General features: G+C 41.6%; 1 protein-coding gene across 1 annotated transcript; it reads right to left on the bottom strand.

Annotated features, from left to right (window-relative positions):
• Positions 1–44,452: 44,452 nt before the first annotated feature.
• TGFBI (transforming growth factor beta induced) lies at positions 44,453–104,356 on the bottom strand. The gene is made up of 17 exons (XM_075859993.1): positions 104,205–104,356; positions 103,816–103,914; positions 82,087–82,151; positions 79,137–79,294; positions 78,825–78,989; positions 73,992–74,138; positions 71,098–71,242; positions 69,230–69,442; positions 64,266–64,403; positions 60,039–60,184; positions 57,566–57,702; positions 57,046–57,176; positions 52,421–52,545; positions 50,393–50,492; positions 47,745–47,821; positions 46,929–46,953; positions 44,453–45,539 (listed from the first exon to the last, which is right to left on the bottom strand). Exons 1-17 carry the CDS (start codon positions 104,321–104,323, stop codon positions 45,487–45,489), a joined length of 2,043 nt encoding a protein of 680 aa, XP_075716108.1. The 5' UTR covers positions 104,324–104,356; the 3' UTR covers positions 44,453–45,486.
• Between the last annotated feature and the right edge of the window lie 39,823 nt (positions 104,357–144,179).

Genomic DNA, 144,179 nt, shown 5'->3' with positions numbered 1-144,179 from the left:
AAGCTGTCATGATCTGAGTCATTACTTCTCCTGTAAAGTGAGAGCCTCTGTTACACTCAATACCTTGGGTACTCCATACCGGCACACCACTTCAGCCATTATTTTCTTGGCAGTGGATATTGCAGTCGCTTTGGTCACTGGGAAAGCTTCTGGCCAACCTGAAAACAAATCAATGCACACAAGTACGTGCTCATAAATTCCCACCTTTGGTAATTGGATGTAATCGATCTGTAGTCTCTGAAAAGGATACAAATGTCTTGGGGTGTATTTCTGAGGTACTTCTACAGTTTTTCCCACATTATTGTGAGCGCATATCATACATCCCTGGGTGTATTTTGAGGCCATCAAGCTGAAACCAGGGGCAAACCAATGTCTATTTACCAAGTCGCTCATGGCTGTTTTTGACTGATGTGTCTTACCGTGAGTTACCTGGGCCATCATAGGGTGTAACGTTCTAGGTAGGCAGAGCCTGTCTTTCAAAGTCCATAACCCATCTCCTCTTTGGATTACACCTTTTTCCTGCCATGTCCGCTGTTCCTCTGGGCTGGCTTGTTTCTGTAGAACTTGTAACATTTTATGGTTAACAAAGTCAAACACATGCTCCGGGTGTAGTACAATCATTGTGGTAGCACAGGGGCAGATGTTTTGGCTGCTCTATCTGCTAAGTCATTACCCTTGGTTTCCATGCTGTTCACCTTATTGTGTGCTTTTATTTTTATAATGGCTACCTGAGTAGGTTCCATTAGGGCTTCCATTAAGACTTTTACCAGGTCTGAGTTTTTGATAGGTGTGCCTGCTGACGTGAGGAACGCTCTAGCTTTCCATATAGTGCCATAATCATGAGCAATCCCAAAAGCATACCTTGAGTCCGTATATATGTTAGCTGTCTTATCTTTTGCTAACCTACAGGCTTCTGCGAGAGCTTTCAACTCAGCTTCCTGTGCTGACATGTGTGATGGTAGTGCCTCGGCTTTGTGTACTACTTGTGTATCTACTACTGCATATCGTGTATGGAAATGACCATCCTCAAAGTACCTTGAACCATCCACAAAGAGAATAAAGTCAGGGTTATGTAATGGTGAATCCTTGACATGTGAAAAGCCCACAGTCTCCTGGGCCATAAGGGCCATACAATCATGATCTTCCATAGAAGGAAGAAATTTAGACCAAATACCTGTATCTTCTACCCCTTGCTCCAGAGGCAGTGAGGTAGCTGGATTCAGGGTGGTACATCTCTGGAGGGTCACCTGCTCAGGAAGAAGCAAAGCACATTGTAATGTCAGATGTCGAGCATTAGACAGGTGTTTCGGCTGGACCTGTGTGAGTACTGCTGAAATATCATGGGGGCATAAACAGTCACAGGGTGGATGAGTACAAGATCTGCTGCCTTGTCCAGGACTGCCTGCACTGCTACTATTGCCCTGACACAAGATGGGGCCCCTCTGGCTACCGGGTCCAGTCTGGCTGAGTAATAGGCAACAGGACGGTATTGTTGAGCATGTGTCTGTGTAAGGACAGCGCTGGCATGTCCAGTACAATAAAGCCTGAAGGGTTTGGCATAATCTGGAGTGGTTTGTATGGCTATTTTAAAAGAATAAAAATTATCCAGTGCCTCTTCTGTGAGAGAAAAAAGGTTCAGTTTTAAGACAATCATAAAGTGGTTGCATAAGAGCCAAAGCATTGCGGACCCAGAGTCGACAATACGATACTAGCGCTAAAAAGGTACGTAGGGCACTAAAAGTTTGTGGTGGAAGTATTCTTGAAACTACTTGCACCCTTTCAGGTGTTAGGTGTCTAATCCCTTGTGACACACAGTGGCCCAAAAATATCACCGTGGTACAACAAAACTGAAGTGTCACTCGTGAGACCTTGCAGCCAAAAACTGCAGTAATAACATTGATGTTTTTATACACTGATCCTGATTGGGGCAACATAATAAAAGATCATCTACATATTGAAGAAGGACCACATCGGGGTCAGGATCCCAATCTTCTAGAACTAGGCCCATTGCAGCCGTATACATGCTGGGAGAATTCTGGGCGCCTTGTGGGAGCACCTTCCATGCGTACTTTTTACATTTGCTGAAATGAGTGAAGGAAAACAAGTACCAACAGTTAGGATGTAATGGCACAGAACAGAAAGCATTTGCCAAATTAATTACAGTAAAATGTGTGGCATTGTGAGGAATTTGGACCAACAAGGTCTGGGGATTTGGCACAATCGGGGTATTAAATACAGTAGCAGTATTGACAGCTCTAAGATCATGTACCATACGATATTTGGCTGGTTCCCCCTTATCCGTCTTCTTTTTGACTGGGTACAATGGGGTATTACATGGGGACACTATTTCAGTAGGGATTCCTGTCTGCAGAAAATCCTGAACACTGGCAGAAATGGCTTCTGACTGAGCCATGCTGAAAGGGTATTGTTTCTTCTGTGGGAGTGGGTGGCCAGGTTTGAGACTTACAGTCACTGGTGGGACTGGAAGAACTCCTACATCCGTAGGACCAGCTGCCCATAGGCTGACTGGTATCACGCTGAGTGTCTCCACTTTTGATGGGGACAGACATAACACTTGAGACGACGGCCGTTCATCCCAAGGGTTAAGATCACACGAGGCAGTAAGACATAATTCTTCCTCTCCCCAGTGTCCTGTCAGCTGCACTGTCCCATCTTCTAGATATTCCATACTGGCCCTGAGCCTCTGTAACAAATCAGCTCCTAATAAATCTACAGGGGGTTTCAGTAATGACAATGCGAGTGACTACAGATTTGTGAGGACCAAACGAGAGAACAAGTGGCTTTGTGAGGGGGCTCTGGACTACGCTCCCCTTTACTCCCACATATGGTTGTGTTTCACCAGAGATAAAATGAGTGGGTATTTGACTGGCACTTACTACTGATGTGGCTGCTCCAGTATCAATGAGAAAAGGAATTGGCCGCTGCCCTTCTATGGATAGAGATACTAACGGGACAGGTCCTAATAGTAGGAAACAAGGGGAGAGAAATCCTCCAGCTCACCTGACACAAGGATTGGGTGTCGCTGTCAGCGCCTGGATCTTTTTCGTGTCGGCACACGATGCAGGAACAGAAGTAGCAGAGGAAAGGTGGTCCAGCGCATTTCACTTTCCTAACTAGTGCACTTATGATCCAATCATCCTTAACTAGTAAAAATTGAACTTTAGATACGCAAAAATGTCCTAATCTGGCCTATCTGTCCTAATTTAACATCACATGATACTGTGACCTGAACGACAATCAGCTATGGGCATAGGTACAGACATTAAATATCAATATTTCCTCAATGGTACCTTCCAAGTACAAGCCCTGTTAATCATACAGAATTTAAATATCTAAATAATTACTTACCATATTTAGTTGAATCGGGATGATACAGTTTCATCCTAGACTGCATGCCTCTGATCCGTCTTGCATGTTTGCGTTCCAATTGGTCATGTGATCTGGAACGCACACATGACCATATATCAAGATCCATCTCACAAGCATCTTCATATATTTCAGGGTTACATACTGTACACTACCTATATTACAGTCTAACTAAGTAACACATATTTGCTTCATAGGATAAGTTGCCCATATGAAATGACAACTTACGTAACACCAGAATAGGCACATCAAACACCGGCATTGCTCTACTTCCGGATTGCGGTCCAAGTGACAAAGAGACGTGAAACGCAATCAGGGCTCAGCTGTAATCCCGGACACAGTATAAATCCGCCAGAGCGCCAAGTTCAAACTACACTACAGCCAAGACTAAGGACGGTGCCTCGTCCGAAACGCGTAGGCTAACCTAACAGGATCATTCTTCCTTCTATCCACACACCGAGACCATACTACAATGGACCTTTTAACGCAATTTAATTAAACTTGGAAAAATATTTTTCTATTTTACTTCTACCCAAGCGCTGGACCACCTTTCCTCTGCTACTTCCGGGACAGGTCCTAATTTAATGGGCAGGCTTGAAGCTATTGTGCCAGCTCCTGGATTGCCAATTTCTCATGATTGATACCCATAATCCTCCTCATTCGGGCGATATCTGCCCGAGTGCTGGAGAGGAGGTTGTGCTTGAGCTCCTTCCTGTGACTGAGCTCGTGGCTGCCAATTGGGGTCTTTAGGTCTCTTTGGGGGCTTTACAATTTCTGGATATATGTCCAGGCTTATCACAATTGTAACAAATTATCTGTTTTCGGGGTCCCCTGCCCTGTCCCCCTTGATTCTGATTCTGGGGATAGTAGGGAGCCTCTCCCGCTACAGGAGTTTTCTTTCTTGAGCAGGGGGACCTTGCGGGCACTGCAGGATTTTAATCCATTACGGCGTAATGTGTTACCAATGGTTTACTTGGTGACTGTGGTCCCAGCTGCCTTCAGATCATTAACAAGTTCCCCCCGTGTAGTTTTCGGCTGAGCTCTCACCTTCCTCAGGATCAAGGATACCCAACAAGGTGAGATTTTGCTTGGAGCCCCAGATCGATGTCGATTGACAGTCATTTTGTATGTCTTCCATTTTCTTACTATTGCACCAACAGTTGTCTCATTCTCGCCCAGCGTCTTACTTATGGTTTTGTAGCCCATTCCAGCCTTGTGCAGGTCTATGATCTTGTCCCTGACATCCTTAGAAAGCTCTTTGGTCTTGCCCATGTTGTAGAGGTTAGAGTCAGACTGATTAATTGAGTCTGTGGATAGGAGTCTTTTATACATGGGACCATTTAAAACAGCTGTCTCTAATGCAGGCACCAAGTTGATTTGGAGTGTGTAACTGGTCTGGAGGAGGCTGAACTCTTAATGGTTGGTTGGGGATCAAGTACTTATTTCTCTGTGCACAATGCAAATAAATATATATAATTTTGACAATGTGATTTTCTTTTTTTTTTTTTAATATAATCTATCTCTCACTGGTAAAATTAACCTAGCCTAAAAATTCTAGACTGTTCATGTCTTTGACAGTGGGCAAACTTACAAAATCAGCAAGGGATCAAATACTTATTTCCTTCACTGTATTTACTGAGCTTGGTTCTAGTGTTGCATATATGTACTGAGCTTGGTTTTTGTGTTACATATATGTACTGAGCTTGGTTTTGGTGCTGTATATATGTATGAGCTTTGTTCTGGTGCCGTATATGTCAGAGCTTGGTTCTGATGCTGTAATTATATGTATGAATTATGATGTATCTACCATACCTGAATTTGTAAACTACCTCAACACTAATGACTGTAATTTAAGAATTACATATATTTACCATAAAAACATTATACAGTTCTAGGACCTTGAATTGACAGGACAGGAGTGAATGACTATATGTACTAAAACCTATAGAAAACCAATTACGGGTAACACCATATTGCATGCTCTAAGTAGCCATCCAAAACAAATTATTTATTCTATTCCCGTAGGTGAAATGATTAGAGCAATAAGAAACTGTAGTAGCGATGTAAATTTTGACTTAGAACAAAACCAAATTTGTCATAGATTAAGATACAGAGGGTATAAGAATTGGACTCTGAATAGGGCAAGATCCATAGTCAAATCCAAAAACCGAAATAAACTGTTATTTGATAAGCATAGGTCACCAAATATAGTTAAAACAGATGTACCCCCCCCCTGGTTCTGCAGTATAGTGAACAAGTTACACAAATCAAAGAAATTGTAAATAAATGTCTTCCAATATTGTCAGATGATGAACATCTAGATTCAATACTAAAGCAAGGTTGTCGTGTGGTCTCAGGAAAAGCACCAACACATGGCAACCTATTGTCCCTTTCTCAGTTTTTTTCATGTAAAACTAAAACCACGTGGTTATATCAACAGGGTCTCTATAGGTGTGGGTCCCATCCATGTAAAGTATGCCTAATCACACAGCCAAGGAAAAACTTCCATGACTGATAATACTAAAGTGTTTTCCATTAAATCTTACATCAATTGCAACAGTGAATATGTAATTTATATTATTGAATGCACTGATTGCAATCTGATGTATGTGGTATGTACGATCAGGAAATTTAAAATCAGGATTTTAGAACATTTGGGTTATGTCAGGAACACTGCTATTTGCAACATCTCCAATGTGGCCAGACATTTTATCACTGAACATAATAGGTCAATAAGGTCCTTTAAAACCTATGCCATTGAAACGGTCAATAAGTCTGTCAGAGGATAGAATCTTAGGCATACTCTCCTGGATAGAGAGGCTTTCTGGACATACAGCCTAAAAACCAGATATCCAATGGGTCTAAATTTATGCAAAGAATTAATGTTTTATTACTAAAAGTGTTGTCATATTCGATCATATAAAATGACTATCATTTGTGGATTAGAGAAAATACACATGGTCTTTATATAGTACGTACCAAAAACATATTTCTCCCTTCCACTAGGTGGACATATAAATCTTTGGTTAAATAATTAGATAGAGTTTGAAAAAATAATATTGAAATCCATAATAAATTGATTATATAAAAAAACAACACCAAATACCCAAAATAGAGACTTAAAACAATATTATTATTCATGTATGATACAATAAAATTATGACTAAATTACAATGAATTGGAGTGCACGAAAACATCACACACTAAATGGAGAAATCTATGATAAGAACCAAAAACTCTACCATTTACCGGGTTAATATGTATTTCAATACAGTTTACTAACAAATGAAATTTTGACAACATATAAAAAATAAATTATAACGATATTGAGCGTATGCAGATGCTAATTAAAAAATTCCAAAATATAGAATATTGTAATATCCAGACTTTTCGGAACAGTTATTATTTTAATTTATTTTAAAATGTTGTTTTATGCATTTCATATTCTGTTTTGTTTTATACACGCCTTGTGGGATGTCTCTTGCCAAGCGACTGTCAAGTTAAACATACTCGATCTAAAAATATTCAATTTGTGCTGCATAAAGTACATATATATTGAAACCGGAATACACAAATATTTTTTGTAAAACATTAAAACTCCAATATAGTCAGGCTTCTATTTGATAATGGCGGCTTGACATGTACATACATATATTTTTTCTTAACTAGTGTAGATGATGTTCCGGTGCTTGTTGAGTCCTGCCCTATTTCAGGTGCAACATAATTAATCCCTTTTCCAATCGGATATAATCCTTGACTGTTCCCATTGGCATCAGACACAAGCCATGAATAAGGATAAGAGCGTTGTCCGAAACGCGTAGGCTGTGGTCACCACCCCCATGCACTTTGGAAAAATGTTAACCTTTGGAAAATAAACTTGGAACATTGCTTCCTTTTAATATTCTTCACAAGCGCTGGATCAATCTTTTCTTTTCTTCTGTTGCCTTGCCGTGTGCCGTCACGCAGGATCTGAGCGCAGTCTGGACCGAGACGAGTGGTTTTTGCCTTAGCTGTAATTATATAGAATACATTTATAATAACAAAATTACAGGGCAGATGGAATTGTTTTCAATTCATTGTATATTTAATGGGAACCTGTCTGGTAGATTTAACCCCTTGAACCGTCACCATGCGGTAATACATGACCTGACAATATTTCCAAACATTCCCCTGTATGTTGTTTTCAGATTCAGAGAAATCTATAGAATCAACTTTTAAACCGGTGCACGCTATATGCTAATTACTCATTAAAGGTTCATGTGGCGATGCCGCTATCCTGATGAGTCAGAATCCTGCCTCTATCCCATCTTTCCATGCTTGATTGACATCCCCCTGGTTATTATACATCACTACCGGTCTCCTCCAACTTTCTTGGATGCGCCATTGCCTTGTACTACTCTGGCACACACCGTGCAGTGAGGTGTACTCTGCACGGCTGCACCACGTATGCCAGTACAAGGCAACGGCGCATCCGCAAGAGTTGGAGGAGGCTGGTAGTGATGTAGAACAGCCGGGGGGATGTCACTGAAAATCTGGGGGACACCATTTCACTTTTTGCCTAAAACAGCAGAAAAGCTAGAATCGGCCCTACGGACAGTGGTGATCAACATTACAATAACTGCTGCCTCCTGGTGTTTAAAACCACATCTTTCCGAGATTTATTGCTGTGTACTCTGCAATGATGGGAAGGAGCACTGCAGAAATGAAGTATAGTGCTTGTTGGCCGAGCCACAGCTAATTAGCTCTAGACTTGTTTTCTGCACTGATGCCTCGCTCATTAGCGCACATCTCTGGTGCCGCAGAGGAAAAGGAGAATCAGTACCTGCCCAGTCAGCACGTACAATTCAAACCTAATGCTGGTTGGCTGAGCATCAGCCAATCAGTGATGGGCTTGCTCTTTCTACTGACCCTGTGCACAAATATGCATTTGTGTGAGTTTTGTGTCTTCTTCTAATGTATTAGTGGCATTTGTGTGCGTTTTTTTTTAGTGTGAGTGGTATGTGTGGTAAAGGTCTAGTGTGTAAGTGTTATGGGAGGTATGTGTTTAGCATTTGTGTGGTGTGTGCAGTATGTGTCCAGTGAAAGTAGTGCGTGCGGTATGTGTCTAGTGTCTGGTACGTGTCTAGTTTGTGAATGGTATGTGTCTAGTATGTGAGTGGTGTGTGCAGCATCTGTGCCGGGTGTGAGTAGTGCGTGTTCAACATGTGTCCTTGGTGTGGGTAGACAACATGCGGCATATGTCTTAGGTGCTCGTGGCGAGAGTGGAGGATATATCCTAGGTGTGAGTGGTGCATGTGCGACATATATCCTAGGTGGGGGATGTGTTCTAAGTGTAAGAATTGTGCGTGCGGATGTGTCCTTTGGTGTGCGTGCGCATGTGTCCTAGGTGTGAGTGGTGTGCGTGCGCATGTGTCCTAGATATGAGTGGTGTGCATACGCATGTGTCCTAGGTGTGAGTGGTGTGCATGTATCCTAGGTGTGAGTGGCACGAATGCAGCATGTGTCCAGCTTCTGGGTTGCATCTGTGCGTCATGTGTCCAGCATGTTAGTGTGTGTACATGGCTGAAAATAAAATATAAATCATACAATTTAGTTAGAGTATGGTGATATTTTAGCATTGTGTAATAGTATAATTTGCAATTTTATACGTCAGTCTTAGGCCATGATCAAGCAATCAGGATTTGATTGGGACTAAGTCCATGATTCCACACCTAAATCCCTTTAAAATCTACTAACATTCTGCATCCATTACAAGTGAATGTGCTATTTTATACCCCATTAACATGCAGTGGAAAGAAGTCTGCAAACAAAGATCCTCTAGAATAATGAGCATGTTCATTATTCTCTTGGAAGAGCAGTGGATTCGTTGGAGTTGGAGCTATCAGGACTATTCCTCTTTCATTTACACCTGTTTTAATAACTCTCCCCATGTCTTGTATAGCTGAAGGGTGGTCCCATGTACTCCAGCCCAACTGTCGGCTGCGTATGGCCTGCGGTGGGCCTGTGTGCTTAAAAATGCCAGGGATGATTTTAAGACCCAGTCCGGCCCTGTCAGACACCCATTGATCAAAAACTTCTGACACGTCACTATGACATGTCAAAAGTTTTTTAAAAGTTTAGTTACCATTTAAACTAAAAGTATAAATGTATATGTACATAAATTCCATCCAAGTCATGAAATAACATGGAATAATTTGCTGTCATGAGGTTGCAGTCACCTCATGGTGCTAGTTCCAGGTTAATCATTTACAGGGTCCAGTTCAAAGCAAGACAGGGACTGTCCTACAGCACAATGTTCACATTTCATGAAGTGTATATAGGGCTGGTATTAAGATAATGATACGGAGATTAGACATATGTACGCTGAATAGAAGCCTGCCCATAAAGGATATTGCATGGTGATTATATTAGTGATAAAGAGGTATTAATTGAGTACAATGCTGCATGTGGTGTTGAACACTGCATGATGTACAGTACTGAGCATTGCACAGTGGTCAGGACCGCAATCAGGGCAGTACCCTTGTGGTATTAGGCTGGAGTCACACATAGTGATTACTTGCATTTTCACGGGATTTTTTGCTGTTTTCTTCTAAGGCGGGGGGGGGGGGCTTTTTTTTTTTATACCCAAAAACACTGCTGCAGATGTTGCTCTAAAGTCTATAGTAATATATGAGACAGCCTACATACTCATTATTTTGGTTTGTGGCTTTATTGTAGCATTGTTTTAGGGTCAGTGCCCTTTTTTCCTTGATCTATCAATGCTGCTCACATATGATACCACTAGAGGATGCTCTTGGGTAACACAAAAACTTTAACTGTGTGACTGAAATAAACCAAAGCTGTTTTCCTTTGGAACTTGAACAAAATAGTAAAACTCAGAATATTAGGCCTAGTTCAGCACACATTATTTTCCTTCCATCGAGGGTATACATCAAGAGGAAGTCCAACGTATAACTCTGACGTAAGGTAGCAGAGTATCCCATTGTATAGGCATATAATGGGATACGTACCCAGAACTCTTAGGGCACAGCGCTACTTGAAACAATGTGCCCGGGGAAAGCCCCTGATATCACTTTTAATATATGGACAGTGATGTCAGGGGCTTTAAACTACGGAGTCCCCAGCCAGAGCATCGGAAGTGCTTTGGCTGGGGATGTCACTATCCATAAGATGCTGGAATCACCAGCCAGATTGTTAGCATCACTCTGGCCGGGGATTCAGCTCCCGGAGGAGCCCCTGATGTCACTTTGTGGACAGTAACGTCATGGACTTCTCCAGCCACGGAGTCCCTGACCAGAGCGCTACAGATGCTCTGGCTGGGGATTCCAGCATTTTAAAGTTCCTAGCATCACTGTCCATATATGGACGGTGACGTCAGAGGCTTTTCCAGGAGCGGAATCCCTGCTCCATAGTCGAAAGCCCCTGACATTACTGTCTATCAGTGGCGGATTAAGTATACCATAGGCTCTGGGCCCCTTCCCCACCACCACTCTGCCCTGTCTAAAGTGAGCACCACCTTATTGTGCGAGCATTGACAAATGGGTGTTACGATTCCTCTTGTCAAAGGGCTGTGTCCCTACATACTGACAGTCTTCAACCACCACTGACAGTATAACATTGTGTAGGGACACATCCTCCTGACAATGGGAATGGTAACACGCATTTGTCTATTAGTACTGGGTACACAAAGACTTTATGTGGAATACAAGGATTTCCTACAACAGACATGTCAGGAGAGGGGACAGATCCTCTAAAGATCCAGTGACTCACACATGACATCTTCTCTGAAGGGAGTCATTCTATTTTCTTCTCCATCTGACACAGACCAGTATGGCGACTACTCCTGATGAGACATCTTTGCTCCTCACTTCTCCTCTATAGAAACACAGAAATTCAGACACCAAGGCTCAGGACCATACATTAAAGGGGTTGTTTGGGCATGGACAAGATTTTCACACTGATGACCTATCGATGTGTCTGGACAACCCCTTTTACTAAGACTAATAAATTAGAATGCATACAATATATACAGACCTTCTAAACTATTGTCGTCCCCAGACCAGACGCCCCTAAACAAATACAGACCCCAGAATAAGCACCCTAAATACAGACCACGGACCAGACCTCTAAATACAGACCCCAGAACTAACCCCCTAAACTAATAATGACCCCAGACCTGATTCCCTAAACTAATACGGAACCCGACCCCCTAAATACAAATCCCCATAAGCTAATACAGAGCCCAGACCAGAGCCCCTAAATATACAGACCCCAGACCAGACCCCCTAAATAAACAGACCTCAGACCTCCTAAATACAGACCCCAGATGAGTCCCCCTAAAAACAGACCCCAGACCCCTTAAACTAATACAGAACCCCAGACCCCCTGAATAAAGACCCCTTAAACTAACAGACCCCAGACCAAACCCCCTAAATATAGACCCAAAACCACTTAAACTAATACAGAACCCCTAAATACAGACCCCAGAACTAACCCCCTAAGCTAATAATGACCCCAGACCTGACTCCCTAAACTAATACAGACCCCAGACCAGTCCCCCTAAATACAGCCCCCTAAACTAATGCAGACTCCATACTTGACTCTCTAAACTAATACGGAACCCGACCCCCTAAATACAGATCCCCATAAACTAATACAGAGCCCAGACCAGACCCCCTAAATACAGACCCCAGACCAGACCCCCTAAATATACAGACCCCAGACCAGACCCCTAAATAAAGACCCCATAAATACAGACCCCCTAAACTAATACAGAGCCCAGACCAGACACCTAAATATACAGACCCCAGACCAGACCCCCTAAATAAACAGACCCCGTAAACTAATGCAGACTCCATACTTGGCTCTCTAAACTAATACGGAACCCGACCCCCTAAATACAGATCCCCATAAACTAATACAGAGCCCAGACCAGACCCCCTAAATACAGACCCCAGACCAGACCCCCTAAATATACAGACCCCAGACCAGACCCCTAAATAAAGACCCCATAAATACAGACCCCCTAAACTAATACAGAGCCCAGACCAGACACCTAAATATACAGACCCCAGACCAGACCCCCTAAATAAACAGACCCCAGACCTCCTAAATACAGACCCCCTAAACTAATACAGAGCCTAGACCAGACCCCCTAAATATACAGACCCCAGACCAGACCCCCTAAATAAACAGACCCCAGACCTCCTAAGTACAGACCCCAGACGAGTCCCCCTAAAAACAGATGCCAGAACCCTTAAACTAATACAGAACCCCAGACCCCCTAAATAAAGACCCCTTAAACTAACAGACCCCAGACCAGACCACCTAAATACAGATCCAAGACCCCTTAAACTAATACAGAACTCCTAAATACAGACCCCAGACCAGACCCCTTGAATACAGATGACAGAGCAGACACACAAAACTAATACAGGCCCCCTAAATATAGACCCCCTAAATACAGACACCGGACCCTCTAAATATACAGACCCAAGACCAGACACCTAAATACGGACCCCCAGACCTCCTAAATACAGACCCCAGACCAGACCCCCTGAATACAGACCCCCTAAACTAATACAGAGCCCAGATCAGACCCCCTAAATATATAAACCCAAGACCAGACCCCCTAAATATACAGACCACAGAACTCCTAAATACAGAACTATTATGAACTAATACAGACCCCCTAAATACAGACCCCAGACCAGAACCCTTGAATACAGATGACAGACCAGACCCACTAAACTAATACAAACCCCCTAAATACAGACCCCCTAAATACAGACACCAGACCCCCTAAATACAGACCCCCAGACCTCTTAAACGAATGCAGACCCCCTAAATACAGACCCCTTAAACTAATACAGACCCCAGACCAGACCCCCTAAATACAGACCCCCAGACCCCTTAAACTAATACAGACCCCTAAATACAGACCCCCTAAATACAGACCCCAGACCAGACCCCCTAAATACCGACCCCAGACCAGACCCCCTAAACACAGACCTCTTAAACAAATACATGATCCCCTTAGGCTGGGACCAGACCCCCTAAATATATAAACCCCAGACCAGACCCCCTAAATATACAGACCACAGACCTCCTAAATACAGAACTATTATGAACTAATACAGACCCCCTAAATACAGACCAGACCCCCTAAATATAGACCCCCAGACCCCTTAAACTAATACAGACCCCAGACCAGACCCCCTAAATACAGACCCCCAGACCCCTTAAACTAATACAGACCCCTAAATACAGACCCCCTAAATACAGACCCCAGACCAGACCCCCTAAATACAGACCCCAGACCAGACCCCCTAAACACAGACCTCTTAAACAAATACATGATCCCCTTAGGCTGGGACCAGACCCCCTAAATATATAAACCCCAGACCAGACCCCCTAAATATACAGACCACAGACCTCCTAAATACAGAACTATTATGAACTAACAGACCCCCTAAATACAGACCAGACCCCCTAAATATAGACCCCCAGACCCCTTAAACTAATACAGACCCCCTAAATACAGACCCCAGACCACCTAAATACAGACACCAGACCAGACCCCCTAAATACAGACCTCTTAAACAAATACATGATCCCCTTAGGCTATGTTCACACTGAGTATTTTGCAGGAGGAATATCTGCCTCAAAATTCCGTTTGGAAGTTTGAGGCAGATTTTCCTCTCCCTGCACGCCGATTTTCGCTGAGTTTTTCGCTGCGTTTTTCGCCCGCGGCGATTGAGCGCCGTGGGCATAAAACACAGCGAAATACGCTTTCTCTGCCTCCCATTGAAGTCAATGGGAGGTTAGAGGTGGAAACGCCCGAAGATAGGGCATGTCGCTTCTTTTTCCCGCGAGGCAGTTTTACTGCTCGCGGGAAAAAGATGCCGACGCCTCCCATTGAAATCAATGGGAGGCATTTTCGAGCCGTTTTTGACAAGTTTTGCGACGCGGTTTCCGCGTAACAAAACTCGGCAAAATACTCCGTGTGAACATAGCCTTAGGCTGGGTTCACACTGAGTTTTTTGCAAGCGGAAATTCTGCCTCAAAATTCCGTTTTGAAGTTTGAGGCAGATTTTCCTCTGCCTGCACGCCGATTTTCGCTGCGTTTTTCGCCCGCGGCCATTGAGCCGCAGGCATAAAACTCAGCGAAATACGCTTTCCATGCGTCCCATTGATGTCAATGAGAGGTCAGAGGCGTAAACGCCCGAAGATAGGGCATGTCCCTTCTTTCTCCCGCGAGACGGGAAAAAGATGCCTCTACCTCTCATTTAAATCAATGGAAGGCATTTTCAGCCGGTTTTGACGAGTTTTGTGGCGCGGTTTCCGCGTCAAAAAACTCGTCAAAAAACTCAGTGTGAACATACCCTTATACTTAACTAGCAGCTCACCTCACAGTCTTCTCTCTTGCTGCTGCTGTAGGACCTGCGGTCATGTGAGCAGCAGGTCTCTAGTCAGTAACAAGAACTGCAGACATAAGGTCATGTGACCTTTATAGTCTGCAGGTCCTTTACAGGACATACACAATGCCGTTTGGTTGCGGTTTTTGCCACGATTCACGGCAAAATCATGGCCAAAACGCATTGTACTTGGGGCAGCCATGGGCCCCCCGGGAGCCTCGGGTCCCGGGCAGCCGCCTAAGATGGCCAATGATGATTCGCCATTGCTGTCCATATATAAAAAAGTGATGTTAGGGGCTTGCCAAGGGCCAAAATCTCCGGACCGAGCAGTAACTGATGCTCTTTCCAGGAACTTCGGCCCTGGGGAAGCTCCCTGAGGTATACGTTTAACGTATATCTCTGACAGATGCCAAAAAAAACATAAACCGTGGTATACATTTTTTATTCGGGATCCCTCAGGATGGAATAGCGTAGTCTACTACAGTCCAAAAAAAAAGGTATAACGACATATACTAACCTGATGGAGGCCAAAAAGCTAATATTAGCGTGTACATTGGAAGATTTCCAGACGTACACGTTTAACATAGGGGTTATACGCAATGTGAACCAGGGTTTACATGGATATGGCTGTCATATTATTGATCCTAAAAATTTAATAAACTTTTGATATAATTATGCCTTAAATAATTTCGAAGCTAACACAGAACATTTAAATAACTAGACAAAAATTAAGCAAGTTCATACTCATTTGTAGGCATTGTCAAATTGATCAGGCAGAGGTGCTTAAATTTCATCTTAATAATTTTGATGAAAGTCTTTGGACATTGGCATTAGATTCATGAGTAAGCTTTGGGGTTATTACTGTGCCAACTTGTTGACCTGGAAGGCCATGAGTTTTTTCGGATTTGGAGTTATGCTAGTAACATTTCAGGTAAGCCTCTGACTATTACGAACAGCCTTGCCAAATGGCCAAGGCCACTTCTCTCAGGGTATAAAATCATCTAGAAGTATTCAAAAATCATATCAATAATGCTTTATTGACAGTTGCTAAAGTTTGTCTGGCTGCAAGAGTTCCTCCACAAACAGCTCTATCCAGTCAGATTTCCTCCATAAATAGTGTAAACTAGTCAGAGTTCCATATACAATGGTAATTCTAGAGTCTCTCAATAAACTTTCCAAAATTCCTCTTTAAACTGCCTTCCACCTATATTTTCCTATAAAACGTGGCAGCCAGTCAGAGCTTTTCGTAAACTTAGTCTGAATGCCACCATAAAGTGTGAGAAGGACAAATCCCCCCAAAAGACTTTGCCTGCCAGCCAAGATGCCTTAAAAAAAAGTCAGTCAGTCAGTCATATTGCAACCATAAATAGTACAGACATGAATGGAGAGCGTCATACACTCCTCTGTACAATGCCCACTTGGTCAAAAGTTAAAAAACGCCCAGTTGGACATTAAGAAACAAATTAGCATAAATCTAAAATTGCTCATAACTTGGTCAAAAATTATTGTTTTTCAAAATAAAAACCACTGCTGTAATCTACATTACAGCGCCGATAACATTATGTAGAAGATAGGCCACTTATAATCTGGTGACAGAGCCTCTTTAAGTATTTCCTCAACTTTTTTGAACAGTGTATTTTAGAGTCACCCAATACTATAGAAGTTAATGCATCTTCCAGTATCTCACATTTGTTTTTCATTGATCTCTAAGGCATGGAACGGGTATGCTGCATAAAAATCATGCAGCATGTCCAACCTGGAACCTGCAGGACATTCCGTCCGAAAAATCGCACAACATCGTGGTGCGATTTTTCGGATGGAAACTCAGCTGTGAAAGAAAGCGTTCATATTTACCCCCTCCCACTTCTGACGTCCACTCCGGCCTCCCCGGATGACGTTGCAGGCCATGTGACGCTTCAGCCTGTGAATGGCTGCAGCGGTCACATGGGATGCATGAAGAAAGAGAGCGTTCTGGGTAAGCATGATTTTTTTTTGTCTGCCAGCGTTGCGATTTTTGCGGCATGAAAGCTGTGATTACGCCACAAAAGTTGCAAAGCTGGGCTTTCTGATGCAGGTTTTGCATACCCATTGAATTCAACAGAGAAAACCCACAATGGAAAATCAATGAAAACGCAGCATAAATTGACAAGCTGCGGAATTAAATTCTGCACCGCAGGTCAAGGTATTAACGTTTACGCTACGGATTTTTTCTGCAGCATGGGCATTACATTTTCTAAATCTCACCCACTTTGCTGCTACTGTAAACGCTGCGGAATTTCCGCACACAATTCCGTTGCGTAAGTTCCGCAGCGTTTACGCCTTGTCGGAGCCCGGCCTAAAGCTTTTTCCTGCGAAATGTACATTCTGTCTACATGAGGAAAGTTCTCTTTCCTTTTCTTGGATTGACGTTGCTTTGTTTGTATACATAAGGGTAGTATTTCACTAAAACAGTAGGAAGTAGTATGATATTTACAGATGACCAAAGAAATTTACTGTTCAGCGGGGACTGATCTGACAGCACTGCAGTATAATTCGGTGGAGATGATCATTTTCCAGGAACTAGTAGTTCCATACATTAAAAAAAACCACATGTGACTTGTTTATAATGTTAATAGCATTCACTTACCTGTCCTAATCTATTCATTTTAAATTAATTTGTTAAGAGATTTTTGTTAGCAATTTTAAATTCAATGGACAATAACATATATGGAAGTACTCCCAGCAATCAGCTTTTCTTTAGGTATTTTTGTAACTAATTTAAATAAGTTGCTAAGGTTGGATGCCCTTTTTTAAAATGTTGTCCATTAAAATGATAAGGCTGATGATGACGTTTCATCCCAGAAGACCGATGCAGCCTATGATTGGTTGCAGCGGCTGTCACATGGGATGAAGCATCATCCCAAGAGGCCGCTGCAGCCTGTGATTGGCTGCAGTGGCGATCACATGGGATGAAACATCATCCCAGGAGGCCGGCCTTCCGATGTCATACAGGCCGACCTCCTGGGATGATGTTTTATCCCATGTGACCGCCGCTGCACCCTGTGAATGGCTGCAGCGGTTACATTGGATGAAACGTCATCCAAGGAGGCCATCCTGGAGGAAGAATCAGACTTCTGGGCAAACATAAGATTTTTGTTTTTTCTGAGTTGCGTTTTTTTGCAGCGAATCCGCCACAAAAATACGCAACAACTGCTATTTTTGTGGGATTTACCTCCCATTGAATTCAATGGGGAAAACCCGCAACCAATAAGCAGCGTTTACGCAAATACAATTGACATGTTGCTGAATAAAACTCTCATGTAAATTTCTGAGCGTTTTTTCTGCTCAGTATTTACGCAGCATGTGCATGAGATTTGTTCTATCTCATCCATTTTGCTGCTACTGTATTTGCTGCGGATTTTCCGAAACAAATTCTGTTGCAGAAAATCTGCAGTATTTAAGCAACGTTGAAACTGGATCTAATAGTGAAAACAGAACATATTGTCTACCTTCAGCAGTTATATTGGTCTACAGCTCTGCCTCTCTCCAATACTTTAGATAAGAATGTGACCAACTTTCCTAACACATTCCTAAAATTGTCGTGATGTTTAGTTACACCATTCTATTATCATTCTCATCAGCATATGCATTAAAAATGCTCAGGTTCGGGGGCATGGTCTGACTGGCGATGTGAGAGGATGCATGGCGCGTTAGCTCCTGCTAGAGAACCTTCCTACATCCTGTTTCAGAGCTCATTACAGAGTAATTTTTATACAGCCTGCTGATGCTTACCTGCTGGTTTGAAGCCCTGTTCTGCTAACATCGTTGCCATGACCCGTCGGAACAAGGATGTGGCGGCTGATGAAGAAAGCCAAGATGGCGCTGGCACCTCCTCTGCAGCCGCATGTGCAGCGTCCTCTAAATTGGCGGGCTATGCAAGAAATCCATCTGCTACGCCAAGTAAGCCTTCACTGCCCGTGGAGACCCCTAAACCTACCTTGGTTCCAGTACTGGAGGTGAACACCGAGGTGAGCGCTGATGAGAACTGTGAAGGCCAGTTACTGGGACTATGTGCTCAGCCTGCGGTGGGTTCTTCCCTGTCGATACCCCCAATGCATTGCCTGTGCTGGGGAAGGGTGAACCATCCATGATTGATATCTTTCTGGCCATAACTAAATGCAATACCACGCTGTCTTCCTTGTCTCTGCAATTGGGAGGTGTGAGTGAGGATGTGGGGCTTATTCGACACGATCTACAGAAGGTCTCAGATAGGATATCGACAGTGGAGGGCCACGTCAGCGCGACTGAAGAGGCCATTTTACTCATGCAAAGGGATATTTTGAAACATGACTGCGCCATTCTGAATTTACAGGCTAAGGCTGACGATTTGGAGAACAGACTCCGACGGAATAATATCCGATTGATGCGCTTGCCTGAACGCACGGAAGGTAATACCCCAACTGAATATGTTGAGACGTGGCTGAAATCTACTTTTGGTGATACAATTTTGTCGCCCATGTATGCTGGGGAATGTGCTCACAGGGTTCCCATGAGACCACTTCTGCAAGAGTCACAGCCCCGGGCTATGCTTGTCAAGCTCCTGCATTACCGTGACAGGGATGCCACTCTGGAGGCGGGCCAAAGATATGAAAGATGTCACTATTGATGGCCATCCTATAGCATTCTTACCAGACTTTTCGGCGGATATCCAAAAGAAACGTCCTCTATTCCAGGAGGTGAAGAGGCGATTGCGTACTCTCCAAATCCCATATGCAATGTTGTATCCTGGGAAGCTGTGAATGGTTGCCTTGGGAGAAACACATTTCTTTGAGAATTCTAAAGACCCTGTGAGATGGCTTGACCGCAGTGAGCGTCGTATTCGTGATTCGGATGGATAGATGGTGGAACAGGTTTCGATATATCCGCTAATATTTTTCCAGGGAGTCGGTTGCTCTGAAACATATGTGATCCTTAGATACTGTTTCAAAGGACTTTCCTTTGAATCAAGGTGTGGTTACAGGACGCTTTAGCTTGTTCTTTTTGACACATGTCATCCAGGTTCAAGGAGGACTGGTCCCCTAACTTGTTTCAGCTAGAGCAAGTATTTTGGCATATGTGGATTGTTTTGGTTTAGGGTGGATGAAGTTATGGGGAATTTTTTGTGGTTCTTCCAGAGTATACATACTTGTCTTGATTACTATGTAGGTTTCTACTGTACCTGTCTAAAAATGCTGTTTTGCTCCTGCTTCAATTTTTTCTGTAACCCTTATGGCTCATAATGTCACGACTATATCCTGGAATGTTAGAGGCCTTGGAGACCCGATTAAGCGTACGGCTATCTTTGAGTATGTTAAGTCCCATTTTCCTTATATATTATGTTTGCAAGAAACGCATCTCTCAAGTGATAGAATTGCGACTATACTTCGTGCATGGATGAGTCATGAATATCACTCTGTTCACACCAGTTACTCGAAGGGTGTCAGTTTAGTGGTATATCGTTTGATACCCTTCACGTGCCTTCAGGTTGATATTGATGATGAGGGGAGATATGTCTGTTTTCATTGCACTATATACTCCATACAATATATAATTATTCGTGTTTATATCCCGCCGCCTTTTAGTTATGATGTACTGAATTTTACTGGTACTAGACCAGGTATACCATTTATTATACTAGGAGATTTTAATTTAATTTGCTGGATTTAAGGAGAATGAAACATATTCATGATAAACACTATTTATGTTTCTCTAGCTCATATAACAGCTTGTCCCGTATAGATCTTGGATTGGGTCCTGACATTGTAGCCAGAGCGATTGTAACTGCTGAATACTTACCTAGGGCACTCTTTGATCACTCTCCCTTATTATTGGTTATATATTTATCTCGAGGTCCTCAAAATAACAGAACATTGTGGCGGTTGAATGCCTTCTAGTTGATCTAATGTGCTTAGGGTGTTGACGGATTACTTTTCGGAAAACGTGGGCACGGCCAATACAGGATGGTATGGAATGCTATAATGCTATGAAAGCTACGCTGAGAGGGTGTTTAATTCAGTTAATAAGCAGGGTTAAATTGAAAATGAAAAGGTTGGTTGATGCTCTTAGAGATAGGGTGCAACAGACTGAGGCATCTCATGTTATGGATAACTCCACTACATCTTTGGTTAATTGGCGGGAGGCTCAGGACCTACTGAAAACTAATTTATTGGAAGCAGCTGCAAATAAGAGGATGTTTCAGAAACAGCGTTCTTATGCTGAGGGGGAGAAAGCAGGACATATGCTTTCTGTGGTTGCGAGGGCACAGCTTGGCCAAACGTATGTTGCAACAATACAAAATACTGATGGGATACTGGTATCTGGTAATACAGAGATAGCGAATGTGTTTAAATCTTATTATGCTTCTTTATATAGTTCACATGTTCATGTATCTGAGGCCCAGCATGAGACATACTTATCTGGTATCCCCTTGTCCCTTTTGTCCTCTGTTGATAGTTTTTGGAAATTTTCCAGCAGAAATGTAAAAAAAATTGGGTGACATACTTTTGCCGCGCCTTCTGGATGTTTTTACGTCAGCTGTTAGAGACCAGGGCTTACCTGACACTATGAGAGAGGCAGTGATAGTGGTTCTTCTGAAACCTGGTAAAGATCCTCTGCTTGCCGACTCTTATAGACCGATATCTCTCTTACCAGTAGATATTACAATCATCGCTAAGGCCATAGCCGTTCGCCTCTCTAAGATCATCACGACGGTAATACACTCTGATCAAACTGGTTTGATTCCTCATAAATCTACAGCTATAAATCTTAGAAGGCTATTTTTGAATTTACAACTTCCAGCTGATAACTCAGGTAAACGGGTGCTTTGCTCTTTAGACGCAGCAAAAGCCTTTGACAGTGTGGAAAGGGCGTATTTATGGGCAGTACTTAGAAAGATGGGCTTTGGGGACTCGTTTATCTCCTGGATTAGGATGTTATATGATAGACCTGTGGCTAGACTTCGTGTGAATAACTTTATGACTGCTACGTTTCCATTGGGTAGAGGTAAACGGCAGAGATGCACGCTTTCTCCACTGCTCTTTGCCATAGCTATTGAGCCGTTAGCAGTTTTGATTCGGGTTTCGGTAAATATTGTTGTGTTTCGTCATGGGGAGCAGGAGGATAAACTAGCATTATACGCTGATGACATGTTACTGTTTTTGGAAGATGATGCTGCCTCCTTGGATGCAGCCATGCTTACTATTGGAGAGTTTGGTCAATTCTCTGGATTGACCATTAATTGGTCCAAGTCTGTTCTGATGTTGGTAGATAACCCACACGCAAAGGTGACATGTCAAGATCTCCCTATAAAGTGTGTTAAATCCTTTAGATATTTAGGTGTGGAAATATCCATGAAAATGGAGGACTTTGAAATATAAAATTAGACTCCTTTACTGGCCAGGTTTAAACTCAAGCTAGATGTGTGGCGTAAATTGTATCTCTCAGTAATTGGCAGGTGCAATTGAATCAAAATTATATGGATGCCTCAGTTGTTATATCTTTTACACAATGCACCTATCTGGTTACCACAACGTTTTTTTATGCGGTAAATATGTTATTTCGATCTCTCATTTGGAATACGGGCCATGCACGCATAACGTTGGAAACTTTGCAAAGAGATAAGACAGACGGAGGTTTGGCAGTTCTGAATCCTCGATTACATTATTTGGCTTCTCAGCTGCAGCATCTCAGAGGTTGGGATATTGATGACTCAGTTGATTCCATCAAGCTGATGTTACAACACTTCCTATGTTCGGATTCACTATATGAGGCGTTGGAGGCACATAAATTTAAACAGCATACTAAACAGTATCCAACATTATATTTGATGCACAAAATATGGTGATGTGTTAGGAATATGCAACATATTACGGGATGTACACAATATACAGCTATTTGGGATACGCCCTGGTTGTCTCATCTGAATGCCCTAACAGATTTTGCTTTGTGGAAGAATAAAGGGGTCCATAGAATATACCAGTTGTTAGAAAATCAAGAACTAAAGTTATTTTCTTGTCTGCAGTCAGAATTTGATCTCCCTCATACTCAATTTTATAAGTACCTTCAGCTTCGTCACGCGTACGGAATTGAGGGTAGGAATACTGATACCACAGTAATTGACAATGTCCTGATAGGAGTTATTAGTAAGGCTAATCACACTTCTGGCCTTATATCTCTTTTGTACAAAAGTCTTTTGATGAGATTCCTAGATGGATTTCCTTCTGTGTAAATGGGAAATGGATCTTGGGCCCATAGAAGAAAGTCAGTGGGATGATATTTTATTGCGGATCCCTATATTATCCATGAATGAGGCACACCGTATCTCGCATTTATTTCTCATACATCGGGTTTATAGAACCCCAGTTTTTCTGAATGAAAATATTTTTAGGGACTCCTCAGATTGTCTCAGATGCGGTGGGGAACTGGGCACATTGATACACATAATGTGGCAATGTATGCAGCTGCGACAGTTTTTGTCTGAGGTAGTTGACCTTATTTCTTCTGTGTATCAGGTATCTGTAGATTTTACACCATTTGTTTGTATTCTGGGGTACGTGGAAGATATTTATATCTCTGAATATGTCAATTTAGCCATTGCTCATATATTATATTTATACCGGAAAAACAGAGTCTAAAACCAATTTATGTCAAAGAGTATCAAAAAACTTTATTTAGATATACAAAACAACAAACATATTAAAAAGATATATATGACAGGAGAAACTCTATAAATAGTTAACATAGAAATACATCAGGAAAGCCAGAGTTATAAATGGTAAACCCTATTGTATGGGCTGCTGTAAGAGTATCGCTGATATAGGGTATTGTTAATTTCAATCTATACACATATTAATGCTTAAGCAGGACATAAATAGTCCAGAGATAAAGTAGTGTAGTAGAGAGATAAGTGTAAGCCATGCCCTGGGTCTTCAAAGAGTAAACAGGATATTCTTACCCATAAAGTGTCCTTCAATGTTCCTGGTGATCTATGTGTGCGCCCCGACGCGCGTTTCGCAATGTCCGCTTCCTCAAGGGGGTGTATATATTATATGTAGCTAGGAAGCTTATTGCACAACATTTGTTGGATGATCGACCTCCTACACTATCAGAATTCTGTAAACAAAGTTACTTGGCTAGCGCGTATGGAAAAGTATATTTACATATCTAGGAATGCTAAACACACATTTGATAAAATATGGTCTCCTTGGGTGGAGAGACAGGGCCTGAATTCCTTGCCTGATGCTGTGGCTGAGTTGCGATCGGGTACATGATTGCCTTGTAGTGTATATATGATGTTTCGTGTAGCTTGATAATTCTCTGTAAGATTTTGGTAATTATTATATTCATGTACAATGGAGTTATACATGTTATGCAATATGTCTGGTATTGTTACAAATAATAATAATGTGTACTCATGGTCATACATAATCTGGAAGATGGGGGAGGGGGAATTCGTATGTTTTAATTTGTATTTGTATTGGGGTGATGTGTTGTATAACAAATGTTTTCTTTTTGCGAAAAAAAAAAGAATTTTTTTTTATTTGATTTAAAAAAATGCTGCAGGTTTGTTTCTCCCAGCATTCCCTGCTTGTTCAGTGTCTGGACACTATTAATAACTCCGCCCCCTCTGCAAAGCCAGAGACATGATGTTAAATGTAGGCTGCATTAGGGGAACCATATCAGAGGGGAAGAACCAACCAAGATGGCAGATGACACATAAAGAGTTTATCCATACGAATGGGATAATCGGCCGTTTGACAGCCGTTCTTTTAGTGGCCGTCACACAGCTGCATTAAAATCAATGTACTTCTATGGGGCTATTGCCGGACGGTTTCTTAATGGACTGTGTGAACTGGCAGTGAAAAAATAGCACATGTCCTATTTTTGCCTTTTTTCACAGGTCTCATGTCTATGAGTGATCTGTGAAATCGGGAATTGCATGGATGCAAATTGGCCATGGAAAACTGCAGTTTTTCATGGCCGATTTGACACTTGTTCGTGTGAATAAGCTCTAACTATAACAAGTATACACAAGGTATACACAAGAGCATTGTTCTTTAATAATAGCCTATGCTGCACTATATAGAAGAGAAAACAAATAGCTGGAGTGCTTCTTCAATAACTTTATAAAAGAGGACAACTGAGGACAACTCAAGGACTAAAAGGGGTATTCCGATAACAACAAGTTACCCCCTATCCGTAGGGTAAGGGGTAACTTGCTGATCGGTGGGTGTCCAACAGCTTGGATCCCGACCATTTACAAGTACAGGGACCCCGAAGTTGCCCGAACCCCTAGTTTGAGCCAAGAGGCAGGTTGCTCATGCGTACTTTTTCCGGTGCTGCCATAGAGAATGGCTGGAGCGGCAGTGTCCATGAGCGACCTGCCGCTCAGTTCAAACGAGGGGTTCGGGCAACCTCGGGGTCCCTGGTTCTCGCAAACGGTGGGGGCCCGAGATGTTGGACACCCACCGATCAGCAAGTTACCCCTTACCCTATGGATAGGGGGTAACGTATTGTAGCCGGAATACCCCTTTAAGTGATGATGATTTCATATACTGATGCTGATATCTGATGTTGATTTTTTTCCATATGAAAGCTTAGTTACTTCGAAGATGTGACATTTGCTAGTCACTGACTGACATAAGATCCATTATTTTCAGGAAAAGTTATTATGTGGCTTGTCCCTTCCCTCTTTTTGGTTTAATAAGAAATGCTCTTTATATGATTGTGCATGCTGCTGCCATTGATAAAGCATCTGGACTGTAGACATTCTCCTGTGCCCTGCCATTCAGATTACTATTTGTATTTGTATTTCTCTTTGTATGTTATTTTATTTCACTAATACATTCATGAAAACAGACTGCACATATGTTTTACTTCTCAATAAATTACTATAATAGAAATGAAACGACTGATAAGCAAAGCAGATGCCCTCCAGAGCTCCAGGCAGCTGTTCTATTCTTTTATTTCCCCTTTATTATGAGAAGGAAGGACACAGTGGAATTCTTCTAGTATAGCCATACTTAATAGATTTTGTTCGGAATAAGTTTACATCTTCCATTTTTTTTTTATCCATTTGTTATTTTGTAAGAATACCCAAATTAATCTCATGAATTAAAGTACTAAACAAATCTTTTAGGCATTTAAAGGCTATATACACCATTGAAATGTTTTATTTTTATTTTTAAATGAAAATGTCCATCAATGTGACTGGTGCAACTTTCAAAATACATTTTATTAAAAATTACATTTACTCTTTGAGATACAGCTGCTTTGTATATATTATATATATATATATATATATATATATATATATATAGAGAGAGAGAGAGAGAGAGAGAGAGAGAGAGAGAGAGCAGGTGTATCTAGCTCTGATTCCTGTATCTGTGAGACTGACGGGTTCAGTGACAGAGTCTTGTACGTCTCTGACACGCAGGATAGAGCTGCTATCGATCATATCTAAGTTCATACCTTAGATGTGATTGATTACAAGTGGATCCTGCGTGTCAGAGACACGCAGGATCCGCTTTCGCTAAACCCGTCAGTCCCGGGATTGCACCAATCACACCTACTGGTCACCAAGCATTACTACATTTTTTCACTACTGTAGACCACCATGTATCAGGGCCAGCATTGCGGTGGGCAACCCCTAAGGTGGATTTCAACAATGACCTGGCACCTGAAGCTTGAGACAACCATGAACCCTAATATTGTATTGCAGTATTATTTAGACATTGTATAATAGTGTTATCAGATTACATGCAAAGTAAGACTGGCCCTGCCAAGAATGCTGGTATTAATGCCTTCACAACCAACAGGGATGCTGGCATAAAACTTCTTTGATACCCCAGACCAGTCGTTCTTAACCAGCGGTATGCATACCCTGAGTGGTACGCACCACAGGTCAAGTAGGTACACAGCAGGTACCCAGTATTGAGTCAGGCCTCCGTCTGACAGTTTTATTGAGGTTTTGTGACTTTACTTTGCTGTATGGAGACAGGCAGAGCATGCAGTGCAGCGCCATCTCTCCCTCCTTCCACTTTTGTCTCCCTGCTCCACAATCCTGACCCGCAAGGGAAGGAACTGCTCTGTAAGTATGCCTGTGTGTATCTTTTAAAAATAGCTAAATCTCCCAATACAGGCTCTTTTTGTAGCTAAAATGTTGATATTGAGACTTTGGATATTAAATAAAAATCCTACCACCATAGTATGGAAGAACATGTGTGTATGTATTTAGATATGTGCATTCTGGTACCTTTGAATATGAATCATTGCTAAGGCTTATTCCAAAATTGCAGTTTTGTCTAGGTCTTATTTAAAAAAGAATGACAAAATCCTGGCATGTGAATAAACACAGATTTTTAGAAGCTTTTTAGGTTTATCTCTAACAACAGAGAGTTGCCATCACTCATCATTGACTTCGATGGGATTCACCATGCACATGCATGGCAAAAGGGTCAATGGTCTCCGTTCTGACGATCATAGAGGGTTCCCAGCAGTCATACCCCCACCAATCAAACATTAAATGCATTTGCTGTGAATTGATAGTATTTTGATTGCATTGTGGGTGGCAGAATTAATTGTACCAAGAGTGCATGGTGGCATTAATTGTACTAGGACTGTGTGGCAGCATTCATTATACTGGGGTGGTGGCATTCATTGTATGATTGATTTATGCATAAATTTGCATGAATGGCAACATTGCAGTGTAATATGCCGTCAGATAAGTACATTTGCTTAAGATTGTGATGAAATGTGGCTTTGAGGGTTTTTGCATCAAATTTCTATCACTGGCGGATACTAAATCTAGAAAGGTTGAGAAACAATGCCCTAGACAATCGGAAAACACCATGAACTTCTCCTAAATAGAAAACCAATAAACTTTGCAATACACTTATCTCTATAAATCCCGGTCGAGTGTTATGTTACTGATGCAAAGATTTATTTTCCACGTGAGCTCAGTAGCCAATCACGGCCACTCATGCCTGCATGGGTATTTTTCCCTTCTTTACGCCTGCCTACTTAAGCTACATTTATAGATGTGCTCCTGACTGTAGAAGAGAGGCCCGAAATGTTGTCTTATAAGGGGCCTCAGAAATTCTTTGGGCTGTCCAAGTATTAGGTATTCTTAACTGTAAGTATTGGAGTAAGAAACCATACACATTGAGAAAATGAAAAAAACCTACGTAATTAAAAATTTTAATGACCTTTATGTCGTTTATAGACAGATGTTGTGACCTACTAGAGCTGTCTTTATAGAAATCTATCATTTACATTCAGTGGATCATAAATTCTTGTGCAGTGCTTCAAACATTTCGGCTCTCTGCAGCAGCTAAACTACTCCATATGGTAAAATGAAAACACATATACATAAAAATATAACGTCACAGCGTTTACCTCCGCATGGGGCAGCTTGACAAATGCACTGTTATGTCACACAATATAAACAAGATGTCTTTTTAAATTGTGTTCTTGTCAGCAGCTGTCCTTGCTTTTTTTTTTCCATTTTCGTCTTTGTTATTCTCTTACAGATTTTAAGTGATATGTCTTAAGTCTCTCCTGTATATTTTGAGTAGTCCTGATGCTTTTTGTTTAGTCTTGTATTAAGATTGTATATAGTTGTACACTGTAATATTCAACTGGAAATAAGCATTATAAATTGTGTCTATATAATCCAGTAGATTGTCAGTATAAAAGAGCAAATTGTAGATTTTAACCCCCCCCCCCCCTTCAAAAAAAATAATACAGAAAAAAAATGATTTTCCTGAATTCTGATTTTGGATAAAAAAAAAGGAGAAGGGAACAAGAGCAGAGCGAGAGACACATAATCGTTTCTCGTAGAAGTCTCTGAAGAGGGGAGAGCAGAAGGAGAGAGCAGAGTGAGAGAGGGGATACAAACGCTGCTGCTTATAGAGTCTATGAAGAGGGGAGGACAAGCAGGAGCAGATAGGAGACATGGGCTGCTTGTAAGTGTTATATCACACCCCAGTGCTGGATCCTCAGCTACACTGCTCAGTACTGCTGTATTCTTCATTTGGTGTTTTCTGAGGGTTGGGACTAAAATTGTGACAAAAGTAACATAATGGAACTCTTTAAGTTTTTTTTAAAGAACAAGAAAAACGTATGTCATCTGAACCAGAAAACCGGCCACACGGATGCAAATCTTATGCAGCACTTAAATGAAAAATGGTCCATTCCATTGTTTTTTTCCGAATGTAAAATTGGACACAGTCGTGTGAATGAGGACTTAGAAAGAGAGCCTGCAGAGAGGAAAACTGCTAAAAAAATACAGAATATAGGTCATATTTTGTCCAGAAATAGAGTTATTCCTCATGTACACACATATGACAGCTTATTCTAAAAAAAAGTCACCTGAAAAGTTAGGTACAGTTTAACAGAGAAATTATTGCATGTTGGTAAAGAATGTTAGATGTAATATAATAGACCACTTTTCATTTCAAAACGTTCCTTTTTTAGATCAGTTTTACACAATATTTTTTTGCAATCTGATTAATTTTACATATATTGGTAATCCCTACCTGTAAGTACTCTGTAGCTGTTATTTTCAATTGTCAATAATGGTTGACATCAAAATTCAATTTAAACCCTACAATTAGGGATATTAAAAATATAAGACTCTATAATGCTCTGTGGCTTGAATCAACAAGTGGTTTGTAGATCAAGTGGAGTTCCAAAAACCGGATTGATTTACTGTGTTGTGTGTGACAAAGTGGGGGGCCATTGTATGTGATATATGTATTGATTGCTTGCTTGCTACAAAGTTTGCAAAAGTGACATTATTTAAAACCATTTTTCCCTTGCAGTTTCCTTCCTGAGTAGCTGAGTAAGGGGGAGGGGTTAGCTGGTACCAGGTGCTATAAATCAGGCCTCAGTACTCTGTAGAGCCTGCTCTGTGGCTTGAAACAACAAGTGGTTTGTAGATCAAGTGGAGTTCCAAAAACCGGAGCTGAAAAGAGGAGTTAAAGTCCCAGTAAGTACTCTTCTACTTCTTTTTCTTTTTGATTAACACCTGTTCGCTGTTTTTTTTGTAACTTGGATAATGGATAGCAAGATTGGAGGTTTTCTTCAGTGCACAGTTTGCCATATGTATGCACGACTGGAGCCGGAGTTCCAGGGTGAATATCTCTGTGGCAGATGTGAGCATGTTGTTCACCTGGAAGCTCGTATTAGAGATCTGGAGGAGCAGAATGCAACACTGAGGAGGATAGACAATCTTGAGCTGAGCTTGCTGCTCACGGAGCATGCAGTTAGTGGGTTACAACTGGAGGGTGAAGACATGGGTGAGCAGGATCAGGTAAGTAGCTGGGTTAATGTAGTTAGGGGCAGTAGAAAGGGGTCAAAGAAAAGGAAGGCCGATCCGGTTTCTGACATTCCAGGCAAAATTGCCAAGTTGGGTGATGATGCAGGGTGTCAGTCTCAGAAATGGCAGCCCTAGTGGATACTGATCTCCCTAACAGCCGGGAGAACAGCCCAGCTAGTAGTCGGCGGGATGGTAATGCAGGTAAGCCAAGACAATTGATAGTCGTAGGGGATTCTATAATCAGGAAGACGGATAGAATAATTTGTCGCCAAGACCACCTCAACCGAATGGTTTGCTGTCTCCCTGGTGCCAGGGTTCGGCATGTGGTGGAACGGGTGGACAAATTGCTGGGAGGGGCTGGTGATGATCCAGCTGTCGTGGTTCATGTCGGTACCAACGACAGAATAAATGGTAGGTGGAGGAGCCTTAAGAATAATTTTAAAGAACTAGGCTACAAGCTGAAGGGAAGGACCTCCAAAGTAGTATTCTCAGGAATACTGCCTGTGCCATGCGCATCACAGGAAAGACAGCGGGAGCTCAGGGAGTTAAATGCATGGCTGAAGTCTTGGTGTAGAGGAGAAGGATTTGGGTTCCTAGAGCACTGGGCTGACTTTTCATTGGGGTACAAACTGTATTCTGCAGATGATTTGCACCTAAATGGAAGGGGGTCCGCTGTGCTGGGGGAGAGAATTCTAGCTGGGGTGGCGGAGTATTTAAACTAGGGCTGAGGAGGGAGGTCAATGTAGAAAAAAAAGGGGTAGCCAGGTTAGAGAGGGGTCAGACTATATTGGTGGGGGGAGAAACAGAATGTGGGGAGAGGACTAGACAACAAGATAAGGAGATCCTTTCGTTACAAAACATCAGTGTAAATAAAAAGGCCCGATTAATGTCAAATCACATTTCTGATAATAAAAGTGAAAAACTGACAGGCAAGTTAAAGTGTATGTTCACAAATGCCAGAAGTCTAGCAAGCAAAATGGGGGAGCTGGAGGCCTTGATACTGGAAGAAAATATAGATATAGTTGGTGTTGCTGAAACATGGCTGGACTCTTCACATGACTGGGCTGTAAATCTACAGGGTTTTACACTTTTTCGGAAAGACAGGACAAATAGGAAAGGTGGTGGTGTATGTCTGTATGTGAGAAATGATATGAAGGCAAGTGTGAAAGAGACAATAGTGGGTGAAGACTGTGAGGAGGTTGAAACCTTGTGGGTGGAACTAGAAAGGGAGGTAAACACTGAAAAAATTACTTTTGGTGTAATCTATAGACCCCCCAATATAACTGAGGAGATGGAAGTTCAGCTATATAAACAGATGGAGCGGGCTGCACAGGCGGGTACTGTAGTGATAATGGGAGATTTTAATTTCCGGGATATTAATTGGTGTCATGGTTCAGCTTCAACTGCAAAGGGGAGACATTTCCTCAACCTGTTGCAGGAAAATTTTATGGGCCAGTTTGTGGAAGACCCGACTAGAGGTGAAGCTCTGTTGGATCTGGTCATTTCTAATAATGCAGATCTTGTTGGGAATGTCAATGTTCGTGAAAACCTCGGTAACAGTGATCATAATATAGTTACATTTTACGTATACTGTAAAAAACAAACGCAGGCTGGGAGGGCAAAAACATTTAATTTTAAGAAAGCCAATTTCCCCAGGATGAGGGCTGCAATTCAGGATATAGACTGGGAAGAACTAATGTCAAATAATGGGACAAATGATAAATGGGAGATTTTCAAATCTACTTTGGGTAATTATAGTGCAAAATTTATTCCTATAGGTAACAAGTATAAACGACTCAAATTAAACCCCACATGGCTTACACCTTCTGTGAAAGGGGCAATACATGACAAAAAAAGGGCATTTAAAAAATACAAATCTGAGGGTACAGCTGTAGCCTTTGTAAAATATAAAGAGCTTAATAAAATCTGTAAGAATGTAATAAAATTAGCAAAAATACTAAATGAAAGGCAGGTGGCCAAGGATAGTAAAACAAATCCTAAAAAATTCTTCAAGTATATAAATGCTAAAAAGCCAAGGTCTGAACATGTAGGACCCCTAGATAATGGTAATGGGGAGTTGATCACAGGGGATCAAGAGAAGGCAGAGTTACTAAATGGGTTCTTTAGCTCTGTATATACAACAGAAGAAAGAGCAGCTGATGTAGCCGGTGACAGTGCTGTTAATATATCAGTTGATATACTGAATTGGATGAATGTAGAGATGGTCCAAGCTAAATTAAATAAAATAAATGTGCACAAGGCCCCGGGACCAGATGGGTTACACCCTAGAATTCTTAAAGAGCTTAGTTCAGTTATTTATGTCCCCCTTTTCATAATATTCAGAGAATCTCTAGTGACTGGTATAGTGCCAAGGGACTGGCGCAGCGCAAATGTGGTGCCTATTTTCAAAAAGGGCTCTAGGTCTTCCCCAGGTAATTATAGACCAGTAAGCTTAACATCCATCGTGGGGAAAATGTTTGAGGGGCTATTGAGGGACTATATACAGGATTATGTGACAATAAATAGCATTATAAGTGACAGCCAGCACGGTTTTACTAAGGACAGAAGTTGTCAAACTAACCTAATCTGTTTTTATGAAGAGGTGAGCAGAAGTCTAGACAGAGGGGCCGCTGTGGATTTAGTGTTTTTGGACTTTGCAAAGGCATTTGACACTGTCCCCCATAGACGCCTAATGGGTAAATTAAGGACTATAGGTTTAGAAAATATAGTTTGTAATTGGATTGAGAATTGGCTCAAGGACCGTATCCAGAGAGTTGTGGTCAATGATTCCTTCTCTGAATGGTCACCGGTTATAAGTGGTGTACCCCAGGGTTCAGTGCTGGGACCACTATTATTCAACTTATTTATTAATGATATAGAGGATGGGATTAATAGCACTATTTCTATTTTTGCAGATGACACCAAGCTATGTAATATAGTTCAGACTATGGAAGATGTTCATGAATTGCAAGCAGATTTAAACAAACTAAGTGTTTGGGCGTCCACTTGGCAGATGAAGTTCAATGTAGATAAATGTAAAGTTATGCATCTGGGTACCAACAACCTGCATGCATCATATGTCCTAGGGGGAGCTACACTGGCGGATTCACTTGTTGAGAAGGATCTGGGTGTACTTGTAAATCATAAACTCAATAACAGCATGCAGTGTCAATCAGCTGCTTCAAAGGCCAGCAGGATACTGTCGTGTATTAAAAGAGGCATGGACTCGCGGGACAGGGATGTAATATTACCACTTTACAAAGCATTAGTGAGGCCTCATCTAGAATATGCAGTTCAGTTCTGGGCTCCAGTTCATAGAAAGGATGCCCTGGAGTTGGAAAAAATACAAAGAAGAGCAACGAAGCTAATTAGGGGCATGGAGAATTTAAGTTATGAGGAAAGATTGAAAGAATTAAACCTATTTAGCCTTGAAAAAAGACGACTAAGGGGGGACATGATTAACTTATATAAATATATTAATGGCACATACAAAAAATATGGTGAAATCCTGTTCCTTGTAAAACCCCCTCAAAAAACAAGGGGGCACTCCCTCCGTCTGGAGAAAAAAAGGTTCAAGCTGCAGAGGCGACAAGGCTTCTTTACAGTGAGAACTGTGAATCTATGGAATAGCCTACCGCAGGAGCTGGTCACAGCAGGGACAGTAGATGGCTTTAAAAAAGGGTTAGATAATTTCCTAGAACAAAAAAATATTAGCTCCTATGTGTAGAAATGTTTCCTTCCCTTTTCCCTTCCCTTGGTTGAACTTGATGGACATGTGTCTTTTTTCAGCCGTACTAACTATGTAACTATATGTAACTATGTAACTATGTAATTGCATGAATTGAGTCATTTTATTTAATCTGTTTAGGAATGAATGGCCTCCCATTGTCAAAATAAGATAAATGTTGTAAAAGAATTGTGTACATACAATAGAAAGTTCATATGTATAGTTTCATGTTGCAGATCCATGTGCACAGAGCCTGTACGGTGGCAAACGGAGAACCTACACAACAGAGCCGTAAGCAGTCAGTGTGTCGCCATATGGAGCGTTCATACTACAAAATATTCTCCACTTCTAGGGGAGCTTACCTCCATAATATGCAGAGGCGTAACTTGAAGCTCCTTGACCCCAAGGGAATTTTGTAACACAGTCCCCATATTCCATAGATAATACTAGTCCCTCCTTTGTGGCAGAGTGTCTTTTACACCCCCTACATCACAATAGCAACTGCTACCTCTGCACCTACTATAGCAACGCCGCAGAGTAATATGGCATGTGATGGAGAATAGCAACAACTAGACCACTGAGCAGCACTGGCATGCTCTATAGAAAATACTATAAATGCCAACTACTGCATTTGACAGTTGTCAAGACCAACTTAGGTGTCATATGCATCCTAGTAGGGGGACAGTGTGGGATCTATGGAATGGCGGCATACAGGTAGTAGCACTTTTTGGGAGATGTCAAGCTCTATGTAACTGGCAAAAAGCTGAATTTTCATTTTTTGCCTGCATTTTTTTCAGATGTGCATCAAGTAGTTAATACACCCTGCTGTAATTTAAATATTGTAAAAGATACTGTACTGTATTGTTACATTAGTTATTGAATTTACTAATTGTATTGTTCCGTATAATCAGAATTCTTTACATCTCATTGCAAAATTTTCGTTTGGTAAAAAATACAGTAATATCTGTAAGATAATAGACAAAAGGTTAAAACATTCTTGTCATTCCACAAATTAATTGAGAGCATATTATAAACGTCAAGAAGAATCTATGCACATGTTATCATATGATATTGTGCAAAAATTGCTTGTACAGCATTACACATCCTTAACAGTTTTAGGCTTCGTTCACATATGCGTCGTTTTGACTGAATCAAGAGTGCACTCGTCTATACTATTGATTCCGTCAAAACTACGGAACCCTTGCACAACTGAGACAAACGGAAACTATTGGGTCCGGATCCGTCACTGTTGAAATCAATGGTGATGGAAACGGAAACCTATGGTTTCCATTTGTGTCAGTCAGGGCTCCATTCTGATGGAAACCTCTGACGGAACATCACAATAGAGCCATAATGGATATGTGAACGAAGCCTTACACCTCATAAACTCATAAACTGAAATATTTAGTAGAATAATTTTTTTTTCCATAACGTTGTGACTTGAGACACTTCTATTTCCAGTTTCCAATGTGGGTAAAGAACTGAAACACTAGTTACACCCCCCCTGTAGCAGCAAGCAATGTTTTCTTTAACTGGCCTAGTTGGATAAAATGAAATTTGATTTTGAGAACATTCTGTCACTTGACTTAACATATCGTGCTGCTCTAGTACCATTGCTGATTTCTCTGTTCTCTCATCTAATTCCAGCTAATTACTTAAAACAGCTATTTGAAAAGTAGGCACTGTACATGCAAACTTACTAAAACATAGAAAAATCATTTTTTACTAATTATTATTTGGTTGCAATGGTAGTTACTAGGTGAAAACTTTTGTAAGGGGAAGCAAGATTGTGGTCTTAAAGGGGTTATCTTAAGAACACAACGCTGTATATATGCTCGAATTGAAGTATATGGACATCACCGAGGGGGTCCTCTGCTTGAACCCCCTTTGTAAGTCAGAACTGGTAGCTGCTTAGTAAGGGCAGCTCCTCCTCTGGCGGACTAGACCCAGCTATGTAATACATTACATTAGTTTGAAAGGGTGCCATGTAATACCACATTTCCCCTGATTTAAAGAACTGAAGGGTATCCTCTATGTAGCTTTAAATACTTACAGTATAGGCAATTCAGAGAATGCCTTTATATTACCTGCATGCGCACAAAATTCAACCTTTTTATGTCTTACCTCAGGTGCGCAAAGGGGGTAAACCAATAGAATTCATCAACTTTTCAATGACAATTTTCTGGCGTAGAAAAGTCGCAAGCAGCCCTAACCAAAAAATGTCACTTTTGGAACATTTACGTTGATTTACTTGAATAGGATGGAGCTTAGTGAATGGGGCATGGTCATCTGCAGCCCATTGCATTTACTATCATTTATGCCAGACCTTATTGATGATATATCCTATGTGTACAATGATAACAACAAAGACTGTCATGAAATTAAATGTGGATATTTACATGTTCTATATAAATGGAGGGTGGGCCCTGACAATCATCTCCTCTGGTGGGCCCAATGAACCCCAGTCCGACCCTGCTTATAAAGATTTATCATGTCCTCCTTAGATGTCTCTTCTCAAGACTCAATTAATGTAACGATTTAAACCTTTTCTCATAACTAAAGCTAGGTGTATATGGGAAGATATGAGCCCATAACGAGCGACAATCTTAGATAATTATAGGCAATTAGTGCTCGTTTAAAGGCCCTTTACGCTGAAAAATGCAAACTGAATAGGGACGAACGATGGTTAATACGATCGTTCGCTTCCTATACACAATATCAGCAGCACATCCCCTGTTTACACAGTGAGATGCACTGCCGACAACGATTATTTTCAAGGCAGCATAAAAGATTAAATCAGCTGACAAATGAGTGCTTATCGTTGCCACATTTTACCGATCATTTGCCTTTGTAAATGGGCCTTTAGATCCTCCATGCCCCTTATAAATGATGTGGCTCTTCTGTGTACAACTCCAGTACTTAAAACTGAACTGCATATACCCAATGAGACTGCACTATTGCTTTCTCAAGTGGTAATATATTATTAGGCTGGGAAATGCCAGAAACAGTGGGCATTCCCACCCTGGTAATGCTAGCCTGCTGCTGCTATGTTGTATCTGGCTTGTTATGAAAAATGGGGGAACCCCACATAATTTTTTCCAATTATTATTACTTTTATTTTTTTTAAAACAACGTGAGGAGTTCTACTGCACCAGTGGAAGAGGTGTCAACCTCCAATGAAAACTGCCGAGTCACATCCGGATGATGAAGAACAGAAGCCGAAGTGAAGGTGCTCCTGAGGTTGGAGAATGCCAACTCTGCCTCAGGGGTCCTGTCCTGAGAGCAGTAAGAGATGAGAAATTTGTGATGAACTGACGACAAAAATTAGCGAATCCCAGAAACCTCTGTATGGCTCGGAGACCTTAAGTACGTGGCTACTCCTAGACAGACTCCACTTTCTCTGGATCCATTTGTAGACCACGATCAGAGATGATATAGCCCAGGAAGGGCAAGGATTTTCTTTCAAACACGCACTTCTCAGGTTTACCATATAAGTAGTTGCCCCTTAACCCCGACAGGACTTGGCAAAAATGCTTCCGATGCGTTGTCAGATCAGGTGAGTAGATCAAGATGTGGTCCAGATAAACCACCACACAGACATACAGAAGATTAAGGAAGATGTCGTTTCTCAAAGTCCTGAAACACCGCTGGTGCATTACACAGTCCAAAGGGCATTACAAGATACTCATAGTGACTGTCTGGGGTGTTAAATGCAGTTTTCCATTTGTCACCCTGACGGATACGGATCAGGTTAGAGGCCCCGCGTAGATCCAGCTTAGTTAAAATTTTGGTTTCAAATCTTGGCTCAACGAATCCCGTCGGAGAGCTCGGAGATAAGTGGCAAGTGGTACTTGTTTTTTTACCTTGAATAGATTTAAACCATGGTAACCGATGCATGGTCGAAGTGATCTATCCTTCTTCTTTACAAAGAAGAATCCGGCTCTGGCTGGTGAAGTAGACTTTCCTGGTGAGCCCCCTTTCCAGGTTCTCCTTGACATACTCCGACATGGTCTGGGTTTCAGGCAAGGAGAGGGGATAAACCCGTCCACGAGGAGGTAAAGATTCAGGGAGCAAATGAATAGGACAGTTGTAGGGACAATGAGGAGAAAGGACCTCTGCCTCCTTCTTGCTGAAGACATCCACGTAGCTGGCATACTTTGGAGGCAGTTCAAAGAGTGACTGAGGAAGTGGAGAAAAAACGGGACGAACCTGAGGCAGGCAGCAGTAAAGACATGAGCGTCCCCATTTAAGGACTTCTCTGGAATTCCAATCAAGGACTCGAGCATGTTGGCAAAGCCATGGCAATCCCAGCAGGTTGGGGTTGGTAGATTTGGACAGGACATAGAAAGCTATTAGCTCTGAATGGAGAACTCCTTTGTGTAATCTCAGAGGTTTAGTGATAGACAGGATAGGATCCAGCAGAGGTTGTCCATCTACAGAAGCGACTGCCAGAGGCTGCTCCAGAGGAATTGTGGCCAAGTGGAGACGGTCTACTAAATCCTGCTGGATAAAGTTTGCAGCCACTCCAGAATCCAGATAAGCGGGGACAGAGTGAGAAGCTTCACCAGAGAAGATGGTGACATGGATAGAAAGTCTGGGAGAGAATTTAGTAGTCGGCATCGATCCACCTAGGATTGTCTCTCCTATCAACCCTAGGTGCTGTAGTTTCCCAGCTTCTGTGGGCATTGACAAAAAATGATCCTTGTGACCACTGTACAGACACAAACCAGTAGAACGTCTGTTCTCCAACTCCTGGTCAGACAGTCTGAGTCTGTCCACTTGCATAGGCTCCTCCGGTGGTCCAAGGGGAGAGGAAAGAAAGGGGTCTGTGAAATTTAGATGGCAGTTGAAAAGACCTCTTCTCCCGGCAAATCTCCTGGGTGCGTTCTTGGATCCTCATATCGATCTGGTTAGCCAGGAATATCAAGGTATCCAGGGTAGATGGGAGCTCATGAGCCGCTAGTCCCTGCCAGAAAGTTGCCACCAATGCCTCGTTATTCCAAGCCAGTTCCGTGGCCAACTTACGAAAATGGATGGCGTACTCCCCTACCATTGATTCCCCTTGGGTAAGAGTCAGCAATGAGGTAGCTGCAGACGACGTTCGGCCCGTCTCCTCAAAAAAAGTATGGAAATTCTCAAGGAACAATTGCAAATTAGAGGACTCCAGACCCTCTCGTTCCCAGATGTGATTCGCCCATACCAGAGAATAGAGGCACAATCAATGCGACCTAGACCTCATCAGAGGGGAAGAGATGAACACGCAACTTGAAGTGAATTTTGTCACCTGGATAGAAAAGTTGGCAGACACTTGAATTGGCAGACACTTGGCACGGCAAACACTTGGCATGGTAGACGCTTGGCGTGGCAGACACTTGACTTAGCAGACACTTAACGTTGCAGACACTTTGAGACTTTACACTGGAACTAAATGCAATTACTGGATACGGGATACGAGATACAGGATACAGGAACACAGGACACAGCTAAGGGACAATTTGCAGAACAAAAATGGGTAGACACAACAACACTCAGGCAAGGAGGAAGTGGGCAGAGTCCTTTTTAAAGTCCAGGGTGAGTAGGGATTGGGCAGGGATAATTTTAGTGATGCGCCCGCTGGCCCTTTATGACCGGGTTGAGCGCAAACCCTAGAGTAAGCAGGAGGAGGAATATGCAGCAGTGTCTGCCGGCATCTCCGGGGAGAGAGATGCTGGCAAGACCCGAGTGTCCTGCGGTCGCTGCTGCCAGTGAGTAGGACATGCCAGTGGTCAGCAACCGTGAGCATAACAGTCTATTCCCGTGTATAAATAAGGCAGGTGATATTCAGTAAATTCATATTTAGGGTTCAAGAAGAAAAGGTATCCTCATACCCATTAGTTTACAACTCAACACAATGGTAAATTTGTATATCTCTGATGTGCAACGTTGATCCACTTCTGAAACACTTTAATAATCAGGATTGGTGTGATTAAATAATTATTTTTGATTTTGTACTGGGAGGTATTAATGCATTGTTTTCCATATGAGCGTTGTATTGTCTTTGTTGCATAAGAAATAAATAATCCCTTTCCCCAATGGGAGTTTGGTTGTTGGCTTTTGGAATATTGTAGTTTTTTTTTGGCGCATGAGCTTATATGGTTTAAACGTATTTAAAAAAAAGAAAAATGGCAGCAGCAAAATTATAATCCATTTATTGCAATGATAGTGAAGCCTCCTAACCCTTTCCCACAAATAAATGTACAGTAAAATTATGTTTTTATTGCAATCTCCTTACCAAAATACGATAAAATAATACATCTTGGTCATCAAGCGGATTGTAATGGCTGTGTAACAGCTGGAATTAGAGAAAGCTTCAATCCCACCACTTTAACCCCTTAGATGCGACCACAGCATCTAAGGAATTTAACACAGGGAGGGGACCCATCTCTGTTTGACAATTAGCGACCCACAATTGGATTGCAGCTTCGAGTCCCTAAGTTTAGAAAATAAAAGCCCTTCCCAATAGTTTACTTTAAAAAAAGACATACATGGTATCGTTGCAATTGTAACAACATGCAGAATTAAAAACATATCAAGTATGCCATACAGTCCGTGCAAAAAAAGGATGGCAGATATGATGTTTATTTTTTATTCCACCCCCAAAAACTAATGAAAGTTAATAAATAAATTATGTACACCCCAAAATGGTGCCATTGAAAAACACAACTTATCCTGCAACAAAAAAGCCTTTATACGGCTACGTCGATGTGTAAAAAAAATAAAATTATTCATCTCGGTAATGCAGCGGCAACATTTTTTCTTTACCCATTGTTTTTCAATTTTTTAACCCATTCTGTTTTTTTTATTATTGTGAAAAAGTACTAAAACTACAATGTCCTGTAGAATAAAGTTAACATGTTAATTATGGGTTAAACAGCTCAAAAGAAATGCCAAAAAAGCTATGGAAAAATCAGGTTTTTTTTTCATCATCCCCAAAAAAATAAATGTATAAAAGTTAAAGGCGTTGTCCCCAGATTAAATGTTATCCCCTAACCACAGGATTAGTGCCATAGAGTATAAATGGAGCAGCAGGGCGCATGCGCGACTAGCCCCTATATTCATTTGGAGCTGCATCAAAGGGAAAACAAAAAAGTTATGGCTCTTGGCATGGGACAATGGAAAGGGACTCATTGCAATAATATGTATGTATTAGAAAGTTACATAAATGTCAGAATTCTAGCAACCTACACCTAACTCGGACCTACCTAGCATTCACATAAGACAAGAAGGGAAGATAATCTGATATTATTACTAATACAACGCATTTTGGTTTTGGATATAGTTCAGAACTGACCATATGTATCATAGATTAGTGACTGTAATAAAATGCAGCCTATACCGTTTGTCTGAAATAGAACATGTGTTTTTTTATACACCAGAAATCAGGAATTCCATTTACAGCATATTCGCAGAAAGCCTGTTGGTTACAGCGTGCAGGTGTTTGCATTGTAGAATCAATAGTCTAGACAAGAATTAGATGTAAGTTTCCAAAGTTTCCCACAGCCACATAAAAGGATAAAAGTAAATGAAAACGCAGCTCTTATATAATGTGACATAGCTGATGGATTTAGAAAGCACCATGTAAACACATTTCTTCATGTTTTATTCTATGTTGATCTTGCACTTAAGATAACCCCGGTGTTGGAAGGCTGCTAGGGAATCTAAACTGTAATTTCCTGTTATTCAAAAACTTTCTGATTTTCTTCTTCACATCACAAATCAGCTGTTCTTTTCTTCACTTTATAAATATTCAAGCTTATTTTCTTAAGGTAGCTGGGAGAAAGTATTCACTTCTGGGTGATTTAGAAGATACATTTGCTTTGCCAGTGAAATACTCGGGATTCCAATTTTAGTTCATTCTAAGGATGAAATACTTTGTTTTACCAAATGTTTGAGTTCTGCATTTTAACTGTAAACTTTGGGCTTTATGTATCAAGACTCCAAGGAAAAATGAACGTTTTGCCCTTGACACCCAGAGTTCAGCACTCCCTCATTAACCTGAACTGGGAGAATTAAACATAAACCAGTACAAAGAGGACGAGAATACAAGAAATGACTTGTCATGGTTGGTGAAGGAGCCCTGGAACAGACTTTGCATTACCTGATTTATCTGATGCCAAACTCCCTGACTTTGGATATACATTGGACTGGTAGTCCAATTGGTGTATCAACAGATATTTATAGGGTTATAGGGCAGGAGGCTATAATGGGACGATGGCGTCTTATCTGGCTGCTGTGACTGATGCCCTGCTCTTCCTGCCACCATTGCTCTGTCCCTCTAGTGATATGCATGTGTGGTCCTTGCCTCTTTAAGGGTCAGCTCATCTGATTATAGATATTTATGTCTGCCGATGACTTCACTCAGTAATAGGTACTTCAGGTTCCTAAAAGTGTTTCTGTTCTCCTGACCTCGGCTTTCATATGAATATGCTTCTGTCTATAATTCTGGTACTGCGCTTTGCATCTCCAGCCTGCCTCCAAGTCAGCTGTAGTCAACCGAGACAATTGCTGGAACAGTGACCAAACGATTCCCACTAGGAAAGTCCTTGAGTGTGTTTTAGGCCCTCTTCACTCACACTTCTGTGCTTTAAAACACATAAAAAAAAATCCCATGTTCTTCAAACGTTTTTAATGCCTTTTTTACATGTTTTTACATGCATTTTTTTTATTTAGTTTCATTTTTTTTCTACATGTGTTTAAAATAGCATTTTTTAAGTTCTATAGAGAAGCCACTGACCCCAAAAAGACTACAAAAACACAGAAAAAAACAAAACACTGTGAATGTAGACTTTTTTAAATTTTATTAAAGACTTTAAACTGTCATCTGGCCACAGCGTTAAAACAGAACGCATAATCCCTTAGACTCCATTATTCGGTCCAGCCCTGAGCCAAATCTGTGATCAACCCAGTGGATTCACTATTTGTCTGTTGGCCAATGTGCCAGAGACAATCAACTCTTAGCAACCGTGTTTCAAATTTGGGTTATGCAATGCAAACATAGAAAATGCTATGAAATTTGTGCCAGTAATGTAAAGACTCCCAATCTTTATAACCGTAAACGCAATTATTAGCAGTTTGTTAGATCACATTTTATGTTAGTATTGCTTGCCTGTACTACAGAGCTGGATATATGTATTTTTAAAGGGATATGTATTTGGATGAAATGTCTCATCTCCAGTGGATCGTTCTAAAGAATGGGGATCTGTATGTTGGGCTTTTGTGGAACCACTGTGCGGAGGAGAGGTTAATTTCCTCCACCTCATTCTTGGCGGGTGTTTTTTAGAATTTGTTTATGTTTATTCAATAAGATATATTTCTGCGGCACTCTCAATTTGTCTGAATAAGACAATATTATGCATGTGCCTATAGGTGACTGAATACATTAAACATCATAGTTCAGACCAAATATATTTTAGTTTGTATATTCCTAATCACAAAGAAAATAAAATTACACTTTGTATCATCTTTAACTATTAATCACCACAATCTTTAACATAAAGTTTCCACAACGTTATATAAGACATCTCTTTGGATTAGTTGGGTATGTGTACATCACTAGTTTGTATGGCTCTGTTCATATATGCGTCTGAGGTTCCCGCCACTTTTGACACATATTCTTGCCCTCTTAAATAATTATAAACTCCAAATAAGAACCCCAGCAGAGCCTCAATGGACCTCATTATATGTCAGTGGGGTCTGCTGGTGATGTTTGGATCTGTTTTACCAAGCACCAATCGCGGCATCCTGGCTTCAGTTATAAACAGCGATCATGACGCTAGTGTAAACTTATCTTAAATAGACACTACATTCCACTTAATTGTAAGGAAAGTCCATATAGAGGTTTGTTGGGATAATTAGCAGACAGTATTTTATCATTCAGAGCAGATACAACCATTTGTCAATACTCATCCATCCGGACGGATTAGAAGTTTGAACTAGAAGACCTTACATTTCAGTTCAAATCTTAAACTGGGTTTACACACACAGATTTCTCACCAATCAGACTGATCTTGCAGATATTGAAATTGGTCTGAGTTGGCCATTTACACACATATATATTTGGTTAAACTGGCCATGCATATCAGAACAAAGTCATTGGCCAAAATTGTCAGGTTCGGCTGATGATCTAATGGTTGCCCCATGACTTTCCCCCATCAGCAGTTGGAGTTCAACATTGCCAATCTTTTGTTGTTATAGGAGGTAAGGTCTTATTCCCAGACCCCCTCTCCTTAATTAAATTAATAAATCATCATTGAGCAAGCTGATGGAAAAATTAACATTTGCATGTGTATGGCCTCCCTTACGCAACTTGTATTAAACGGTCCCTTGCCGATATTTACTGCTCATCACACAGGCTTGAAAAAGTCAGAGCTCTGTAGTCAGGGAACAGGGAATTGTAATCTGAGCCAGGCCTTTCCAAAATGAAAAATCAACAAATATACTGCACCTCTGAGGCATCATTGCTGATAGACGTATGACAAAATATCATATTCAGTTACAATTTTGAAACCAATCTTTTGAACAAAGTAAAATAAAACAAGAAAGCACTTATTAAAAGGTCTTTGTTTATTTCGAACATTTTGTGAATGGTGGGTGTACGCTGTGATGTATACTGTTGGGTCAGTTATTGAAAGTACAAAGCTTTAATTCAAAATGAGTTAATGGAAAATGAATGAATAGAGGAACAATCCCATTAACTATTAGCATTCCAATACAAACATGTGTTTATCCTATCTACCCAATATTGGATCAAAACAGTAATGTGACTTAGGCGAAAACACAGATATAAAAATACATAATACACAAACCCATCTAAGCTAAAATTGCCATTATCACGCAGAACATAAAAGTCAAAAGTCGTCATATGATTTCAATTATTGTTTATCCTTTGTTGATACATATCAACAAATGTTCTTTATATACTTTCTGCAAAGATTTATTTTACAAATCTTTTTTTGAGTTTTGATATTAGAATATACATATTTTATTAATGCTTTTTTTATCATCTCGGCAATTATTATTGTAGATTCTAATGCAGATTTACAAAGTTGTAATCTAGTTAATTTGATTCACATGCTTGCAAAGCTGATTTAGTAATCAATCCACATTGGGTTTGTCTCAGGACAGACCCCGTCAATCACTACAAGTGTCAGCCGATGTTGGGAAAGCGCCCTAGTTGCTAGGAAAACGGAGCTGTCTCCTGTTGGCTTCACTAAGCTTTATCTGGAGGCCGCATGTTTGGCGATTGACTAAAATCACTGAGAGCGCTTTTTCATACAATAATTAAATGAGCCAGACCTCAATTTAAGAGCAACCGTTTCTTTAAGAGTTCATTGGCTGCAATATATAGACCAAATGTTATCCCAGGAACAACCAATTTTTTGCCGACAAGCATTTTTTCTAATTTCAATGTGTGTAGCTAGCACAAGTGCCTCAAGCAAGGATAACAGTTAAAACATGTTGACAAAATTCTCAACATTTCAAGAGGAAACATACAAAGTCATTTTACAAAAACAATATAACAAATGGTGATTCATGTTATTAAAAAACAAAGAGGCACCAATGATGATGGCCGCTGCCTTTTATTCTGAAGATCTTTGTTTCATTTTTGGCATTAACATGGAATATGCAGGTGCTGAAAAAGACAACAAGGAGGAAGTTTTAGTAATATCATAAGCCTAAATACACCCAAATACCCAAAGTTAAGATTCAGTTTAAATAAGAGGAAGTCAGAGTGACCTATCTGAGAACTGGAATCTGCCATGGCTGGAGAAATCTGTGCATGTTATGGTCACAGACTGTTTGACTAACGACCACCTCCAGAAATATAACAAAAATGTATGCTATCCTAGGAAATTGGCTGCTTTTCAGACTTAGTAAGGCTTGCTGGGTCTTGTGAGTAAGAAGTGGGGGACACAAATCCAAATAATGTCTCCCTTGTGCTGGTTCTATACACACACCCCCACATCTATTCGGCGAGAGCCCCCCAGGCCAGCTCTCCACCTAATGTTGTAGTGCTCTTGGGATGGGTAAACCTATGCTACTGGGTAAGATTGATAAGGGGAACATGGGCCCACCACACATGACCACATGGCCCATAGGCATGATTGTGTTTATTGATGACAGGATGCATTCTAGAAAGGTTTAAATAAGCCATGTGCAAGCTGATGCTCCACGCACACAACTATATTATGAATCCGTATTATGGCGCCCACTGTCTGGTATGGGCCTATACTGTACTTTTGTTCCCTAACACAATCCGTATGAATCATTGCATCTCGTATTAGAAGTTTTGATGCTAGGGTGAATACGGTGCCTCAGAGAGGCCGTGCACATAGTCTTACTGCGTGTAATGCTTGACTAAGGTTAATGTAATGGCATACTAGTAATACAAATAAGGAGGAAACTGTTAGGCCTCATGCACACGACAGCGTTTGGACCGTGATTTACGGACCGCATGTTGGCTGCATTTCCCGGACCTAACACAGTTCAGGGAGTCGGGCTCATAGCATCATAAATATGTATGACACTGTGAGTTACTGCCTTAGTTTTTCTCTTCTGCTCCCTAACTAAAGAGAGATTTTGCTTGACAACAGGGGTTGGACAGCAAATTACAGGAAAGGTAACACCTAGTGGTAGTAACATCACACAGAATTGCCATGGATAAAACAACTATATTTTATCAGTAAATACATCACAAAGTTGATATATCAGATATACTAGTAGATTAGAATAAGTTGTTTGAAAAGTTAATGTTCATTTAAGATCTACTTACACCTACAGTATGCAAAATTGGCAATTATTTGGGACTTTATAAGTCCATTGCTCAGGTCAGATAGAAGATGCACAGATGCCATGCCTTCTATGATAGACTTTTGGATCTGTTTGTTCAATTCTCAAGTCCTTCTCAAACCAATACAGACATCAAGAATATGCACAAGACCATGGTAGTATTTAATAATGAGACGCACATTTAAAGCCGTCAGACATTGTTCATTTTAATAATGTCTTACAACATAGTTACCTAATCGGGCATTTCTTTGAGACACCTAGAAAGAAAGAACACATTTTTGTGAATAAACCAAACAATGCTATTCCGTCACATGATTAATGATTTAATATTGCTTTTTGCTTTTGTCTGAGAAAGAATTTTTAGGATAAATAATAGCTTTAATCTCAGTGCATTAGTTTCATACTAACTAGTAGCATGATGAAGAAGTTCAAACACTGCAGCAATGCATGGGATGGTTTGCCATGAGGATGCCTAAGCATTATAAACACAAGCTTATTTACACATTTTTCAGCTGGGATCTTTAGTATATACGGCACCAGACTGTGAGGCAAAATGTGTACGAGATCCCACGCTGTGACTAAGGTTTGCTAAGTAAACACTGCAGATGTTATTGACTTTCTTGGCACATCCCCACAAGGTCTTTTACTTACAAAGTGTAGACACTTGCTATTTTGTCTAAAAAACTAACATTGATGATTTCAAGGTAAAAGTTCTCAGAAGTTGGGAAGAAAAAATATACACCGTAGGTGCTGTTCTTAAAATATCTTGTCCCACCATTGACTCTTTAGTCCTTCTAAACCTCCAGACATACCCGTAGCAAAGTTGAAGACAATCCAAGAAATAATTTTGTGGCCCTGCTATTTCAGTCATTGCTTGGCAATGCAATCTGCTACTGTTAACTAATGCCTGGAGCAATGATTAGTAAGTATTTTTTCTTGTTGCTGGTTATTTAGAGGCAGCTGGGGATTTAGCATAGGACTTCATGTCTTCATGATTGAGTGTCTTTCTACCAAACCTTTTCTTATCGACAATACATTTAAAGCTTACCCTTGAATACGCAGCAGCTTGTCTCAGGATTTCAAGACCGGAATTTGGGAGTTCATCCCCTCTTTCTTGGGATTTTGCTGGAAAAACATGTCATTTTGTTTTCAGTTAACCATTAAAAAGTATCAACTACCGAGCACTCCCAATTTTTATCTTTTCTACCTACTGGATAACACGGTACAAATATATATATTTTTTCTTTTAATGAAACAGTTTTATATTCTCCATACAGAATAGAATATGACAAAGCAATTGCACACAGTTCAGTCAGGCAAATCTGGCATTTGCGAGACGCAAAAGAGTCCTTTGTTGTCTTTTTCCTATGTGTTAACTTTCAAGAGAAGAACTACACTTATAGGCAGTCTGTCACATGATTTATACCTACCAAACGACTTACATTGCTTGGTACGATAACAGGTGGAAACAAAGTTGCGGCCGTTCATAGCATTTTCATTGCAGAGAAAACAAAGTTTAATCCAATATGCAAATAGCCCCACTAGTACTACAACTCTCATCACTAAACCTTCCCCAATGCCTCCCAGTTGGTGTTTTTTCATGGCTTCAGCATTGTGCTACTTGCTGCCCACAATGACAAAGTACAATGCTGGAGCCGTCAATCAACACCAAATGGGAGGATTTGGGCAGGAATACATTGCGAGCACTTCCCGGGATTAGGACCCCTTTTCTAGCACTTGCCACCTCATTAGCATTCTGCATAAAGCAACATTTTTTAGCATTAAAATGCTATTAAGTGACCCAAATGTATGTGGGGTCTGCATGTTTTTTAATTGCCCTACCCTCATTGAGCTGTCATTGGGTAGGCATATTTCTGCTGACAAATTCCCTTTAATGTGGTCTTCTCACAGGGTGAAAGGGCTTTTGTGAGAGTTCTCATATATTATTCATTAATAAGATGGGCACCCATCTGGAAAAAGACTAATTGACCGTCAAACACCTGTTATGACTGGATAAATAGGCATGTAGTTGATGTGAAGCTCCATGCACATAGTTAGGGTTTACCTTTCCATTCATGCAAGAAATGGATATTCCAAACACCATGGAAATCTAAGTATACACCATGAGTAAGTCCACCATCCTAAGAACCCTTGCTATCCACTTCAAGTCTGCACGATTAAAAATATCCTTATCTCTCTAAAATGTGGATTAATTTTAATCTAACAGTTCAGCATGTATATGTTCCCTGTGAGCCTTATTATTGGAATTGTTCTGATTCATTTTGGGTTCTAATATAAATATTTCTTTCTGTTTAGTGAACAGATCACATTCCGCATTTAGCCCCCAAGGTGCACTCCTCCATCTGTATGTAACGCTGAGTCAGTGAATTGCCGTTCTTCATAGTCAACCTCCGCACATAATCACTATTAGAACCTCTTGTCTAAATGCATTTTATATAATTCTGACATATTTTACTACTTATACATTAAAATGTCTTCGCTAGACTCAAGTATCTTCCATTCTAGGGTTAATTAAAATTCTGTTATTTATTAACTGAGAAACAATATTTGGTAGGCTGGAACAAAGCTCTAAGACTTGAACAGATGAATATTGATCATCGATATTTAGTGACGATCATACATATGATGTCTCAAAATGATCCTGTATTATCTACCAAGCACATCTGCATGTGTTATAACTGAACCAGATTTCATTGATTCCAAGTCTTTACCTAGGGAATGCCAAATGTCGAAGGTTATTGAGACAAATGATTTAAGCATATGCTGCAGAAATGTCAGCCAAGTCATATCTCAATGATGTCAACATTAACATTCTGGAAGAAAAGGGATAGACACCCATGGCACAGCACGCATAATAAAACTTGAGTCTGTGTGACGAGATTCTTAAAATGCCGGGTGCAAAAAAGGGCACATTTACAGGAACATTTTATGCTCCTTAAGTGGACACATTGCATTTTCTCATCATAGGTTCACATAAATAGGAATATTGTTACATGTATGGGAAATGCAGCGGCATAGAATTTCCCTATGGCGCCCTGTGCAGCCATAGACTAAACACAGGCTGCAGTAAATGATAACCTGTAGTGTACTTTCATTCCTAGTGAAAGTGATTCTGATAATAGCTAGACATTTGGGAATGGATGTATATGCGCAATCATATTTGCCCAAACACTGAATTAATGAGACTGCAGTAGTGTTAGTATTCTACATGACAAATGTTAGATGTCTACTATGTCTATATGCAATACACTGCACATTTGGGCTTTGTTATAGTACATGCTGCCCCATTCTGTGGACTACACCATGATAATGTCAGCTAGAAATCATTGCAGCTTAGTTTTGTTGCTTCCTATGGCTTATTATTCATCTATAACAATTAAACGGTATGTCCTTCCATCTAAACCTTGCTTCTTGCCTCCCTACAAACAGTAGAAGAGGGACAGATAAAATGGAGTAAGACGTGACTGCAGTATCAGACTTTATACAGGGTTGTTTGCATGCTGTACCCATGGAGACTGATAGGTCTGCGTTGGAGCTGTATACACAAAACAGTATTTTTTTTTATTGTTGATGCATTTGATGATTTGAACAATAAAGAAATGGTGGCACAGGTGGTTGTACCCGCTAAAAGTTTATGATATCATATCAAACGTAACAAGGTCTACATCATCTTACCTGGCTGTAACACAGTGTTGATAGCGTGGACCACACCATTTGTGGCCATCATGTCTGCTTCAGAAACAGGCTCCTTATTGACATATAAAGTGGTATTTTTCTGTAATAAAACATAAGCTATTGGATTATTCAGAATTACACAGAACTACATTATGAAAACTGACCTCGTGTTTGATACGTTTGATAAAATTTGGTCAAAGTTTCCAAAAGTTTCAGAATTGCGGGGTTTAAGGTTCACGGCATGTTGGCTTCTGGTGAGTCCAGGCACATCCATCAGTGGTCTCAAATGAACAAGACTGTGCACGGCACTACAAGTGTGCTAGTTTCCCTTGCCGTGTGCAGTTTTATATAATGGAGAAACTAATGGACCCTGCCTGGTCACATGCTCATCCATCATCGGCCACGGAAGCACCATATAGTCCATGAAACAGGCTGTACTGACAAAGGGCGTCGCATCACAGAGAAAGAAATTGGTGCTTATATTCTTACAGCTATGTATTTGAGAGTTGCGGTTAATCCAGTTTCCCATACGTTAGTGAAAATTAACATAAAGTGGCAACTCCTTTAAAGAGCTTGAAAGAGGTTGGATACAGTCCAGAAGACATCAAAGAATCAGACAAGAATTTACAGGGAAATCGAAGGACTTGCAATTAGCGGACAATTTATTCGGAAAAAAAATCGGATGGCCGATTTCATCTAATCTAACCGAATTTCTGGAAATTTGCTCATCTCTACTAACAGGAAGTGACAAGACTTGCCTACAGTGGACTTCCGGAAGATACACAGGGAACCTGTTGAATATATAGTGTTAGTTGTGGAGCTTTGTGGTCTTGTGGATCTCTTGGTAACTTTAGAACACATACGTGCTAGTGATATAAAGGCTGTTTAAACCTTAATGTTCCTGCCCCAAAAATGTCTGATAAAAAATATTTGCTTTCATGGCCTTCAAATCTATGTACATATTATAGACTATGGTTCATATACTGGGAAAAATAATATGCAAAAAAAAGAAAATCTGAACCTTTCGTTTTTCCATATTCCCTTCTTTGCTTCACTTATAATACTAATTTCACACATTAGCCAGTTCTCCCTGTTGAACGTTGTGTCATTATTGTGGAGAAGATCTTTCCACTGTTCGTACTTGCCGATTAGAGAAATGTGTCTTCTACTGATAAGCATAATATAGACCAAAGCAGACATGTCTGCAGGTGGGAGTATTAGCTCATATTTTCTGATGTATAGCCAAATGAATGACACAATTCCTTAATGGGGTGTTCTTTAACTATTAATATCTGCATTCTCATTTGAGGTCCTGGGCTCTACAGTGATATCACACTTTGCAATCATGGTAAAAAGCAGCACAATATGATGTGTTATTGCCACTAGTGTAAACCTCTGAGGGGGTATGAAATTGCATGTGTGATCGAGATTACACTTTTGTGTCCACAAGATCGCTAACACATGAAAGAGTACCCACACATGGCATTTTATAGGCCCCCTCCATAGGTCAAGAGTCGCTTCAATAACACGTAATATAGCACTGCAATCGACCACAAAGTGTGATAATTTCAATGTGTAATGTAACCATGGATCCCCAGCTTGAAGAAGTAAATCTTTTCACCACTAAGGACTTGTTCAACCCCATAGTCCTCTTTTTTAATTTTTAACAAAAAAAAGGATTGAATCCCAAAAGGTAGCAAGGAGGGAAATAAAGTTATTATATGCTCATGTGAACAAGTCATAGGCATTACTGCCACAGAATGGCTTACACTGTCTATCCGTGTATTGCCAGTAAAGTAAAGCTATGCCTTTGGAGCAACTTATAAAAATGATTTAGTCTGTAGGTAGTGGACATAAGGATATATAAGTATACTTTTGATACAGAAACCTTATTGAATGCTAGAAAATATATGCCTAACGTTTTTAAGAAAATAATTAGAAAAGTAGAGTAAGTCCCACTGATGTTCAGATTTCTTTCTTTCAACCATTCAGTTATTTTAGTATAAACCTCAACTTAATGCCACTTACAGAAATAGCTTCCAGTTTTTCTCCCTGAAGTGACTTCATCCTCACAAGTTGACTGACAGACCCACTGACCAGAATCTCATCACCAATGTGATACTTCAGAAGGTTAGAGAGGTCTTTTGCATTACCTTTCAACATGAAGAACATGTTAGTATTTTATGTCATCAAAACAAGAAATAAAAAGTCACATTATTGTTACTATATCTTACAAATGAAAATAAATAAATTAAAATGTAGATAAAGGAGATCAATATTTGAGTCACCGAACCATTACTTTCTTCTCTGTGATTTATGGGGGACTCCCAGAGTACACTACATATTTTGGCACCTATCATAAATTTATAGGAGATAGCTGTCCAGTAGCACTCTTAGATGTTCATGTGGCGTGGCTTATATTGTTCAAATACATTTATCGGTAGAGGTTATTTTTTTTTATTGTTGAAAGTCAACCTATGGTAGGATGTTAGGGACAGGTGATTAAAATAAAAATACATGCTATTGTTTTTAAGGAAATTATGTATTTCTCCCCTCGTGTGGGATCCATTCCCACGTTTGACTAAATAGAGAAGTGTAAACGAACTTTAAAAATAATGAACAATATGAATATTCTGATTCTCTATCTCTTGCCAAAGGATCCTTAAAACCGAGCTATAGTTAGTACTTGGACTGTTTTTACTTTTTTGTGATGCCAGGAACATGTGCAGGCCTGGGTCAACCTCTTTTTTTCATAGACATGTAAGTGGTAGTCCTCTTGGTAAATTTGATACTATAGCTGGTGTATAAGCATGGTGGATATTGGATGCGCAAATTTACGTCTGCATAGGGAAAATATTTTTCCTGTTTTTAATGGAGTTACACTATATCGATAGAAAGGCTGGAATCACACATGCAGTTTTTGATGCAAGTTTTTGAGCCAAAAACCAGGAGTTAATCCAACAGGAAGTAAAGGTGGAAGTCCTACCTTTATAGTTCACTCTTGGCTATGGCTCAAAAAACTGCTTTAAAAACTGTGCCAACAACTGTATGTGTGATGCAATTTTTGGCTTAAATTTTTAGCCAATGTATAAAGAAAAGACTGAAGCATTTCCTTTCTTTAGTGTCCACTTTTGTGTTTGACTCAAAAAACGAAGTTGTATACTGCAAAATAACAGCATAAAAATGTGTGTAAACCTGACCTAAAGCTGGGCATAGATGTAAAGGATTTCCTCCGAAACACTTGGAGGGAAGGGAATATTCATTTCCCAAGGAAGTTAATTCAAATCATGGCATATATTGATATATTGTGCGCAAAAAACAAGACCTTATACAGCTATGCTGACGCAAAAATAAAAAAGTTATAGCTCTTGGAATGCGACGATGGAAAAACGTAAAAAATAGCTCGGCCATTAAGGTTTAAAATAGGCCTGCCATTAAGGGATTAAAGGAACACTCTAGGAGAAAACTGATGCACTGTGTTATGCCAGGCCTAAGGGACAAAGCATGACTTCAGACCCTAATACACTGCCCCTCAGGTCCCGCAATAGGCATAACACAGTGTATCCGTTTTTCCTGGAGTGTTGTGTAAAGAATTGGTCTACCACGAGGGACATTTACGAATTTTTTTTAAATATTTATTATGTATATGTGTCAAACCGTATATAGTTGCATTTATATTCTACAACAAATTCAAAATACATATTTGAGTGGGTCTTGAGTGTGTCTCTGAATATTGCTTGTATTTTTTTCCATATATCAGATCATTTGTTATCATGATCAATGAACTAAAACAAATTAAAAGCTGAGATCATGCTTAGATACAGAGGTAAACATCCGTGAAACTTCCTGTAACACTTTCCAGAAGCTCTAATTTTTACTATGTGCTTTTAATTATGTGTATGTTTATTTAGAAACCTACTGAGACCTACGGTAAAGTGCTCATCTGGCAGAGTACTGACTGCTCAGGCTTTAGTTTGTGGACCTCATCACATCTGTTTTTCTTTTTTTTTCTGTTAAGATGCAAAATATCTTGTAAACATGTTTGATCTCTATTTAAAGCCCCTTGAAGTCTAATAAAACAGGATATGCACGCAAGTCATGTTGTCCTTGGTTTGGTCTCTCTCTGTGCATTCTATGTTATTTTATGTTCATTTTAAAATACAAAAACAATTCTTAAATGTTAAACTATTGTAACATTTTCTGCTATTTTTGCTTTGAGTATAAGTTCTATCGTTGAACCCCTGAAGCTGAGTCGACAGGGAAAGTTATTGCAGACCGTAAAACAGAAATGTCCTTCAGGGTGGAAATCTCATTAGAGACATTTCAGATTTTTTTCAGTTTAGAAGGAATGTTATAGCCCTTTATCATAGTTCGAGGTGTAACGCATTACAACCATGCTTTCCTTTAACTTTTTCCTATTGATTTTCCAAATGCAATGACTTGAACTGTCAGTGGACTGCTAGGAATAAACAAGGACTTGGTAATGTGTGAAGGTTATACGTGTTGTGTTCAGATGTAGATCATGGGAAGTAGAAAATGTCTCAGTAGAAAAAAAGTAAATCAAAATAAGATACTTTAAAGGGAAAAAACTGCAGTAAAAGAAAGAGTGCACATGACTATTCTCACACAACAGCTTTAAGAAAAAATGTAGGGAGCAGTAGTCTTGTTGTCAAAACAGCTTGAGGGACTACAGTAGATTTCCAAGAATGGTGCAGGCTACACAGGCCGCCTGTAACCATCAGAAGAAGACTCCTAAATGTGTACACAAGGGTTGTCTCTGATAAATGCAGGGTTACATTTTGGTACAAGCAGCATGGGCCAATAGATGTTATTGTCTCAAGATTTACAAAGCATTAGTGCGGCCTCATCTAGAATATGCAATTCAGTTCTGGGCTCCAGTTCATAGAAAGGATGCCCTGGAGTTGGAAAAAATACAAAGAAGAGCAACGAAGCTAATAAGGGGCATAGAGAATCTAAGTTATGAGGAAAGATGAAACTAATTAAACCTATTTAGCCTTGAAAAGAGACGACTAAGGGGGGGCATGATTCATTTATAGAAATATATTAATGGCACATACAAAAAATATGGTGAAATCCTGTTCCATGTAAAACGCCCCCAAAAAGAAAGGGGGCACTCCCTCCGTCTGGAGAAAAAAATGTTCAACCTGCAGAGGCGACAAGCCTTCTTTACTGTGAGAACTGTGAATCTATGGAATAGTCTACCGCAGGAGCTGGTCACAGCAGGGACAGTAGATGGCTTTAAAAAAGGCTTAGATAATTTCCTAGAACAAAAAAATATAAGCTCCTATATGTAGAAATTTTTACCTTCCCTTTTCCCGTCCCTTGGTTGAACTTGATGGACATGTGTCTTTTTTATGTCTATGTAAGATAGTGGTGGATTTGAAGAATGTTCTCCTGGCATTTGGTTAACCCCACTGTTATCAATGGAGAAACCTCTGAATAGAGGCGATCACAGAGATCTTTCTTACGTGTCCCACAATTATGGTCATTCCTTATCAAAGCTCTTTAATATGCATTCATAAGCAAACTTCACCAATGGTCATGTCATCGTAGAATGGTTCCAGGAACATGTGGAGTAGTTTGCTTTGAATTTATGGTCTGCACAGTCTCCAGATCTCCAAGCTATGGAGCATCTCTGGGTTATGCGCTACATATGTACCAAGATCTAACTTATAGCAGCTGCAATTGTGACAGAATGTTACAGTATCTCTGTATGTCAGACATCGTGTGGAATTTATACCATAATGCATTTGTGACTGACCCAATGAAATTGATAACTCACCCATATATACTTGCGGTCAAAGATTTAACTCTTTAAAAAACACACATTCTATCTGCCATTAAGAAAACACAGCATTCTATACTAAGAACATCATATCACCCGTCAGTTATGGCAAAGTGATGGTGTGGAGATGGAGGTCCTCCACTGTTCTGTATACACACACACATATTTTTATATATATATATATATATATATATATATATATATACATATATATATATATAGACACCGGAAGTAATTACATGTCATGTCCTAAGAAGTTTTTATTCCCACATGACATTACATGTCTTATATCTAAAAACACAATGGGGCTAGCTGATGAAACCTAGTGCAAAGAGGTGCTGTTTTTCAATTCCCCACCCAAAATGACAGCTGTAATCTGATTGGTCACTATGGGAAACACTAATGTTTTAATCTGCACTAGTTTTGATAAATCTCCTCCAAAATGGCCAACAAGCATTACAGTTTTAAGCTGACCTATCTCTCCTCTCTACCCTGTAGTAATAAAAACGATGAAACAACATTTTTTGAGATGACCGATGCAGGTTTTCTGGTGCAGGTTATGAAATGAATGTAGTGACCTGATTGGTTGCTGTGGACTTGTATATAAATGCTTATAAATAAGACCCTTGTCTAATAAACTTCACCAAACGTTTGATAATCATAATCATGAGATCAAACTTTTTTTTTTTCATGTCTTTTCCTGAACCTTGTATTCAGGCAGTTTATAAATAAATTCCATTGGCCTTATTCATAGACACCCTGTTTAGATAACTATGGGTCTGGATGTTTTTTGTTTCATTTATGGCTCCTTGTGTAGCATGCGGAGATTAAGAGACAGTACGCATACCTAATAGTTTGTTTAAATCTCCTCTTGGAAGAGCACGGAATGCTTCATCTGTTGGAGCAAAGACTGTGAAAGTTCCTTCTCTGTTCAGTGTCTCAGTAAGTCCAGCAGACTGGATTGCAGCCACCAACATGCTACGAGGACAATAAAGAGCAAAGATGATACTCATTTACAAACAGTACAAATAGATGCTCCTCCACATTACAGGGGATGTATGACATTATAAATTCATGGATACTTTTTTCCTGAAACAGCATCACTCTTGTCCATGGGCTGTATATTGTATTACAACTCAACCCCATTCACTGGAATCTGCCTGACCAACAATACCACACACAGACAATAGACAAGAGTGGCGCTGTTTCTCGAGGAAAAGACCCGTATTTTTCTCATCTCATACATCCCTTTTATCATTTCCACCATATGGTTAGCAATTTGACTTCAGTGTCAGTCATATGGCAGATTAATAATAGCTTAATATGTATAAATATTATTGTTAGAAGTTATCTAGATAAACTTGTACCTGAAGCGATTATCAGCTTTAAGGACATCCATGACATTTCCTGATGGAGGAGTCAGCAACTTGTCAACAATAAACAGAGTTCCGTATCTTCCTTTTTTGTCATGTGCGTCAATGCAACTGTTTTCAATGCAAAGGGCCTAAAAATAATCATACCAAATCTTTATATTGGCAGGTAACAAAATAAAATCACAGACGTCAATTAATTAAATTTTGGAGCTATTCTGTAAATATACAGCCCATAATATCCTATAGGCCACTGCTTTACCTCCATGTGCATCTCATTTTCCCCGGGATTTCCAGTGAGAAAATACTCCTTCGCATTGCTCTTATTGGGGAACGCTGTGGCACATGGAGGTACACAGAGGCATAATATAGTGCCACACAGATTGTAATACGGGTTCTCATTTTGGTCCCATATCACAGTCCATGTGCCTCTGTACCTCATGCTCATGAAGTCTAGGGAAACTCTGGAAAACTGGATTTCTGAGTAACCTGGATTAATGTCTAAAGTCAGTGCTATTCCTTCTGACGTAATTAAATATTTACTAGAAGGTGCCTAAATCAGACCGTTTCAATGAATGCAGATGAACACGGTAAATCTCCATTTTATAAGTGATCCGTTTTTGTTATTGAGAGATTATTCCTGCCCCCTGGAGATGATGTATGATAATGCAATACAGTCGTGTATGCTCCTCCCCATGGAAAAACTCCCCTCCCTCAGAAGCTAGGAAACAAGTAATAAAACTGTCCTGCAGCTTCCTGACACCAAAAACCATTATGATTTCAGCAACTATATGGTGCCAAGTGTAGCAGAATCATGTGTGACATTCAGCTTGCAAAGCCCTAAAATTATATTTATTATAAATTACTACATTTAATAATAATGCGTTAAAAATTTAAAGGAATTTTATGTCAGGTGATTTATGCTGAGAGCAGAATAGCAATGAAGGAGAGAAGCTGAGCTCTTTAATATAGGTAGAGTATATGTGCATTATTTCTGAGTAAAAGGCAGAGTAAATCCAGACAGGACTAATAGGAGAGACAGTAAGGGCATGACCACACGTGGCGTATTTCTTCCGCAACTGTCCGCATCAATGCCGCACAGAATCTGCGTTGCAGATTCTGTTGCGGATCTGCCCAAAATGTGCAGTAAATTGATGCGGACTGGCCGTTGCGTATTGAGGTGAAAGTACTTCCCTTCTCTCTATCAGTGCAGGATAGAGAGAAGGGACAGCCCTTTCCCTAGTGAAAGTAAAAGAAATTCATACTTACCGGCCGTTGTCTTGGTGACGCGTCCCTCTTTTCGGCATCCAGCCCGACCTCCCTGGATGACGCGGCAGTCCATGTGACCGCTGCAGCCTGTGATTGGCTGCAGCCGTCACTTAGACTGAAACGTCATCCTGGGAAGCCGGACTGGAGGAAGAAGCAGGGAGTTCTCGGTAAGTATGAACTTCTATTTTTTTTACAGGTTGATGTATATTGTGATCGGTAGTCACTGTCCAGGGTGCTGAAACAGTTACTGCCGATCGCTTAACTCTTTCAGCACCATGGACAGTGACTATTTACTGACGTCGCCTAGCAACGCTCCCGTAATTACGGGTGCACACGTAATCACCCGTAATTATGGGTGCACACACGTAGTCACCCGTAATTACGGGAGCCCCATTGACTTCCTCAGTCTGGCTGTAGACCTAGAAATACATAGGTCCAGCCAGAATGAAGAAATGTCATGTTAAAAAACCAATACGCTCCGCAGCACACATAACATGTACATAACATCTGCAGACTTCATTGCGGAATTTTGAATTTCCATTGAAGTCAATGGAGAAGTTCCGCAATGAGGCCGCAACCAGTCCGCCACACGTCCGCAACAACCATTGTATGCTGCGGACACCAAATTCCGCACCGCAGCCTATGCTCCGCTGCGGAATTGTCCGCAACGTGCAAACGAACCCTACTAAAAAGTTGTGAAAGGCAATGGAGAAACGGGTCCGCTGCGGATTAACGCTGCGGAGTGTCCGCAGCGGAATTGCAGAGCAATTCCGCTACGTATGGCCATGCCCTAAGAGTCCTGCTAACCCCGCCCACACAGGCTGATTGACAGCTTTCCCTATATCAGTGTGTACAGAGAAAGCTGTCAATCATCCTGTGTGGGCGGGGTAAGCAGGACTCTCACTGTGTCTCCTAGGACTCCTGTCTAGATTTTCTCTGAGAGAAGCTAAACGCTTTCATATTGATTTTAAGCAAGATTTCAATCACATACTGCCTTCAGATAGGATAGCATAAATCAAGTTTTGATAGATAGATAGATAGATAGATAGATAGATAGATAGATAGATAGATAGATAGATAGATAGATAGATAGATAGATAGATAGATAGATAGATAGATAGATAGATAGACAGACAGACAGTCAAATTACAAGACTAGTGCACTCTACAAGGAATCATAATAATATAAGCAGAATACTTACATTTCTGTATACGAAAACTCTAAGTTTCTTTCCACCAACTGTCTCTAAAACTTGCCCGTGATAAAGATATTTTGAAGAGAGCTGTTCTTTCACAATGTGATTCTGAAGCAGATTTTTCATGTCTCTGTCAATCACAGGAGTTCCAGCTGAATAATATAAAAAGTGTGTAAATAATTCAGAGGATTTAGGAATGTCATGACTATTATATTTAGACACTGCATTGTACTTTTCGTACACCGTATGATTTTATTTGGAGCATTATTGTGATGGTGCTTGTAATCTTTGAATCTTTGAATCATTTGTCGCTTTACAGTGTTTACCTTTTACCTCTACCAGGTTTTTTTTTCTGATGTAATCTCCTTGTCCCTCGCTCCAAAAAAAACGAATGAGGACCTAGTTGCCTACACAGACCTTGATCTGGACCAAGACAGATCAACCCCATATATTTACTTACAGTTATTCTTATTTAAATACACATTTAATCTAAAAAACTTTCCACATTAATTATGTTAAAAGTAAAATTAAAATTGGGCACAAATATGAAGACAAGTTTACCACTGAGCCGCTCACTATTACAGAAACTTTACTAGAGCCGCAGTGCTTGAAGGCTGTTAAGGTCAATATATTGTAAAATAGTGGGGATCACGATCAAAAGAAAGAAATGTAAGTAGAAGAAACTTCTGTGTAAGGTTTACATGTCATATAGTACAAGTAAACTTTGGGACAATCCCTTATCCTCATTTGAGTCATTTTCTTTTATGAAGCCAGGAGAGTTGGATTAGAAGGAAATTATTGCATTTAGGACGGCCTAATATTATGAGATTAATGATAATTTTGTGCTTTATATATTACTAAAAAAATCCTCAGTATGGCCCAGTGCCCTATTTAATATATGAGCACGAAGACATTCTGCTCCACAGAGTAATTCAGGAAATTGGTCTAAAACATTGCTCTTGGGTCACTCCTTTATACAACTCTTTGTGAGTTTCAGTCATTCCATTTGCTTGTCATCCTGTAAAAGTAGAGCACTGGGTCCTGGCTAGTAACCGGAAACATGGACATTTTGGTGCTACGGGCTAGGAGAATTTTACTGTGCAGATGATTAATATACAAAGTATTTTGGGATAAATCTCCCAAACCATTTACTTTTCCTGGTACTATAGCTTGTAAAGCGCACACATACTTTTAGCAAAAAGAGCAAACAACTGATCATACAAACTCTTCTTGAACTTTATTCTGCCTTCATACTGTACCGGTATTTAAAGGAACAGTGTCATCACAATTTTTTTTTAAATATGTTAAAGATGTTAGTGCTTTATTAAAAACGTTTATATTTATTTGTGTGTTTGTGTTTTACTTTTTCTTATTTTTACACTTTTTCTTCCCTATGGGGGCTGCCATTTTTTTTTCCATTTCTGTATGTGTCGATTAACGACACATACAGACATGGAATACGGCAGCCACAGTCCCATAGGGACTGCGAACGGGTCCCGTCCCATCCACTTCTGTGTACGCCGTCTGTGTGGGAACTGCGCATGCGCCGCTCCCACACAGTCCAATTTGAAATGCGCGCCGTCCGGCGCCATTTTCCTGTGGACCGGAAGTCGTGGCCGGACAGTAAGATTACTACTTCCAGTCGCGGCTTCCAGACTTGTGCACTTGGACCAGCGGCAGCAGACGGAGCGGATGGGCCGGAGGGAGCCGCGGCGGCAGGAGCAGGTAAGAGATTTCTATGTATGTTCGTGTTTGTGTGTGTTTACTACTGTATGTAAACCTACTACACTGTGTGTTAGCTCAAAAAATGGCGACACACAGTGTAGGAGGTTAGACCGTTCAAACCCCTCGTTTATCCCGGCACTAGCCAGGATAAAGGAGGGGGGGATTCTCAGAGCTCACTAGAGCGAGTGCTTTTTTCCCAATTTTGCAGCAAAAAGCAATGTGGTTGCTTTACCACATGCAATGCTGCAATTTTGGGAATAGCTCCATCTAGTGACCAGCAATGGGAAATATTATAAATTAGAATCTAATTTATAATATTTCCTGACTCGTGAAAAAAATAAAAAAAATTTGAACAATGTTTAATCACCTACACACTAAATGTTTAATTTAAAAAAAATTCCCTTTAATGTGGGGAAATTCACAAGGACTTCTACAGACAGAACTTAGAACAAGTCTGGAATAAATATTTATGTGAAATACTTGTGGCAGTGTCACACCATGGAGTTGAGAGGGGGGCATAATATACCCCCACTCTCCAGTGTGAGTATAGTACAGTTAAAGGAGTATCATGCACATAAAAAAACTAATAATATATGTAATTTACATGAATTATCCAAATTGCATCTTTTATAATGAAACCTTCCCCCGGGTGTTCCAAATCCTATCATTGTTTGGATAGAGTTGCCACTGGTTACGTCCTGCTGTAGTTTCTATTTTCCAGGATGAGCATGCACAGATGCTGTAGACAGGCAATTCAGCTATACAATACCCTGTATGCGTACTTGCTCTTTTCTGAAACAACAGGGTGGGCATCCACTACCCTGGGCATGCGCCATACTCTTTATCACTGCAGCACAGCTTTGGGAATTTAATTCTGGGCATGCGCAAATCGCTTCACACTGCAAGAATATAGGGCAGGTACGCACCACAGGAGCGCAGGGAGTTTATTTGTAATGTCGTTTTTCCCATTAGAACGAGAGGTACGTGGCATGCTCTGCTGGACCGCCCATTTCAGGCTCTGCACAGGAAAAAATATGTCTGATCCATGGAGGTCAGAAAAGAGGAAAGAGCAGGCAATAAAATCCTGGGACCATACAGTAGGCATGCTTCTAAAAATTTGCAAAGGTTGTGGGAATTTGGGAAAAACGTTTCAAGGTGGGAAAACCCATTTAATGTGTTTGGTCATTTAAACACTTTTATTTATAGAAGAAAATCTTCCTTTTTAACTTTCTCCAGTTTTCATTTTATTTTAGATTATATTTATTTTTACTGGTTTAATGTTCAATTACTGAAAGTGTAATATTAGTAAAAATTTTAGAGTCTTGGACAAACATTACTACTTTGGAGCCAAGAAAGTATCCACAACGTCTTTACTCCTCTGAAACGTCAGTGAGACCTCCACTTTTCAAGCAGATTTAGGCTGCGTTCCCATGTAGCGTAAACGCTGCGGAATTTCCGCTATGGAATTCTGTGCGGAAGTTAGGCAGCATTTACAGTAGCAGTAAAGTGAATGAGATTTAGAAAATCTCATGCCCGCGCTGCGGAAAAAAACGCACACAAAAGTGTTCTGCTGTGCGTTTTTCAATTCCGCAGCATGTCAATTTATGCTGTGGTTCTGTGCGAAGATGCTGCGTGTTTGGCCCATAGACTTCAATTACGCAGCGGAAACACAGTAAAAACCACTGGAAATCTGCTGGTGCACATACCTTTGCTATAACCAATGTTTAACACTAAGTCTGCAAGTAAAACTGCTGCGGAAAAAACGCAGCGTTTCCGCAGCAATATGAGCAGAGAAAATGCATTATTTGGTGCGGATTTCTGTAACAGATTTACCAGGGTTTGTAGTAGAAAATCTGCAGCGTATCGTGTATGGGAACATACCCTTACTTCCACTCAAACATCTTATTTATGGAGTTCCAGGGGAGCCTACGGATACTTGGTAGCGTTGGTCACTGGCACTACTATCTAAAAACATTTAAAACTTTCTGAAACCCAAATATTTCTTCATGTATAGCTCCAGCACAATCTACTGGATTGATAAAACCAAAATATTTGTTTGAGAATTCCATAATTTTGAAACTACGGCTTAGAACTACTTTATTTAAAGGAATAGTTCCATCTGGACCCCCACTCCTCATATGAACCGCAGCGTTCAGCTGATCACTGCGGATCGGGTTGCTTAAACCCCTAGTGATAGCAGCTGCGGAAATCTATACATGTTCTCTGTACATGACACCCAATCCAGTAGCTCATCATTCAAGCTAAAAAAAAAAAAAAGGGATCCTAAGAGGGAACGTAATAACGTAATGGATAAGAGTTGTCCTGTTGGAACAACCTCTTTAATACATGGGTAGAGCTCTTAGCTTAGGAAATCAACTGACATATTTGAATTATTTGTCAGAAGATTTTGAAATTGTTCAATCTATTAAAGCCACATTGATAATTCCAATTCCCAGCATGACAAAGTAAAATGTAAAGTAAGGGCCAGAGTCCAGGGATAAAACGAACCTTTAAATGCATTGTTGTGTGGTGCTATGACTGTCACTCGTTCATTTACAGCAAGATGAGTATTCAGTCCAGCTTGCTCGAAGAGTTCAATAGCGGTGGAAGCAACTGAGTCTTGGCCCAATTCAGATAATGTTTTAGCTGCAAAAGAAAATGAATCAGGTTAAGCAACAAACAGTAGAGAGTCTACCATCGGTCTAGATCAATGGTCTTTAAACTTAGCCATGTAGATGGGCCGCACATAGAAAAAATATGAATTTGACAGGCCGCATTACTTTCAAATTTGATACAATATAAAATTATTGTTAACCAATTAGTTATTTGAACTACTAAAAAAATACTACTTTACTATAATATTACTACATTACTATAATAATACTACATTACTATTACAATACTATATTACTATAATAATACTGCACTACTATAACAATACTACATTACTATAATAACAATATGTCCTCTGTAGATAATGCCACACTGCCCTCTGTAGATATTGCCACAGTGCCCTCTGTAGATAGTGCCACACCCCTCCCCAATAGATAATGCCACAGTGCCCTCCGTAGATAGTGCCAGAGTAGATTCTGCCACAGTGTCCTCTGTAGATAATGCCACAGTGCCACCTGTAGATGGTACCACAGTGCACTCTGTAAATGGTGCCACAGTGCCCTCTGTAGATAGTGCCACAGTGCCCTCTGTAGATAGTAAAAACACACAGCCCTCTGTAGATAGTGCAACACCCCCTATAGATAGTGTCACACACACCCCCTATAGATAGTGCCACACATACGTCTCTGTAGATAGCGTTCCACACACCCCCACCCTGTCGACAGCACTACTTCCCCCCTTCCTGTAGATAGCTCCATTGGAGCTCCCTCTAGGAGTGGAAGCCAGAGCGTTGTCGATGCTCTTGCCGGGGATTCCTCTCGTGGAGGAGCCCCTGACGTTTAAGTCCATATATGGACAGTGAAGTCAGGGACCACATCTAGGAGCGGAATCCACGGCAGGAGAGTCGGCAGTGCTCTGCCCAGGGATTCCGGTACAGGAGGAGCACCTGACGGGACAGTGACATCAGGGGCTCCTCCAGGAGAGGAACCCAGGGCCAGAGCGTCCCTACATCAGAATAACGTCCCAATACCTGTATGGTCTGAACTGGGCATCAAGCTCAGTGTATATATGTCCGTCAAAACTGTTTAGAATTTACTTACTGTGCCATCTAACGAATTCCTAGGCACTGCACTAAATATTATTTAATGTACTCTATAAGACCAATTAATGTGCTAAAACAACCACTATTTAGGAAAGCAAAGTAGCTACTTAGGGGTATGGCTGAACTAATCCCCTATACGTTACCATCATTCTAGCCCACTTAGGAGGCAGCGAGGACACGATATCGATGGGAGTGTGATGATGTAGTAGCGCTCCTATCCTATTGGATGTCCGATGACCAAGCCCCCAGAAGAGGCGGAGCCAACACATATACAAAAGAGCGTGCGTCTAAGCGCTCGCTGCCATTGCCGCACTATCTGTCAAGCCGTGAGGCTCACCATCTCCCTGACGAGCCAGTATAACCGGTGAAATGCGTAGGAGTAGGAGCTCTAGCAAGGATAACGGATTGAATTATAGGGATAGGTTCCATAGACAATGGGGTCGTTCTCTTTAGAACGAGTGCCTGATATCGTTGTCAACAGTGAGGGCTTAGTCTAGGCTAAAGGGACAGGCAGAATACTACTGTATACTCCTACCATCCTCAGCAACCCTGCTGTATATGTTCTAGGAACGTCAATTTAGTATTCACCAAGCGGAATGCTTAGGCTGTATATGCAATACAATTATATTAATACTATACACACTGATATTGTTATTCTATTTTATATGGGTAAAATTAAAAGTTATATTTTATTCGCTATTCCTTCCTCAATACATTTGCACTCCTAGAGGTAGCCCCAATGGGGCTATCTACAGGAAGTGGGGTGTTGCGCTGTCGACAGGGTGGGGTGTTTGTGGCGCTATATACGGGGGGTGGCACAATCTACAGGAGACTGTGTGAGGAGGTTTCTACAGGGGGGGCACTTTCTACAGGAAGGTGTGTACGGCACTTTCTACAGGGGGAGAGTGTGTGGCGCTCCTCTTTCGACCTGCTGACTGCTGTGAGCTTCGGTGCACTGCGGGCCGCAGATATCCTCAAGGGCTGCACGTTGCCTGCCAGCTGCATGTTTGAGTCCCCAGGTCTAGATACTGTATTTCTTGAACATTACATGTTAAGCATTAAAATGATAGCGTACGCTAATATAAAATTAACTATGCATTCATGCTATCGTTGACAACATGTATATACACCAACGCCTCTAATCTGTGCCAGTCACTGCACTGGTTGCCCATCCCCTTCCGAATAAAATTCAAACTTATTACTCTCACCCACAAAGCTCTCCACAGTGCTGCACCTCCTTACATCTCCTCCCTCATCTCTGTCTACCACCCTACTCGGGCTCTACGTTCTGCCAACGACCTTAGATTAAAATCCTCCATAATCCGAACCTCCCACTACCGTCTCCAGGATTTCTCTCGTGCTGCACCCGTCCTCTGGAATGCGCTACCCCAGACAATCCGATTAATTCCCAATATCCACAGTTTTAAACGTGCCCTGAAAACACATCTATTTAGACAGGCCTATAAAATTCCCTAATCTGACTCCTTTTCATGGCCCTCCATTTAGATTAGTCATCAGAATAAGATTCCCTCACACTCCTTCTCTTCATGTCCGTCATACACGGATACTGGCTGGTGACCGGCTCATGCAGCTTTATGTTACCACCGCATGTGTATAAAAATGGCCGGACCATTGTACAGAACAAACACTGTTACACTTTGTGTCTCCCTTATGTCCTCATAGATTGTAAGCTCTTGCGAGCAGGGTCCTCACTCCCCAGGTTTGAATTGTAAATGAACTTTGTCACTATGTAATGTCTGATATTGTTTTCATGTTCCCTCTACATTGTAAAGTGCTGCGTAATATGTTGGCGCTATATAAATAAAGATTATTATTATTATTATTATTAAGGGATGCTTATGATCTAAAGGCCCTTTTACACTGGCCGATAAGCAGCCGATGCAACGAGCGCCGATCAACGGGACATCGTTGATCAGTCGCTCGCTTACTCCTGTCACACGGAGCTATGGATGGGGGCAAGCGGTCGTTACTCCGATCGATCGTCCCCATCCATTATTATCATGTCGGCAGCGCGTCTCCCTGTTTAGACAGTGAGATGTGCTGCCGACAAAGATAATCTTTTACTTTTTCAAAACGATGCGACCAGCAGATGATCGAGCATTTGCTCATTCATCTGCAGATCGTTCCCCTGTTTACACCGGGCAATTATTGGCAACGAGCATTATAGTAACGCTCGTCTGCCCATATAATCGTCCTGTGTAAAACCCCCGTAGGTCTTCAGCTAGTTACAAGTGCTACAGTATGTATATATTATGTGGCTGTTCATTTGCTGCAGTCAATATATTTTGTAAAATATATATATGTATTGTATTTAATATATGTATCTAATATATTGTATAGTAGAGATTGATATTGTGCTCCAAAATTCTTGAACTCAGCATTTTCCTTAAAATAAATTTCCTCCTTAATTGAAAAATAAACTCAATTTTTTATGGATAAATGGCAAATGTCTATGTTACCTAGTGTCTGCAGTAAGTTGGGTTACCCTTATGTCTATGAGGGCTGCCACTAGTGCTTGTCACCTGGTATCTGATGTCTATGAGGGCTGCCACTAGTGTTTGTCACCTGGTATCTGATGTCTATGAGGGCTGCCACTAGTGCTTGTCACCTGGTATCTGATGCCCTAAGTACAAGGTGATTTAGAAGTAGCTCAATAGAATATTACATTACTTCATAAAAGAGGACTACTGATGGATGTTTAGTCTTGTACTATTTTGCATTAATTTTTGTTGAAATGTTTATATAACACCATTAAAACTAGTAAAATATCATACCTTTTTTTCCACTCCCATTGTCCCATTGACTTATCACTGAATATTTATTCATAAATTATATGATAACACTCATCATTTATGCTCAAAACTTACAACTCTGCCCTTCACAGAGTGCCACAAATCTATTTCACCTCTCTCATCTCCACACTATCTAATAATCCAAAACGCCTCTTTGATACTTTTCACTCCCTCCTTAGTCCTAAAGTGCAGACGCCAATCACAGATCTCTGTGCTGAAGACCTGCCCACTTATTTTAAAGTTAAAATTAACAACATCCGCCATGATATTATCTCCCAGTCCCCTAGTAACATTGATCCCTTCCCTCCCGCACTCCCTCTTCTTCACTCTCAGCATTTGACCCAATAACAGAAGAAGAAGTCTCTAAGCTCCTCTCTTCTTCTCGTCCTACTATCTGTCCTAGTGATCCTATCCCCTCACACCTCCTCCAGTCCCTCTCCCCAGCTGTCACTGGTCACCTAACTAAAATATTTAACCTCTCTCTTTCCTCTGGTATCTTTCCCTCCTCTTTTAAACATGCCATTATAAACCCATTACTGAAAAAAAAAAACAACATCTTGAACCATGCAGAGCTGCTAACTATAAAAATGTGTATAAAAGATGGCTGGACCATTGTACTGAACAAACACTTTTACACTTTGTGTCTCCCTTATTTCCTCATAGATTGTGAGCTCTTGCGAGGAGGGTCCTCAATCCTCCTGTCTGAATTGTAAATTAACTTTGTCACTATGTAATGTCTGATATTGTCTGTTTATGTTCCCTCTAAATTGTAAAGTGCTGCGTAATATGTTGGAACTATATAAATAAAGATTATTATTATTATTATTATTATTATTATTATTATTATTAGAGATAATATATTCATACAGATTCATTGACCTGTATTGAGAAATAGTAATAGTCAGACTATTATTTATGTGAATATATTATAATATTAACAATACCTGAATCTGGAATCAACAATTCATCAATGAAGTGAACGACTCCATTAGTGGCCAAAATATCCTTCTTAGCAATGATTGCTTTTCCATTAAGCGTGAGTTCATCACCAAGACAGCCAACTTCGAGTGGAGATCCTTCAATGGTTTCAATGGAAGATCCAGCAATAATTGCTTCAGAACACTGGGCAGAGTTTAAGAGGTGATGGTGTAAAAGATCTAGAAAAATATAAAGGTGCATTTATATAGAAGCCAATTCATATGAGGTCACCCATAAGCATTAGATTAATGTTATTGGATCCTGATCTAATTTGTAAGTTGCTGCCACTATGGAAACATCCAAACATGCATTTTAATAGAGGTTTGAGATAGTCTGTATTCCTGTTACCAAATTCATATCTCAGAACTGATGTCCTCAAGTATCATAGCTGTAACTCAGAGTATGGGATTAGTATGAGGGTATGGGTAGGGTACTAGAAGAATAAAGGTGAAGACAGTGAGTGCCGACATGTGAATAAGGGGACATTCTCATATAGTACTGAGATACTAATATAATGGTGGTTTCTCTTGGCTCAAATACCCACAAAATCTCTCTCAGACCGGAGCAGGCAAAACTAAATTGGGTATGATCCAACAAATACCATAAATAACATATATAAAGTACAGTGAAGTTTACCCCTCAGACGGCACTGGTAACAGTCCAATATCATTCAGTATGGACTCTCTCCCAGAAAAATGCAGTGGACAGTCCGCAATCCAATGAGGGTGTGGATGGTAATTCTTATCCTTGTAGTTCCACCGAGCTCCTTATCGTCTCTCTCCACATTCAAAGAACTCCTGGTAGGAAAAGGATCTTATGTCTCTAATAGATGGAAAAAGGAAGACACATAGTGCAACACCCTCTGAAAAAAGATTGCTCCACGCCAAGTTTAATCCATACTCACAGAAGTAACAAGAAATAAAAGCATCAAGGTGAGTAAAAATCGTTAAAATTTCTAAGCGGCACGCAAAACACTCTCGCCCGACCCTGGGTTTCGCCCTTCCGGCTTCCTCTGGGGCAGGCGAGAGTCGGGCGAGAGTGTTTGGCGTGCCGCCTAGAAATTTTAAAAGATTTTTACTTACCTTGATGCTTTTATTTCTTGTTACTTCTGTGAGTATGGATTAAACTTGGCGTGGAGCAATCTTTTTGCAGAGGGTGTTGCACTATGTGTCTTCCTTTTTCCATCTATTAGAGACATAAGATCCTTTTCCTACCAGGAGTTATTTGAATGTGGAGAGAGACGATAAGGAGCTCGGTGGAACTACAAGGATAAGAATTACCATCCACACCCTCATTGGATTGCGGACTGTCCACTGCATTTTTCTGGGAGAGTCCATACTGAATGATATTGGACTTTTACCAGTGCCGTCTGAGCGGTAAACTTCACTGTACTTTATAGTACTGAGATACTGTTTTATAATAAAATGCAATTGTTCTCATTATTAAAACATAAAAATCATCAAAGTATTATTGGTTTGCTCTGTTATTAACTTAACTTTTAAAAAAGTATGTCTAGACATAACAGGAATACAACAAGTAGCTCTATGAGGTAGATGGTAGAGCAGAGGTCCCCAACCTTGGGAACAATAGTATTTAAAGCTGCCACCAGCTGGGAAGTCACATGACGGGGGTCGTAGAGTCACATTTGGCACACCAGCCACCAGTTAGTGAACTCTGTAGTAGAGCATATAAGGCATCAGAATTTAGTTCTTCATATCAAAGCATAATCTAGTTCTACATAGCAAAGAAGGTTTTTATGCATCTGCATTTTAGAATGATACCATATAGAGTTTATTATATGCTAAGTGTAAAAGGTGCTACTTTAGTATCTTGCCTTTAAGTGCTTCTGGGTCTCCAAGGATTCTGGCCAGAGTTTCCTTTGGAACTTTCTCAAAGGCTTCATTGGTGGGAGCAAGGAGAGTGTACTGTTTATCTTCAATCTGTAGCAGTGTATCGAGGCCTGAAGCTACTACAGCGGTCTGCAAATGTGACATAATTGACAAGAAATTCTTCCTTCAGTTTCCAGGAACAAACACAGACAGCTCATTGTTTATGATGTAAATTTAGGTGTGGTTTGTGTATTAGATATTTTTTGACATTCTGCATAATAAATGCTAATATTCCCTAAGAAACAGAGAACCTAAACTTGTATGTCTATGTGTACCTCTTTTCTACAGTTCAATACAATTGTGAAAGCCAGACTTCCATTAGTTTTTTGCCCAGACAATTGCTATCAGTTCTCACGGTGAACCACCACAGCCTAATGATTAGCTATGAATGGTCATTCATTCTACAAACTTTAGTTTGGTCAGACGATCAAAAACCTCCAACCATTTTAAGCGTAATAAAATGGATATACAATACCTTAGCTTAGGGTTGTTTTTCCCAAACTGTAGGACATGTGAAGACCTCCAGGGGGTCGCGAGCCACTCACTGATTTCCCAGTTTCAACTGTATCTGCGTCCTCAGTTGAATTCAAAGCTGGAGCAAGGAGCTGATGGCTCCATGCTTCAGTATTTACTATGCCGTGAGCGGCTCGGTGCAGACAGGCACGATGTAGTGATGTCATCGAGCCAGTCTTCGCTGACCACACACTGCACAGACCGGAGGAGCAGAAGGATATTCTGCACCTGACGTGGTAACGGGCATAGGTGAGTATATATTTTATTATTTGTATTAGTCACTATTGAGGCTGTGTAGAGGGAGCTATGAGGCATTATACTGCAGAGGGCAGCTGTGGGGAATTATACTGTTCGGTGGCAGCTTTAGGGGTATTATACTGTGTGGAGGGAAGCTATGGTAGCGGTTATGGGGATATTATACTGTGGGGGGACAGCTATGGGGGCATTTTACTGTGTGGGGAGAGCAATGGGAGATTATACTGTGGGGAGGTCAGCTATAGGGACCTTATGTTATGTGGGGGCATTTATAGGGGCATTATACTGTGTGGGCAACTATAGGGGCATTATACTGTGTGAAGCCAACTATGGGGGCTTTATACTGTGGGGGGCGATAGGGGCATTATACTGAGGGGCAGCTATAGGGGCATTATACTGTTGGGGCACGTATGGGGGCATAATACTGTGTGGGGGCAGCTATAGGGGCATTATACTGCATGGGGGCAACTATGGGGGCTTTATACTTTGTGGGGGAAATTATAGGGGCATTATACTGTGTGGGGGCAACTAAGGTGTTATTATACTGTGTTTAGCAGCTATGGAGGCATTCTACTGTGTGGGGGCAGCTGTGGGGAATTATACTGTTCGGTGGCAGCTATAGGAGCATTATACTGTGTGGAGGGCAGCTATGGTAGCCGTTATGGGGATATTATACTGTGTGGGGACAACTATGGGGGCATTTTACTGTGTGGGGACAGCAATGGGGATTATACTGTGGGGAGGGCAGCTATAGGGACCTTATCTTATGTGGGGGCATTTATAGGGGCATTGTACTGTGTGGGGGCAGCTTTAATGGCATTATACTGTGTAGGGGCAGCTATGGGGGCATTATACTGTGTGGGCAGCTATAGGGGCATTTTACTGTGTGAAGGCAGCTATGGGGGCTTTATACTGTGTGGGGGCAACTATAGGGGCATAATACTGTGGGGGAAGCTATGGGACATTATACAGTGTGGGGGCAGCTATAGGGTCATTATACTGCATGGGGAAACTATGGGGGCTTTATACTATGTGTGGGAAATTATAGGGGCATTATACTGTGTGGGGGCAACTATAGAGGTGTTATACTGTGTGGGGCGGCTATAGGGGCATTATACTGTGTGGGGGCACTAAGGGGATATTATACTGTGTGGGGCAGCTATAGAGCCATTATACTATGTGGGGGCAACTTTAGGGGCATTTTACTGTGTGGGGACAGCTATGGGGCATTATACTTTGTTGGGCAGCGATTGGGGGCGTTATACTGTGGGGGCAGCTATAGCTGCTTTATACTGTGTGGGGGCATCTAAAGGGGCATTATACTGTGTGGGGCAGTTATAGGGGCATTATACTGTGTGGGGGCAACTATAGGGGCTTTACACTATGTGAAGCAGCTATGGGGGCATTATACTGTGTGCAAGAAGCTATGGGGGTATTATACTGTATGGGGGCAGCTATGGGGGCATTATATTGTGTGGGGCAGCTTTAATGACATTATACAGTGTAGGGAGGCACTATAGAGACATTATACTGTGAGGGGGCAGCTAAAGGGCCATTATCCTGTGTGGGGGCATCTATAAGGGCATTATACTGTGTGGGGGCCACTAAAGGGTTATTATACTTTGTGGGGGGAGCACTGGGTTGAGGCCCATTCAGATGTGTTTCAAATCCCTGTGCTAAACCCCTATGTATCTGATGGCTACTGATGGACGGGTCGGGTCGGACCCACCATAAGCAGCCATAGTCGAGCCTCAGTGACGCACAGCAGCAGGATAACTTGAGCCTGCCCCATCCTCCTCCCGCACAATTGGCGTTGTTTTCAATGTTGCAGGGACTTATATTTTGATTAGAGCTAAGCTCTGGCATCTTACTACGAATGATGTTGACATACGTCAGGCGAAATAGGGCTTAGTACGGTAAGGAGGGGGGGGCAAACAAATGTCTCGGACAGACGTGGGACCCGGCCTCAGAAAGTTTGGGAACCACTGGCTTAGGGTAATGGTTAGGTACAGATATGAAGTTAAGAAAGCCACAAATGTTGTTTTATGAAAAATAATGAACATGAACATACCCTCAATGTTTCCAGACTTTCTTCAGTTTCAATCACTTCGTCAATGTTATTTGTGACTGCTGTGATTACTTTATCAATCACGTGGACTACACCATTTGTAGCATGATGGTCTGCCTTAATAAGGCGGGCACAATTTACTGTAACAATCTGTACATAAGGAAAATGAGTTAGAGAGGGAAAGAGAAATCATTGGAAAGTTAAAATACATTACGATTAAAACAAGTCATGGGGGATACATCAAAAGGTTTGTGACAGTTTTCTGGTATTAAAAAAGCCATAAATTTGGCGCATGCCATAGTTGGGCTAAATTTTGCCACTTTTTATTTCTCTCGCCATTTGGTGATAAAAGGGGCGTGGTTTAGTCAAAGAGGGCGGGGGTCCATCAGAACAATAGATTTACCACAAATTATACCAGAAACTGGCGTATGTTATGGTGCAAATCTACAGACAGCGAAAGATGCACCAAAATTATTAAGGGGTGTGCAATAAATTTGGCACATTTTCCGCCGGTATAAATTAGTTAAGCCTGGCGTTTTAAATTCCAGTCTTAATATATTCCACCCGCTGTCTTGATTAACTTTTGTGAAGGTGAGCAGAGATCTCTTAGCTAAGGATGAAGAACCACTTGGGCAAAGGGTCATTTCAACTTGGCGCTTTACTTAGTTGGATAATTTCTACCTTTAATCAGAATTACGGTAGCAGCAGAGGAATGAACTATTTAGATCATACACAACCTAAACTGGTTCTACTACAATTACTACTCTCATTATCATGATGAGGTTAGAGACATGTCTATGCATTATATGTTAAATACAATATATTGGCAAATGTAATCATTGAATTCAGGTGTTTTATTCATTCCCATAGTACAGCTATAAAATCCATCACCTAGCCATGCAGTCTGTCTTTACGAACATTTGTGAAAGAATGTATGTCTATGGAATAGAGTTGTTCCAAAGAGCTCACAGAAGTCTAGCGTGGCACTGTAATAGGATTCCATCGTTGCAACAAGTCAGTTTCTGAAATTTCTTCCCTCGTAGATATTTCTCGATCAGCTGTGAGTGGTATTTTTTGTAAAGTGGAAGCATTTAGGAACCACAGCAACTCGGCCACAAAGTGCGGAACACGTAAAGTTACAGAGCGGGGTCACCGAATGCTGAGGCGCGTAGTGAATAAAAGTCACCAACGCTCTGCTGACTCAATAACTGCAGTTTCAAACCTCTAGCTTTGGTAAATGCCAGGATAACGTTACCTGCCTGATTGCACTGTGCCAACTGTCTATCTATCTATCATCTATCTATCTATCTATCTATCTATCTATCTATCTATCTATCTATCTATCTATCTATCTATCTATATATCTATCTAAACTTGAAAATGTATAAGTAACCTCCAGCTTCCAGCTTTTCAGTAAGTCTTTAGTCTTAAATCTTTAGTTTTCCTTGGCTAGTGTTATTCACTTGCATTATTGAACTACTCTTTTTAAATACTGTCTGAACAGTACCCTGGAAATATTCCAGAAGTTCCCCTCACCGATATCTCTCTGAATGCCAATTTTCATACCGATGAGTATTGCTGTTCATAGGTTATTAGAATCTGAAAAGTAGAAGCATTACATCTGCTGAAAGTCTGCTCCAGGGGTCCAGTGAATAATACTTTCTATTATTAATCCTGATCTCTCACCCTACCAATTTCAGGTTAAGCCCCCTTGTTCGTGAGCTAATTTTCTTTTAGAAAAATACTCCCCTCCTGAACCATATGGAATAAATGGAAAACATATGTTGCACAAGCAACATATGACATTAGTTCTGGGACTCATGCAATATTTTTTGTATTCAGTTTATAGAAATTTTAGGATACCTATGTCTTTAGTCTTAGCCCCTTAATGACCGGGCCATTTTGCACGTTAATGACCAAGGATTATTTTTGTTTTTTCGCGGTCACATTTCAAGAGTCGTAACTTTTTTTTTATTCCGTCGAAATAGCCGTATAAGGGCTTGTTTTTTGCGGGACGAGTTGTATTTTGTAATTGTACCATTTTTAGATGCTTATAATATATTGATTAACTTTTATTAACTTTATTTTAGGAGAGAATTGAAAATAAGCAGCTATTCCAGCATTAATTTTCACGTTATAAATTTACGCCGTTTACTATGCAGCGTAAATAACATGTTAACTTTATTCTATGGGTCAGCACGATTACGGGGATACCAAATATGTAAAGGTTTTATATGTTTTTCTACGTTTGCACAATAAAAACCCTTTTAGGAAAAAATTACTTGTTTTTGCATTGCCGCATTCCAAGAGGCGTAATTTTTTTATTTTTCCGTCAATGTGGCCGTATGTGGGCTTGATTTTTGCGGGCCAATGTGTAGTTTTTATCAGTACTATTTTGGGGTACATAGGACTTATAGATTAACTTTTATTAAATTTTTTTATGGGGAGAAAAGAGAGAATTTTGCCGTTGTTACTTGCGGGTTTTTTTGGACGCCGTTCATCCGGCGGTTTAATTAATGTCTTCATATTACTGTTCAAGTTGTTACGATCGCGGGGATACCATATATGTGTATGTGTTATTTGTTTCGACTTTTTTACTAAATAAAACCACTTTTTGGGCAAAAAGTTTTATTTGATTTTGACTGTAATTTTTTTTTCACAAACTTTATTTAACTGATTTACATTTTTTTTTTTTAGTCCCACCAGGGGACTTCACTATGCGATCTGCTGATCGCATATATAATGCTTTGGTATACTTAGTTTACCAAAGCATTATTGCCTGTCAGTGTAAAACTGACAGGCAATCTATTAGGCCATGCCTCCGGCATGGCCTAACAGGCATTTGCTGAAGCCAGACCTGGGGGTCTTTGTTAGGCCCCCGGCTGCCATGGAAACCTGACGGCAACCCGCAATTTCTTTGCGGGGGTGCCGATGGGGTAACAGAGGGAGCTCCCTCCCTCTGTCAAACACATTAGATGTCACTGTCACTATGGACAGCGGCATTTAATGGGTTAAACTGACGGAATCGGAGCGCGCTTCGATTCCGGAAGTTGCAGCAGGAACCAGGCTGTGTATAACAGCCGTGCTCCTGCCGCAGATCGCGTGGGTACACTGTCAGTACCCGCGCCATCACAGGATGGATATATCCGTCCTCCTGCACGAACTAGCAGCTGCTGAGGACGGATATATCCGTCTTTCGGCGTTAAGGGGTTAAGGCAAACATCTCAATAATAAAATGCAATACATCATAAAATAAAAATACCTTCCCATCGCCATATAATATGGTGATATAAACGATAAACAATTTAAAGATGACTGAAAAAAAAATGAGCAACGCAACTAGAGAAATTGGTCTGAGTTTCCACAATTTTTTCCATAGGCATTCATTGTAGTTTTCCACAGCGTATTTTTACGCTGCGAAAATACAAGGCATGCTCACCAAGTGTGAGTGCACCATGACAGTCAAAAAAAATCTGGTGGCCCACAGCCGCCACTAGTATGTCCAATAAGTGTACGGCTATATGATGGTATTCAGGAGTGCATCCAACATACCATTATTCTACACTTTCTCTTCCAATATTGAAGGATTTTAAGTTGCTTGGTAATAAAACAATTAAATAAAAAAAGTAAAAATTCTAAAAAGGGAAAGGGAATCAGAATAAACATATTGACATATTTACTAATAACCGCTATCATAATAAATATAGCGCAGCTAATAAGCTGCAATAGGTTTCCCTGACATAGCTCATCAACACTTTTCTGTGCAAAAAACTAGTAAGGTTTTTTTGACAAGTAAATCGCACTATATGTGACCTGGAAGCCACAATCTCTTTTTCTTTGCAAATGTCAGGAAAAAAATGGTGCAGGACTTGAAAAATAAGGTGTTTTGCATGAACACCATACTTGTAAATGCAATGACTCTAGAAAACACATGCAAGTTTAGTGATACCCATGTCCAACTGAGTTGCCATGTAAATATACCGGTAGTTACACAACTAGTGGACTAATACAATAATAATAATAATAATAATAATAATAATAATAATTACTAGTAATAGATTTGCTTCATCTAGAAATAAGTGTAGAAAATGTCTAATTCCCTGCTTGACCACTGTAGTCCCCATCCCATTTGCAGATTATTGAAAGCCATAACCAGTGGTTTACAATTGACAAAAACTCTGGGCAGCCAGGTGGAGTCAGGGGCATAGCTATAGGGAATGCCGGGGGAGCAGTCGCACCCAGGCTCTGGTGCCCGAGGGGTCCAAAGATCCCTCTGTCACATATGAAGACACCAATATTGCAAACAGCCATGGGAGTTGTCAGGGGATGCCAACAAGCTATTTTGCCTTGGCCAGGATATTTAGATACAGGGATGAGGTAGCAAAGTGAACCTTTGCCCCAAATTATGGAAAGCCTAGCTACAGCTCTGAAATACATATGGTAGGTGGGGGCCCTGTTACAGATTTAGCATTGGGGCCCAAGAGCTTTAAGTTACGCCTCTGGGTGGAGTTCAAAAATCCCACCTATTTGCAGGTGATTTCCATGGATAGCAGGAACTACTCTGGATATAACAATATATGATGGAATTGCTTTTTATGCAATTTCATACTATTTTATGGAATGCACCCTCCCAACTGGAGGTTCTCTTTGCTTTGATCTATCAAAACTGTCTAACAGTAAAACTGTCCTTGTTGCTCATAGCAACCAATCACAGTGCAGCTTTCATTTTTCCAGCACAATTTAAGAAATGAAAGCTGAGTTCTAATTGGTTAGTTTTACTAAAAATAAACTTTATTTACAGTTGGTGTATGCAACTATTGCTATACAGACACTTACTCCATTTGGATAGTGATGTATATGAATGTCCAGGTTCTGGTACATTGACGGCACAGTGGCTCCATGCTTCATTTCATCTGTGAGAAGACGCCTGTCCACCATGTGATATCGTAATGCATTAAGAAGCTCGATATTAACATTGCTCACTAAAGCATCTAATATTTCCTGCAAGACATTGTAAGCAATAAATATGTCAGACGCTTGTCAGAAAAAAAATCTGCAGATGTTTTGTGGTATTTGAAGTCTTTGTGCTACTTTTTACTGCACAATAATCGTACTATAAGCTGCCTAGAGACAAATTTTTATACTTACAGCTGGCAAAGCTGCCCAGGCCTCGTTGCTTGGTGCAAAAATAGTAAAACTTCCAGGACCCTCAATTTCAGGTCTTAAGTTGGCTCTGTCTGAATATAATTGTGTTGTAGCTGCTCCAACAATTCCCAGTGTATCATAAATATTCGAGAGAGGAAGGGCTGCGGAAGACATAAAAGGAACCATTTGATAGAACAGAGTCAATATGATGTTTTCTACCAACTCTGTTTGCTTCGGCCTGGCTGTCCCTTCATGCTCATGATCTGCCCACTTCAGGCTCCGGGATTTGCATTTCGGCCTTTTATGCAAATAAACAGGAACGTTGTTTTGCATTCACTAAAATACTTTTCATTCCAACATCAATATTAGTTCATCAAGCTGTATACAGAACATAAATATCACTTTTATGCAGCTGCTAAGTAATACGTATTATATATTTGTGTTTCCTTTTAAAATAAAGAGCATGGTATGCAATTGGTGGATTGCCCAATATGTTTTTCGACATCCTTTTAAAGTTCGGGTGTCGTGAAAAAAATATTTTTTTATATCCATTTGCTTTTAGTGTTGTATTAAAAAATGGCTTATTTATTTGTGTGTTTGTGTTTTACTTTTTTTTATTTTTGCACTTTTTCTTGTCTATGGGGGCTGCCATTTTTTTTTTTTTAATCTCTGTATGTGTCGATTAACGACAGACATACAGACATGAAATACGGCACATACAGCCCCATAGAGAATGCGAACGGGACCCGTTCCATTCACTATGCTGTACGCCGTCTGTGTGGGAACGGCGCATGCGCCGCTCCCACACAGTCCAAATTGAAGGTCTTCGGCCGAGCGACGTCCGGCGCCATTTTCTTGTGGACAGTAAGATTACTACTTCCGGTCGCGGCTTCCGGACTTGTGTTCTAATGCAAGCACTTGGAGCGGAGGGAGCAGATGGAGCAGACGGACCGGAGGGAGCGGCGGCGGCAGGAGCAGGTAAGTTATTTCTGTGTATGTACGTGTTTTACTGTGTGTTTACTACTGTATGTAAACCTACTACACTGTGTGTTAGCTCAAAAAATGGCGACACACAGTGTAGGAGGTTTGACCGTTCAATCCCCTCCTTTCTCCTGGCACTAGCCAGGATAAAGGAGGGGGGATTCTGTGAGCTCACTAGAGCGGGTGTGTTTTCTCAAATTTTGCAGCATAAAGCAATGTGGTTGCTTTACCACATGCCAATGCTGCAATTTTGGGAATTGCTCCATCTAGTGACCAGCACTGGGAAATGTTATAAATTAGAATCTAGTTTATAATATTTCCTGACTCATGAAAAAAATTAAAAAAATTAGAACAATGTTTAATCATTTATACACTAACTGTTTAACTAAGAAATTATTTTTTTTCTAGCGACACATTCCCTTTAAAAGGCTAGCTAATATATCTTATATGCAGATGTAGCGGAGTTCAATTTGTCATTCACCCTTTCCTTCTGTGATAATTAATATAATGTGGTAGGATTACCTGATGCCCTATCCTATGGAATACGACAGATACATTATAAGAGAGGAAGATGAACAATAGGGTTTCCTTCTTTATTTAATATAATGATTTGCTTTAGACACTTACTATTGAGACACTTATCTAAGCGAGGGAATCAAATGTCTAAGGATTTATCCTGTTTTCAGAATTTTTTTATGTTGTCATCAGACTGAAAGTTAAAAGCCGGCTATAGACATTAGATAAATGTCAGCTGAACCCCAGGAGATAAACATAACCAAATGTGTCTAGAAGTGGCTTTATCACACTCTCACTATTTAAATAAACATGCACGCTCCACAGATTCCAGTGTGCATGTTATGGGGGAGGCAGGGGAGATGGCTGTCGGGAGAATGAACATTCAGCTGGTGTTTATCTTATGTATATGGATGACTTAAAGTGGTTGTTCCATCAGAACAAACCCTGTTGCCCTGTTTGGGCATATAGACGTCATAAAATGGGTCCCATGCTTGGGATCCCCCTCTATGAGCCACAGCAAAGAGCCACGAACATGCAGCAGAAATCCCTCTGGCATACTTGAAGAGTTCATGTTTTAGTGCTGCAGGGGAAATTTGTAGCTGGCTGAATCTTCCTGTGCAAAATCAACTATTCTACTGAGATCCCTGGATACAAAAAAATGAAATTGAAATCCTGCCAAATCTGGGTAATGTGGGCAAGATGCTTACAAATTTCAAACTTTTCAAGAGATTTACAGCATTGTGAGCAGCTATGGACAAGTATTGTCATGTAGAAGAAGCACGCCCGTAGACAGAATATATGGCCTCTTGTGATGAACATTCTTCTTTCTTAGGTGCTTGCTGTGAAGCATTTGCAATGATGTTTGCACTACGAGGAGTGAATTCCACCACGTCCATATGGCCTCAAAAAAGTGTTTCATTTATTTTTACATGGACACTGGCTGTTCATCTGTTACACTTACCCAGCAATTACTAAATTTATAACATCATTTCCGAATTTCAATAAGTGCCCACAGAAACTAGATTACAGATTGGACGTTTTCTTTTGTCTACTTACTTACCATTGGCAAACTGGCTGTATCAACAACATGTGTCTTGAACAGTAAGATGTTTCTGCAATCTAGTGACTACATGTCAAACTACATGGCAGCATAGTTGAAAATTAGGGAACCTCTTTTAATGTTTTCCTTCATAGTGTAATACTAAGTTGTGCCAAATGATAAATTAATTCTGTTACATCTCTACTTTTAGATATTTTTAATGGTCAACATGTATAAAATAAGGCTCAGATTAAATAAAAGACAATATATTATGCCATTACGTTAAGTACGTACTATTGGTATAAAGAACTTATTTTAGAGGTAAATATAAGATGTTTTTGGATAATCTAAGCAATTGGAGACTAATTTAAAATAGATGAGCCACAGAATGCTTGTAAGAGGTCTAAGATGATGTACCTGCTGGGCAGCCTTTCTCTCCTGGTACCTTCTCATATCCGGGGCAGCATTCATAAACTATTACACTGTCAAAGGAAAAATAAAAATTTTCGTTGATTGAATACGATTTAGAATATAATTATAGAAGAAAAGTTACATTGTTGTCACTTGTTAATTAAAACGGGGATAGACATCTACAGCCTCGAACTGTATACATAGACACAAAGTCAAAGACAACATAGTTTAATAATGACTGTGATTTAATGGTTTCAATTCTATTAATAAAACGTATAAGATTGCGCCTGACAAACAACTCTCTCATATACTGTTACGTAAAAATTCTGCCTTTTAACATAATGTCACTCACAGTTGATATGTGAGTTGAGCAACTGCACTGGTTGCCCATTCACTATAGAATACATTTTAAACATATAACTCTCATCCACAAAGCTGCACCTCCCGTATATCTCCTCCTTCCTCTATCTACCACCCTACCCCTGTTCTACATTCTGCCATCAATCTAAGATTAACATCTTCCATAATCAAAACCTCCCACTCCTGTCTCCAAGACTTTTCTCATGCTGCACCAGCTGTCTGGAATGTGCTACCCTTAACAATCAGATTAATTCCAATATTCTCAGTAAAAGGCGAGCCCTGGAAAAAACATATTTTTTATGCATGCCTATCACACTCCTTAATCTGACTACTTTCCTTTACACCCCTATTATATTAGCCCTTAGAACCTGATCCCTTCATTTAGCACTTCATATCTATGCGCATACAGTTAGGTTCAGAATTATTTGGACAGTGACACAAGTTTTGCCATTTTAGCTGTTTACCAAAACACATTGAGTATACAGTTATATAATCAATATGGGCTTAAAGTGCAGACTCTCAGCTTTAATTTGAGGGTATTCATGTCCTAATTTGAGGAAGGGTTTAGGAACTACAAATCTTTAATATTTAGCTGCCTCTTTTTCAAGGGACCAAAGGTAATTGGACAATTATCTCAAAAGCTATTTAATGGGCTGCATGGGCTATTCCCTTGTTAATCCATCATCAATTAAGCAGGTAAAGGGTCTGGAATTGATTCAAGGTGTCACATTTGCATTTGGATGCTGTTGCTGTGAACCCACAACATGAGGTCAAAGGAGCTCTCAATGCAAAAATTAATAAATCCATCAGAGAGATGGCACAAATGCTAGGAGTGGCCAAATCAACAGTTTGGTACATTCTTGAAAAAAAGAGCGCACTGGTGATCTTGTGAACTCCAAAAGGCCTGGACGTTCACGGAAAGTCAACAGTGGTGGATGCAGTGAAGAACACTCTTCTGGAATTAAGTGTATCAGTTTCTAAGTCTACCATAAAGAGAAGACTTGATGAGCGTAAATATAGAGGGTTCACCACAAGGTGCAAACCATTAATCCGCCTCAGAAATAGAAAGGCCAGATTAGACTTTGCCAAGCAACATGTAAAGAAGCCAGCCCAGTTCTGGAACAGCATTCTTTGGAGAGATGAAACTAAGATCAACCTGTACCAGAATGATGGGTGGAAGAAAGTATGGAGAAGGCTTGCAACGGCTCATGATACAAAGCACACCACATCCTATATAAAACATGGTGGAGGCAGTGTGATGGCATGGGCATGTGTGGCTGCCAAAGGCACTCGATCACTAGTGTTTATTGATCATGTGACTGAAGACAGAAGCAGCCGGATGAATTCTGAAGTATTCAGGGATTTACTTTCTGCTCAGATTCAACCAAATGCAGCAAGGTTGATTGGACGTCGCTTCACAGTACAGATGGACAATGCCCAAAACATACTGCGAAAGCAACCCAGGAGTTTTTTAAGGCAAAGAAGTGGAATATTCTGCAATGGCCAAGTCAATCACCGGATCTCTACCTGATCGATCATGCATTTCACTTTCTTAAGACAAAACTTAAAGAGACTCTGTCACCAGATTATAAGTGCCCTATCTCCTACAAAATGTGATCGGCGCTGTAATGTATATAACAGCAGTGTTTTTTATTTTGAAAAACTATCATTTTTGAGCAAGTTATGAGCAATTTTAGATTTATTCTAATTAGTTTCTTAAAGACCAACTGGGCGTGTTTTTACTTTTTACCAAGTGGGTGTTGTAAAGAAGTGTATGAGGCTGACCAATTAGTGACCAATCAGCTTCATACACTTCTCATTGTTCCAGTCTAGCTTCTTTCACTGCACAATCACACTGTGCTGTGGATCATGCAGTCACATAACCATGCTCCTGGTGCTTGCCTCCTGCTCCAGTGATGTCCCATTCACTGAACACTTGGTTATCTCCCCCTCCCTGAAGCATTGGACGTCACACATGCCTCTTATATCCACTGCTCCCTGTCTCTCCCTCCATCTCTTTGGATGTAATTTTTTTGTCATGGTGGGCAGCATATAATGCGGAGTCATTGAGCAGCAGGACACTAGAGCTATGTCTTAGTAGCAGATCTGAGTTGTTTGTGAAGTGAGTATCTACGGGACTACGGCACTACCTTACACCTTGTAATAGAGGGGCATGCAGGCAGCTGTAATTATAGGCAATGTCTGTGAAAGGAGAGAGAAACGATAGGAACTGTAGTATTTTACATGGCAATCCCACCCAAAGAAAGCCCTAGAAAAATTATACCAACGATGCTGCACAGAACTGGGCGAAATAATGAAAATTAAAAATAAAAATTTCTGAGCTATGGTGGCATCATCTGGTAAGCATTCACACACACATATTGGTACTTTTCTGTGTTTTTCATAAGCTCAGAAAACCCCTTTAATAAATCTCCCCGAATATGTTACATCATATTTCTTAGAAAAAAATGTTCCTTAATATATTAGAAATGCCACCAGTGTATCAGTCTAAACATCTATGTATATTTTGAGAGAGAGAGACAGATGTATATAAAAGTGTGATGTAGTTTAGGAAAAGTTTCAAAGCAGCCTGGTTATGGGAGATGAACAGCGGCCAGATATTTCTCTCGTGGAGAATATTGGGGAAAACAATGGAATATTGTAGGGAACATATTAATTTATCTGTTCCGTTTACCTAGCACAAGTCCATCGGTGACGGTTTGCTTAACTCCAATGACATACAAATGTGGCTATCTATCAGCAGCTCAATACTCGAAGATGAATATCATTATTCTTGTTGCTTGTAGCTGTAGGACCCAGGCCACTCTCGGGAATTACTCTACTCTAACTACCCGCCAAAAGTGTAGCAAACATGTTGGTAGATGAATAATAGCTGGAAGAGATGTGCCTTAAGATTCCATTACATATTACTAAGTAGCCTGCTGTGTGCATAAACATTCCATTGTTTAGAAGAGATCTGGCTTCTTGACATGTGTTTAACGGTAACATTAAGCTCTCTGTTGTTGAGGACAAGATAAATGGCTAGAGCTGCAACACTCGCCAACAAAATCTGTTTTATTTCATCCAAGCGTCTTTAAATCTTTTGAGTAAATCTGTAATTCTATGTCATGCACATAAATAGTTACAGATGACGACTCAGGGGAAGTTTGATGCATTCATAAATGTATGAATTCTGGCATGAAACTGAAGTTTTTGGTATATTACTTGCTATGGGGTTTCAAACCTTTAACCTAAGAGGCTCCAACAGTAGGTCCCTCCTGCTGAGATTAAGATACTTCAAAGTTGCTACTTTGACTAGTTCTTTGGATTTAGGAGGTAACACTTTTCGTAGAATAGTAGCAACCAAAATTCATAGGACTCTGCAGAGTACAGTTAGCATAATTGGGTTGTTCACCTCATAAAAACCCAGCTTAATCCTCTTTTCTTTTTTTTTTTTCATTCTTTCGGAAATTACTAGAACATGTAAAAGAAGAAAAAAAAGTTTGTAACTTATATTATCAGGGAAAGTGGCATTTCTTCACCTTCCAGCCACCTGCAGTCCCACTTTCCATGCCGGTAGGCTCTCTGCTAATGTTCAGAAACCTCTGCAGGGATTAAAGAACTAGTCTTGAGTAATACAGTAACTAAAGATACAGGGGAGAGGGAAGAGGAGTGATGCTCCAGTCTCTCTGTCTCAGCCTGTGTGTGACATTCATGCTGTGAGAGGGGAGAGGGAGCAGCAGGTCAGTCATGATTGAGATAATTGGTCAGCACATCTATCATGCTCAACACCAACTTTAAAGGCCCAATCCACATTTTTGGTTTTCAATACACAACATATTCAGTACCAGACATCTCCTTATTGTATTATATGTACAGGGTTTGATTAGTTAATAAAGATTATAATTGATGCCTAAGGTTTTAACAGTAAAAAAAACAAAAAACTTAAAAGGAGTTGTCCGGGACTTTCAACTTAGGATAGGTTATTATTGTATAATTAGTAGGAGTTTGACCCCTGGGACTCCCAACAATCAGCAGAACAAACTTTTATTGTTTATCCAGGTACAGCACCATACATAGTGGTGTGGCTGCAGTACCAGCCACAAGCACACCCAAATCTACGGCAGCTTCATTCTCCTGGTCAGTGAGGGTCGCAGGCGTCGAATCCGGAAACCTGCTTTAAATTTAAAAAGATTATTTTGAAACTAAAAGCAAAGCAGATTATAGCATTGTCAGGAGGACGATACACTTAGTGGCCTATTATAATAATATTTTTTATTTTCAAAAATAAAAATTAGCTTGATGTAAATGCAAAGGCTTACTAGAAATCACAGCAGAAATCGGAATTGCCACCCCCACAACAAAAAAAATCTAAAATTGTTGCAACTTAATTAATCTGAATATAATGTGTATTCTCTTAAAAATACAATTATATAAACATAAATGTCATTGTATCATCATTGCCATATGCATAATAACCTTTCTATTAGCGTCAGTGTAATGGTGGGGGAGGTAGGGAAACGGACAAGTGAGCCCTAATCTACCCGCCACTCTGTCCCTGCCTACTTGCAACGACCCGCCCTAGGCGACGGGGTACAACTGGGCGGCGGTCCCTGCGCTCAGTAAGTGCATGACAAACACGACAAACAAACAAGGGAATACAAGCAAGGGAAATGGGCAGTTGCTCGCGGAAACACCGTGAGCAACAGAGTAGTGAACGAGCCGAGTCAAGCCAGGAGAGTGCGAGGTACAAAGCGAAAAGCAGAAGAGTAGTCGGTAAGCCGGGGTCTGTATGGAGCAGGATCAAAAAGTAGCAGGAGCTGTAGCTGGGCCAGGAAACCTCAAGGAAAGAATTCACAAGCACAGAAGGACAGGAAGAGCAGGCTTAAATAGACCGAGGGCGGGAGCTAGCTGAGTCTGGCCAGGTTGCGATAGGCTCTCCCACTCCTAAGCCTGCCAGCCTGAGTGGAGGAAGCTGGTGTCTGTCTCAGGGATGTACACTCAGGTGTTGACTGATTAATTCTGGGAATTAACCCCGAAGCAGTGCCTGGCAGATCCTTTACAGTCAGCCACAGTTTCCCCCTTGAAGCCAAATAGTTTTCCCCTTTTTTGGCTAGACACATATCCCCCCCCCCCCCTCATTAGTGCCAGTCATTGTTTACTGGCAATAGCAAGTGCCAGTATTTTAGCATAATAAGTCAGGTTACTTCCAATTTGGATTGGATACTTTGCCAGGCCAGCCCTAGGAACATCAGCAGTATTAGGACACTCACATTCAGCAACCGTACATGTGCACACTGCCTACCTGTGCATTAGCTAGAGTCAAGGGCGATATTCGAAAGAGAAAACTGACTCTATACTGAGTTAGAGGGAGTCAAAAGCTGTCTGAGGTTTCCAAACCTGAGTGATAAATCAGACTCAGTGTGAAGTTACACCTCTAAAACCACATTCACTTTTTACCCATGTTGGGGTGTTGTAAAAAAAAAAATGGCAACATTTTTTATAGAACAAGCACATGTAAATACACCCTAAACCTGGATGGTATTTGAAAAAAGTGCCAACCCTAGGTGGAGGGGGGGTTGTATCTACAAGTCCCACTGTACACCGTATGCATCGGCATACTTTTTTTCTTACTGTATATGAAAGTGTAGTTTGCTGCACTCCCTTATAGAGAGGGATACCGCACGGTATATGTTTTCTTTTCCTACAATGGCAACCAATGTGCGACGTATGCCACAGTATGTCTATACAAAGGCATATGTTGCAGCCTTCCAACAGAGGTTTATATCGTGAATACTCCCGACGTATACCTCCGACGGAAGGAAAAAATGAGTTATGAACAGAGCCTTGATTTAACTCTTAAGTATACCGCTAATAACAAGCTTCTATAATTGTGTTATACTTGTCTATCCCTCGTGGATAACTGTTCAAATCTGAAAACACGCGTGGATTATATACAGTGCTGTAGTCTTTATTGTGTCAACCATATTTATCGTAATCATAATCTACAAGCTCCTCTTCCTACAGCGGGCAGATTACGATGCATACATCTGCAATTGATCAGAAAATTTTCAAGTGAATTTGACTGAGCTACAATACCAGACATAGACCATGAAAAAGGGTGGAAGTGTTTCTGACAAAAAAAACACCAGATCATTCTTTATAATCCTGGAGAATGCATTTGAGGTAGTACTGAAAAAGACAAGGACGTAAAAGTTTTTTGTGCCAGCCGGCAGCTCAGAGCATGTTGTTACATTTTGGAATGAAAGTAAACTCTGCTGTATTTTATATTTTAGGGAATTATTCATACTTACAGTATGTTTACAGCAAACTAACTAATGTTTAGTAGAATTTTCCAAGCTCTGTCAAGAATGCTTCGGGCAAAGCTATTTTCTAGTTGTGTGTCATCAAATGACTTCAATATGCCAAGTAAAGTTGAGCAGATGGTCAAGGATACAGCATTTTCTTTTGAGTGTTGCTATTTGCTACTGTATACTGTATGGATAAACATAGCTAATAGACAAGTAAACATTAGTTAAAATTCAAATAGTGTTTGACTGAATGTCACTGAAGGATAGCCGGGGAAAATATTTAGGGGGTTATAAAGACTGACAGCTATATGTCCCAAATATTCAATATCAGATTTTATAATAATTATTAGTGAAATAAGATAAATTACATATAAATGGATGACCCTCTTTAAAAAGGATTTCAGGCTATTTTTGCAAAAGTGATTACAGGAAGCGCGCTTATTATAGTTGCAATAAATATATTAACTGTTGAGAAACTAAGAACATTTTTTCAGCCTGTTCTATCAATCACAAAGTGATAGATTTACCATCTGTTTCTAAGATCATTAAAAAGTGACAACCAATATGACTTTACTTAGGCCTGATGCACACGACCGTGTTCGGTCCGTGATATACGGTCCGCATGTCGGCCGCTTGTCCCGGACCGTACAAAGTACAGGGAGCCGGGCTCCTAGCATCATACTTATCTATGACGCTAGGTGTCACTGCCTATCCACGTAACTACTGTCACACACTAAAACATGATTACAGTACGGGACAGTAGTTCCGCGGACAGGCAGTGACCCCTATCGTCATAGATAAGTGTGATGCTAGGAGCCCGACTCCCTGCACTGTGTTCGGTCCGGGACATGCGGCCGACATGCGGACCGTATATCACGGACCGAACACGGTCGTGTGCATGAGGCCTTACTGTTGTCACTTTAGCAAATGACTGCTGAAACAAAACAGAAAAAAATGGCAATACTCAGTGAGTACAACAATCCTATTTGCCAAACTTTGGCTACTGTTTTAAAACTGATTTAATCATTTTTAAGTTTTAGGTGGAAATCAGTGGCGTAACTACCCCTGTAGCAGCCATAACAGCTGCTACAGGGCCCGAGGCAAGAGTCACGGGCCGCCCCATGCCCTGTGGCACCGCCAGCAGCCGCTATGGCTGCTACAGTGGCAGCGATTCCACAATAAATAGTATCTGCGTCCTTGGGACGCAGATATTATTGAACGCTATGGCAGAGCAGGGATCCTCTGGGAACGACCCCTATCTCTAGAACAGGGTCCCTTAAACCCCATTCATCTTTGCTCGGCTCCCACTGCCCCCCGGCCACATACTGATTAGGTGGCTGGGGGCTACAGAAACAGTGTAGTTCGCCATGGGACGCTATTTCCATAACTCTCATTTACTTCTAAGGGAATAACGCAAACAGGGTAGCTCAGCGAGTTGTTTCCCTAACACCAGATTACCTAATCAGGAAGTGGCCGGGACGCAGCGGGAGCCGAGCACGGTAGAATGGGTTATAGGGGTGCCGTTCTAGAGATAGGTGCAGGTCCCACAGGTGAGACCCACTTCTATCAGACATTTATGGCATATCCCGTAGATACATTTCTATTAACTTTTTATTGGGGGAAAACCCCTTTAAGTCTTATCGGACTTAACAATTGTTATTTTTTAACTAGTTTACTATAAATAAATACATATAGGTTATTGCCTCAATAATTACAACCAGTAGAATAAAGTATACTTATTATTTATACTGCATGGTGTATTGAGTAATAAAAAACAATAAAAAATGTTTAAAAAAAAATTGTGGATTTGTTGGTCCCTTTTAATTGACCCCTAAAAATGTATAAAAATTAGTTAATAAATTATACGTACTCCAAAATGGTACAAATAAAAACTACATCCTGTCTCCAGAAAAACAGCTCTCACACGGCTACGTCAACAGACAAATAAAAAAAAGTTATCTTTATGGCCCTGTAAACAGCGTAACAAAAAAAATTCTGTAATTGCTGTTTTTGCATTTCCCCTAAAACATTGTAAAAGCTCATCAATAAATATATATACCCCAAAATGATGCCATTGAAAAATACAACTCATCCCACAAAAAACAAGCCCTCACCCCTTGACAGAAAAATAAAAAAAAAGTTATGGTTCTTGAAACTTGATGATGAAAAAGTCTAAAATAATTGCTTGGTCCTTGAAGGGAACCAGTCAGCAGTTTTGAACCCTAAAACTCCTCAAAGTGCTATATAAAGGGCAGAAAGTGTAGTGTAAATATACTGGTGAAATTAATGTTTTAATGCCCCCAGCGATGCATTAGCAAGTGTTTCAAAGTTGGGCCCTTGATGATCAAGTGCTCTAGGCTCTCCTCACTGAACGCTGCCAGACCCTCCCCTCCAATCACAAGACCACTAGAGCTGTCACTCAGACACTAAGACACTAAGACTCAAAACTGCTGACAGATTTCCTTTAAGGCCCAAAATAGACCAGTTGATAAGGAGTTAAAACCACTGGTAGATGAAGGAAATAACATTGATGATTTCATTACAATGACACCTGTCAAGGGGTGGGATATATTATGCAGCATGTAAACAGTCAGTTCATGAAGTTAATGTGTTCGAAGCAGGAAAAAAATGGGTAAGCATAAGAATCTGACCGACTTTGACAAGGGCCAAATTGTGATGGGTTGACATGTGTCAGAGCATATCCAAAACGGCAGGTCTTGTGGAGTGTTCCCAGTATGCAGTAGTTAGTACCTACCAATAGTGGGCTAAGGAAAGACAACCAGTGAGTCGGCGGGGGCAGAGTGATGTTTTGAGTACAGTTCTGCTGGGAAATATTGGGTCTTGGCATTTATGTGGATTTTACTTTGACACGTACCACCTAACTGAATATTGTTGCAGACCTTCACCTTGACCCCTTCATGGCAATGGTATTCCTGAATGGCAGTGGCCTCTTCAGCAAAATAATGCAATATCGGCCAAGCTGCAGAAATTGTTCAGGACTGGGTTGAGCAACATGAAAAAGTGTTTGAGGTATTGACTTGGCCTCTATATTCCCCAGATCTCAATCCAATTGAGCATCTGTGGCATGTGTTGTAAAAACAAGTCCAGTCCATGGAGGCCCCACCTCGCAACTTAAAGAACTGAAAGGATCTGTTGCTAACGTCTTGGTAACAGATAACCTAGGACACCTTCAAAGGCCTCGTTGTGTCCATGCCTCGACAGGTCAGAGATGTTTTGGCGGTGTGAGGGGTATCTACACAATATTAGGCTGGTTATAGCTGAACAATATAACTGGATTAGATTGATAAGATCAATGTCTATAGAAAATAGGCTGCTTTACATCAAATATTATCTATTGGGGGCTGCTCCGAAATTCCGCAGCATTTACAGTACCAGCAAAGTGGATGAGATTTTAAAAATCTCATGGCCACCCTGCGGAAAAAAAACGCAGCGTAAACGTTAATAATGGACAGGAGGAATGTACGAGGCACTCACCACAGTGGCAATAGGAAGGATTTATTTGAACAGATCTCGGTCAATGATGATGTGAAAGATGCCAACAACCGTTTCACGCTGAGAGCGCTTTGTCAAGGCTTTGTCCAGCCTTGACAAAGCGCTCTCAGCGTGAAACGGTCGTTGGCATCTTTCACATCATCATTGACCGAGATCTGTTCAAATAAATCCTTTCTATTGCCACTGCGGTGAGTGCCTCGTACATTCCTCCTGTCCATCATCAAGTTTTGCATACGTGCTTTATTTCTTATCGATGAGCACCCTGCCGGCAACAATCCTGACAGCTGTATCCTATGTGTTTTGAGCCACACTACTTCCATATGTGAGTCCATGTTGTGCTCTGTACTTGGAGTAGTGCCAACCCTCTCCTTTCTCCTTTGAATGTAAACGTTAATAAATTGACCTGCGGTGAAAAATTTAAATCCGCAGGATGTCAATTTATGCTGCGTTTTAGTTGATTTTCCATTGTGGGTTCCCCTTTGAATTCAATGGGGATGCAAAACCTGCAACAGAAAGCCAAGTGTTGCAACTTTTGCGGCGTATTTGCAGCGATTTCACTGCAAAAATCAAAACTACAGAAAAAATAAAAAACATACTTACCCAGAAGTCTGTGTTTCTTCATCCAGTCTGGCCTCCTGGGATGACGTTGCATCGCATGTGACCGTCCAGGGAGGGAGGACCGGACTGCACAGGAGGGACGTGTCACCATAACAACGATCTAGATAAGTATGAACGTTTTTTACCACTGCTTTCCGCAGCGTAAAATCCATCCGAAAAAACATTGTGGTGCGATTTTTCGTATGGAATGTACTGCGGTTTCCAGGTTGGACACGCTGCTTGATTTTTACACAGTGTATCCGACCCATGGAAACCCTGGAAGCTATGGAAATAGTTCCCTACAGTAGATTTATATAAATGTTAAAAAAAATGTAATAGAAATGTCCGAGAATGTTAAACACTAAAATAACAATAATTAATGTAACAAATGTTATAAAATATTTTGAAGATGTTAGTAACAGTGACCACAATAGTAAGGCTGGGTTCACACGACCTATTTTCAGGCGTAAACGAGGCGTATTATGCCTCGATTTACACCTGAAAATACGACTCCAATACATCGGCAAACATCTGCCCATTCATTTGAATGGGTTTGCCGACGTACTGTGCCGACGACCTGTAATTTACGCTTCGTCGTTTGACAGCTGTCAAACGACGACGCGTAAAATGACTGCCTAGTCAAAGAAGTGCAGGACACTTCTTTGGACGTTTTTGGAGCCGTTTTCTCATAGACTCCAATGAAAAAAGCTCCAAAAACAGACGTAAAAAACGCAGCGAAAAACGCCGCGAAAAACGCGAGTTGCTCAAAAAACGTCTGAAAATCAGCGGCTGTTTTCCCTTGAAAACAGCTCCGTATTTTCAGAAGTAATTGCAGTTATCGTGTGCACATACCCTAAAAATCATGTTGAAATGAATCATTGCTTCATAAACTTTTCCTGGATTCTTAGTGATCTAATATAGATGATGAAAACCAGTGTTGTTACTAGCCGAGTCATTGTGGTAGAGACACAAAAATGTATGTGTCACTTTTGTAATGTAAACTCCTATACAAAACCGTCTAGATATTGAAAATTCCATGAGAAAAATGCTTTCATAAAGAAATCCTCTTCATTGTCTATGTGGACAGCTCAGCTCTGCAGAACCCTCTGTAAAGCTATAGCATGCTTAATACACATGTATTCATGTTATCAGGAAAAAAGGGCGAAGTGATGTGCGATAAATTATGATAAATCACCTTTATAAGAAATACAAAGTAATGTTTGTTAAAAATACAATAAAACTTACATAAGAACTGACTACAGCTAAAACTACAAGTCAATAAAGAAAGCTGACAATTCATAAAATGGGATTCCCCTCCGCAGCATGCTCATTATGTTGCGGAGAAGCTGCAGAATTTCACTGCGGATTTCAGCCTTCGCAATGCAAAGGCTGAAATCTGTGGCAAGTCCACTGTGATATCTGCAACGTCTGAATTACCTGTCATATATGCAAATGTTGGTGCAGATTCTTTGCGTAATTACCCCGAATCTGCACCAACATTTGCAGTGGAAAAATTCTGCCACGTCTGAACGTGGCCTTAAGCTTGCTCTAATACTGCAATAGTAGACTATGTCTTCTGACGTTAGATAACTATTCAGTGTCTAGTGTAAAGATAACACTTATTATTGTATAAATCACCAGAACAACCTCTAGGCAGAAAGTGAAACAGCAGGGAATGTTGATACATTTTAGCTCTGAAACCTGTAGAATTGTGAATACAGCTATAGACTTTAATACAGGCTATATCTAAAGATCAACATAGCATAAGTAAAATATTTGCAATATTTGTATGCAGCGTAATCCTATATGTCAACTATATGCAAACAAGATGAACATATGTTTTAACTGTAGTCTGTATCAAAATGAATTGCCCTATTTTTCGCGGTAAACCATAAGTACTTTTTTGTATCCGTAACTCAAGTGGAGCAATATGGACTATTTACCATGTCCCTGAGGTGCAATTCTAGAATAATAAATGAGATGTCTTGTATTGATAGCTCTCTAAGTGATTTATCACACATGATGTAGTCTGGGTTTAAACACTTGTATGTTCTAGAAGATTATGTAGAGGATAGATGCAAACATATGTGACTAATGTTTGATATTTTTTCCACATTTCAAGACAATAGACCTCAAGGGAAAAGTTGAGGATTTCAAACTTTGACGTTTAGAGTGACAATAAACATGTAAATGCCTCAAGTTAGATTCTAAGAAATTTGCATTAGAAAAAATAGCGGATATCTGAATTGGGCAGCTCTAGAGATTATTGTTCATTAGGTTTCTTAATATTTTGAACAATAAGGATGTATGAAGAAATAGAACATTATCCACAGCTGAGCGACCAAGGTATAGATAGGCATGAGCACTGGTACCAACTGAACTTGTTTTTGGTCAAATCACAGCAACATGTATAGTATATGTGAAGTATGGAAACAGCGTTGGATCATGATCAAATAAGGCAGAGCAATAAGTAAGAATCACCTCTGTAGAACAATTTTATCTTCTCAAATTACTTACATTGCTAAGAGGGTATATGTGCTTTTGTGACATGTGATCACATTTGGAGATGTGTTCCCAAAATAAGGTCACTAAGGCTTCATTCACATCTGCATTGGAGGCTCTGTTAGGGGCCTTGGTTGCAGAACTGGCAGAGATTACCGGAGAAAATAGCGCAGCATGCTGCGCTACTGTCTCCGGTAAAACGATTGACACTCCAACAGAAAGCCGACAGTGCCCATTAGAGTCAATGGGTTCCGTCGGGCCGCAGGTGATATCCATCAAGCAATGGAACTGTTGCCTCCGTTATTCCTTTGTTCTGCTCCTATGACGACACAATCATTAAGAGGTGAATGCCTCTTATTAAATGTATCGCATCTTTCGTCCAGCCCTGCACCATTCACTCCCCCCCCCCATTGGCCATAAAATAAAAAAATACTCACCTCACCGCTTCTCTTCTCCACTTCGGGTGCCCTCAGTATGCCGCATGGCTCAAAAAAGCGACACAGCACTCAGTGGGTGGTTAGTCTGATCGAGGGGAGATGCTCTCCCTTGCTAAGCCACATAGAGTGAAATCTCCGCCGGCTTCTAGCTTCCACTATAATTTACGCCAGTTTTCTGGCGTAAGTTATAAGAAACTTGTCAGGCCAAGGTGACCATGCCCCCTTTTGTGAAGCCTTGTCCCTTTCCACAAAAGCGGCGAGGGCAGCACCATAAAGTCATAAGTTGCCATTCGCCTTGCAAATTGCAACTTTTGAGCCCTTTTGCAACTTTTCAACATCAGAGAACTAGAAGGGTAGAAAACTTGATCAATCCCCCCCCCCCCCTATGCCTTACACTATTTTATTTGCACTACTGTGGGCATTATTGTATATGCACAACAGCAGGCAAGTACACATACGTCCGTATCCATAAGTCATGATGTGTCTTATTAGCAAAAATACAGGTAATCTAGTCACAACTAGTCTACACACGAATCTTGTAAGAAATATGCTATTAATTTTGTCCGTCTGTTCCAAGATTTACTTCAATAATAAAACAAGTAAATATCATGTCAGTCCAGATGCGTCTCAGCAATGAATCACACTGAAAAATTGGACATCCAAGTTTTTGACTAAAAAATGCATCCAATGGACCATTTTAAATAAAAAAATAATATTGCTAACGGGTTTTCATTTAAAGCAGTTTTCTCACAAATTTCTCAAAACACAGATTGCGAAAGTAGAAGTGAATTCCGTTAACAAAGAGGAAAACTGTGCATACTGTATGTAGCATTTCTTCAAATTGCACAGCCCTTGATGTCCTGGTGTCAAGCTGAACAGTCCCAGATGCAGAAGGTTTTTTAAATGTTCTTAAATAGACCCAGGGTTGGGAGACTTCAGAGACAGAATCAGTCTCCATATGAGTGATGTTATCATCTATCACTAAGAAGCAGTGCGGAGGAGTAGAGGTGGAGGGGATGAGTCTCTATCTGGAGGGGGGCTATAGCTGTCACTGCATGGGCGCTGTAGATGTCACTTTATGTGGGAATATAGCTGTCATTGTATGAGAGTTAGTATTATAACTTGTCACCGTATGAGGGCTTATAGCTGTATAGGAGGTGCTGTCTGTTACTGCATTAGGAGCTGTCATATTTATGGGAAGCTGTAGCTGTCACTGTTTCAGAGCCCACACAGTCATCTAATATCAACTGTATTACTGACCTGAATAGCGCTGTCTCACTGATTCCAGCGGTGTTTTGTTTTTTTCCCCTGGACTCCCCAGTTCCCCAGGCCCATTGTAGTGTTGGCTCCCTATAGGCTAATGTGCTGTAGTTAGCCAACAGGGTGTGGACTACCCTCAAGATGCCTCACGCTAATTTGTCAGCATCAGAGGCGGGGAAGCTACCTCCACCCCATTGGCGAACTTCAGCAAATTAGCATATAGGAAGCTAACACAACAGTAGGCCATGTTTCTGGAGCATGGGGTCCAGGAAAAAAAACCAGAGATGGAATCAGGTTAACAGCGCTATTCAGGTCAGTTGACCAATTCAAATTTTATGCCCCAGTGACAGGTCCTCTATAAGGACTATAGTCTCAATGGTGGATCATCATATCGGCGGTTCATAATCTCAAAAAGCCTATGCAGTGCTCTAGCGCTGCTAACTGCCACTGTGGAGAGTGGTGTAGCTATAGGGGTCACAACGGTCGCGGTTGTGACTGGACCCCTAAGCCTGTGGGCCCGCAGGTCAACCGTTGCCACATAGCGCTGACCGCACTGGTCCCACTTCCAACTGAACCTGCGTCCGCAGGATGCAGATTCAGTTGGGTTGAATGCAGGAGCCTCCAGCATTCACTCCGCTGTGAGCGGCTCGGCGCAGGCTGGCACGATGTAGTGACGTCATCGCGCCTGTCTGCACGGGACAGTGCAGAGGAGGAGAAGCATCCTCCAACCATTGTGGGAACGGGGATAGGTAAGTAATTATGTTATTATTTTTCTATTAGGTACATACTTATGGGGGCATTATACTGTATAGGATAGCTAAGAGGAACATTATACTGTATGGGGCAGTTATGAAGGGCATTATACTGTGTGGCAGCTATGGGGGCATTATACTGTAGGGGGCAGCTATAGGGGCATTATACTGTATGGGGCAGCTATAGGGGGCATTATACTGTATGGGGCAGCTATGGAGAGGATTATACAGTATGGGGCAGCTATGGGAGCATTATACAGTATGTGGCATTATAGTGTATGGGGCAGCTATGGGGGTATTATAATGTATGGGGCATTATAGTGTATGGGGCAGCTATGTTTGGCATTATATTGTATGGGGGCATTATACTGTATGGGGCAGCTATGGGTGGCAATATACTGTGTGGGCAGCTATGGGGGACATTATACTGTGGGGGCTGCTATGGGGGACATTATACTGAGCAATTACAAGAGCTGCAGGTCCAAGTGGGGGAGGCGCTGTGTAGCACCATATACAAAGGGGGGTGGCGCTATGTGGCACTATATACAAGGGGGGTGTAAAGAGTTTGCCAGACACAGGTTCTGTGTCGACACCCGGGGTTAATCAGCCTTCATCAGCTCCAAGGTCTGCTAGAGTGACGCGATCTGTTACCACTCAGGCTTGCAGGCTGAGGAGAGGGAGAACCTATCACAGCCTAGCCTGACGGTTCTAGCTCCCGCCCTTGGTCTATTTATACCCTCACTTACAGCATGTTCCTTGCCTGTGATTCTCTGGTTTCCTGGCTCTGCTATTTCTGCTATTTACCTGATTGACCGCTGTAACGTATTGACCCTGGCTTGCCTGACTATTCTCCTGCTCTGTTTTGCTACTACGTACTCTCCTGGTTTGATTCGGCTTGTTCACCACTGCCTGTTGTTTTTTCCATGGGCAACTGCCCCTACTTCCCCCTTTGCTTCTGTGTGCCCTTGTCTTGTGTTGTCTGTCTTGCACTTACTGAGCGTAGGGACCGTCGCCCAGTTGTACGCTGTCACTTAGGACGGGCCATGCAAGTAGGCAGGGACTGAGTTGCCGGTAGATTAGGGCTCACATGTCGTCTTCCTACCCGATTCATTAAAGGGGGATTGCTGTATAGCACTATATAGAAGGGGGAGCGCTGTGTATCACTATATCTAAGGGGAGATGCTGTGTAGCACTATATACAAAGGGGGTATTGTGTGCCACTATATACAAGAGGAGGAGGGCTGTGTGATGCTATTTACAGCGGTCTGTGTGTATCGCTATCTACATGATGGCAGTGTGGCGCTATTTAAAGAGTGGGAGGACTGTGTAGCGCTATTTACAGGGGTCTGTGTGTGGTGCTATCTACAGGAGGCTGTGTGTGATGCTATCTACTGGGGGTCTGTGTGGCGCTATCTACATGGGACTGTGTCACGCTATCTGCAGTGGGGTGTGGCACTATCTGCAGGTGGGATGTGTGGCGCTATCTATAGGTAAGGCTGTGTGTAATGCTATGTACAGGGGGATATGTGTGGCACTATCGACAGAAGGGGGTGCTATCCACAGGGGGATGTGTGTGGCGCTCCCTACAGGGGGTGTGGCGCTATCCACGGGTGGCGCTATCTATAGGGGGTGTGTGGCGCGATCTACAGAGGGATGCGTGTGTGATGCTATGTACAGAGGCTGTGTGTGGTGCTATGATCAGGGGACTGTGTGTGGCGCTATCTACAGGGGCTGTGTGTATGTGGTGCTTTACTTTACAGTGTTTGACACAATTACATTCAGGGGCGCAGTCTATGGTGCTATAATATTTAGGGGCACAGCGTTTGGACTTATTTTATTCAGGGGCGCAGTGTTTGGTGCTATTATATTTAGGGGCACAGTGTGTGGAACCATGATAATTTTATCTTTGTTTATACATGTGGAAATGTTGGAAAAGTAAGGAGCCGAAGACATCTAAGTGCCAAATTGTGCAGAAATGGGTCATGGCTGAGAGAAGTCGTCATGAAGTCTGGACCGGATGGAGTAGAAAGAGGAAAAAAACTATGTCGTCACCTGTGAGTCACTAGATTTATAGAGAATCTGTCATCTTTCCTGACATGTTTATTATAGGAAATCCTCATGTAGTCTTTGTGCAGTCCAGGACTGATAGACAAATGAGTATTACTATTCCCCTTGTCAGGAGGATGTGTCCCTACAGGGTGCGATATTGTCAGCGATGGTTGGAAACTGTCAGTATTTAGGGACACAGCCTTTTGACAAGGGGAGTCGTAACACCTATTTGTTAATGCCTGGACAAAAAGGAAGTGTTAACAATAGTTACAGGGCGGCGGTGGAGAATGGGGGCCCAACTTTGTGTAACAGCCCAGGGCCTATGGTCTACTTAATCCACCTCTGTATAGTCTATACCCTACAAAACTGAAGATGATCATGCAGGATAAATTAAGATAAAAATCAAAAAACGTTTATCAATTAGAAGGTGCCTGGCAGAAATGGGTAGAAAAAATTCTTGCTAGATATTTAGCTTGGTAAATAAATCAAGCAAAGTTCAATCTTTATATATTGTATGTGTGCCAAAGAAAATAAGAATAAAAATCCCTTTTGTGAAATAGTTTGAGGTTTTCTCTACTTCTGAACTGATGCAGAGATTATGATTTTGGAATTGATCCAGTAAACAATGAGTGGAAGAATTTTACTCATTACAAGAAGGCAACAGCTAAACTGAGAAGTACATAAATCCTATAATGTCTTCATTTATTTATTTTTATATATATATATATATATTATACTTTATAAGCTACACAAAGAGATAATTATTCAGTAGAATTAGAAATAATATTGTTGTCCTATTGCCATATTGATTATTTGTTCAACATGTCTATCTAAAAGCAGCCATACATCATATATGGACCTATTCCCCCTGCTAACACGTTGGTTCATCCTTTGGATACCCAAGGGTGGATTATTTGAATGATCCTTCACTGCTTTATTATCAAATCAAAGGTTCAGGTGATTGGAAGCCGATTGCTGGAAAATTTTGCATATTATTTAGGTACTTCTGATATATGGTCATTATATGAAAAAGCAGCATCATAATACCCATGCTTAGCCCCACTGAAACGTTCTTGCTTAAATGTGTTGTCCACGACTTATGTCCACAGGATAGGTCATCAGTATATGATTGGTGGGGGTCCGACACCCAGACCCCGAACTGATCATCTGCTCCGGCTGCCTCCATATGCCGGATGTTTTGAAGGGTATGCAGTAGTTGGAGCCGAAAGAAGATGGCTCCGACCACTGCATAGCGGCCGTTCTGCAGCCCTGCTCCTATTCACTTGAATAGGAGCAGAGCTGCAGTACTGTAGCTCTGCTGCTATTCCGTGACCGAAGCCATCTGCTTCCGGCATGGACGTCCGGTGCCCGGAGGCAGCGTGAGCAGCTGATCGGTGTGGGTTACGGTTATCGGATTCCCACCAATCATATGCTGATGACCTATCCTGTGGATAGGTCATCAGTTGTCCGGTCATGGACAACCCCCTTAATAACCGTTTGTTCATCCAGTTTTTACTTGAATCTGACCGGACATTATGACATTGCTGAATGGCTTTATGGCGGCACAAGAGAGATTTACCTGTCAGCTCCCCAGATAGGGCAGCATGAGGAGGTTACAGGCCTTTCAAACTTAGGTATAAAATTTTTAATGGTAAAGCCTCAATATCACTGAAACAGACAAAAGACAGAACTTTTATGTATTGAAATGAAACTTTCATGAATAGTAAAGAAACTAGACCCTACTACTTTCACTTACATAACTTGCCACAGTGCACAAATACACCCACCCTGCTGATAAGTCTGCATAACTAATTGCTGAATTGCTTGAAATACCTAGGACATAAGTTACAGTGCTGTTTAATAAAGCATGGAATTTGAAATGTCTGGCTAGCCCTGTTGTATTATGAGGTTTGCGTTAAATGATTTTCATAAAAATTCATCAAACACTTAATATTTATGCAATTTACAGCCTTTTCATTTTCATATATAGTCTAAATATACCAAAAGTAACCATAGTTGTTGAACTGAAGATGCAGCCCCAACCAAATTGACACAATCAAAAGTCAATCTTTGTATGCATATGGCCTTATGTCTATGAGTACAGCGTAAGGCCCCGTGCACACAACCGTGTCCGTAAGCACGGTGCGTGATTACAGGCACGGACGGCCATGGACATTCTTCCGCATTTGCAGGCCATGTTCCTATTATAAAGTATGGGAGCATGGTCCGTAAAAAAAAAATTACATGTGCTATTTTTTACGGAAACTTTCTACGGCCCGGACACCTTCCCGTAAGCCATAGAAATGAATGGGTCCGTAATTACAGTTCGTAATTACGGATAAAATCGACAGTCGTGTGTGCATGAGGCCTTGGATATCAATAAACTAACTTTAGCCAAAGTCCCTTGCTCTGGTGGTGTCTTCACTGCGTTGCTGTATTCTCTCTTAAACCTTATGCACATGACCATATTATAGAGTTGTACAGAGCTGTAATACAACGGTAATGTTTCCAAATGTTTTAATGTATGATTGTTTCAATGCACTATGTGTGCTGCCATATAAAAAACATGTGCCATGCTTTAGCAGGAGCCAAATGGGTGCTGATTTTACTAAAGAAATTAATAAATACAAAAAAATTGCATGTGTGCATACGGAGCCTTGTAAAGTCTGGTTGTGTATCGTACGAATACAGATTTTCTTACCTAAACTGCTCCCAAGAAAATACATCAGAATGCATATAGTACTTGTACAGAATACCTTCAGGAAACATACAGCAAAAAACTAATACGGTACTGTACGGAAGTTCACAAGTGCAGTATGGTGGTGCTATTTTTTCAAACGGAAGCCGTAGATGATCGCACTGGGATATGTATATATATAATATATATATACTGAAAGTTATCACAGCTGTAAAAGTATAGATGTAACACAAACTTGCCAGAAAAGTCAATCTCCTTGCATGAATATGGCCTTCTGTTTATGAAAGCAGCAAAGTAAGACATCAATACAGCAATCTGACCCCAAGTCACATAGGATCATGTTCAACTCTGGGTGGTAAATCCATGGAGTTTTTATATTCTCCCTTTGAAATTTCATGGTTTTGCTTTGAGTTCTCAAGTTTCCTCTCACAGTCCAAAGGAAAACCAGTTAACGAAAACTGGCTCTGCTTATATATAACAACAAATCTCTCCGTTCTCAAGGAGCAATTAAGAATAGAAGAACTGTATATTACATATATTTCTTAGTTCTAGCACAGTATGTCTCTGTTCACATCACGTCTGGCCCTTCTATCAGATCCATACATCAGGAGTATTGCCCTATGTATACCTCTGAAGGAAGGCTCTGACGTATACCACCGTATAGGCATATAGTGGCATTAGTCACCCATAGGCTTCCGTGTTAACAAAAAACTTTTTTTTTTTGCAGGAGGCCTCTGCATAGAAAAGCTAAGTAGACTATGCTTCCCTATACAGAAAAATAAATAAAAATAAGGTTTATCAATATATACCAGCCCGACGGAGCCCAAAAGGACACTCTTTTGGTGTCCGTCAGGTGATTGAGGCACTATGGATACATTTGGCGTACACGTCAGGAGCTTTTACTGGTGTATACGTTGCCGTAAGGATGTGCTGGCTTAAAGAAAATGCAACCCCTTTCATACAGGTGCGGTGCCATCTGTAATATTCATGTTCCCCCTGGTACTAGACTTTTACTACCAGGACAGTGTTAGTGGTTGGACTCTCTGTGACACTTTTAGCATGAACATGGTGTTTGTGGCTGCATTTCCACAGCTACTGTCCAAATTCCCTACCACCAAGCACTCAGCAAACAGTAGCCATATCCCCCATAATGCACAGCGGCTCCACAGAATGTGATCACCATCACATAGAAGCCCTGCAATCTTGTGTGCGTCCAGTGTGATCAGTGACATAACACGATGCATGGAATGACTTACGTTGACTTGCCGCATATCTTTCTTTGGTACCACTGCTTGCAGTTAGTGTAATACTGCTTGTTGGACCCCATCACCTTCTGTACAGCACACACATTGGGCCTACAATATGAACAAAGGATATGAAGTAAATAATATTGCAACACGGGAACGCTGACAGGAAAACGCAATGACTATTGCACATCATTTAATAATCTACTGCATATTTGTAGTATATTAGTAAAGATTATTCCAGAAGAGCTCCAGATAAAACAGCCGGACCAATAAAAAGCCGAATCAGACAAAGTCATTCTCAATACCAAGTTCTTTGCAATGTTTTTAAGACTAAAGTGAATTCTTCATAGGTCCTTATGAATTAGAAGGGAATATCATTTCCATAGAACTGGTCTTACCCGTGCTGTCTGCCTCTGATCCTGCTGTGCTGTAGGACTTTCTGATAAGGATACCTTGCTGAAGTTACCAATGTGGCCAGCAATGTAAGCGTCAAGGCAAGCAGCACAATGCGATTCATTCTGAGAGGAGTAAGTGCAGGTTGTGAACTCCCACAGCTCTGAACTAAAAGCCAGGAAACATAAACTGTGCTGTTAAATAGACCGAGAGCTGGAATGGGTGGGGAAAACCAGCTACTGCTGCAATCTGAGCCTCACTTTCCAGGCTGACTCTTTGGGGAATATGTAACCTCTTGGCTGTGTGTCTTAAAGAGTTTCACAAATTCTGAGGTACAATTATAAGGACTGGCCTGTGCCGCCGGCTGTCACCTCTTTCATGCAGAATGTGTCCATTAGTTCAGCCACTATTCTGCATTGTATATTTAGATTTCACTTGAGTGTTTCGGATTATATTTCCAAAATGTTTTGCTTGTTTTTCAAATTTTTTCCAGTCCCATTCTTATTTTTAATTATATGCAACTAAATGAGTACGATTTAATGAGGTTCTCTAGGATTATATAAAGAGAAGAAAAAAAAAAAGAATAAATCATGGGAAGAACCACTTCTGTGGGGAAGGGTAGCTTGTTTATATATAATGGTCCGTTTTGTAGACGACGGATACATAAGTAAACAAGCACAGTGCCCTGCTAAAATCGGGGGGAGTATTTTACCAGACACTACAGTTTGGTTAATTGAGTTCTATTTACATAGTCCCAGAGAAGGCATTTAGGTAACAGTAATGTCAAGATTGAAAAAAGTTCTGCTAATGGATTGTGAAATAAACAGAAAAGCGCAAAACAGACATTTGGCTTTCAAATCATATAAGCAATAGTGAGGTCTAGTAAATTCTAGACCTTGATGAAACCTGACTGGATTAAAAAGGTACAATGTTCATGGAGGGAATAGGTGGGTATTGGGGGTCCAATTTTTTAAACATTTCTGATCTTTCATATCAGATCAGTCCAAAGAAACTTGAAAAACTATCACTCCTTCGCGCTCCTGCACTCACATTAGAAGTCAGCCACGTCCCTCGTAACGGAAAGGTCTCTCAGTGGGTAAAGTATAAAACAGCTTTACTTCATTAAACAGACATGTGTAAGATAACAGCATATGTCTCTGTATATGATTCTGGAAGCTATGCGTTTCGACCTAGGACTTGGGTCTTTATCAGGCTGACTTCTAACGTGAGTGCAGGAGAGCCTTCAGCAAGGAGTGATAGTTTATCAAGTTTCTTTGGACCGTTTTTCCACATCAGATCTCGCTGAGTATTCAGCCCATGCCTAAGTATGAAGCATAATGGCTCCGCATGATAGATGATCGAGTTGTGCCGACCTTCCAGCACAATTATAGAGGGTCAGTGCACTTTATATAAACACACCTTTGCTAGTACCATCCACCTTTGAATTGACGATATCACCCTAGAGGAGCGATTTGTGTCTGTCCTTTTTTTTTCCACATATCCCTGTCATATCAGATCCGTAGCGTAGAATGCCATTCTATGTGTCCATATTAATATTATTAGAATTGTAATATAATGTTAGACAAAAGCCATGGCTATAAATATATAGCAATCATCATTAACCTCTTAAAGGGGTTGTCTGGGCATGGGGTGGTGTTCCATACTGATGACCTATCCACAGGATAGGTCATCAATATATGATGACCCCGGACCCCGCACAGATCAGCTGTTCCGGCTCCTAATAAGAGCAGAATTGCAGCACGGCCACTATACAGTGGTCGGAGCTATCTACTTCTGGCACCGACCACTGCAAAATCTCCAGTGTCAGAGGTAGCTGGAACAGCTGATTGGGGTGGGGTCCATGCCCAGACAACCCCTTTAAAGTCCAGGCCTATTTCAGCCTTAAGTACGAAGCATTTCTTTTTATCAACGCATTTAAAGAGCCATACGTTTTTATTTTTCTGTCTACGTAGCTGTATGAGGGCTTGTTTTTTGCTGGGTGAGTTGCATTTTTCAATGCAATACATTACAGTGTACATATAACTTATTGATTAACTTTTATTTGCTCTGTTAGGAAACGTCCGTCCCTTTAAGATTACCATGACTACTAGTCTAGCTTATGGTTTTAGTTGTTCAGCCTATCCCTTTTTTCTGTCTTTCTTCTTATCATGTGTAAGGATGGAGTACTTAAATGTGGGTTGCTTCTGTGTTCTTTACTTGTCAATTTCCTTGCTGTATGTGTTTGATCAAGTTTCTGACTAAACCCTGTACCTTTGACTATTTGTACTTTTTGGAACTGGACCTTGGCTTGTCTCTGTATTACCCTTTGCTTACGGATTTGGACTTTCTGCTCCTGGCTCGTACTGACCTCTGCTATTCCTGATATTCCACAGCTTTGTGATTTGGACATTCTGATTATCCATTTTCATTATGGATCCTATGCATGCCCTGGTGGAACAGATGCATGTTCTGACTCAGCGAGTACAAAATCTGGCTGGAAGAGTTCGTCCCATAGGTGAACTACTTCCATTTTCTGTCCCACAAAAAGCTTGGTCCGATCTGTCCATGGATTTTATCACCGATTTGCCTCCCTCTGAAAGGAAAACTGTCATTTGGGTTGTGGTGGACCGTTTCAGTAAAATGTGTAATTTCATTCCATTGCCGCAACTACCTGATTCCAAAACTCTGTCTAAATTATTTATTGATCAAGAGTAGAGATGAGCGAACTTATGAAAAGTTCGGTTCGGCTGGTTCGCCGAATTTCATGAAAAAGTTTGATTGGGACCGAACTAGTTCCGACCGAACCTGTAATACAAGAAAGCCCCTAAAAATCGTGTTTAACACTGTTTAAAAGCCCTAGAAGCTCTGTATAACACTCTTAGGTCACCCATGAGTGTATCCAAGTACTTTTGAGCTTTCTTTAAGGCAAAGTTAGTGTCAAAGTTACGCCAACATGTATGACTATAGGAAAACGGATGGGACACGGTGATAACTAACAGAAACCACTGCACTTGTGCATGTTGTATGCTTAATGCATTGTTAAAAAAGGTACAAAAATTAACAATTTTTGGCGGCAGATGCCTGCCAGGGTTCATACATATAAGGTGGAAAAAGAAGAAGCAATGGCTTTTGACAAGCCCTCAAAAAATGTACCCTTTATGGTGGCAGATGCCTGCCGGGGTTCATCCATACATGGATGTAACGGTATGTTCACACGAGGGCGTCCGTTACGGCTGAAATTACGGGGATGTTTCAGCCTGAAAACATCCCCGTAATTTCAGCCGTACCGGCATGTGCAGGCGCTTGAACGCCGCGTCAATTACGGGCGTAATTAGCGCTGCTATTCATTGGAGTCAATGAATAACGGCTCTAATTACGGGCAAAGAAGTGACAGGTCACTTCTTTGACGCGGGCGTCTATTTACGCGCCGTCTTTTGACAGCGGCGCGTAAATATACGCCTCGTGTGAACAGACAAACGTCTGCCCATTGCTTTCAATGGGCAGATGTTTGTCAGCGCTATTGAGGCGCTATTTTCGGGCGTAATTCGGGGCAAAAACGCCCGATTTACGTCCGTAAATAGGCCGTGTGAACATACCCTAAAAGCAACAAGCAATGGCTTTTCACAAGCCCTCCAAAAATCTACCCTTTTTATTGGCAGATGCCTGCCGGGGTTCATCCATACATGGATGTAAAAGCAACAAGCAATGGCTTTTGACAAGCCCTCTAAAAATGTACCCTTTTTATTGGCAGATGCCTGCCGGGGTTCATCCATACATGGATGTAAAAGCAACAAGCAATGGCTTTTCACAAGCCCTCCAGGCCTGCTTGTAGCAGACGGCAGTGGAGGTGTATTGGTGGTAGTAGAGGTAGCCAACGGACAACAAGGGTGGTAGTAGTAGTAGTAGTAGCAGCACATTAAAAGAGACTGGACAGTCACAGGACAAAGCCCTGTGGTGGGGCAGGCCTCAGGCCTGCTTGTAGCAGACGGCAGTGGAGGTGTATTCGTGGTAGTAGAGGTAGCCAACGGACAGCAAGGGTGGTAGTAGTAGTAGCAGCACATTAAAAGAGACTGGACAGTCACAGGACAAAGCCCTGTGGTGGGGCAAGCCTCAGGCCTGCTTGTAGCAGACGGCAGTGGAGGTGTATTGGTGGTAGTAGAGGTAGCCAACAGACAGCAAGGGTGGTAGTAGTAGTAGCAGCACATTAAAAGAGACTGGACAGTCACAGGACAAAGCCCTGTGGTGGGGCAGGCCTGCTTGTAGCAGACGGCAGTGGAGGTGTATTGGTGGTAGTAGAGGTAGCCAACGGACAGCAAGGGTGGTAGTAGTAGTAGTAGCAGCACATTAAAAGAGACTGAACAGTCACAGGACAAAGCCCTGTGGTGGGGCAAGCCTCAGGCCTGCTTGTAGCAGACGGCAGTGGAGGTGTATTGGTGGTAGTAGAGGTAGCCAACAGACAGCAAGGGTGGTAGTAGTAGTAGCAGCACATTAAAAGAGACTGGACAGTCACAGGACAAAGCCCTGTGGTGGGGCAGGCCTAAGGCCTGCTTGTAGCAGACGGCAGTGGAAGTGTATTGGTGGTAGTAGAGGTAGCCAACAGACAGCAAGGGTGGTAGTAGTAGTAGCAGCACATTAAAAGAGACTGGACAGTCACAGGACAAAGCCCTGTGGTGGTGCAGGCCTCAGGCCTGCTTGTAGCAGACGGCAGTGGAGGTGTATTGGTGGTAGTAGAGGTAGCCAACAGACAGCAAGGGTGGTAGTAGTAGTAGCAGCACACTAAAAGACACTGGATAGTCACAGGACAAAGCCCTGTGGTCAATGGCGTAACTACCGCCATAGCAGCAGTAGCGGCTGTTACGGGGCCCGCGGCATGAGGGGGCCCGTGTCGCCCGCCGGCATGGGCCCCTACCATGGCCGGAGGCTCCGCTAGCAGCCGCTATGGCTGCTACAGCGCGACGCCACTGAACAGTACGGCAGAGCAGGGAGGTATCTCCCCGCTCTGCCATTAAACATAAGACATGTATCCCCTCTCCACAGGACAGGGGATACATGTGTGATCGCTGGAAGCGATAAGGAGAACGGGGGACTGAAAGTCCCCTGAAATTCTCCATCACAAACCTCGGACTTCCGGGGTCTGTGTCGGCAGCTCCATAGAAATGAATGGAGCGCCGGTCCCGCTTGTGCGCATGCGTGAACAGCGCTCCTTTCATTTTTAGTGAGCTGCGCAGACGCCGGAAGTCAGAGGTTAGTCATGGAGAACTTCAGGGGGACTTTCAGTCCCCCGTTCTCCCTATCAATGCCAGTGATCACACATGTATCCCCTATCCTGTGGAGAGGGGATACATGTCTTTTATTAGGACACACTGTAGGTCGCATTTTTTTGGGAGGGGGGACGCTGTATGGCGTTCCCTACAGAGGGGGGCTGTATGGCGTTCCCTACAGGGGGGGACGACGCTGTATGGCATTCCCCACAGGGGGGACGACGCTGTATGGCGTTCCCTACAGGGGGGACGATGCTGTATGGCGTTCCCTACAGGGGGGACAACGCTGTATGGCGTTCCCTACAGGGGGGGCTGTATGGCGTTCCCTACAGGGGGGGACGCTGTATGGCGTTCCCTACGGGGGGGGACGCTGTATGGCGTTCCCTACAGGGGGGGATGCTGTATGGCGTTCCCTACAGTGGGGGCTGTATGGCGTTCCCTACAGGGGGGGACGCTGTATGGCGTTCCCTACATTGGGGGGGCTGTATGGCGTTCCCTACAGGGGGGGCTGTATGGCGTTACCTACAGGGGGGCTGTATGGCGTTCCCTACAGTCCCCCCTTGTAGGGAACGCCATACAGACTCCCTGTAGGTAACGCCATACAGTCCCCCCTGTAGATAACGCCAGACAGCCCCTCTGTAGGGAACGCTATACAGCCCCCCCGTAGATAACGCCATACAGTCCCCCCTCTAGATAACGCCATAGAGCCCCCCCTGTAGGGAACGCCATACAGTCCCCCCCTGTAGCGAACGCCATACAGTCCCCCCTGGAGGGAACGCCATACATTGTCCCCCCCTGTGGGGAACGCCATACACCCCCCCTGTAGGGAACGCCATACAGTCCCCCCGTAGATAACGCCATACAACCCCCCCCCGTAGATAGCGCCATACAGCCCCCTCTGTAGATAGCACCATACAGCCCCCTCTGTAGATATCTACAAAGGGGGCTGTATGGCGTTATCTACAGGGGGGCTGTATGGCGTTATCAAAAGGGGGTTTGTAAAAAAGGCACTATCTACAAGGGGGGGGGGGCCCAGTCAAAAGTTCGCTATGGGGCCCAGTCTTTCCTAGTTACGCCCCTGCCTGTGGTGGGGCAGGCCTGCTTGTAGCAGACGGCACTGGGGGTGGATTGGTGGTAGAAGTAGTAGCAGCACCAACAGTGGCACATTAAAAAAAGAGTGGACAGGACAGAATCCCGTAGTAGCAGGCGGCAGCGGCAGCAGCAGCAATGTCAGATCTAATCAGTGGCATCAGGCACAGGGGTTTTAAAATCCTCACCGATCCACGCTTGATTCATTTTCAGAAACGTGAGATTTTCCAAGCTGTTGGCGGACAATCTTGTTCGCTTAGGGGTGACGAAGTCCCCTGCTGCGCTGAATACCCTCTCTGACGCTACACTGGAGGGTGGACAAGACAGTACACCCATGGCAAACTGGGCCAGTTCTTGCCAATGATCCAATCTGCTGACCCAGAAGTCCATGGGGTCTGGGATCAGCATTTCTGACGGAGAAAGGGCACAGTCCAGGTACGAGTGAACCTGGTTGTTTAGGTGCTGCACCTGGTGATGGTGAACATCCCTTTGGTGACTACGATGTGTGTCAGGTCGGGGTATTGGATGTAAAAATGTTGTCATCATATTTTCCAAACTGAATTGGCTGCTGCTGCTGCCGCTGCTGCCGCCTATTGCAGAGGTAGCTCTGCCAGAGGCGGTGGAATGATGAGACAGTGGGGAGCGGAGAGTGGCCCCCCGGTCAGACATGCTTGCAGCAGGTGTTTGCCGTTTGAAAACCGTGACAAGCTGGCTGCATAGCTTCTCTCGATAATAAGCAAATTTTGCCTCCCTCTCGGAAGGCGCAAAAAACTTCCCCATTCTGGCTTTATACCGAGGGTCTAAAAGTGTGGCTATCCAGTACTCATCTCTTTGCTTCATGCTAAATATACGACAGTCAGCGCGCAAGTAACGAAGCATACAGCTCGCCATCCTGGCCAGCGTTTCAGACGGCCCGGTTGGTTCCATCTCCGACCCATACTGCCATGGTTGTCCATCATCAAGGTCGTCGTCAGACTCGTCATCACTGTCATGTTGTGCGGCTGCCTCATCCCCTATCCCTTCCTGTGATTCCATCTCCAAATCCAGCTCCTCTTCAGGTCCTGTTTCCTCATCCTCATCCTCCTCCTCCTCCTCCTCCTCAACATCCATAGCCAGATGTGATCCTTCCTCCATCCTTTGCTGAATCATCGCTGTGAGCGTTTGCTCCATAATGAATATCGGCGACATAACATAGGTTCATTCCGCTAGCGTCATGGCTCACAAATCGTGTGGCCTCTTCAAAGGGCCTCAAAACGCGACATGCGTCTCTAACCAGCTGCCAGTGCCTGAGCTCGAAATTACACTGGCTCCAAACGCTGCCCATCTGCTGCATCAGGAAATCATTCACGGCTTTCCGCTGTTTGTACAGACGGTGCAACATGTGCAGGGTGGAATTCCAGCGTGTTGGAATGTCGCAAATCAGGCTGTGTTCTGGGAGATTGTTTTGACGCTGCAAGTCCAGGAGGGCGTGCTTAAATGCATACGAACGTCTAAAGCGAACGCAAACCCTCCTGGACATGGCCAGCACACCCTTCAAACCAACATATGACTTTAAGAAGCGTGTTATGACCAGATTGATCACATGTGCCATGCAAGGAGCATGTCAGGTGACCTAGACGCAGTGCAGCCACAACGTTCTTCCCGTTATCAGAGACAACATTGCCCAGTGTGAGTTTCAGAGGAGACAGCCAGCGTGCGATTTCCTCCTTAATGCACAGCAGCAGCTCCTGCCCTGTGTGGCTTTTCTCGCCCAGGCTCAGCAGGTGTAAGACAGCGTTGTGGCGCTTCACCTTGCACCTATGAAAAGAGGAGGGAGGAGGAGGAGTGGAAGATACGCTGTGTCCTGTCCGGGACAGGAAGACCTCCATTGAGGAGGGCAAGGAGGAGGAGGAGTAGGAGGAGGAGGATGGTAGGCGCCTGGTGTCCGGAGTTGAACCAGAAAGATACAAGCGTGGAGGTGGTAATGCCTGGCATTGCTGCGGTGGTGCATCGGACTGCAAAATATTGACCCAGTGGGCCGTGAAAGACATGTACAGTCCCTGCACATAGTTGCTGCTCCACGTGTCGACGGTGGCATGTACCCTGCTGCACACGGATAATTGCAAGGACTGGCACACCTTTTCCTCCACGTGCTTGTGCAAGGCAGGGACAGCTGTTTTGGAGAAGTAATGTCGGCTAGGTATTCGCCACCTAGGCTGAGCGCACACCATCAATTGCTTGAAGCCGGCGGAGTCGACCAGGTGGTACGGCAGCGACTGCACAACCAACAACTTAGCCAGGTGTGAATTAAGCCGCACGACAAGTGGATGACTGGGTATATATTGTTGCTTATTGGACAACGATTCCGTAATGGATAACTGACGGGACGTAGGAGGAGCACTAGATGACAGTGATGATGATGATGACAACGACATGGTGGATAAGGCCTGGCTACTACTTAGATGACAGGGACCCGGAGCAGCAGCAGCGGCGGAGGGGTCTTCATTAGATGTACATGATGATGGTGGGGCATGTCGATTGTCCCACATGGCCTTGTGATGCCGCTCCATGTGTTTATGTAGAGCGGTAGTTCCTACATTGCTGCCCTGCCCACGCCTTACTTTCTGCTTGCAGATACGGCACTGTGCCATGTTTTCGTCCAGGTACAGAAAAATTGCCACACGGCAGTACCGTAAAGAGGTAGTACCACGTCCACCACCACCACCACCATCACCACCACCACCACCACCAAAGGTAGTACCACGTCCACCACCACCACCCGAGCTTGCCCCTTGTCTGGTAGGATTTTTTCGGGAGCCTACACCAGCATCAGTGTCGCCGTCACCGGCTCCTGAGCTGACCCTACCGCTGCAACGTTTTGCAGATTGGCTTCTGCCCCTACCTCGGCTTGGCTGTTTATCACTGCCAGTGCCGCCACTACTACCCTCTTCCTCTGACGCCGTCATCACCTCGTCACCTGGTTCCCACGTCCTGTCTAAAACAACATCATCATCATAGCCCTCCTCATCATCCCCGCCACTTCTGTCACTGTGTTGTGAATGTGATGTCACATCATGGCGGGCTCAATGCCCCCCCTCATTACTGCGTCTGTCACCATGGCTACCACCACCAACACCCCCACTACCACAGCTATGCGTCTCGGACACCGCTTCCACCTCCACCACCGCCGCAACACACTCCATTGGCGGACTCGCGGAAAATAAATCATCATCACTATGTTGTTCAGTATCTTCCTTCGCACCCGAGGAGATGTCTCTTAGGACTCTCAGGAAAGATGGCTTCCCGCTAGGAAGGGGGAGTGAAGATATAGATGATGGAATGGAAACGCTAGAAATACCCATATTTCTACTGTCACTGTGCCAAGGAACTGTAGAGGATCTGGAATCCAGCGAAACCTGGCTTGAAGCCAGATCGTCAGAGTCTTCCTGCTGAGATGACTGCGAGCCAGCCAACCAGTCCACAATGGCCGTATTGTCTAAAGTAACCCGCCCACCGGAGGAGATGGACAAGTCTGGCTTGCTGATACTGCTACTACTACCAGCAGGCACATGGCTGCTGCTACTAGTGGAACTGGGCACATGTCTTGTGCCACAAATTCTGGTACTGGGTCTGGCACCAACAGATCCAACATTTGGACTGGAAGAGGATACGGCATGGGTGTTTTTTCCTCTACCCCGTCCTTTCACAACCTTTTTTTTACCAGACATTTCACTGCTGGAGTGCAGCAAGTTGAATCAAAACCCGGGGGATGAGCCCCTTCTAAAAGTGTATTCACACACTGACACTGGCTTGGCAAATGGCAATGCATGAGAATTTCTATCAGCCACGCCGCGTTGCACTCAGGGAATGCTGGGCGTTGTAGTACTACGACTACTACAAAGGCTGCCTGTATTGCAAGTTGGATTGTTATTTGTTTGTTATGTTAACGGCCTGGGATGAGCCCTTTCTAAAAGCGTATTCACACACTGACACTGGCTTGGCAAATGGCAATGAATGAGAATTTCTATCAGCCACGCCGCGGTGCACTCAGGGAATGCTGGGTGTTGTAGTACTATGTCTACTACAAAGGCTGCCTGTATTGCAAGTTGGATTGTTATTTGTTTGCTATGTTAACGGCCGGGGATGAGCCCCTTCTAAAAGCGTATTCACACACTGACACTGGCTTGGCAAATGGCAATGAATGAGAATTTCTATCAGCCATGCCGCGGTGCACTCAGGAAATGCTGGGCGTTGTAGTACTACGTCTACTACAAAGGTTGCCTGTATTGCAAGTTGGATTGTTATTTGTTTGTTATGTTAACGGCCGGGGATGAGCCCCTTCTAAAAGCGTATTCACACACTGACACTGGCTTGGCAAATGGCAATGAATGAGAATTTCTATCAGCCACGCAGCGGTGCACTAAGGGAATGCTGGGCGTTGTAGTACTACGTCTACTACAAAGGCTGCCTGTATTGCAAGTTGGATTATTATTTGTTTGTTATTTTAACGGCCGGGGATGAGCCCCTTCTAAAAGCGTATTCACACACTGACACTGGCTTGGCAAATGGCAATGAATGAGAATTTATATCAGCCACGCCGCGGTGCACTCAGGGAATGCTGGGCGTTGTAGTACTACTACAAAGGCTGCCTGTATTGCAAGTTGGATTGTTATTTGTTTGTTATGTTAACGGCCGGGGATGAGCCCCTTCTAAAAGCGTATTCACACACTGACACTGGCTTGGCAAATGGCAATGAATGAGAATTTCTATCAGCCACGCCGCGGTGCACTCAGGGAATGCTGGGCGTTGTAGTACTACGTCTACTACAAAGGCTGCCTGTATTGCAAGTTGGATTGTTATTTGTTTGTTATGTTAACGGCCGGGGATGAGCCCCTTCTAAAAGCGTATTCACACACTGACACTGGCTTGGTAAATGGCAATGAATGAGAATTTCTATCAGCCACGCAGCGGTGCACTAAGGGAATGCTGGGCGTTGTAGCACTACGTCTACTACAAAGGCTGCCTGTATTGCAAGTTGGATTGTTATTTGTTTGTTATGTTAACGGCCGGGGATGAGCCCCTTCTAAAAGCGTATTCACACACTGACACTGGCTTGGTAAATGGCAATGAATGAGAATTTATATCAGCCACGCCGCGGTGCACTCAGGGAATGCTGGGCGTTGTAGTACTACTACAAAGGCTGCCTGTATTGCAAGTTGGATTGTTATTTGTTTGTTATGTTAACGGCCGGGGATGAGCCCCTTCTAAAAGCGTATTCACACACTGACACTGGCTTGGCAAATGGCAATGAATGAGAATTTCTATCAGCCACGCCGCGGTGCACTCAGGGAATGCTGGGCGTTGTAGTACTACGTCTACTACAAAGGCTGCCTGTATTGCAAGTTGGATTATTATTTGTTTGTTATTTTAACGGCCGGGGATGAGCCCCTTCTAAAAGCGTATTCACACACTGACACTGGCTTGGCAAATGGCAATGAATGAGAATTTATATCAGCCACGCCGCGGTGCACTCAGGGAATGCTGGGCGTTGTAGTACTACTACAAAGGCTGCCTGTATTGCAAGTTGGATTGTTATTTGTTTGTTATGTTAACGGCCGGGGATGAGCCCCTTCTAAAAGCGTATTCACACACTGACACTGGCTTGGCAAATGGCAATGAATGAGAATTTCTATCAGCCACGCCGCGATTCACTCAGGGAATGCTGGGCGTTGTAGTACTACGTCTACTACAAAGGCTGCCTGTATTGCAAGTTGGATTGTTATTTGTTTGTTATGTTAACGGCCGGGGATGAGCCCCTTCTAAAAGCGTATTCACACACTGACACTGGCTTGGCAAATGGCAATGAATGAGAATTTATATCAGCCACGCCGCGGTGCACTCAGGGAATGCTGGGCGTTGTAGTACTACGTCTACTACAAAGGCTGCCTGTATTGCAAGTTGGATTGTTATTTGTTTGTTATGTTAACGGCCGGGGATGAGCCCCTTCTAAAAGCGTATTCACACACTGACACTGGCTTGGCAAATGGCAATGAATGAGAATTTATATCAGCCACGCCGCGGTGCACTCAGGGAATGCTGGGCGTTGTAGTACTACTACAAAGGCTGCCTGTATTGCAAGTTGGATTGTTATTTGTTTGTTATGTTAACGGCCGGGGATGAGCCCCTTCTAAAAGCGTATTCACACACTGGCTTGGCAAATGGCAATGAATGAGAATTTCTCAGCCACTGTGCACTGACTCAGGGAATGCTGGGCGTTGTAGTACTACAAAGGCTGCCTGTATTGCAAGTTGGATGCAACGGGGATGAGCCCCTTATAAAAGCGTATTCACACACTGGCTGAGTAGTGAGTAGTGGATGAGCCCCTTCGATTGCTGGATTCCTGGCTTTTAGATTCCTAAAGTTTTCCCTTACTGCACAGAGATGCTATCCCTACAGCTCCTGTCTCTAAAATGGCCGCTGAGCTCCGTGCATAGACTTTTATTGCAGGCTTGAGCCCGCCCCTATGCTGCCTCTTGATTAGCTGGGAGAGCCGTTTGCAAGGCATTATGGGGTAGCCTGATGTCAGGTGATATTGTGAAATCCTCCATTTTACATCTAACATGTGGCAGGCGCCAAAATGTAGCCGGGTTCGGTCAAAACGGGTTCGGCCGGGCCCGGTGAAGTTCGGAATCGCTGCGAACCGAACTTTTCCCGATGTTCGGACTGAAACCGGGTTTGGTTGTCCCGGTTCGCTCATCTCTAATCAAGAGGTTCGTCTGCATGGTATTCCGGAAAATATTGTCTCTGATGGGGGTATACAATTTGTGGCTAACTTCTGGAGAGCTTTTTGTAAGAAACTTGGTGTACAGTTATCTTTTTCTTCTGCATTTCACCCTGAGACTAATAGTCAATGTAATGGCCACGGTCGCACACTGCAGACCCCTTTCATCCTGATGACGTCTACCTCTCCGGAGATGCCAGCACATGCGGCTGTCCTGTCCTGCAATGACCACAAGGGTGCACTCCCGGCCTTAAAGGGCCTGCATGTGTACATGTTAAGAATTAACTAATTAGTTCCAAATCCCTGGACTATAAAAATGGCCCCGCCCTTTCACTCCTTGCCTGAGCATTGTTTGTATTCCTCTGTTAGTCTTCCAAATGGACCCTTAGTCGTTTCCTGTTCCCAGTGTACCCGTGCCCTGCTACCTGTATTCCGTGTCCCATGCTGTATTTGTTCCTGTGCCATCTATAGTATTGGAATTGTGTTGTGCCATTTACCGCACCTGCTGTGTTACACCACGTCTGGTGTCAGCTTCCACGCTTTGCATCAACTGTCATCTGAAGTTCCATCTGTGCCTAGCCACTGCGTCTGTCTGGACTATTTAGGTACCCTTGTACTGGACTTTGTATTAACCTCTTACCACGCTGCACCGCAACTGTACGTCCTGGAGAGGGCTTGCTTCCCGCACCAGCACGTACAGTTGCGGAGCGGTTCCTGGAGCACACTGTCCTAACGGACAGAGTCCGGAAACCAGAAGGTCAGCTGCCACCGACAGCTGACACTCCACTGTTGCCAGTCAGCGGATCATCGCCGCTGATTTTGGCAATTAAGCCCATAAATGCGGCGACCGATTGCGATAGCCGCATTTAAGGGGTTTGAAGCAAATCGGCAGCCCCCACGAAGTGATTGTGGGGGCTGCCGATTCTTGACGTGGCAATCGGAGGCCAGACAATGGCCTCCGGGTTGCCATGTACGGAAGTCTCGGAGGAGCAGACGGAGGCTGGTCCTCCTAGGCTTCCTGTCAGTGTGATTGTCACGTCACAATGACAGTTAGAATACATTACACTACGTAGGTAGTGTAATGTACTCTAGCAGCGATCAAAGCTGCAAGTCTAAATGTCCCCTAGTGGGACAAGTAAAATAAGTTTTAAAAAAAAGGTAATAAAAATATTTTTTTTTAAAAAGTGTAAAAAGTTAGGAGTTATACAAACAAAAAATGCTTTTTTTTCCTATAATAAAACTTTCATTATAGGAAAAAAATGAAGATGTTAAAAAAAGTACACATATCTGGTATCACCGCGCTTGTAACGACCCAAACTATAAAGCTATAATGTTATTTTTTCTGCACGATGAACACCCCAAAAAAAATCAATAAAAAACTACAACAGAATCGCTATTTTTTGGTCTCCACTCCTCCCAAAATAGAGAATAAAAATTGATCAAAAAGTCGCATTTGTACCCAAAAATAGTACCAATAAAAACTACAACCCATCCCACAAAAAACAAGGCCTTACACAGCTTTTTTTTACTAAAAAATAAAAAAATTATGGCTCTCAGAACATGGGGACACAAATAATAAATTATTTTATAAAAACGTGATTTTATTGCGCAAACGCTGCAAAACATTAAAAAAAAACTATATTCATATGGTATCGCCGTAATCGTACCAACCCGCAGAATAAAGTAAAATAGTCATTTATAGTGCACGGTGAACGCCGCAAAAAAATAAACTAAAAAAACTTTGTCTGAATTGCTGATTTTGGTCACCCGGTTTGCAAAAAAATTTAATAAAAAGTGATAGAAAAATCGCATGTACTACAAAATGGTACCAATGAAATCTACAGATTGTCCGGCAACAAATATGCCTTCACACAGCTCCGGTGGAGAAAAAATAAAAGAGTTCTGGCTCTCAATATGACGATGCAAAATGTGCAGAGTGTTCCAAAAGCGGATAAGATCGGGCGCCATTAATCAGTGCGACACCGGCCACATATCTACGGATTATTATTTATTTACCGCATTATTTTACACTCTTACTATGCCCTGATGTACTCTGCCCAGCTTACATATGCCCCCACATCATAAACTGAAATACCAGTAGAACCTGGTCCCTCCAGTCTGCTTCTGAGGCCTGTGTTTCAGTCCATTAGCGCAATCCTCTGTGTTACAAAAAACAAAATGTATTAGAAATGAATTTTGGCAAAAAAAAAATAAACAATTTTACATTTTACCTCTACTTTGCTTTAATTCCTGTGAAATGCCTAAAGGGTTAAAACACTTTGTGAATGCTGAATTCCTTGAGGGGTGCAGTTTTCAAAATGGGGTGATTTATAGGGATTTTCTAATATTTAAGGCCCTCAAAGTCACTTCAGAACTGAACTGGTCCCTGAAAAAATGGCCTTTTGAAACAATATGAGAAATTGCTGCTAAAGTTCTTGTAACGTCCTAGAAAAATAAAAGGACGTTCAAAAAACAATGCAAACATAAAGTAGACATATGGGAAAGTTAACTAGTAACTATTTTGTGTGGTATTACTATCTGTTTTACAAACAGATACGTTTGAATTTAGAAAATGCTAATTTTTGCAAATTTTCTCAAAATTGTGGTGTTTTTCAGAAATAAATACAGAATTTATCTACCAAATTTTTTCACTAACATAAAGTACAACATGTTACGAGAAAACAATCTCAGAATAGGTAAAAGCATTCCGAAGTTATTACCACATAAAGCAACACATGTCAGATTTGAAAAAATCGCCTGTGTCCTGAAGGCCAAAACAGGCTGGGTCCTGAAGTGGTTAATTGGGTACTCTGTTTGGCCAGCTGCCATCCTGCGACGGCGGTGCGGCCTAGTGTGTCCACATACCCACAGATCATGACAGTCAAACTGAGCGCTTTAATCAAACATTGGAACAGTATCTTAGGTGTTATATTGCTGATTAGTAGGCAGAATGGGACTTGTGTCTTCCATTAGCGGTATTTGCTATAAATAATCGACACCATGTTTCTCTTGATACCTCGCCGTTTTTCTGTAATTATGGTTTTCATCCTCGTTTTCGTTCATTTTCCACCTCTTCGAGTGATAATCCTGAGGTAGAAGTTGAATCCAATAAACTGTGCAGAGTTTGGGCTCAGATTCAATTGAACCTGAAGCACTCTCTAGTTATTCAAAAGAAAATGCTGACAAAAAACATTCTGTGGGTCCTGCGTTTTGTATGGGTCAAAAGGTGTGGCTTTATTTACGAAAGTACCGTCTCGTAAATTTGCTCCTAGGTTTATTGGTCCATATGAAATTGTTGAAGTTATTAACCCTGTGTATTTTCGTCTGACTCTTCCACCTTCTTTCAAAATTCATGATGTTTTTCACAAATCCCTCCTTAAACGTGTTTTTTCCACCACCTAATGCGCTTAAGAAACCTCCTCCTCTAGTTCAGGTGAAAGGAGACATGGAATTTGAGGTTCAGAGAATTGTGGATTCCAGAAGGGTCAGCGGTACTCCCCAGTACTTGGTGCACTGGTAGAGGTATGGACCAGAAGAACGAACTTGGGTTCCTGCCTTTTCAGTACATGCTAATCGTTTAGTTAAACTCTTTCATTTGAAGTTTACTTTAAAACCTAGGCCGAGGTTTAAGGGTCCCTCGTAGAAAGGGGGTACTGTTAGGAAACGTCCGTCCCTTTAAGATTACCTTGACTACTAGTCTAGCTTCTGGGTGGTTCTGGTTTTAGTTGTTCAGCCTATCTCTTTTCTCTGTCTTTCTTCTTATCAGGTGTAAGGATGGAGTACTTAAACCTGAGTTTATTCTGTGTTCTTTGCTTGTGAATTTCCTTGCTGCATGTTTTTGATCAACCTTCTAACTAAACCCTGTACCTTTGACTATTTGGACTTTTTGGAACTGGACCTCGGCTTGTCTCTGGATTACCGTTTGCTTACGGATTTGGACTTTCTGCTATTCCTGACATGGCCAAGCTTTGTTATTTGGACTTTCTGTTTACCCTCTGGCTGTCTTGTTAGCTGTTCTGTTATTGCCTGCATGGCACCTCTTATCCAACACCGAACTCTGTTAAAACAACCTGGGTTCTATGCGTCAAAAACCATCCTGCCTTGCAGTGGGCTCTGGCGAAAACCATAGAGTAGCCTTAGACACTGTTGATCAGAGTTGTGATGGATTTGGGGTTGCAGATTTATTTGCACGCTCAGTCCCGACAATCTCCAGCAGCCTTTCGGGAATCGTTCACATAACAATTCCATAAAACTTCCACCGGGGAATTGCTCAACCAGTAATTCCATAACATGCTCTTCCTGAGGGGGAGGGAGAAAAAACAGAAGTCCAGCCCATTGTTTTTTGCATTTACAATTTGTACCATTCATCATAATGTAAAGAAAGTGTTACCTTTATTCTATGGCATATCCTTATTTTTTCTTTTACTACTTTTGCAAAAGAAAAAAATATTTGTTTTTTGTGTTGCCATAACTTTTTATTTTTCCGTCCATGTAGCCATATATGTAGGCTTCTTTTTTGGGGTACATGGGACTAATTGATTAACTTTTATTCTTTTTTTGGGGGATGGAAAAAAAGCAATTTATGGTGTTTTTGCATTTTTTTACAGCGTTCAACATGCGGCGATAACATATATGTGTATTTTTTTTTACGCTTTTAAGAAATAAAACCAGTTTTCATCTCAATTTTTTTTTACTGAGCAAGTTTTTGTTTTTTTTCTGTGCTGCGAAGAGGAGAGTAAGTATAAGATTACTGTCTGCTTGGGCTCTGTAGACACAGGGTTCAGCAGACAGCATCACCCACGGGCCCTGTATCTAAGCCTAACATGTGGTAGGCTTAGATACAGGGTGCAGCAGACAGGGTTACACATGGGCCCTGTATCTAAGCCTACATGGCCCAGCAGACATTATCACACATGGGCCCTGTATCTAAGCCTACCATGTGGTAGGCTTAGATACAGGGCCATCATGTGGTAGGCTTAGATACAGGGGCAGCAAACAGGATCACACATGGGCCCTGTATCTAAGCATACCATGTGCTAGGCTTAGATACAGGGTGCAGTAGACAGTTTAACACAAGGGCCTTGTATCTAAGCCTATCATGTGGTAGGCTTAGATACAGGGCCCGGCAGACATTAACACACATGGACCTACCTTGTCGTAGGCTTAGATACAGGATACCTTGTATCCAGGCCCATATTTGCCACTAGGCACTAGCGCTCTGCCCAGTGACTCCATCACTGCTCCTTACGTCACTGTTCATATATGGACAGTGATGTCGGGAGCTACATATGGTATATGTATACCTAAGTATACCTTAACGTATACCTATGATAGATGCCACACAGTTGCATTCGTCACCCATAGGCTCCCAGGCCTAATTCACATTTTCATTGGAGGCTCCATTAGCTCTCAGCTGTCATTGGTTAGTTTACATCACGTGGTGCCCCTTAGTTCATTGTCCTACTAAAACTGTGACTGCTAAGTTTACTGTCACGGACCCAGGAAAGGTAAGTATAATAATTGTTTTGCTTTTTTATATGTTACTAATCAGGTTTTTTTGTGTCTGTTTTTTTACATGTTCAGTTGTTGAACTACGTCGGATTTGAGGACTACTTCGATGACGGCCTTTCCCGGCCTAATAATACAGCCCAATCTTCACTACAGATTGTTGGTTACTGGATCGCACCTGGTTCTTACCGATACCCCTGGGGGTGGGTACTCAGGTAATAATGGAGGGTTAGTCTTAGCCTCTGCACCAGCTAACGCTAAGCCTCATCTTAGTAATGGACGCTGTAAAAAAGTTAAAAAAGAAAACACAGACACATAGAAAAAAATATTTTATTGATCTAAAAAAACACACAACCCTCGTTAACCATTTTATTGAAAATAAAACAAAAAGCCCCATCATCGAAGTAGTCCTCAAATCCGAAGAAGTCCATCAACCCAACCTGTAAAAAATAAAAAATAAAAAAACACAAAAAAAAAATTTGTAACACATAAAAAAAATTATACTTACCTGTCCCGGCTCCAGTGCTGGAGCCACAATGTCAGCGAGCTGAGCCCTATATCTAAGCTTATCATATGTGATACAGTCTGCTGAGCCACTGTATCTAATCCTATCCATAACTATAGGGGTCGTAGTGCTATAGATATGCTGTCTCTGATACATATACACACATATAAAATTTTTAGGGGGGAATATGTATTGGGGTTATTGCTCCTGATGTTTATTAGACCCATAGCAACGCACCTGGCTGCTAGTGCTGCATGAATGAGTCACATGAGACACAGCGATTCAGCTGAAAGCTGCGGGCCGTCGGCCATGAAGAGAAGTTAGGGGGGACCCAGGAAGGACTTTTGCGTCGGCCTTAGCTACGCCCCTGACCATGACCCAAGGCACTAAGCTGATGCTATAGTGGCTCTTATGTTTAAAGGGATTTCTGTGATAAAACAACCTTTTATTTATTTGTCTATTTCCTAAATTATCTAATAAGATAATATTTAAAATGTACAGAAAAGAAAGTCATGTGTGAAATGGAGTGATTGCTATTGAAGGTTTTTTATTTTAATAGTGGTTTTACATTATATGATGTACCTCAATTTTATGTCTCACAAGTGAATTGACCCATCATTATATGAATACTGGCCTATGGCGCACAATAGCCACTTTGGTAGCATTAAAAGATAAGCTGTGCGCATGATGTTGTAGATCCAGTGCCCATTTCCTTTGCAGTATTTGTCTTCTGGGATCATCTGACACTTTGACTCAGAAACCTTGGCTTCTCTGGCTATCCACTACATTAGGCCTAGATCTTGGATAATTTAAGATCTATCTATTACTGGACTCCATGTATAAATTGCTTGAATCAAATAGCATACCTAAGAAAATCAAGGTACCTCTCATGTTCAGTAAATTTACCTGAGTAGATTGACTTCTAACCACCTGACTTGATCTCACATTACATTACACAAATTTACACAAAGGCATTCCTTAAGAAAAGTGCATCGGGGGAGACGCTATCCAGTGCAGTCTTGCAAAATTTGTTGTTAATGTATTGTTAAATTTTTGTGATCTGTCCCTCATTTGATATAAATACTTTCTGATGTGACATTTATGCACTTTAATACCTCTATATTGCACATATGAGGGCTTTGTTCTCTATGAACTCCCTTTGATGATGTAATATCATTCATCGAGGGTGTCCCTTTCTTGCTGTAGGATTTTTTAATTTGTTATCTTCAAAATTTTATCAATAAAGATATACCTTTTTAAATAGCTGCTCTTGCATTTAATTTTTTTTGTAGGTTAACATAATGGTAATGTGAAGTGTTGCCGTTAATTCCAGGGCATACACACTGCAGGGACTGACTCCTGGTGCTGTATGACTGGTGTTGTTTGTTACATATGCCCTAAGCTGTTATTGGGTTAAAGGGGTTGTCCAGGGGGACAATCCCTATTTTTTCCTGATATCTTTTCTAAAGGGGTTGTCCAGACATGGACCGGTTTTTTATACTGATGACCTATACACAGGATAGATCATCAGTATATGAGAGGTGGGGGTCCGACAACCGGACCCGCACCGATCAACTGATCCGGCTGCCTCTGGGCACTGGATGTTATGCAGTGTTCAGTGCCGGAAGCAGATGGCTCTGTAAACTGCATAGAGGCCATGCTGCAGTACTGCAACTCTGCTCCAATTCACTTGACCGGAGCCATCTGCTTCCGGCACGGATCCGGGCTCGGAGGCAACCAAAGCAGCTGATCGGTGCAGGGTCCGGGTGTCGGACCCCCACTGATCATATACTGATGACCTTAAACCTCCCTTCAGCTGAAGATTACACTTGTACTATGTAGATGAGAGACTTAGGTAACAAAGGTATATTATGGAATTACTCATACAATGCAAGTGTATTAGGCCACTTTCACATGGCAGTATTTTGTCAGTATTTTGCATCCGTATTTTCCTTATTGAAACAAAAGTAGCGTTCCAAAACACTGAAGATGTGCAAATATTTCCATTATACTTTTTAATGTGAGGGGTTCCACTCCTAGTTTTGGCTTCCAAACATTGGAGCAAAATACTGACTAAAATACTGCTGTGTGAAAGAGACCTAACTCTGTGCCTCCAAGCCAGAGCTAAAATTGCTGAAAGACCTTGCAAGATACAAGTGTTCCTCCACCACATGTTGGAGGTGAAAGCAGTGCCGGGTGAGGGGTAAAAAAAGTGTGTAACCATCTAAGGCACTATTGGGGGGACCCATGGTGGTGGGGTGCATTTCGAAACCCCTGATTTTGGGTGCCTAGAAACCTTGCAGCTACAGCCGCTAGGTCATGTCTTTTCATAAAAAATGCCTATGTGAACTCAAATTAATATATAAATATGTACAACCTTAGCGTCAATAGTGTCCAATGTGTGTTTATGTGCGGAGATAAATGGCATCGCTAGTGATCACTACACTAATTCAGGACATGGGTAAAAAGACCAGGCACGGTATGGAGCATGCAGTAGGCACAGTATTTGGGGACAGCACAGCATGCACAGAATTAAAGGTTGCTATAGCATACATATCATTGAGTGGCAGTAGACCCGTTACTGGGAACAGGAGCAACAAGTATTGATGGCACCTGGGTCTGTAATAGGCACAGTATTAGGGTCAACCAGCACTGTCTTGATGGCAGAAACAGGCAAATATTAAGTGTAACATCAGCCACAGTATTTAAGAAAGACTTTATTGCGGGTGGCAGCAGGTGATGTATAGGGGGGTTAAATCAGACTAGCACAACTGAAGTGGGCAGCAGGATGGGAGCATTTTTTGGCAGATACATTTTGAGATGTGCTTCAAAAGTCAAGAGCAAATTATGTTTTAGAAATTTTAGCTGAAAGAGGTCTTCATGACAGTCTGGGCCAGTCGAAGAAGATCAGAAGAGACATCATCTGTGAGGCAGCAAATTTACTTTGTTTATGGCGCCTATGACTACACCTAATTAGGATTGCATTTACTTGTCTAGTGTATGGTAGTAATTATTGGTTATGATGAGGTATGGTATAACCGTACTAAAGTGCTTTTTTGTTGACTGCAAATAGGAACAAGCAATTGTAGTGTTAAGGGACCCTTATTCAATCACTGTAGTGCAATAGTAATATTTGCTGATGGTGTGGTAGTATTTGATCACTTTAATCACTATTCTTTGGTCCTGATATTGTTTGGTCATGTTATGACTATTTTTACATTTATACTGTTATACTGTTATATATAGATTACAGTGTTTATGACAGGCTAATTTATTTGGGGTCTGGGCCAAGGCTGCAAACTTTGGCTCCTACCCCACAAGCACTAGGTCAAGGTGCTTTGGGTGCTTTCACAGTAAATGTTCATTTCTTCTCATTCACATTTTGATATCCTCTCCATCTCATGACCTTTGTATTGTGTAATGAGTGTCTGGAAAAAACCCTCTTATAGGGTTCTCTGGGACTTTCTATATTGATGGCTTATCCTTAGGATAGATAAGAAAAAAATAAGAGTAAAATCCATTATTGACAACTTATTATCATGGTCTTGATGTAACATCCATACCATGGTTTATGGAATTCATCAATTCCAATGATCTTAACCTACAGTTCACAGGTTCAATGTCTAGAAATAGCATTGCCTTTTTGGATACCTTGCTTCAAGGCAACTGCCATATAAATAAGGTGGTGTTGTCTCTTTATCGTAAACCCATATCAGGCAATACTATACTTGACACTGTGAGCGGTCATCCGGGTCATATTATTAAATCAATACCAACGGGAGCCTGTCTTAATAATGATATTTTTTTAGAATGATGAAAGTACTAGGCTGTGTGTAATAATAAGTACATGTTGTCTCCCAGTTTATTCACCACCGCCTCTACAAATTGGCTGTCACAAAAAAAAAAAAAATTCTAATGCTGTGGAAACCACTGTAATACATGTCAATTTGCAAGTAAAACAGACAACTTTAAGTCGTCCAGTGGCAAAACATACAAAATACATGCGTTCATTAATTGTAACATGCACCATGTGGTTTATGCCATAGAATGTAAGATCTGCACAAACATCCATGTTGGATGTACTATTCGTAAACTCAAAACATGCAGAGCGGAACATGCTACAAATGTATCAGGTGCAGCCAAACATTTTTTACAAACCCATAATAGTAACATAAAACACTTATGGTTCCATGGCATAGAACTATTAAAAAAACGCACAAGAGGAGGAGACTGGAGAAAACTCAGGGAGGCGTTCTGGATAATGCAGTTGAAAACAAAATTTTAACTGAAATTGAAAACTATGTATGACATTAGGCTACAGATGTATTAAGCAGCATGCTAGCGCATCAGCTATTGAATTATAAGGATCTACAGAGAAAAGCTATTTAGCACCCAGGATTGATTGATTCTGTTTTAAATAGTACAGGATGTCCTAGTGACATATACTATGACTAAGAAAAGTTGTGTTCGAAACGCGTCAGGAAGCGAACCTGTGCTTTATCTATATTTTAATGAGTTGCCAATAAAGGATTTTACTTTTATACAGAGGTGATGGATGATATTTTTTCTTATCTATACGGATTACTCTTGGAAGCCCACAAGTCTTCTTCTGAGCACTCCAAGACTGAAGGACTACAATACTAACAAGGGAAGCGTGGTGAGCATGTTTGCATTTTTCAATTTTTACATGTCTTTAGGAAAGGTTATCAATATCAGAACGGTGGGGGCCCGACTCCCGGCAACCCCACTGATCAGTTGATCATCGGTGGCGGTCCGACTCCTGGCCCATGCTATCAGGAGTAGGAGTGTGGCTGTGATTGACAACGACAATCTTGCACTAGTGGCTGAGATCGGAGGAAACCCTGATCTGGGCTATTCAACCCTTGAAGCAGGGTGCTTCTTTTGCCATGTCCCAGTCAGTGCCAGTAATGCAATCGTGGCAGCAATGGGCCTAATAATAATGTCTGTTAGGGTATGTCCCAGGTATGCCCTAACATGTACCTGAGCATTTTACATGTTTTACACACTGTCACACTATCATATAGACATATTACAGGACATTATGTTTAAGAAAAATAGTTAAAAGTAAAAGTAACGTTTTAGACTAAAAAAAATTAAATAAAGACTTAACCCCTTGCAGTCACCGACATTTTTTGTTATTTGTTTTAGTTTTTCACTCCGCACTGTCCATGAGCCATAACTTATTTATTTTTCAATCAATGGAGAGGTGTGAAGAATTGTTTTTTTGTGTGATGAATTGTAGTTTCTATTGCCACTATTTAATGTACCATTTAATGTACTAGGAAACTGAAAAAAAATTCTCTGTGGGGTGGAAGTGGAAATAACAGTGATTGCTCAATTTTTTTGGAGGTAAAAATCGACAAAGTAACTTTATTCTGCTGGTTGATACAATTACGGCGATACCAAATTGATATAGTTTTTTTTAATGTTTTACTACTTTTACAAAGAAAAAACTATTTGTTAAAAAAAAAAAATTGTGTTGCCATATTTTGGAAGCCATAACTTTTTCATTTTTTTGTCGATTAAACAATGTGAGGGCTTATTTTTTTTGTGGGACGAGCTTTAGTTTTTAGTGGTATAATTTTTTGACAAATATGACTTTTAGATCACTTTTAATTACTTTTTTTTAGCACTAAGTTGACCAAAAAAAACTATGATTATCAGGTAGAGAAAATCTTGTGCGAATGTGTACTCAAGGTTTTCCATGTAAGGTAACAGAACATGGTCAAACAATATTGTCAAACAAGTATAAAAACCCATGAGAGGGATAAGAATAGAAAGAGCAGAATATAAAAGAAAGATAGAAAGTGGAAGGGTACAAGGGGGAAGGGGAGTGTGAGAAAGGGGAGCTAACCTTCTTGGATCAATCTGTCTTGAATACGCCCCATATTAGCAGTTGAACTGCATTTGTTCTTGATCACTCCGCTTAAGGTACATTCGCACATTGTGTGTTTGGCTTAATTTTCGCTAAACCACTGTGTTGCTTACATGGTTTTGCAAAAATCTGTGCAAAACTATGACAAAATAGCGACGTGTGAATGTAGTCTTACATAGGCACACGACTCATAAAGTGAGCCTCTTTACTTCAGGCATTTGTCTTTAGTGATTAGTTCACGTAAGGATCGCTCAGTAATATAATGTTGCCTAGGGGAAAATATCAATGCAAAAGAACATGGCCCCTGTGAAATCGGGGAAAACGAAAAATAGATCTATGGTATGCTTTATACAGAGGAATAATTTCAAAGAAACTGTGACATTAAACCCAAAAACATTATTTTTTCAAATACAAGATGTTATTGCACTGCCCTCTGTTGGAAAAAGACTTCAAACCATCCCTGACATCAAACCTGTAAATGCTTTTCAGGAGAACCAAAAAAACTAGATACAACTGTGTTGCAGTAGTGTAGCTCTACTCCTATTCAATTGAATAGGAGCAGAGCTGAAGTACTGCATCCCGGCCACTATGCTATGACCGTAGCCACCTGCTTCTGGCACCGACCACTGCATACCTTCCGGTGCCCGAAGGCAGCCATAACAGCTGATCGGTGTAGGGTCTGGGTGTCAGACTTCCACCGATCATATACTGATGACTTATCCTATGGATAGGTCATTAGTATGAAAAACCGCCCCGTGCCTGGATAACTCCTTTTTAAGGCTAAGTAGTGATTTTCTACCGACAATACAATACAATGTCTTGTAAGCAACATGGTAGCTCTATAGTTAGCACTGTTGTGTGGCAATTCTCCAGGTTCTGCTATCCTCTTATACTCCACAAGTATACTCAGTAGTAAGGTACAGCAGATTGCTATGTAAGCAACAAGAAATAACTATCAAACTTACAGTATGACAGTTTTACACTTCTCCTTTACTTGTTTGATAAATCAGTAGTACACATACCCTTCAAGATTTTGAAATGGAAAACAGGAAAACTCTGCCCCCCCCCCCAACAAAACCCACAATGCGGGGTACGGTGGCACCGATTTCAATCATGGAATTAAGATATCATGGTCATGCATTTCAATGAGGAAATGCATACTGCCTTTTAAAAAAAGATGCTATATGAAAAAAAAATTTAGTTTCGTTTAAAGTTCTGCTAAGGGAAAACTTTTCATTGGGCACCCCACACATAAAAATCCAGACTTTACTCTTCATTCACAGAGGTGTATTTGCTCTCTGTATAAGGTCGAACAATTTTTCCCAAAAAGTGATGGGATCCAATTAAAAAAAAGCAGCGAAACATTTCCTAAAAATGTACGTTTTCCTGGTTTCCTTTAATGGGATATGATTCTGTTTTTGTCACAAGAAATGCATACCTCACACAGACTCCAAGTATGTGAAAGAAGCTTAAGTCTAGGGCTTCATGGTGTCATATGCTAGCCGCAGTAAAATCCTGAGAATAAAATACATGCTGCGCAACCCTCCAACCATCTAAAGAAATCACACAACTTCCAAATAAAAAACAAATACAGACATGAAATATCATTTAGCCTATGGGGGAAAAAACTTCATATAAACAATAAAGAGCACAATTGTTGAATCATGGGACATGCCCATATGGTTTTCATAACTATGCAGTAGTTTATGCAGACCAGACATTTATCAATATCCTTCATTTCATAAAGCACCTGGTTTACATTAATGAATAAAACATTGGTTCCATAAGAATACTGTACATGTGTATTTTCCAAAACTGAGATTGATCGTGGAAAGTTTGAGGTAATGACAACACAAAGCTTTTTCACAATTGCTTACGAGGTGACTTTTGTAGATAAGTAAATTATTGTTATGATAAAAATGATGACGCCTTCTAAGAGCTTTTTCAGACGACTGTATAAATAGTGCATGTGACGTCCGTTTTTTTAATGGCTGTCACATGGCTGCATGTATTTCTCTGGGGCTGTTCACAAGGCTGTTGTTTTAACGGACCAATTGAATGGCCCGTGAAAAAGTAGGACATGTATATGAGGGATCCGTGAAAACAGTCCGTTTTCACGGTCGATTTCACACACGGTGGTCTGAATATAGCCAATGGGGGAGATCATACAGTGATTTTTGTCAGGCAGAATAAAATATGATCAGATTTTGAAATGCCAGATTTTTTTTTTTTACGCGGCTCTCACGTTTTTTCGCTGCATTTTGGTCCGCAAGAAATCGAATGCCAAAACCACGGGCATAAACTGCCGCAAAAAATGCTCAAAACGAGTGCCGCAGGTTTTTTCTGCCTCCCAGAAGTCAGGGGCAGAAACCGCAGGAACAAAGATCATGGCACTTTTTTTTTTCTGCAAGCGACCAAAAGCCGCCCTGCAAATAGAGAGCCTATGCCTCCTGTTGAGATCAATGGGGGGTGCTTTGGGGTGTTGTTTTTTGGTGTTGATTCTGACGCGGCTTCCGTGTAATTTACCCCTAAGGCCCCATGCCCACTTCAGTTTTTTCCTTCAGGGTGCTAGCCGTTTTTCTGACGGCTAGTACACTGACCCATTCATTTCAATGGGGCCATGCACACTTCAGTTTTTTTGACGGTCCCGTTGCTCCGTACCGATCAAAAGTAGAGCATGTCCTGCTTTGGTCCGAGATTCCGTGACCATGAGGCCCATGCAAGTCAATGGGGCCGTCAAAAAAACTGAAGGCATCCGTGTGCCGTCCGTGTGTGATGGAGCGGTTGCCTAGCAACGGCCGGGCGGGCAGAAATACATAACAGATATATTACACTAATCGGCAGCCACTTGTCTCTATCAATCACTGATAGAGAAAAGAGGCTGCTGATTAAAAATAAAATAAAAAGCAGTTCATACATACCCGGTCGTTGTCTTGGTGACAAGTCCCTCTTCTTCCTCCAGTCCGACCTTCCTTTCTGACGCGGCAGCCTGTGATTGGCTGCAGAGGCGGTCACGTGGGATGAAGCGTCATCCCTGGAGGCCGGCCTTCTGACGTCATCCTGACGTGCGTGACCGCCCCTACAGCCTGTGATTGCCTGCAGCGGCGACATGGATGAAACATCATCGCTGGAGGCCGGACAGGAGGAATGTAAGTATGAACATATATTTTTTTTTTTTATTACATTAAAATGGTATTTTCCGAGCGCCGAGCATGGTACTGTCCAGGGTGCTGAAAGAGTTACCGCCTATCAGTGCAGCCCATTAACTCTTTCAGCACCCTGGACAGTACCATGCTCGGCGCTCGGAAACGGAAACACGGAGTGCACACAGGAGTGCACACGGCCGCTAAAACGGGCACACGGACCCGTCACAAATGGCCGTGAAAACTGTGTCGGAAGTGTGCACGAGGCCTAATACCAAAAAAGGACTAGGAACTAACAATTAGATACTATTCACAGTTTAACTGCAGAAGTAGTTGGTCTTGGAAGCCTCCAGTATTGTGCTTAGTGAAAATCATATGTAAATCTCCAAATAATATCTATTGACACAGTAATGTGAGTACAGTGCCCCTCTGTAAAACCAGCATTTTAGCTGCAATAACAAACATGAAGGTATTAAGTTGCTGCTATAAAAATAAACTGCATAAATAAAGTGAGGTAGCTTTGGTTGCAAGTTTTTGCTCATGCGCTATCCACCTATGTTTTGAAGGACAATTTATTTTTTAAAATATGCAAATGAGGCTATATTAAACAAGTGGGAGTCAACAACCAGCGATTCTCCTGAGGTGGAGCTACCTCACAGCCTCTGATGCTGTCCTATCAGCATGAAGCTGCTTCACACAGTGTGAGTGACTGAGGCTAGAGGAAAGGGGGATCAATTCAAATAGTCATATCTCTGGCTGTGGACTGCCTAGAACAATGGTTCTGGTGACATATGAAAGATAAGATTCTAGTATATGGCACGAGGATCGCAGTTCTAGCTGTGAAACAACCGGAGATATCACCAGTTGCAAACACAGTTGGGAATGGAAGCTGTATTCTATACACTGAGTTGTTCGGCTGGGAAGAGGAGAACTGTATGATGCTGATTGCACAGCGTCATACAGAAAACATTACACCGCCCAGAGTGAAAAGAAAGTTACCTTCCATTTGGCAAGTATAGTCAAATTAGCATATTTAGAAAAATGCTCATAACTTTTCAAATTATAAACGTTTTTGAAAAAAACAATTATACTGTAGTTATCAGCATCATAGCGCCTATTCGATTAGTTAGGAGATAGAGAATTAATAAAATAGTAACTAATCCCCTTTAAAGCCTTCTGAATATGGCTTGGCCGTGTGCATGAGGCCTCAAGTGATTATATGTTTATTTTTCCTTTTCACAACCGTCTGCACTTGCTCCTGACAGGAGGATACATTACCAAGTGTCACCTAGAGGTAATGACAACTAAATAGGGAGAAAAAATTTAAATCTTGGTAACAAGTTATATTATAAAGATTCTCTGCCTGACAGAACGATCAAGATAAGTAAGTTTTATTAAAGTATTAAACTTAAATACAGGCTTTGAAATTTATTTCAGTAATTCAATTCAAAAAGTGAAACTCATATGTATAGATTTATTACACACAGAGTGATCTATTTCCAGTATTTTTTTTCTTTTAATGTTGATGATTATGGCTAGCAGTTAATGAAAACCCAACATTTAGTCTCTCATAAAATTAGAATATTAAATAAGCCCAATTTCAAAAATGATTTTTAATTCCGAAATATAGGCCTACTGAAAAGTATGTACAGTATATGCACTCAATACTTGGTCAGGGCTCTGACTCTGCATGAATTACTGCATCAATGCGGCGTGGCATGGAGGCGATCAGCATGTGGCACTGCTGAGGTGTTATGGAAGCCCAGGTTGCTTTGATAGAGGCCTTCAGCTCGTCTGCATTGTTGGGTCTGGTCTCTCATCTTCCACTTGACAATACCCCAAAGGTTAGGTCAGGCGAGTTTGCTGGCCAACCAAGCACAATGATACTGTGGTTATTAAACTATTGAAGAGAAAAAGAGACACGGCGCCACATAGTGCAATAAAAGCAGGATCGGTTAGAGCTACTAAAATGGTAAAAGTGCTCACCTTGGGTTGTAGTCACTAGCAGGTGTCAACAACAGGGGGAGAGGAATAATAAAAAGGAGAGCTGCTGCCGGATCCGTAGCACAACAAACTAAATTTGCTGTCAGATAATAGCAACAAAGCGAGAAAAATGTACCAAAGGCGCTGCTAGTAAAGATCAGGCAGGGTAGTAAACAAAAATTTTATTTAATCACAAAAATGGACAGGCTACGCGTTTCAAAGCCGGACCGGCGTCTTCATCAGGCCAATACAGACAGTGCGATTTACAGAGGCTTAAGTACACACATCATGAGCAATTAACTGATTGACAGTTAATTGCTCATGATGTGTGTACTTAAGCCTCTGTAAATCGCACTGTCTGTATCGGTCTGATGAAGACGCCGGTCCGGCGTTGAAACGTGTAGCCTGTCCATTTTTGTGATTAAATACCATTTTTGTCTACTACCCTGCCTGATCTTTACTAGCAGCGCCTTTGGTCCATTTTTCTCCCTTTGTTACTGTGGTTATTAAACCAGGTATTGGTACTTTTGGCAGTGTGGAAACGTCACACTCGACCACACTTGGATTTATGCCTCTCCACACTTCCTCCAGACTCTGGGACCTTGATTTCCAAATGAAATGCAAAATTTACTTTCATCTGAAAACAGGACTTTGGACCACTGAGCAACAGACCAGTCCTTTTTCTCCTTAGCCCAGGAAAGACGCTTCTGACGTTGCCTCTGGGTCATGAGTGGCTTGACACAAGGAATGTGACAATTGTAGCCTATGTCCTGGATACGTCTGTGTGTGGTGGCTTTTGAAGCACTGATTCCAGCTGCAGTCCACTTCTTGGGAATTTCCCCCAGATTCTTCAATGGCCTTTTCTTGACAATCCTTTGTAGGCTGCGGTTATCCCTGTTGCTTGTGCACCTTTTTCTACCACACTTTTTCCTTCCTCTCAACTTTCCATTAATGTGCTTGGATAGAGCACTCTGTGAACAGGCAGCTTCTTTAGCAATGTCCTTTTGTGGCTTACCCTCCTTGTGGAGGGTGTTAATGACTGTCTTCTGGACAACTGTCAAGTCAGCAGTCTTCCCCATAATTGTGTAGCCTACTGAACCAGACTGTTGGACCATTTAAAGGCTTAGGAAACTTTTTGCAGATGTTTTGTGTTGATTAGCTGATAGAGTGTGACACCATGAGTCTACAATCTTGAACTTTTACCCACTATTCTAATTTTCTGAGTGACTAAATTTTGGGTTTACTCATCAACTATAAAATAAAAAAATGCTGAAAATAGATGACTCTGTGTGTAATGAATCTTGATAATATATGAGTTTCACTTTTTTTAATTGAATTACTGAAATAAATAAACTTTTGCATGGTATTCTAATTCATTGAGGAGGACTAGTGTGTGCAGTAAAGAGTTGGAGTCCCCGAGTGAGGCATCAGGTAGCGCTCTTCCTGGGGGTTGAGAGTGGGTCGGGGCTCTTCGCGTGACATATTCCACTGTATGCCTATACAGTGGAATACGTTGCAGCCTTCTGTCAGAAGTATATGTCAGGAGTCCTGGTGACATATACCTCAGACGGGAGGCAATAATGCGATGTGAAGGAGCCTAAGAATTATTTTAAAATGTTTTGAAAATTACTAAGATCTAAAACTACATAAAGATCAATATGCCAAATCCTCAAATAATTGTATTACTTAAAAAAAGACATATTTTCCGATTATTATTTTTTTTAAACAGGAGCCCCCTGGTTGAATTCCAGCCATGGTACATAGTGGCTATGGCAGAACAATATAGCTTGATATATGAATGTGCGCACATGTGTGTGTTTGAATCACGATCTAGCGGTATGTGGACCCACTAGGCCGCTCCACCATAGCGGAGAGGCAGCTGGCCAAGTCACAGTCAATGCACAAGTTTATACAAGAAGTACATAGCACGAAAGTACCTGAGATAGTCCAGACATTTGGCAGGCACTTTAGCACGGATGGAGGTGGATATGGCAGGTTGCGCCCAATGTGGCGGATGACAGCAGTTGCAGCAGGTTGCGCTAGCTGTGGCAGATGACATCAGGTGCAGCAGGTTGCTAAAGACATGGCGGACGACAGCAGGAGCAGCAGGTTGCGCCAGACGTGGCGGACGACAGCAGGAGCAGCAGGACACGACTCTAATCACTAAACAGGCTCAGGAACAATAACACAACATGGGATACAGGATATAGGTAGCAAGGCACGGGAACTCTGGGAACAGGGTAACACTAAGGGACCGTTCACTGAAGTGACAATTGAGTAAAATATACCTTTTATTAGTAACTCATTTTAAAAACAGGGGTAACACACCACTGTGAAATAAGCCCCACCGTGATAGTTTAAAAACGTATTAAACAGAAAACACTGAGTCATAATGATAGATATATCTCAGTGTTTGTAACGATGTTTCACTGACAACAGCATATGACCTGGGCACAACAGTAGTACAATCCCCAAAGTGCACCAGTGTCCGTGAACAAAACACCGGAACTCCTAGCGCTGGGTGTAAAACAATGCTACTGTCCCCTATGCAGACATTCAGTATACAATGAAAGACCCTACGCGTTTCAGATACTCATCCTCAGGGGTCCGTATCTTGGTCACTCTGGCCTCATCACCAGCGATAATAGTATTCAACAGCAGATATTCTGCTGTGCATCACGGGAAGATGCTCGTATCGATGTCAACGGCATACTTCATTACAGGCGCTAGGTTACTATAAGCCCCAAACTCCACCCCTCGTTTTGGCGGCGATACATGAACTGACCAATCACAACACCCTCTCGATTCGTGACACCTGCCCATGTGACCCCCCGCCGTCAGCTGACAGCCAGGGGTCATCATCGGCCGCATCAATCCGAACGCGCAGGCGCAGTGGGAGCCAGGGACGCATCGCCCGGACTGCCAAGTAAGAGGAAGGTAAGAGCAAGCCGATAATTTGTTTGTGAGTATGTCTTGCGGGACAGTTACCCACCGCAAGTGGACTGCCTCAAATAAGCAACTCTTTAGTTTGAAAACACATATTAGGTGGACAAGATAGCGGAATCCCTCCCATTTAAAATATTTAAACACAAAATCTCTGAATATGTTAAGTGGTCAATATGGCCATATCAAACATAGTGAACTATGCAAAATACAACCACCCAACCAAATGGCCACCCGAGGTAAATATTGGCCGTCTAAGGTGGAGGAATGGTATAACATATTAAATAAAACAAGTATAATTAGTCTGCTCGTTTAAACCCGCTGGTTGTATGCATGCCAGTCTATGGATCCATTGGGCTTCTTTGCGTAGAATAAGGTTGTCCCAGTCACCTCCTCTTTTGGGGGGTCTAATAAGTTCAATTGCTTGAAACTTTAAACATGCTGCTTGGCCTTGGTGTTTGGCATGCACATGCTTAGATATTGGGGTGTCCCTAGCATGGATAATATCTCCGACATGCTCCCTTATCCGGCGCCGAAATTGTCGCGCCGTTTTTCCCACATAATTAAGGGGGCATGGGCATGTAATGAGGTAAACCACCCCCGCTGATTTGCAATTGACAAAATCCCGAATGTTGTATTTCTCCTGTGTTGCAACACTGGTAAAGCTATTCCCTTTGAGAATGAAGTCACAAGCTTTACAGCTACCACATCTGAAAGTGCCTGGTATTTGTCTATCCAGCCACGTACCCCTAGGTAAAATGGGGTCAAAACAGCTATGCATGACTCTGTCCCTGATGTTTTTCCCTCTCCGATACGTAACAGAGGGCCACTGTGTGATCTGATCAACCAAATCTGTGTCAGAACTGAGAATACGCCAATACCTTTTCAGGATTTGCATGATATCATTTTGTTTAGAATCATATGTGCCTATGAGTCTCGTAACTTGTTCTTGTTTACGTTTTTTAGGAACCAGAAGACATTGTCTATCTGCGTCCCTTGCTCCCTCATAGGCCTTTCTGATTACACCCTTGGGGAAGCCTCTATCCTTCAATCTTATCTTGAGTTCCTGAGCCTGGCACTCAAAGTCGCCCATGGAGCTACAATTCCCGCGTACCTCCTCTTACTTGGCAGTCCGGGCGATGCGTCCCTGGCTCCCACTGCGCCTGCGCGTTCGGATTGATGCGGCCGATGATGACCCCTGGCTGTCAGCTGACGGCGGGGGGTCACATGGGCAGGTGTCACGAATCGAGAGGGTGTTGTGATTGGTCAGTTCATGTATCGCCGCCAAAACGAGGGGTGGAGTTTGGGGCTTATAGTAACCTAGCGCCTGTAATGAAGTATGCCGTTGACATCGATACGAGCATCTTCCCGTGACGCACAGCAGAATATCTGCTGTTGAATACTATTATCGCTGGTGATGAGGCCAGAGTGACCAAGATACGGACCCCTGAGGATGAGTATCTGAAACGCGTAGGGTCTTTCATTGTATACTGAATGTCTGCATAGGGGACAGTAGCATTGTTTTACACCCAGCGCTAGGAGTTCCGGTGTTTTGTTCACGGACACTGGTGCACTTTGGGGATTGTACTACTGTTGTGCCCAGGTCATATGCTGTTGTCAGTGAAACATCGTTACAAACACTGAGATATATCTATCATTATGACTCAGTGTTTTCTGTTTAATACGTTTTTAAACTATCACGGTGGGGCTTATTTCACAGTGGTGTGTTACCCCTGTTTTTAAAATGAGTTACTAATAAAAGGTATATTTTACTCAATTGTCACTTCAGTGAACCTTCTAATTTTCTCATATTGTGGGAGCACAATTATATTTATATCAATTTATACAGTGAATTTATATTTAATCCATACAGTTATTAATTTCAATATATCTGGGTATGGCAGCCTTTGCACTCTCTGATTTAAACACGGAAGGGTGGATGAGTGAGGCTAAAAGTGTCTTTTCTGAATGTGAACTGATGTATACAGCACAGGGTGCGTCTCTCAAAACTATCTTTAAAAACCTTAATAGACTACATAAGGATTATACTAGAAGCTGGTGGGAGATCCAGAGTTTGGAAAACTATCTAAAAAACAATATAGTTCCCAGAGGCCTGAGGGTCCCCATTGTTCCAGCATCAAGATTAAAAACCACTAATATAAAAGAAAGGTGGGAACAGGAGATCACAGGGAGTTCACTTAGGCTTATGCAGATTCTAGTGGAGGAAGAGAAAGTCCAGTTTGACTCTATTAGTGCGGAGCTCAAAAAAGAGATCGAGGCCGCTAAGTCCTTGGTAGATACCCCTGGTTTTGATAAAAAAGATAAAATCCTACAACAAACTCTAGAAAGGTTCACTAATCATTTAAAGGAACGTAAACACTTCCAGTTCCAGAGAGACCTACAGGAATTTAGGGAGAAAAAAGCTTACGACTTTGTTAATACCCAACAACAGCAATATCAACAGACTAATAGGGGGCCGAGGGAAACTGACCCTTCCACATCAGAGAGTGAAACAACAGACTCTGAAAGAGTGGGCCCTTTCTTTGGTGGTAGTGGTGGGAAACAAAAATATAGGGGAGGAGCTAGAGGTAGGAATAGAGGCCGTGCTAGAACCTCTTCTAATAGTGGCAATAATTTTTTAGCCAACAATGCCCCCATTTCCCGCTACATGCTGAGGGGACAAAAGGATTAGTGAAGGGAAATATGGATAGACTACGAATCATTAACCTATCTGATTATAATCTGAGTGCATCAGAGAACACGTTACTAGAAAAGGGCCTTTCCTTTGTCCCCACTGTTAAGTTTGACTCATTTTCTTGGATAAAGGATCTTAATTTGTTTGCTCGCAAACTCAAATGGATCAAATTCTTTAAACACCATAATAGAAAAAAATGTATTGAATTAGGGTTAGAAGAATCTGATATGGAAGGTCTGGTGGCCTTAGAGGGGTTACTAGAGGAATCTGGTAGAACCCCAGGTCTAGGTCCTTTCACCAATCTTAAATTGAAGAGTAGAAAGCTGCCACCTATAGGAGATTTTACCAATGTGGATTTATTTGTGGAAATGGTGGGAGATGAGATCAAAAATCTCAGTCAGGACATTAGGGGCATAGACAACAACCTGTCCTGGTCCGAAAGAGTAGCTCTGACCACCTTAGAGAAAAAACAAAGTATCGTTCTAAAGGCATCTGATAAAGGTGGGAACATCGTGGTCATGGGCAGAGATGACTACGAAAAAATGTGTGAGGACATTTTACTTAACCCTGACTGTTACACCATTTTGAAGGATAACCCCACAGCACTGTTCAAGAAAGAGTTGCTGGGCATTCTGAGTGATGCAAAGAGCAGATCTCTGATCAGTGCTAGCGAGTTTGGGTTCCTGTTTCCACAATTTCCGATCATGGCATGTTTTTATAGCCTGCCCAAAATCCACAAAGGGTATCCCCCCTTACGTGGCAGACCTATTGTTTCAGGCATTAATAATCTAACTCAAAATGTGAGTACATATGTTGATCAGGTGTTGCGCCCTTTTGTTTTGAGTCTCACATCATATGTACGTGACACTATGGATGTTCTGAAACAGATTGATGGTATTTCTTTGGAGAGAGGCACACTGTTGGCTAGCCTGGATGTTGAGGCGTTGTATTCATCCATACCTCACAAATTGGGTTACAAGGCGATCGAGTACTTCCTTGGATCAAGGGGCACTCAGTTTGCAGCCCATAACCAATTTGTTTTGCAGTTATTACAATTCGTTCTTGAAAAAAATATATTTATCTTTGAAGACAAGATCTTTCATCAGCAATGCGGCACTGCAATGGGGAGTCCTGCCGCTCCCACCTATGCAAATTTATTTCTTGGCTGGTGGGAGGAGACAATTGTCTTTGGGGACAATTTTACAAAATGGACTTCGTCCATTGGACTATGGATTAGATATATTGATGACGTGCTGCTTCTTTGGAACTCTACAGCAGAGGAGTTCCATAGGTTTGTAGCAGCCCTCAACACAAATGATATAGGGCTTAGGTTCACGTGTGAGATCAGTGAAAATGAATTGTCCTTTCTGGATTTGAAAATTATAAAAACAGGAGAAGGTACAATTCGTACAAAGGTACACCGGAAAGAAACAGCAACCAATAGTTTCTTGCAATGGAACAGCTGTCATCCTTATCCCCTCAAACGTGGCATTCCAAAAGGCCAATTTATGAGAGTACGCAGGAATTGTAGCTCCATGGGCGACTTTGAGTGCCAGGCTCAGGAACTCAAGATAAGATTGAAGGATAGAGGCTTCCCCAAGGGTGTAATCAGAAAGGCCTATGAGGGAGCAAGGGACGCAGATAGACAATGTCTTCTGGTTCCTAAAAAACGTAAACAAGAACAAGTTACGAGACTCATAGGCACATATGATTCTAAACAAAATGATATCATGCAAATCCTGAAAAGGTATTGGCGTATTCTCAGTTCTGACACAGATTTGGTTGATCAGATCACACAGTGGCCCTCTGTTACGTATCGGAGAGGGAAAAACATCAGGGACAGAGTCATGCATAGCTGTTTTGACCCCATTTTACCTAGGGGTACGTGGCTGGATAGACAAATACCAGGCACTTTCAGATGTGGTAGCTGTAAAGCTTGTGACTTCATTCTCAAAGGGAATAGCTTTACCAGTGTTGCAACACAGGAGAAATACAACATTCGGGATTTTGTCAATTGCAAATCAGCGGGGGTGGTTTACCTCATTACATGCCCATGCCCCCTTAATTATGTGGGAAAAACGGCGCGACAATTTCGGCGCCGGATAAGGGAGCATGTCGGAGATATTATCCATGCTAGGGACACCCCAATATCTAAGCATGTGCATGCCAAACACCAAGGCCAAGCAGCATGTTTAAAGTTTCAAGCAATTGAACTTATTAGACCCCCCAAAAGAGGAGGTGACTGGGACAACCTTATTCTACGCAAAGAAGCCCAATGGATCCATAGACTGGCATGCATACAACCAGCGGGTTTAAACGAGCAGACTAATTATACTTGTTTTATTTAATATGTTATACCATTCCTCCACCTTAGACGGCCAATATTTACCTCGGGTGGCCATTTGGTTGGGTGGTTGTATTTTGCATAGTTCACTATGTTTGATATGGCCATATTGACCACTTAACATATTCAGAGATTTTGTGTTTAAATATTTTAAATGGGAGGGATTCCGCTATCTTGTCCACCTAATATGTGTTTTCAAACTAAAGAGTTGCTTATTTGAGGCAGTCCACTTGCGGTGGGTAACTGTCCCGCAAGACATACTCACAAACAAATTATCGGCTTGCTCTTACCTTCCTCTTACTTGGCAGTCCGGGCGATGCGTCCCTGGCTCCCACTGCGCCTGCGCGTTCGGATTGATGCGGCCGATGATGACCCCTGGCTGTCAGCTGACGGCGGGGGGTCACATGGGCAGGTGTCACGAATCGAGAGGGTGTTGTGATTGGTCAGTTCATGTATCGCCGCCAAAACGAGGGGTGGAGTTTGGGGCTTATAGTAACCTAGCGCCTGTAATGAAGTATGCCGTTGACATCGATACGAGCATCTTCCCGTGACGCACAGCAGAATATCTGCTGTTGAATACTATTATCGCTGGTGATGAGGCCAGAGTGACCAAGATACGGACCCCTGAGGATGAGTATCTGAAACGCGTAGGGTCTTTCATTGTATACTGAATGTCTGCATAGGGGACAGTAGCATTGTTTTACACCCAGCGCTAGGAGTTCCGGTGTTTTGTTCACGGACACTGGTGCACTTTGGGGATTGTACTACTGTTGTGCCCAGGTCATATGCTGTTGTCAGTGAAACATCGTTACAAACACTGAGATATATCTATCATTATGACTCAGTGTTTTCTGTTTAATACGTTTTTAAACTATCACGGTGGGGCTTATTTCACAGTGGTGTGTTACCCCTGTTTTTAAAATGAGTTACTAATAAAAGGTATATTTTACTCAATTGTCACTTCAGTGAACCTTCTAATTTTCTCATATTGTGGGAGCACAATTATATTTATATCAATTTATACAGTGAATTTATTTATTTATTTATTTTTTAACACTAAGGGACCGATTGCAAGACTAACATGGGAATTACAAACAACGCTCAGGCAAGGATCGAAAGGGCAGTAACCTTATTATAGTTCAAGGTGATCTGAGCATAATTAATAAATTAATTACATATGCGCGCGCTGGACTTTTGAGCCCGGGAACCAGCGCGTGCCCTCTAGTGAACACTACGGGACAGAGTGAACACATGTGCTGGAGGTCTCCAGGAGGGAGACGTAGGCAGGAAGAGGAAGACCTGCGGGAGGCAGGTAAGGGGAGGTTGCGGCCATAACAGTTTGTAACCAAGATTCTCCTAATTTGGCAAATATTTCCAGTATTTTTTCTTAACTTACTTTTCCATAAAAATAGCTTTGAATAGTTACTATTACTCAAGACATTTACCAACCCTTCTGTGCCAAAATTGCTTTCAACAAAATATGCCCACAATAGCTTGATATCTCAGCAGGAGTTAACTACAGTTTAAAAACAACTTCATTAAAAGATCAGAAAACGAATAAAGAACGCTTCATTTGTTTGACAAGCACAATGAGTAGTGATTATTTTTAATGAACTAAAACTATTTATAGAGGGGTATTTAGTTAAAAATATTTTCTAGAACATTTTAAGGTCATGGAAAATTGTTACATTGTCTAATAGTCAACTTCATCAATGTGGTACAATTTAGTAATTCTATGTCTAATGTAAATGTCATCGGAACAGTGTGTGACTCTAAATAGGGTAGTCTAATGGCCACTAAATCCCAAAAAAATGGCTATTTTGATTATGAACTGTTTTTTTCTAAAAATTATT

This window comes from Rhinoderma darwinii, chromosome 3 (assembly GCF_050947455.1).
Source record: "Rhinoderma darwinii isolate aRhiDar2 chromosome 3, aRhiDar2.hap1, whole genome shotgun sequence".
Classification (NCBI taxonomy): Eukaryota; Metazoa; Chordata; class Amphibia; order Anura; family Rhinodermatidae; genus Rhinoderma; species Rhinoderma darwinii.
This window is presented reverse-complemented; position numbering and strand designations above follow the sequence as displayed.

Coding starts and splice junctions, on each gene's coding strand:
- TGFBI (XM_075859993.1), bottom strand. CDS start 104,323: ATGAATCGCATTGTGCTGCTTGCCTTGACGCTTACATTGCTGGCCACA. Junction 103,915..104,204: donor ATCAGAGGCAGACAGCACGG/GTAAGACCAGTT, acceptor TTCATATTGTAG/GCCCAATGTGTGTGCTGTAC. Junction 47,822..50,392: donor CAACACTGTGTTACAGCCAG/GTAAGATGATGT, acceptor ATGTTTTTCCAG/CAAAATCCCAAGAAAGAGGG.